This window comes from Myripristis murdjan, chromosome 5 (assembly GCF_902150065.1).
Source record: "Myripristis murdjan chromosome 5, fMyrMur1.1, whole genome shotgun sequence".
Taxonomy (NCBI): domain Eukaryota; kingdom Metazoa; phylum Chordata; class Actinopteri; order Holocentriformes; family Holocentridae; genus Myripristis; species Myripristis murdjan.
Window position 1 is genome coordinate 10283921 of NC_043984.1, and position 123646 is coordinate 10407566.

A 123646-nucleotide genomic window follows, 5' to 3' on the forward strand; every position below is an offset into this window, starting at 1 on the left:
AAGTCACATACAGTATTACACAGAAAAACTCAAAGGAGTTGAAAAAAAAAAATACAGAATACAATTTATAGGCCCCTTTTTTGTAGGTGCATCCTGATTGATTGGTGAATGGTGATTTGTGGAAAGGGTAGTGATGCAGGTGCACTAGTGATTTCACAGTGATGCAGGTCATTTCTATCAGCTGTGAGCAGATGTTTTGCTTTTGACTACCATAGTGAAGTCAATGGAGTCAGGGCCATGTAAATGACACATGTGAGAAGTGTTTTGCAAGAGCCTGAAAAATGTGTGAATCCACTGAAAAGGTATGAACACATTTGCAAAAGAAAACTTCTGCTGTGGTTTGGAGGTGAAGATGATGACAAAGTGGATCCCAGTTTCATTATACTGGAAAAAGCGAATGAAAAAAACTGTAAACAACAGTCTCCCTCTTCCCCTTCATCTCCCCTAAATAATTTCATAAATCTAATCACTGAGCTATATTAGACTTTGTCTTAGTCTTTACTGACATCTAGCGGCTGCCACTGTGAACTACAGTATAAACAGGCAACAGAACGAGCACTTACCCATCTGAACAGCATTTGTTGAGCATTTGACTGGGCTGCTAGCCTTGTCAGAGCACACTCAGATTTTATGAGAGGCTGTGAGTGAATCCAGACCAATTTGTGCATAATGCAAATCAATAAGGAAAACATCATTAAACCACAGAAAAGAGACTTAATGGGTTGCCAAAGGCTGCATTTTCAATTGCAAGGAACAAAAGAGTTGAGGATGGTGGAGTTTTCCCCCATCTGGTTTGTAGCAATAAAAATAATCATAACTGAATACTGCAAATGAGAAGCAACATAAGAGGCTCATTTTACATGTAACAGATGCTGCTTGTTGAATATCTGAGGGGGGAAATGAGCATGTTGTCACTAACTGTTAAAGGAACAGTTCACCCAAAATGCAAATGGAGATGTTTTTGCACTTCCACCTAGTGCCATGTGTCCAGCCAGAGAGTGTTTGTGCCAGTCTCCCTTCACCTCAATACAGTGAGGCTGATGGGTTCATGTAACCAGTGGAAACCTGCACTGTGTGCTGGTGTGTGCTAAAGCATCGACCCATATTTGGAGATGTTATGTTTATTTGAAACACAGACAAAAGGACAGATCTTCCAGTGAATGATGGCATATTTCAACTCCAACACAGCTGAAATAGCTGAAAAGATACAGATGTGTTGTGATGTGAGAGCAACAAGGACACCATCTCACCTTTAGTAAACAGGTGCAAAAGTGGAGAGGTGAATGTGGAAAAGGATGTTTATAGGGAGAAACCAGACAAAGGAGGGGCTGAACGGAAGGCAGTCCTAACAGTACAATACACATATTAAATGATGAAAAAAATGATCTTGCATAATTATTAACATAGTATCATATAATGGATATTACTACATAAATAATTTGTTTGTGGAGCTCAAACCATCAAAAGTTTACATGTGGAAAAACTCAACATCAGAGCAACAGCTGTTTGAACAAAAAACTTTAATAACACTGATCAGTTACTTTCCTATTACTCTGCCTTATCTGCATTAATTTTTATGTCTTACTGAAATGCTTAATGCATCTGCAAAATGTACATGCTTCATGTTTTCCCAAGGCAAGCTGTTGTATTTTAGAACTCCTCCCTTTCATTCAGCCACTGGTTTCCACTCATTCCACTATGATATGGAAATTAGCACAGGCAGCTATTAGTTATTATATATGAAAATCAAGGGATTTTGATTATTTGATGATGATTTGCAAAATGGTTTGCTGCAGTGTAATTGTGGGGAAATTATAGAAAACAGATCAAACATTCAAAATCGCTGGCATGGCCCTTTAACCTTCCAATGAGTTGATAAGAGTATAAAGTTGGTACTTTCCACTGTGGTTTCTGAAGGTATTTTTAGGCGTGTCTGACATCTGGGCTGCAGACTGAGGTTTTTTTTTTTTTCACCTTCAGTTCTGTTTTTTTTTTCCCTGTCATTTCTTTTCGAATCCACCAATTTGTTCTAGTTTTAATACAGTTCTAAGAAAACAAAATGTGAGTTGGTGACTGGGTGAAATGAGTCAGATTGTCATAAAATCTTTTTTTTTTTTTTTTTTTTGTCAAGCGCATCCATTCATTCATGCGACTTGGTTCAGTTAATTTGAATTTAGTCAAAAGGAGACACATTGAACTCTAACAGAAACAAATATTCATTCATCCCCACTGTCATCCCTCTTCTGAACTCATGGAACATACAGCACACTCTCTTGATGGTCCAAGATTTTGATTGATTGCTGTGCTGCTGATCCTGTAGATTGAACTGTGGTGTGATGATACCACTGACTTTTGAGCTATACTGGTGATGTTACTGTGCATTGATGGTTTTTATTTCTATTTTTCTCAAGTGTCGTTTGATGCTTTAAATTGTTGTTGTTAAATTGTCTTCTTATTTGATGATGACACTGCAGTGATTTATTATGTTGCTGGCAATGTCACTGTGTTTTTCTTTTGATTCATGTGCACTGTGCTGTGAACCAAATGGTCCTCCAGAGACAAATAAAGCTCAAAGCTGAAACTTGACTAAAGCGCCCTATCCGGGGCCATGCCAACTCTCTCAGCTCTGAGAACAACCGACCAAGGATAGAGAAAAAGGCCCAAGTCATTTTTGCAGTTCGAGGATTTTATTTTTCATTCATTTTTGCTTTAAGATTAAAGATGACTTTATTTTTCCTCTATTTGCCTCTGGAGAAGTTGTGTGTAACATGTTTTATCTGTGAATAAAAAAAGACTGAAGGTTGCATTTTTATTTTTTGCTTTTTTGAACAGTAATCATCAGGAAATCATTACGCTTCCTACTCACAAAATAAGGAAAAGCATCTTGCTTTTTTATTTTTTTGGAACATTTTCATTTTTCAGCTGGATTTAAAGAGGATCTCTGCTATTTTTGATGAAGACTTTATTGTTTTTTAAGGAAATATGTCTTTCTGTTTGGCAAGAAAGGGAACTGCAGAAATCATGTTCAACACACCAATCAAGAAAACATCTGAAGATTACATTCTTCCATCACAAATTTTGATTTTTGCAAGCCCATGAGTCCTAAACTTTAGACTTTATGTTAGGTAAGATCATTAGGAAACTACATTAGCTTTATTCAGTATCAGTTTATTATTGATATGTTTCTTCTTAATATTGTTCTTTGTTATTATTATTGTCACTATTTTTTATAACTTTTTTGCTGCATTTTTTTTTTATCTTTTTATCTTTGACTTAGGATTTTACTTCTTAATAAAATCATTGATAGCTTGCATTTTCTGTTTTAACCATCTTAATATTTCATACCTTTTGCTATTTTAACACTTTAATCAGTACATTTTATTATATTTGCTGCTTTACTGCTTTTGCTAAGAATAAAAAGAGACCACAGCCATCTTGAAAATTAAAACTGAAGTCATTTTGGTCTTTCTAACTTCCTGCATTGACCCAAATAAGATCTCTTCAGCTTCATCCAAAGCTTCTCCGAAACTGCACATTCTGCAGAGAAATGTCTCCAATTCCAGATCTGTGGTGTGAGTACCTGCGATAGGCAATGCAGTCACAGAAAACTTTCACTCAAAGCAGCTTACCATGTCACTGAAGATCTGCAGCTTCACCATATTTTCAGATTGGAGATCAGAGAAAAAACAAGTAATGCAACATGAACCTAGTGAGAGTTGAAATGTATCCCTCATTTCCATGCAAACCCCATCCCCTAACTTTCAGTTTTCAAAAGTTGATCTCCCAAGTTCAGCCCTTTTGGTGGCTGATGAAGCAGATGATACAAGAACAGCGTGAACCTGACCTTGGCCTTTGTTGCTTCTGGTGGAATATACAGAAGAGATTATCTATGGCCTTGATTTCATCATCATTATAAAGCTGCCTGTATCCATGGCTTTTTTTTTTTTTTTTTTTTAAATAAACACTAAGATTTTTTTCTAGCTTTAGATTTTAAGCATTCACTTTGGGACATACCCTTCTCTGATGGCAGCTGAAACTTTTAATGGATGGAAATTGGTAGCTGAACATTAAATAACTAGGTTCAATCACCACATTGCTGTTCTTTTCTACCTACAAATACATATAATTCAATTTACTGTTGTACTGGCTTAGCTGGTCTTTCTGTGATCCCACCAAATAACTGTTCTGATTATCTAATACAGGAGTTAAAAAATGTTAAGAAAGTAAATGAAAAAATGAAATGAAAAAAATGAAAAATGAAAAAAATAATGTCAAAGATACAGAAAGAAAACGGTATGACCCCTATTCACTTGTATGTCCACATAGGTTTTCCCAAGTGGTGTCCCAGTGTCTTGGAGGTGAGGACTGCCTGGTCAGAGCAGCAAGGCCCTGAGTTCAATTCCCAGCACAGTGTGCATGCTCTCCCCATGTTTGTGTGCATGTCAGGTGGATGGGACTCTAAACTGTCTACAGGTGTGAATAGCAGGTGTGAATATGGACCCCTGGAAAAAGTCTTATTCATCAAAATAAGACTTCATCACAGACTGGTAACCTGAACAGATGTTTTCCTACACTGAGTGTTGGCCCATCCATTACCAGAAAATAAATAAATAAATAAATACATAATATCTATCTATCTATCTATCTATCTATCTATCTATCTATACAGTATACACACACACATATAGATAGATAGATAGATAGATAGATAGATATACATAGAATGAAAATAATTCAGTGACACATTTGGAGCAAGACCACAACTACTGCTGAGTTAAATGGTGGGCAACACACAGGGAACACATCAGCAATCACGGGACAGTCCCACTTTGCTCGGGTCCATTGCAGCCACTGAACTCAAATCAACACACTATATCTATGACTGCTTCTAGGGCACAGAATACATGTAAATATAGCAGCAAAGTTGTCAAGTTGGAAACAGTGGTCTGGCAGCTGACCCATCAATAGGCAGAGTTTATTTATAGGCAAATGCCTTGGGTAGCGCCTGCAGTGTGAGCAGTTAGTGTCTGATATCAATAAGCAATTTAGGAATTAACATGGTTTAAAAACAGTTCCAATGTATTGGTGATTTAAACTGAGTTTAATTGTTTTATGGTGTAATTCTGTTTTTTGTTTGTGTTTGTTTGTTTGTTCGTTTTGTTTTGTTTTTGTTTTTGTTTTTGTTTTTTTGTTTTTTTTTTTCTGGAAAATAAAACAATGTCCACACAGCAGCTGTACATAACAAAGTGGCTACAGTTGAGCTTACTGGAAGAAGAGAGTTCTCCCTTTTCAATGCTGCGTTTCTCCCTGAATTTTTTTTTTTTTTTTTTTTTTTTTAACTGACAGTGATACTGTTTAGAACACTGTTGTTTTCCTATTAAGTAGCCATATGACAATATTTCTCAGTGACATGGCTTTTGGCGAGCTGTGGGATAGACCTTTTTCACAACAGTCATGCACAGGTGTTACTAATGACATTAAGTTCAGAACCATAATTTTTGTCATTAGTAACACCTGTTTACCCTGCTATTTCTTGTCCAAATGGCTGCTGTGTGAAATGTTTATAACAAAAGTAGCCTAAAATATTAAACAACAAAATAGCATCAGCAACACAATGCAAATCGCTAATCCCTGTTTTTAAAGACTGTTTGTTTTATGTTGGATTTTTTCATTAACATCCAATTAATTAATAAAACTCTGACCCAGTGACCTCCATTTTGAGAGGATTTTTGTTCTGTCTGCATATGCACCGTAACAGGGAGTAACAGTGTTAAGTCAAAGTTATGATAAAAAAAAAAAAAAAAAATAGTCATTCTTGTAAACTCTGTCATCAGGAAATAATATGTGCACTTGTGCACTTGCTTGTTAAAATACGGTGTGTTGAAAGTTATATCCGATAGATGTCGCTGTCTCTCATCTCATGACTCGTGCTCTATCAAGCGTGACAGATTTAGCCAGAATGAGACCGGAAAAACGCTCAGTTCAAAATAAAGTTACAAAATTTGTCATGTTGAAAAAAAAACGCTCAAGTTGTGGAATGAACCGAACAACAAAACGTTTTCTTATTAAATAGACTACTTTTATATGTACTACGTTGCTGGTCATTGAATGCCGTTAAAAAAATAAAACTCGAGTCGAATAAAACCCGAGTGAACTCACGCAACCATCCACTGGAGCTTTATTTTTAAAAAATAACCGGAAGTGACATTATTTTGTGTTGTGTACATCTTGACAGCAGCCCTTTGCAGCTGGTGAGGAGAGGCCGAGGCAAAGCCGAAAACCTCCACAGCAAGTCGGCTACAAAAGAGCCGAGGGTACCGTGGAGGGAGAGGACTGTATTGTTTAACAATTAATATTTTAAACCAGGAAAAGAGAGGCTTTGCTTGGACTTTGTAAATTTGTGGAATATTGCCTGTGCAGTGCCTGGGACCCATTAATTTGCTGGGAATCTAGGTAGGAATCGACAATTCAAGGAATCGATCTAATTTTTGGCAGGAAAGTAAACCGCTTTAAAATGGCAACCGCCGCCCTCTCCAGGCGCCCATAGACCGAGAGGTAAGGATTAATAATACTTCTTTTAATTTAACTGAAAGGGATACATCACTGTATTACTGCTTTGCTAATAACTGCGCTCGTTTTAACATCATGATGCATTTCACTGGTCGGCGAAGTCGCTGCCTAGTACTGTCCACTTGCCATAGCCTCACTCTGTGGACTGCGCTATTTCATGCTCGTCTGTATCCCAGATGCACGCAACTGGAGAGACCGTTCCACCAAACGCCATTCAAAATTTTGACCATTAAGCATAGCCATGCTTATTGGGAACGGCACATACTAGTTAAAACATAACTTAAGACCTCCTCTAAATCTTCAGGGTGTAGTGGTAATTTCGGCACACACATTGCCCACGAAGCACCACTTACTTTCAATGCATTTTAAACTTTTAGGATTGGTTCACACTGCTCGCCTGGTGTTTCTGTTACTGACTGTTACGAATAACGGGAGAGCATATTACAAAAGTTTTTTATTAAATAATGCGAACTGGTGTTGTGGATGCACCCGAAAAGAAGACAAAATAGTAAAGATTGCGAAAAGGTCTTAAACTCAGTTCTGCCGGAAGGTGATGTTTACCGACAAAGTAAACAACATTAAATAGCCAGATGTTTGAATGGCCTTTGGTGTAACTCTCTCTATGGGAACGAGCTAGATATTTGCGAAAATATTGCACCATAACAGTCGAGCAGGAGCATGCTGGGGGCTTGCAGCGGTAGAAGCAGCTGTCAAATAATAATAAACATTCACCTATAATTCAAATAGTCCCGCAGGTTCGGTGTGATGTAAAAACATGCTTTTATCGTGTTTGTTGACACCCTTTTACTGCTCTGCGGAAATGCGATTGTTTGTGACCATGTGTTTTGGGCTTTTCTTGTTAGGTTCACAGTTTTTGCAGGCTTCATGACTTTGCTTTTTTCAGAGAGAGAGAGAGAGAGAGAGAGAGAGAGAGAGAGAGAGAGAGAGAGAGAGAGAAAGCGAAAGATGCAGCTTTATTGATGATGTCAGATCAGCATATGGAGACCTTCAGGCCCGTGTCAAAACTATAATAACAAACAGGCATAACAGGAGGGTTGCCTTTTAGGTGGTTGATGTTGTGTCATGTCTTGCAGCCTTTGTCGGAAACCTGCTTTGTCATAGCCAGTTTATAAGCTATGAAGAATCTGTCCAACAGTGTCTACACAGTGCAGGTGTTAAGTTAAGTGTATAGTAGGCCTATGTTGGGTTAGACATATAGAGAGGATATTGTGCTTTTAGAAAAAATGGGATGTGGTCCAGTCAGAGTTGTTCATTTATGGTGTGATGGATATAATACAGTTTGATGTAAAACATATTTATTGTTGAAGTGATGATATTGCATTCTTTGTCTGTGGGAAGTTCTTTGAATCCTGAGCGGACTCACTTAGTTTCTTTCAAAAACACAAGGCAAAGGGCTTTTAGCAGATTAGCAAAAAATTACTGGAACATTAGTTTAAAAAAAAAAGAAAGAAAGAAAGAAAAGAAAAAACTTAAAAAAGCAAAAGAAACAGTGATGCTGAATTTACTTCAAATAAAATTAGCAAATTGTTAGATTAAATTAGCAAAAGAAGTAAATAGGTTTCAAAGGGTTAACCTGGCTTGATTTCACTTTACCAGACATTGATTCATGATTAGTACTGGGTTTCAGTGGAGGATTGTGTTTGACATTTGCCAGATTAGGCTAATAGATACAGAATATTGGCTCAGAATATCTTATCTTATATCTAATTAGCAGCTTTATTTAAAAACTATCCACATATTATTGAAAGAACTTATTGTGCTGTGCCATGCCATGTAGGTTATTTCACAGATTCTGAAAACATTGCATTGGCAATGATGTGGTTACAGGTTAAGTTCCTGGAACCTGATTAAGTCCTGGCTTGGGAAGCCTGGGAAAACTTGAGTTCCACAAATTTTTAGGACAAGCAAGTGGGACTGTTGTCTTGATTGATCCATGCAATGACTTGACAGTACTTCTGTGTGCACTGTCAGAGGAAAAAGCACTCAGCAAAAAATCAAACTGCAAAACAAACAACAAAGCAATGCAAAGTGCAAGAGTGCATGTCCTGATAAGTATTTGGGGAAAATAAAGTATCTGCTCTGAATGCCTCATGTGCTCAATTTAATAGACAACATACCTGTAATGATGGAGCACTGCTGCTGTCCCAGGGCAGTGAGCAGAACATTGATGGGAAGACAGTCTCCTCACAACAGCTACTGATGGAGCAGCTGCTGGAGGAGGCAGCATGTAGGAAAGCCACCCGCTGCTTGCGGGCAAAAAACACTGTAAAAAAAAAAAAGTCAGAGGCTGATGTAATCTGTCAACAAGCGAGAGCTAAAATAAGTTAGTTAAATAGCTTGATGCTTCAAAGTTAGTTTGATTATAATTCACTCAGCTTTTAATTGTCTTTTTACAGTATTCAGTGGGATCTCGACTTGGCAAAATTCACTGTATTTGGGAGAGCAGAGTATCCAGGAAAAATAAAGTAAAGTGACCACAAAAACATTAAGTTTGGAGCACCTCCTACCTTTCATGGCTGGTTTTCCATGCAGTGGAAAAGGAAACAAAAGACAGCTCGTGAACTTAACAGGTTCTAGTAAGTCCCAGCTTGAGGAAGGGTCCAGGTTCAACCTTCACAATCGAAAAGGGCCATATATTCAGAGCTGTAAATCCACAGAAGCATAAAAGATGGTGGGAGGTCAGAGTGCCAACATCTTGTCAGCATTACAGTTAAGAACTCATTACATCACTGGTCCAATCACTTTTCTGATAGGGTAGCAGGCCCTCCTACATGAAGTTTAGTGATCCATCTAGGGCTGTGACAACGAACTTCGAAATTCGATATTAATTCGAACTGGAGGGAGGGATATAACGTTCGATTGCTGAAATTCACGTTCGAATGTGTGTGTGTGTGTGTGTGTGTGTGTGTGTGTGTGTGTGTGTGTGTGTGTGTGTGTCTTTGTTTACGTTGCGTAACGACGCAAATCAACGTTACGCGTGATCGTGCGCGGGATAAAAAAGTGTGGGCATGCATCAGTGCAGCGCGCACCTGTAGGAAGTTTACAGCATGGCTGAAAACAATGCAGCAGCAGAACCGGTCCCGGAGACTGAAATCACAGCGTGCTTATTAAAATACGATCGTAAATACATCCAGATTATCATTATTAATGTTGTGCCTTTCAGAAGGAAAGCGCTTGTTAATATGGTTGAAACGCCCTCTGGCGGACAGACCGTAAATGACACCCATATTGTACATATCAATAGGCTAAACAATAGACTAAAATTGACCCTAAAAATTCGAACATAATTCGATATTTGACATTATAGGGCAATCGAAATTCGAAATTTATTTTGGAGGAAAGTCACAGCTCTAGATCCATCTACCAATTCCATACAAAGCCACCCTACCTCCCCCAGAGCAAGAACTCTAAACAAAACTCAGAAGGCATAAACTTTTCTGATCCACAAATAACACACTGTGGAGACCTGTTGTGCAAACAGTGGTGATTCACAGTTGGAGGTAGTCAGACTGGACTGACTACTAGCTGCTATCTCCATTACACTACAGGAACTGTTGGACTTTGAAACCAGGATATGGATGTGGCCGGAATGATCTTATGATATCAGTGCTAAGCAATCTGGATGTAATCAAGCCTCATTTCTCATATGAGCAACACAATAAGAATGAGAGCAGTGCTGAAATGTTTAGTCAGCAAATTGTTTAGTTGTTTAACAAAAGTAATTGATTACAGTTTTTCTAATCTGTTGTCATTTATCGGAGGGTTCAGAGGGTCATATCTCTCAATCTTTGAAGTGGACAAGAATTTTGGTGACAACATTGATGACTGTAGCAGGAAATGCATTTGGGCAAACCTATTACCCCTCTAGTGCCACCAACAGGTCAAATTGTTAATGTTGCACACTAATATTTCAAAAAGGTTTTGTATTGCTTTAAAAATTTAAACATTTATATTAAACCTAGGAACTTTGGTAAACCCATGACCTTCCTTCTAGTGCCACCAGCAGGCCCAGTGGGGCATCTGCAAACAAAAATTCAAATTAGAAAATCAAGGGATTTTGATTGTATGGTGTGAAATTTTTTAGTGTGTCCAGATGATTGGCAAAATGGTTTGTTGCCATGAAAAATGTGAGGAAAGTTTGGTAAATGAGCCACATAGATGCTGTACAGTTGTATGTCACCTGGATTCAGTGATCAACTCTCAGTGATCAACTCTCTCTCTCTCACTTTCTCTCTAGCGCTGTATTTTCCTCATTCCCCTCTCTCCACACACACACACACACACACACACACACACACACACACACACACACACAGTGTATCCTCATGCAGACAAAGGCCTGGAGTCCAGAAACAGCTTTTCACACTGGCCAGTAGAAAGCAGTGTCAGAGATAAGCTGGGCAGACACCTTGATGAATACATTGCATAATCCTTTTATCTTGCACACAAACTTGCACATAAAAAAGGCCGAGTGACTTTGCAGTTGATATTTTCTAAGCCAAACAGCCATTTGGTTGAAATGGCCTGCAGGGATGGGGGTGAAGTGATACTGATGATTGACAGATTAGTTCATCATCAGGTCAGCCAATCCTGGCATCAGCTAACACCATCACAGCTCTGTGTGTGTGTGTGTGTGTGTGTGTGTGTGTGTGTGTGTGTACGCATGTCTCACAGCATGTCAAGATGGGTATGTCCTGTCAGCATTTCTCTCTGTTCCTGTTTTTGGGTGTCATTGGAGTGTGTTTGTGTGTGTGTTTGTGTGTGTGTGTGTGTCACGTGAGTGAGGTCAGACTCAGACACATTCACCGAGCTCGGGGTGCAAGAAACAAAAGGGCAGCCGCTGTGACCCATGCCCCACCCACCAACACACACACACACATACTCCCACACACACAGCCTAGCACCAGCTCTTTGTTCTTTCCATATGGGACCCCCCTCCTCCCCCACCCGCCCTCCTGCCCTCAACCCTAATTGAAAGGGTTTATGTCTGTGTGAGGGATACATTGCAGTGGGCTGGATATCCTCTCTCCATCCCCTCCATCCTTCCCTACCCCCCTTCTCTGTCAACCCATCCTCCATCCCCACCCTTCACCCAGGCCCCCATGGGTGTCACCACCTCCCCAGTCTGATTTGTCTGGTGACTATCCCGGCTGAATATCAGATTACCAAACCAGAAGGGATGAAGGACCATGAGGTTCATGATATGTTGTGCAGATATCATTATTGTCATTTTATAATCACGTTTTACATTTAATATGCCTATTACATGCATAATACATCTTACTTAGATTACACGTAAACATTCATGAATATTCTTCTGTCTTTTTGCTCTTATCTTCGTTCTTTTTCCCATTCTCAGTATCATCTTAGATTTTAGCAAAGTTTTAGATCAGACATTGATTGCATTTGTTTATGTTTGTGTTATTCAGTTACTTATATATTTGTTTGTTTGTTTGCTGTTTGCAAGTTTTGGTGACTCCCATGATTTTCTCCGTGTTGTTTCCTCTCAAACTGTGTTTTCCAAAAACCCCCTGTCCACACTGAAATAACCCTAAAGACAAGTTCCCCTGCACAGTCTGCACACTGGGAAACAGGCAATATGATATTATCATGATACTTATCTACATGACAATAAAGATGGTATTATTATACAGCCAATTCTGCGATATGCAGTATATATTAAGGATCAGCAACCATATATCAGGAGAACCCCACTTTTGCAGGTATAAAAAGTTCACCCAGCTCAAGTGTGGCCACTTCAGACAGGAAGCGAGTTGTCCTGCCCTCTTCCGTTGCAGTTAGTGAAGTTCACACCCCAGCATCTTTTAAGCCATCTTGATGAGCCAGTCAGAGGCTGATGTAACTGGCATCTGTAAAGCCTCTAGAGGTGTTCAAGAGGCACACAGCGAATTCTGCCAAGCTGCAATAAAAAACAAATGCGTGCTTTATGATTTGTTGTTTCTGTGACTTCCTGTTCTCTGGATAGTAACCTCACTTTGACTCACATAACCAGCTCCTCTCTGGTGATTGCAAATGCTTTTTATATGCCAAAATGCCCTGACATTACTTAAAAGCCACGTTCAGTAAATGAACCCAGTCAGACTGATAATGTATAACATTCTGTCTATTTATTGTTGTTTTTATGTGGAAAAAGTTGCATGTTGTAACTTCCCAATACATGGATAGTTAAAAAGAATATAATACAAAACAGTATATGCACAGAATAATTAGCAGGAATTAAAAGGCAGCAGTAAACATTGTTGCCCACATATAACGTAGTCATTGTTTGGGCTAATTATTTAAAATGATCTCAGCTCCCAGCTCAGCTCAGCTCCTCTGGGCCTGCAGGGCACAACACATACACTGTGGGTGACTGGTCCAACTGCTGACGTCTGCACCTGATGACTGTGTTTGCCAGCATGTCTGGCCCAAGGCCTTGTCTCATACACACCTTCTTTGACCAAGCCTTTTAAACCCTCTACTGCACATAGTTGTTGTTTTTTTCATGGGAAAAAAAATACACAACCATATTCCTTTTAATCTTTTTTGGGACCCCTACCAATGTATCATATATTTTTTTTCACTTAAACCCCCCAGCATCCCAAATTATTTTATTGCCTCAAGACAACATTGTGTGATAAGGGTATTAAAACATGGAGGAAAATGTATTTCCATAACATTTATTTAATGAGAGAAGTAGAAACAATGATTTTTTTTCACTGATAAACTTTACAGAGTTGAAATTACATGAACTGAGCCTGACATTCCCCTGAAAAGTAGTCCTAGCTGCAAAACATTGCCCTGAGTCAGCAAAATAAAAATGACCTTTTACTAAGATATAACAAAACAAAAACCAATAACATGTATCCACTGTGCATCTTGAAAGATTTATGCACATTAATATTATTTATAATATAGTTATTATTCATTTAATTAATTAAATACTGCAGTTCAACCAAACTCTCCACCAGCCTTTATGCTCTTGCCACTCTGCTTCCTGAAAGGAAGGCTCTTCCCTTCCTGTTACATCATTTCCCCAACAGTACTTTATTAGGTTGTTCTCAAACATGTCATTAAACATTACTGTGTGTAAAAATTACAATAAAATATTACTTTGGGTTGTGGGAAAGAAAGGGACCTTCTGTAAGACATGCTGTGTAGTACAGCGTCAAGGTAATCTTTTTCTTGTGCTGAATGTATGTAAGGGACATGGCATAAGACTTAATAGCAAGGGAGATAAAATCAGAGTTGTCTTGAGGAAAAGAAATATGAAATGTGTTACTAACCCAACCTAAAGATGATGAATGAATAATGTATGTTATGAAAGGTTTCTGCCAGTGAGGCATTGTAGCCTGGGTGAATGAGTATAATTTCTTTGCTACAGGAACTTTATCCTTTTATAAAGGTGTTTTGATATCTTGGTGGTGTTTTACGGTCACTGTAAAAAAAAACAAAAAAAAACAAATAAATAAAGAATTAAGTTGTAATGGCACGAGAGTAAAGTTTTGATGTTAAAGTTGTGACATTAGCCTTTGAAAAAAGCGATATAAGATAAAGTTTGCAAGAATGCAGTTGTAATTTTATAAGAATAAACTCATAATAGCAGAATAAACAACAATATTATTTGTCTGTGTTCTTAAAAAGTGTCATTAAATTGATGGGTAGAACTTTGACAAGTGGTTCATTGATTGTGGTGCCCCCTCCTGTCTTCCACACCTGTGTATTGAGGAAAAGATTCTGTTTATTTATGGTTTGGACCACTGTTACAGTTGCACCATGCAAAACTGACAGGGGTCTATTGAATTGTGGAGTCTTTAGACTCAGCATACAAAAACATGGAATAATTGCACCAGTTGATGGTTGAGACTACAGGGTTCTCATTTCAAGCACATAATTTATTGGTAAATTGGCCTGACGATTAGAACCATATAGATGCAACTATTACATTTAAATCTAATTTGTACTGTAAATGGTACTCACTTTAGTCAATCCAGTTTTTTGTGCTGCACCTGTAAAATAATACAAATAGTGTCTTTAAATTTGGCCTGACCACTTGATGGGACAGTTAGTGTGTCCTTTCCCTCCTGTATTGTTTCTTTCCATCTCTTTTTTCCATTTCTTACTGTATCCTTGCTTTGTCTTTGTAAATTCAACCTACTTCCATTGGATTTCATGTCTTCCCAATATATGAGCACAGTTACACTGATAAGCTGTATGCACTTTCACTTTCTGCTTGTAACGCTATGAGTTTATTCTTGTGCAGAGTAGCATTCATGGATTTTAGATAAAATCACAATGTCTCTTGAGCTAATGCAGCACAAGAACATGTGCAGAAAGTCAAGAGGTGGATACTTTTTTAAGTATGGGTTTATCCTCATCATTTTGTTGTGCTTCACGTTTCACAGTAACTTTCATTCCTCAGTTCTTTAATTTTTTTCTTTATCAATGGTCCAGTGTTTTCCTCCTTTAAACACTTAGAGCAGGCGTGTCAGAGGCATATTGGGCTGTCAAGTCATCAGTTTCCTCTCTGTCATGGTGTGTATCCCTTATCTGTAAACTCTCACCAGCTCTCTGCTTAACAAAGACACCATAATCAAATAGGGACACTTGATCATGTCAGCATAGCATCAGACGTCTTGTGCAAAGGAGTCTCCCTCTTCTTTCACACAACTCTGCCTTTGTTTACACTCTCTAGTTGGGTTCTCTTTCAAGTGTTTTCATTACATTTTCATCGCATTTCATTATACCTGAAGGGAAATGGCAAAATTTCATTTTTCCTCATTACTACAAAAATTGGTTGTATGACTGTTAAGTACTTAGTTGATGCAGAAGCTTGAGCAAATAACTTGTAATAGGAATGCAGTGTTTGCCCTAGAACATTTTCTGCTGTGGTGGTAGGGATTTGTGTAGGTTTGCCTTTGGGTAGAGAGTGAGGAGATCAGCTTGCAGTTCAAGATATAAAATGACAGTTGATGTCATAATTAATTAAGAATATATTTAATTCTGCCCAGGAGGTTAATCTTATGATGCATAAACATGAAGCTAAAGAAGAATAATGTTGTAACCCCCGTTGTATCCAGAGCCCAAAACATTTGAGATCATAGCTTGATGTCTCAGTGGCAAGGTGCCATGACTGCCTCAGTGACCTCCGCCCAGGCTGCTGAAGGAATGCAGAGGACACTGGGAATGCAGCTGGCAGGAAAATGTAAAATTGATGTTGTATGGCCATTAGTTGGTATGTTTTGTATATCATAGATTGTTTCTAAAGTGTTTAAGTCTATAAATTTACACAGGATTGGATGGTAGGATGCCGCTGAACTAAAACACTTGAAAAAGCTTTAGCCAAGGGGATGGTCAGCCATCTATCCCCACCACACAAAGTGAGCTGGCTGAGTTTAACAGGCCTTCACTTCAGCCAACCCTCTGCAATTTTGTGCAGTGCACCTTTAAAATAATACATTAAGCCTCATCAAGTTTGGCCTGATCATTGGATGGAACAATGGATAGTGTGTCCTTTCCCTCTTTTCTTGTCTCTTTTCCATCTCTTTTTTTCCTGATTTTACTTTTTTCCTCCCTTGGTCTCTTCACTCATTCTCTTTCATTAGACTCACATGCGCACACACATACTGACACACATGCAAAGCTGTTTGCGTAGCTCCTAATACAGTGTGTAGAGTGGCTGGGAGTGGCAGCCACAGGATCATCAGCTGAGGTTTCTGCTGGTTTCATCCTCAGCTGTAGAGCTTTCAGGAGCAGGAATCCTGCTTTTAAATCGATTGTGCTTTGGTACTTTAACATTATCAAGGCATGTATCATGCAAGCAAGAATCTGATATGCAATGCCAGACATTCAAATGAAGCACTTTGTATTATTTGTTGGGCCTTAGAAGAGCATGCATGACATGGTATCTCTATGCTTCCATGTTGCCTAGGTAACCTATGAACATTTATGGCTGTAACTAACTTGGTTTATCAAAACAGAGTTTTTACTGAGAAATGCTTTACTGCTGAAATGTGTGAGAGGAAAAAGAATTCTGACCTTCTCTCAGATACCACCCACTTTCACCACTGTGTGTGTGTGTGTGTGTGTGTGTGTTTAAACATGCCCATGGGGGATCAGGAATCTGGGCTACAGTCAGTTTAACACATACTGTACACACACACACACACACACACACACACACACACACGTGCATGCACGACTTGGAGAAAACAGATATAAAAGCGAACACAACCCATACCCAAATAAAGATTGATTGATATTAACCAGATAAAGCTAAGCACTTGTCTAAAAGCATTTTTGCCCCTCATGAATACATTTATCTGTTTAGATGCAATTTGCTTTAGATGCTTCACAGCCAATTTGCACTTGAACTGTGGTTTTGACTTGGTATTTTCCTTTTTGTAAATGAACCAGTGTGAAGAGGTATTCCATTGACCTTGTAAAATGATTTCAGTTTCTCTTGGCTTGGGTATTGTCAAGGACCTCTCAATACAATTTACTTTTGATATGTTGTGTTCTTGCACATTGTTTTGAATCTGAAATCTTCCCAATCCCTTAAGCCATTCTTACAAATTGTTGCCTCTGGCTTCATAGCAGCTGTGATTCTCAAGCCATGTCCACACTAAGCCGCATAGATTTTAAAATACATCTTTTTTCTCTGTTTTGGACTTCCTCACTAAGCCGTTTTCCATCCAAAACAAGGGGGCCTTTTGAAAATTCTTTCCAAACTGTGTTAATGTGAAAGTACTGGTCTGGTCATGTCGTGTCGATGAGGAAAACTGAGATTTTTGTAAATGCTGATGTACGACTGTAATGTCATCCAGGCCATAGTCTAGCTTTAAGCAGTGCAGGCCATGCCTAAGCCTGTGTAGGTCTATAGGCCTGCTACATAGTCTACAGAAGACACCTCTATGCCGGCACAAGCTCTTGACCTACATAAGCTGTTTGCTTACATTCTGTAGTACATGAACATAGGTGAACTCTTGAAGGTCCAGCTGAAGTTATTCATATCATATCAGGGAGAGGGGATTTAAAAATGGCTGCTGTCTTCTTCAGACAGCTGGATAGTTTGTCATTGTTGATTTTAAATTGAAAAAGTGAATTTACTGATGTAGCTTATCTTTTTTCTTTCTCCTCTTCTACCTCCCTTCCTCTCAACAGCGGATATTCCACAGCTCCATGTGTCCACAGAGGTTCTCCTAGCAGTATTCCTCCTCCTCCCCATTCTGTTCCCTCCTTCCTCATCCTCTTCTGTCCTGTGGAGGCATCATGTCGGCAGCCCAGACCCAGAAGGAGAGCAGTGAGGTGGGCTGGGGTTGTTTGGAAGCCCTGGGCCTCAGTCAGAAGGAGCTAGTCCTAGCTGAGGCCCTGCAGATGGAGTATGACGCCCTTTCCAGACTCAAACAGGACAAGGGGAGTACTGGCAGTACTGTTGAAGCCAGCCCTCGAGTGGCAACCCAAAGTGGCTCAAAGACAGCTCCCAAACCCTCTGTGTCATCCATAGAGCGACCTCGACCTGTGCCCACTCGACCTATCCCAAGCCCGCCGGGAGGAAGTCTTCTGAGGGGGCTTTCTGGATCTGACTCATCGTTGAACCAGCCTGGAGAGTCCCAGTTGCCACGGTCCATTCCAGCTAGGGCAACCCCTCCTCGTGGAGGCTATGTCAAAGAGCCTTTGTACATCCTGGACAGTCCAGAGGTGCGCAAGGGTGAGGACTATTCAGGATCCAGCTACGGAGACTCAATTGGATTAGGGTTTGTCCCCAAAGGCTTCCCCCCTCTTCCAGATGACCCTCCCCCTGCCATTCCACCAAGAAATCCCATTCTCCCTTCTTCCAGATCAGAAAACCCCTTCCTCCCACCTCGTGGTTCAACAATACCCAGGGATGTCAATCTGTTCACCCCAGAGGTGGATCAGCCCAAAGTGACTTCAGGGGAGTTCAACTACGACAACCTCAATGACTCTCTGTCCCGACTCAATGGAGATCGGCAGGTTCCACGGGGCCGGAGGGCCAATGGGGACCAAGGAGGCAAGCCTGTGGCCCGGAGTAAGACTCTTCCCCCTCAGGTACCACCTAGGACTTATGTACCTGTTCCCAAGAGCAACAAAAACCAGCGGCGAGTGTCTGCAGACCCGGTAAGAGTTTAGGTCTCCCCAGACCAAATGGCAAAATTTGGCCAGTTACCTTTCAGATCAAGAGGGTTTCATTGCCCATGTGATGTACCAGTGATATGATGTCATAATTTCATTTCAGTGTCAGCTTTTTTTAGCCCTAGCAGGAATGTTATTGGGCTTTAGGTCATGGGATGTGGGGCTTCCAGTTTGGCTGGGAGATTTTAAGGTTCACTTTTGGCTTTGAAGTCTTCACAGTGCTAGTTTAGTTAGTGTTTCCTTATTGTTGGGATCCACTATGGTAAGATTAATTTTTCAATTTTGTCAAATGTTGCCTAATTTCTGCAGATATGCACCGTCATGATCGAATTGACAGAGATCACAGATGGAGTTGCACATGCGCACACACATGCACTGCCACCTGTAGTATTCCTGTTATTCCCATTGTTATCACACACACACAACCTGTGGGGATCAAAAGATAGATGTGTTATACTGAAAGAAAATAGAAGATTAATAATTTATCAAGTGCATTGCATTCCAATTCATTCTCAGTTCCATTTTCACCAAACTGAGCTTTTCAAAACAAACAAACACAAAACAAAACAGAAATAAACAGACTTGAGATAAGCTAGCTGCATTTACACATTAATCATTTTATTCTAAGGTTTTCAGAGAAGTGTGCAGACTGATTAGAAAATCTGATGAATGCCAGGCAGTATAGACACCACAGGAAACATTATCTTGTGGGAAGGGAGAAAAAAGTAGTTTGTAAGCTGCATCTTGAACATTGAACAAATTGGAGTATTAAAAGTGAACTTAAGTAAATGGTACTGAAACCGTTAAAAATGGAGGATGGATACAGCCCAGACAACTTCTACAAATACTTTCAGATAAGACAGATGCTAAAATACTGTAGGAAGATCTAACACCAAGTCTTTGAAATCGGAAACTAATAATTAGGAAGAAGACAAAGCTGCTGAGAAACACATAAGTCACACCTTTTTACACAACACTCCAAACATGCTTAGCTGAGTGATCTTTACTTGGCACTGCTTTGATCTGTTATCATTAAAAGAATGAAGCAAAGTACAGCAGAGACACTTGTAGATTTATTAATTTGTAACAAGATTTTATCAGCACTGGACAGATACTGTATCACTGGCTTTTTTTTTTTTTTTTTTTTTTTTTTTAAGAAGGTATATAGCAAATGCCCCAGTGCAGAGGTAGGCATATGCTATATACATGCATGTATGCACGACTGCACTAGTGAATGAATCACAAAGTATGGCTTTTCTCTTACTATATAGTAGATAGTAATAGCATAGATAAATAGTGGTTAAACCATCACGTGTCCATAATGCAAAAACACATGTACTGTAATATCTCTTGCAGTTTGGAGAGACACTTGTTTTCATAGAACATACTTACCAACCATGTAACCTGCTGAAGAGCACAGAAATAAAACGCATTTTAATAAGACTGCTTTTAAGGTACAGCAGGCTAAAACAAGCAACTGACCATATGGCAAATGCAGGTGATGATATCAGTGTCATTTCAATGAGACCAGTTTACCAGACAGATTGCTGTGTAGAAATTAAGCTGCTGAAAAAAATCTGAACCTAAAGGGAACACTAATGTTGAATCTGTGGAAATCATAGACAAAATAACCTATCAAGTCAGCTGTCCAAAATGATGTGGCATTTCGTCCATCTGTCTTTCTCTCTCAGTTCACTGTTATCGCCTCCTCTCCTGCGTCCCTCTCTCTCCTCCTCCTTCCAGTTCAGTCCAGTTTAAAACTACTGCGCAGCTGAAACTCTCATGTTTGTTGTCAGTTGGTTGCCTCAGGCAACTCTACTAAGCACATAACAGAGTCTGAGAAAGAGATGTTGCCTTAACATTGGTAGCCATGCCTTTGTTGAAGGAGGGGGAAAAAAATAAACATAAAATGTTGTTGTAACTGTTTTTAGTGCTTTTTGAAATCAAGTCATGTTGTGAAATCAATTTAGGCTAAAAAGGTATGTAAATATTTTATAAAGCATGCTTATGCAGCTTTGCGATTTTTTATTTTTATATGAGGAAAACATAGTTTCTGATATAGGGAGAGCTGACCGATTATGAGGAATGGGAAATTATTTTACTTCTCATCTGGAAAGATCCAGTCATTTCTGCACTTCCTGTATCACTCCACACCCAAGCAGTGGCCGCCACAGAGACACAAGCTTGAGTTTGCCATTATTTTTTTCCTGCCAGTATCCAACACTCAGTAACAATGAGAGGATGATACCACCACTACTGTCCTACAGAACAGCTCAGGGGGAAGGGAAATAATATAAAATTTTTCACAATGGGTTAACTGTCCCTTTAAGTTACATTCTTGTATCATGTGCTCACTGTGAACTAAGGCAAGCACAGTATTTGCATAATGTGTTTGTTTGGGGAGGACTTTTTTTTTTCCCACTGCTACAAACTTAGTGTTTAGTAGGGTTGTCAAAAGTATTCATACTTTGATTAATACTAATTCTTAATATTTTAAACAGTTCCAGTTCTTCTATCCAACAGTATCGATACCTGCAGCATTTTCTATAAGTAATCACACACACATGCACACGCAAACTTGCGCAAGTGGTGCCATCGAAGGGAGGCAACACGTCAAACTTTAAATTTTAAGGTAACCTACCTAAACCTATACTAACAGCTGAGATGGGTGTCAACTGGAAAAATACTGTTCACAGTAGACAGAGTGAGATGCTGTTGTGCTTGACAACACACAACCCCTCTATGTAAAATCAGTGCACAAATACAAATAATTACCTTATTTCCTATTAAAAAATCTATTCTTGTCCCCCAATGTGTTATGTAATGTTATATATATTATGTTATGTAATTTTTTTCCCCAGAGGAATTGAAAATGATATTGAATATTGATATTTTCCCTGGAATCGTGTCAATGTTAGACATTTTACTATCATGACAGCCCTTGTATTTAGCCCCATTACCAGCAGCACAGTCCTCCAAACGTGGCGATGTGAGTAACTCAGTCATTGCTCAGGCAGACCAGACCCTCTTTTACACACCACGAGTGAGACCGTTAGACTTGTAGAATTGTGTATGTCTTCAGGTCTTGTACCTTAGAGACTCAAATTGTAGAATAAGGTGGACATTAAAGAATTTGCACCTTCAAAAGTTTAGCTAGTTGTGATAAATCAGACACCCATGTCTTACAGCAGTATAAGTTTTCAGACAGTTGGTTTATTTCTTCAGTTGTAACTTGATTAAATTCTGTCACCATGGATTGTGTTTATTGCTCTGACTCAACTGCTACCCACATTTTCTGTCTGCAGTTTGTTGACACACAGCACACTGGGTTTGTATCTGAACAACAGATCGAATTTCAATAACTTCTCAGTTATTAAATCACATTTTAGGCATGTGTCATTTTATTTGTGCTACAAGCTACTGCATTGTGACCTTGTTTCAGTTGTGTGCGTTAGCTGTCAAACTGGTAGGACCACTTGTAATGTAAAGCCTGGCCAAGGTTAGGAAATAATGACAGTATTAGGGCTGTCACATTCACCAAAAATGAAGTTTGAACAAATTTGGCATTATACACAGTATGTTTAAATGTATTCTAATGTGGTTCCTGTGCAGCCTCACTTGGGTGACATGTCGGGTGTAGGCCTAATGGTACACAGAATCCACGGTTTGGTTTGTAGCTTAAAAAAGCTGTGTCCAGCCATCTGAAGCACTTTTTTATTTTGAGATTTGTTTGAGTCAGAGTGAAGGAAAGCACCTGGTGAACTTCTGGAGAAAATACAAAAGTTACTTAATGGTCAATGTTTGATTAAACATACAATTGAATTCTCTATTAAAGAAAAAAAAATTGTTTCTGCTGTCAGTTATAGTGCTCACAAAGGAAAGAAAATCAGAATTGCCAAATTTGGAACTGGCAGGTCAGACTTTAAAAATCGCAGATTTGCAAAATTGCAAAGCTTTTTTTCAATGTCTGTAATGTGGCATCTTTTAAGGTTAGTAGATGACTTTGACTCTATCTGGGAACATCCAAATTTCAGTAGTGTTACAAATGTAAAGCATTCAAGGTAATGAGAGGCAAACCTGTTGGTCACACAAAACCCTGCACTGGAATTATAAACAGGCTATTTAATGGCTGAAGAGACTCTGGACATGTTGCTTCTAATGGCACCTGAAGTAGTGCATGAGCTAAAACCAATGTTGAACTCTGCCCCCTGGCCTCACCGGCACCCAGCCATGTGACGCTGGGACCAATCACTGACAAGAGGAGGTATCTGAAGTAGAACAGACAACATAAAAGTTCGCCTGTGGGGGCTTGCAAAAAGAACACCCAAAGAACCTGAATCACTGCGTCTTGCACCCTGCAAGACATCTTTTTAACCTAAAAGCTCTACTTTTTATGAAGTATACTGGAGCATTTATGCAAGATGCCGTGACTCTGCCGTGACGGTTTCCTGTGTCTGTGTGTGACTGGAAGGTATCCTTTGGATCCAGAATGAATGGATTTGGCTATGAGCTCTTCCAAGTGTCTGAAGAAAGAGACGAGGAGGTGGCCGCCTTCTGTCATATGCTGGACGTGTGAGTAACACACTCTTATGCTTTTATTATGACCTTTAGCCTGACACTGTCTAAGATGTCTGCCAAGATACATTAAAACAACATTGTTTTTCCTTCAGCACACATGACATGAAGTGTTTTCACAGCTTAGTTTGGTACAAATGATTGTTTTTCTGATCCTTTCATGTCGACTATAGTGCAAAGAGATGATTAAGTGGCTGTTAAAAGCGGTTAGCATCTAATTACTTTGCTGTATTATTTTTTTAAAGCAGGTATTAAAAAAACACTATAAGCTTTGAGACAGTGGGATTAGCACACAACACACCCAGTTAACTAAAGAGTGGAATGGCGCTGCTATCATAAAACACTAGAGCACACTAGAGGCACACCAACACCGATAGAAAGTTTTCCTAGGACAGAAATACAATCTCCAGATCCACTGCAGAAATCAAAGTGACTTAATTTCCTACCATTTCTACAGAGAGAAAGATGTCTGCAGTAAAGAAAAAATGTTCTTGCATTTTATATTGAAATCATTTTTGTTCAGTGACCCAAGGTAGCTGCAGAACCTGACATTAGGATGAACTCTCCTACTATTTAGACAAATAAGAAAAAGTGCACAGAAAAATAATTGTTTTGTAACTCTTCCCATTCCTAGGATTTGTCAGGGAAAGGGTCATGTGTGACAATTTTGAGTTTTGTTAGGGAAAGAGAAATTGATTACCATTGTGGGCTAAAACAAACAACATAGGATAAAGAGTGGGCAATTTTTTTAAAAAAAGTTTCGTGATTGTAAGAGTGTGCGTGTGGGTTTGCAGCTTGCGGTCAGCCTATCCATGCAGCGAGCGTTTGAAGAATGCCGGCTTTGTGTGGTCGCCTTCAGTCGGCCATGAGGAGCTGCAGCAGGGCCTGGGGGTCAGCGTCAAGGTCACCGTTATCAGCGAACACTTCAGAGAACCACTCACCTTCACCTGCGATGGTAAGACACTGTGTGTGTGTGTGTGTGTGTGTGTGCGCACGCGTGTATACCATGTGTGAAGCACAGGACAGGTAGAGTTTGATTGATTACAAGTTTATTGCAGAATCAATCAGTGCTACACTGATTGTCTGAAGCCCTTAGGCAAAATTGATAATAAAGCTTTTTTCTAATTTTCTGTGTTTTTTTGTTTTTGTTTTTGTTTTTGTTCATAATTTTCACTTATTTGTTTGTGTGTGCAAATGTCTTTGATATCTTTGTGGTTTAATTTTAACTACATGATGTTTTTGAAAGAAATCAAGTGAATTTGCTTAGGTTTCAAAGGGATACTGCAAAATTACAAACAGCAAAATTAGATGCGTTAGTTGCTGAATGACTGAATGATCTCGTTACTAGGGGAAGCCATACGTTATTTACATACAGGTCAAGTAGATATATATATATATATGTATAAATACATATATGCTGGAAGCCCATGTCTAGTTTAGGTTTTGTATCTTTTTTGTTGTCATGGGGTAATTTTTCTCATTTTCCAGTGTATTTGTTATATTGGCAGCCCGGGTGCAGACCTGTGCATTCCTTTGGATGGTGTCTCTTAAAGTGGCTGATTCAGTTAGTGCAGCAATTAGCTTGACTGCTTGTTGATTTACTTGAGATGCAACCAGTGCAATTGGACCACATGACTATAAGACATACCTGGCTGCTCTCCAGCACAGAGCCGGACAGCTGGGAGTGGTGGGTGACAGTTGTTTACAGCACAATACTTATGTTACTTATGTTACAATACTTTTTACATTAGTTTTCATGGATGGACCAGAGGGGAACTGATTAAATACATGTATGAATAGATGGGGTGCTGGCAGAACAACCTGTAGCTAAAAACAATTCTTCAACATTTACCTGGATCAGTTCTTATATCAGTGCTGGACCAGTACATTTAAACCATGACCCAAATGCAACAGCTGTAACAGCTGCAACAGTGTAGCTCTTTGAGGGTTCAGATCACAGTTTCATTCAGCGCTGGTCACTCTGTGGACACTGGGTCTCATTCATGAAACACTTGCACATATGTTAGTATTGCTGGACCTAAAAACATTCAGATTGAAAACTTAGGCCACAATGTTTTTGCTATCTTAGCATGATCGAAGCAGCTGAGGAGTGACTGCAGTGGTTTGCTGACATCCCAGAGAACTACAAACAAAATAAATAGTGCAAACATGGTTAAATACATCTTAACAATGTCCTAAAGCAGAGATGTCAGAGATAAGGCCTGTGGGCAGGGTTTGGCACATCCTATCTGGCCCCCCAAGATGTTTTAGAGAGAAAGGGAACAAAAAACAAAGTTATTTCTAAATTAAAATACATTTTTCATTGAAATATTTGCATCCAATTATTATCGACTGCATGTAATAAGAAAAAATATAGTTCTCTATGAGAAACTGATAAATCAATGATTAATGATAAATTATGAAAAATGTGTTAGACCTAGCACAATAAACTATCCATTAGCCAGAAGAAAAAGGAAAACCCACCAGGCTAGTTGTCGCACTAACGTTTATGTTACACCAGGATTTCCATCACATCTGTTGTAACCTGACATGGATTGTGCAGGTTTCCCTTAAGCAAAATCTGCAGGAATGTGGACACCGTTCATTTTTTCTGCTTTGTCTTATTACTATGTTCAAAGACCTAGTTTTCCCACAGGAATCAAGAAGTTTATATGGAAGGATAGGATCACAGGCTAATATGAGCCACCAAAACCAAACCAGAACCCAACCAAAACCCAATCCAGTAGTGGCATGAATGGCTGTGAAAACAGTTTTCAGAGACTTAGGGTCCGTTCATACCAAGTTCTCCCTGTGCTCTTTATTGGAAATCTGGAGGCTTTATGTCTTTAGTTTGGTCCATCTGGGCTGATGACAAATATGCCATTTGAACTCCAGTGATGCCAAATAACTGAGATGCCTAAAAACTTGAGTCTCATTCCTCTTCCAAGAACTGTGATGCAGTTTGTGAGGACTGAGTTTGTAATTCAAACCAACTGCAGGAAAGAACCCAAATCTCAAAGATTTTTGGTCTCTCTGGGCTAATAGCCAGCAGTTCCTCATGTTTGATAAGCATAACGAATGAAGCATGAGCAAACTGCAGGGCACATATTCTGCTGTTTGTCCAGGTATCCTTAAGTGGTATGAACACCAGAGAAGATAAATTACAGTAGTGCAGACTAGTCCATCATGCTTAGCTACGAATACAACATCTGGAATCAGATTTCTTATGACCTGACCTTATTAAAGAGTGTGTTGTTTGATACTGGTTTTTTGATAGCTCTGTGTTGTCTCCAACATATGTAAAAATGAAGACCAGTGATCCAAAACCTGAGTCCAAATCTGCAGTTCTGACTATGTAGTATCAACTTGATGTTAGTTTACATGGTCAGAAAACATACTGGCTGATGTCACCGGCTGTTTTCAGCTACTTCTTCCTGTTCTTCTACAAACACAGCAGCGCCACAATTAGCAACACTGTTTTGAAACTACAAGCAACAGTGGGAAATTTGCATAAAATACCATATGTTGCACCATTAGTTCTGACTATTCAGCTCTAAAATTCCTGTCACTTTCTGCAGAGAAAAAAGATGGCCATCTGTATTATGTAACATCAATCAACATACCTTAAAATAAGGTCACAATAAGACCCAACGGGGTGAATAAAGATCCAAAATGATTAGTTTTCTGCATATTATGCGCTTATTACCTATAAGTTATAACTTTACCTATCACATATTACTAATTGCTTTCTTTAAAATTTAAAAGTATAGTTTTGCAACAGAATTTACAACAGCAACAACTAGAACGATAATAATAATACTGCTAATAGATTTATTTATGTAGCTTTTTTGTTAAAAAGTTGTTGTTGTTTTTTTTGTTGTTGTTTTTTTATCAAAAACCAAAGAAAACCCCATAAAAATACAAGATGGAAGTAATTTAAAAGTCTAGAATGTTAAAGATTAAAACAGTAACAATAAATAGGAATTAAAATCTTGTATTCAGCAGCTCTAACTGGTTGGAGGAGACCATTCCTGTTCCACTGTTCCACACTTGTAAAGCACAGTTCACCTTTAGTTTTCAAACTGGAATGTGCTCCACACACAGAGTAGGGGACCAGTAGTTCATTAATATTAGCGTGTGTAAAGCCATGTAGGGTTTTGTGGATAATGATGAGAATATTTAAAATAAATTAAAATAAATAATAATAAACTTTATTTTTATAGCACCTTTTAAACAAGAAATGTTGCTCCAAGTGCTTTACAATGCTGGAATCACATGCATTGAGTGCTTCACATGTAAATAGACATACAATGAACATAAAAACATGGAATGCCACATGTAATGTAATATAAGATGGAAAATCAGCGTGCTCCTGTGAAGATAAAACTTCTCCAGACTTGCATGCAACACTTGAGAGTAGGCTACTGACAATTTTCACACTTTAACCCAGAAATTTCCCACTCCTGACATTCAGCTGACATGATTCATTCTTTCCTTTGTCGGTGGGTCATCACCTCACCTTCAGACGCCCATGGACTTCAGTACTGTATACTTATTTAAGAACAATGACTACGTTTACATGCACACCATATTCCGGTTCGGGTCAATATTCCGGTTAAGGTAACTGCGCTGCGGCAACTGGAATATTCCGTTTACATGTCACTTGACATGTTCCCGCATTTCGGCGTATTCCACTCTCTAACGTAATGTGACACTCAGCCGCGGGGGGCAGCAGTACGCAAATAGGCGTCTGGTCTGCCGGAAATACAGAAGAAGAAGTCTTCTTCTTCTTCTGTCGCTATTTCTGTGATTTCTCCCATCAATATCCTCCATGATATCTAAGTCTTTGATCAGCTGAAGGCAGGCTGCAGTCTCCTGGCTCTCGCTGCTTTTCGCCATGCTGGTCGTTTTCCCCGCTTGCAGTAACCATAGCAACAAAGACGCCCCAGAATTCCTTGCGCATCAAGCATGCGCAGTCGTGACTGAATATTCCGGTTTGGGGCATTTTCCGACTAAGGTGTTTACATGCTTTGATATTCTGGTTGGAACAGGCATATGCCAGGGGTCTTATTCGGAATTCTCTCCAACCGGAATATGACCTTAATCGGGTTTGGTGCGTGCTTACATGACACGTGTGCAACCGGAATATTGTGAATATTCCGAATAATACCGGAATATGGTGTGCATGTAAACGTGCTCATTGAGAAACTTCCAGTCTTACACTCACAGTCTTCCTTGTGTCCTTCTTCAGGCTCCTCCACTGTTGACCTGCTGATCTACCAGACCTTGTGTTATGCCCAGGACGACTTGGACCACGTCGACGTGGATGACTACCTGCTGAAAGTCTGTGGACAGAATGAGTTCCTTAACAAGTAAGGACTTCACTCCCTACCTGTCCTCCTGTCTCTGGTTTCTTTGTCTTACTCTTCCCCTCCCTTTAGTCCTCATCCTCCTTCTTTGATCAGTTAAATTTCTTAATTTATTTTATTTAAACTCTAGTCTGAAATAATATCAAATTCTCCAAAATGGGTGAAATTTCCCTTTTTTCCAAATTTCTATGTTGTATGACTTTGGTACTTGGGGGAAATAGAGCTTTAAAAGAGATGCAGGTCAAGTGACATGATCTAGAAGCTACATTGGCTGCCAAATGTCTCACACACGCACACACACACACACACACACACACACACACACACACACACACACATACATACATACATACACACATGCACAACTTTCTCATGGTAACGTTATGGTCCATGTTGCCTCTGGCAGAGGTCTTCAAAACATGACATTTGATGCATGAAATATCACACAACATTAACACACTTCATCTCATGCTCTAAGTGGAACTTGGCATGGGGAAAGGCACTTGTTTTTTGTGTGTGTGTGTGTGTGTGTGTGTGTGTGTGTGTGTGTGTGTGTGCGTGTGTGCGTGTGGCCAGTGTGTTGTGGCATGATGAGTGACGTCCTCGGTGTTGGCTCCAGTCCCTGGAGGCTGGATGAGAAGACAGGGGGGCTTCTGTCTTAGCTCCAGCCCAAAAGGGGCGAGCTGTACTGGGCACAGAGCATCCACACTGTCCCCCCTGGCCAGGAGCCACTGGGGGACGGGGGCGGTGAGGGAGAGTATGTGTATGTGTCTGTGTCTGCGTGTGTGTGTGAGAGAGAGAACGGTTTGGAAAAGCCTGGTGTGGTTTGTGGTGCAGACTCACACTCTCGCACTCAACTCATAATAACAGTGTGGAGCTCACTTGTGGCTGATTCTAAACCAGCACTACTCATGTAAGAAGGCCAGACAAGCCACAGGCAGCCCCCTCCTCACTCCCCAGCACCACCAACAAAATAATGCACCTTACAGCAGACAGACAGACAGACACATACAGACACTCACATTCAAACACTTTGACATTCCTCTCTCTGTCTCTCTTTCAGCCAATTTGTTGCAGCTTAACTTGTGTTTCATTTGGGTTTGTGGGTGTTATGGCGGATGTGTGTTTATGCTACTGTATGTTGTTTCTGGATAGCAACTCTGGATATTGTGTGTATTTTTGTATGTGTGTGTGTATGTGTGTGAGCACGATCTGTGGCAGTCGCAGGAAGTGTGTTTCAGCCTGATAACCTGTAGCTATGAAAACTGCAGTTCTCTCTCTCTCCCTCTTTCTCCTTTAAGTAAACACTGACCTCACAGCAGCTTCCCTTGTGTATCACTAAAGCCAGCTGTGCACCATTGTGCTTGTCTGAATAGGGATTGACTGATATTGATTTTTTTTTTTTTAGGGACAATACAGTTTATTAGTAATCAAGGACGCGGCAGCGACTATGTACAGCTGTTTTTTGCAGTAAATTCAAAAATTTCTTTGGCAAAATTTCCAGTATTAGAAATGCTGATAAAGCTTTCCTTTCAGTTAACACAAGATTAATAAGCATTCTTTGAACAATACAGTGTATGGAGAATCTTGGTAGAAAAAATAAATAGTTCCTCATAACAAAACACTTCAAAATGCAGTGCTTTGCCTGCACGCATTTCACTTAGAACATCAAGTACTTGCAAGTACTGCCACTCATTTTTTTGTCTTAACATAAAATTCAGTTAACCGTTTCAAACCTGACCAAATTCACCTGATTTCTTTCAAAACTTGAGGAAAAGGGTGATCAGTAAACTAGCAAAACATTTCCAAAAAAGAGAAAACAATTGCTTAAAGAACAAAACAAGAAAATTGCCTGAATGTGTTTAAAAAATAATGCTAGAAAACAATATGTATAATTCTCCCAATGATGTATTTAAACACCAGCTCGCTGATGTTGGATGGACATCACAATTCTTGTGTTTAAATGTTTGTGAAAGGCGTCTAAATGTAGCCTTTCATAAGTCTTAAAATAAAAATTAATGAATGCAGTAAAGTGGAACTTGAAACCCTTCCCTCCGTGAGAAAAGTAAGAGCAACACACAACAACTTGGCATTTTTGTTGTTCTGTAAAACTAAAATAAATACAAATTCAGTGAAAAGGGAAATGGAAATTGTAACCACATTATCTTGAGCAAATGTTTCCCCACCCACTCACTTGTGTTACACTGTCCTTCAGATTTACATTCAGCCAGCGTGTAAATCAAAATTACAATGCTGACTATTGAAAAATTCTGTATATCGGCCTGATAACCATCTGGGACCGATAATTTATTGATTCCTATGTCTGATTATTGCAGCAAATACTACTATGGTGCACACAAAAAGTATTGAATAGTAGGGTTTGAAGGTCAGCTGGCCATAGTTGATATATATTTCTTTAAATGAGCCAGTTTCAAGCTAGGCATTTTGTCTGGCTGAGGTAGTATTTGAAGCAGACCATCACAGGACACTAAAACTTTAAAACTAGCATTAACAGTAGACCATATTACAGAAGAAATTTATTACATTAGGATTTTTTTTTTTTTTTTTTTTTACAGGAAGAATGATTTATATATACGCAATTGTGTGTTCCTACATTATACACAGTGTGTATAGACAACCTGTGCATAATTCTCCATGCAGACAGTCACATATGGTCATGATCACATGTGATCATCAGTTGTCATGCATGCTTGCTTGGAATCTGATGTCAGTTTCTACTTTCAGATCCCATAGACTACCAGTGTGGTTTATATCAGCTCCCTGATAAGTATGAAATGTCTCAAGTCCATGATTTTAGAGGAGGATGACACTGGCTGGACTAGACATTTTAATGACAAAATTAGCCCCATGCTTTGGTCTAACCCTAGTTAATGACTTGAATAAGACTAATGTTGACTAGTGGTAAATGTTTCTGCTGAGTGTAATCTGACTTGAATTTTCTCCCTTCTCTGTTTGCAATTTGTTTGTATCTCTCTCTCTCTCTCTCTATCTCTATCTCTCTCTCTCTCTCTCTGTCTCTCTCTCTCTCTCTGTGTGGATCAGCTCAGAGACATTGGCAGGTCTGGAGTACATCCAGCAGTGCCTCAAGTTTGACTGGGACATCCGTCTCTTCCTCACCAAGAGGTCATCCATCAACACAGAGCTGGCTCGCACGGTCTGAACACAAACACACACAGACACACAGACGCACTCACAAACAGGAAGTATTAATTAAACATACAGGAATGCATGTCACCGTGTTATGCCCAGTGAGTATAGGCATCCTGTGCATAACTCTAAAGCTGTAGTAAGCAAGACCTTTGCAAAATCCAGCTGTCTTCTCAGTCTAAATCAAACCTTTTTCTGCAGCCCCAAGTTGACTTTCTTTAATCCACAAGCCCGTTTGAAGTTATTTTATCCCAGAACGCTTGAACTGAAAAGAGATTTTGGTTTGTGTTCAGTACTGTTAAGATGTCACACTTGAATTCTGACAAACAGATTCAAAGAGGTGAGATAAAAACATTATGTTAGAATAATTGCTAGTACAATTTGAATCATAATAATTTATCGTGAGTTAATCCTTTGAAAACTGAGAAAATTTACTTGGTTTCTTTCAGATACATGGGAAAAAGGCAATAAGCAAATTAGCAAGAAATGACTTGGAAAATAGCAAGAAATTAGAAAAAGTGACAAAGAAAAATACCTATAATTAACCAAAGTATTGTCAGAAAATGTGCAAAAATAAATAAATAACAGCTTAATAAATTACAAAATTATTTATAAATATTGTAATCATATATTTAAATCAAAATACAACAAAATTAGTGTCCCATCACCACTAATAAAAGGCCACAGATTCAGCCTATTTGCCTATGTTAAAATCTGGTCATCTTACAGGATTCATGTGTAATGACCCTTTCCAGCTTTCAGAACTTCAAATTGTCTTCTCACGCTGCCATTTGGGGCTGCCAACATGCAAAAATGCATGAAATACAGCTTTCTTTTGTTTGCTCTTGTATTGTCTCACTCTTGCACACACTATGCACACATCCATACTAGGTCATAACCATACAGTACATGATGAAGAAGCACCTCACTTTAATATTCTTTGACAGGACAGAGGCTGAAGTATTCCTTTTTGGGAAGCTGCCGTAAAATCTACTGAATATAAATCCTGAACTTCCTAATTTCTCCTTTTGACCATTTGATTGGCAGGAAGAAGACGATGAGACAGCCTCCAGCTTGAACCACAGCATCCTGCTGCAGGAGCGTCCCATCAAACAGACGGTCACCAGGTGAGAGCTAACTGTTAGCCTCCTACCATTGAGGTAGGAGCCTCTTCTACCGCCTAATCTGGTAGAAGAGGCTGAAGTAGTGATAATGAAGAGAGTGGTTTTGGCCATCCTTGGTTTTTTACTGTCCCAGACAAAAGTTTCACATTATGAGCAAATTCTTTGGTCAAGAATGATTGTCAACAGTCTCAGGTGTAGCAATTCAGGGTGACCAGATGATTAAGTTTCCCTGTGTTCAAATCTCATCCCCAAACAGGGTCTTGTAGTGTTTGAAAGATGTGGCATAATGCTGTGCAGTACAGCATCTGCTAAATCAGAACACAACAGGGTTTGACAACATGCTGGCGGACCACTGCACCTGTAAACAACAGAGATGTCATACTGTAAAATATGATACAGGACACAACATTTGGGACATACTGTAGAAGTAGGGCATAGAGCACAGGATGCATGACATAGGAAGTACTGCAGGAAACATTGTAGGACAAAACAATAAAGAACCATACCAGCGATTTTGAATGTTTACCATTGTTAACCCATTTTTTACATGTGCAAATCATGCCACTGTTTTGGGAAAAGATTAGCAGAAAGGTGAAGTTTAAACATTTGGTGGATGTTAGGCTTTGGGAATTTCCCAGTTTGGGATCAATAAAGTAAATCTATCTATCTATTTATCTAAACATGCAAAATCACTGATATGGTCCTTTTTGACCCTCAGTCATACAACACTGAACATGTTTTTTTCAGGATTGCTTTGTTTTATTTACAGCTTACCTGCTCTTTTACTATGCTTGTTTTGTGTATTTTTTAACATTTTAATCATTTTGAACATGTGTTTGGATAGGGAGGCATTGACATTACTGCTAGACACCTTTCACAATGAAGCTGAATCCTTCGTGCTCTCAGAGGTAACACACACACGCAAAGGCACATTGAACGTACGCTTTATTAAAAGCAAAGTTTCAACAGATTTCACACTGCAGCTCTAAATATAACCCACATTTTGTTCTTCTGCTATGCTTGTGCTCATCTCAAAAGGTGGAAATGCCATTGCATGTGGAACGCCTTGTCCAATCAGTGAAGGCGCTGTGTAGCTCATTAGCTGCCGTGGAGACTCCTGACGTGACTTCTGCCCTCAATCAACTCCCAGCATGCCCCTGTCGCCTGCAGCCTAAGGTCCAAAAGGTAAACAAGTGTAATTTCCTATGGACAATCTTGTCTTCTTCCTTTGACCTGAGGATCATTTGGCCGTAGTGATGTATAACACAACAATGGTAAAGATGGACGATGAAGACAAAATGTTTGTTAAGTGATAATTGATAATATTGACTTATGGGCTTGTTTACTCAAGTGAACTGACAGAAATTTGACAAAAAATTGGCATAAAACAGAGCATACTCCTGCACTAATGTCTTCACCTTGCCTCTCTGTTTTCCTCCCAGGATGCTTCAGTTCTTGCTGTGAGAGAGAACAGAGGTATGTACTGACTCCACGCACAACACAACTCAAATTTTAGGTGGAATGGAAGCACACACCAAAATTTGTACAGCTTGTTGCTGTATCAGCCAAGTGCCAAATATCAGACTACTTCAGTTGAGCCATAGAGACAAACTGTGAAGTGAGGCCTTTCACTTTGATTTTTCACATTTGTGTGAAACAGACTCCTTGTCCTTTCCTCCTAACCAAGAACAGATACGGAGAGAAGGGTAGAGAAGGGTGTCAAAAATGAGAAAATGGAACAACTTAGAATTGAAAGACAATTTTTCAGAGTGAATGTATTGTTCCATATTATTTACTGACTAATTAAAAAAACAAGAAAAGCAAAATGATAATACTAATATAGCAAATAGGCTGCTTAATAGTCTTGAGGGTATAGCTTCTGAATTTTCTCATTCACAAATCAAACTATTAATGGACTCATCAAAGTTAGCTAGAATAATGGGTGGACAGAGAAGGAACAGTGTATTCAGTATGAATTAAATGATAAAAGCAAGTCATTCAGAAAAGGAATAACAACAAACTTTATTTGCATGGTATCTTTAAGCATAGTTAGAGGGTTAGTTCCATGTCCAAATGCTTAAAAACTAAAAAAAAAAAAAAAGAACTAAAAAAAAAAATGGACCAGTGCCCACTATAGCAAACATCATAAACTGGGCTTGTATGTCATGCTTCAAAAAATTAAAATGTACTAAAAACTCACTAAAAGTGTTCCTCAGATTCTAATGCACAAGGAAAGAAAGATATTTTACTTTTAAATAATTTAATGTGATATTTTAGCACTTAGTGACACAGAAGTTTAGTAACACATTTGCCTGTATCTGCTCTTGAGTGCAGTGGCAGTCTATATTCTGACACTCAGGTTCACCAGGAGCTCTGCTGAACATGTCAGAGTTCTAACTAAAATATGAGACTTTAGAAAAAATAATCTAGGTGTTCTTCCTTTTTTTTAATGCAGAGAAAGTGGTGGAGAAGTTGACTGCAGCCATTTTGGATCTGGTGGAGCTGTACTGTAGCACCTTCAACGCCAACTTCCACACCACACCACAGAGCCACCGTTGCACTGCACCCATTCAGGAGGCCGGACTCATCACCAATGTTCTGTCATTCAGCGTCTACGCCGCCCACCGCATTCCCATCACCTGGGCTGCAAGGTACGGTACCATAACACAAACACACACACACACACACACACACACACACACACACACAATTACAAATTACAAACTCAATACTAGATGGTTGTCCATTGTTATAATGACTTAAGACAATGGATATTTTCTGCACATAAACAATCCTAACATACCTAATTATACAGACCTACACTGTTATACACACTTCACACACCACAATTGGCATTTTTATTTTGAATATCAGTCTCCATATTCAGGATTTTCTCTGAAAACACACAACATGACTCAATACATACATGATCTTTATCTATGCCACAGTTCCCAAACATGTTTTAAATGTTTTCAAGGACACACACACACACACACACACACACACACACACACACACACACTCTCACTCACACACACACACACACACACACACACACTTTGGGACAGGTTCACTGCCAGCTGTTGTGGCTGGAAATCCTGGCTCTAATCCCTGAGGATTACATCCATGGGTGGAGAACCCTGAGAACCAGTCATACCTCTCCTTTAACCCTCCGTCATTCCTGTCCTCACCCATTTTCCCTCTTTCTGTCTATTCATTTTTTTCCTTTTACTCTTCTCCCCTTTATTTTTACCATCTATGAATTTTAATACTTTCCTTGCCTCCTCATACAGTAAATCTCTCTTTCCTCTGCTCCTCCTCTTACTCCCAACTTTCTCTTGTTCCTCTTCATTCTCCCACCTTTCTTTTACTATCTCCTTCTCCTCCCTCACCTCTTCACTGGTGCATTCATTTCTCTTTCCCCATACACGCTCTCTTCGCCATCTGCCAGTGGGGACCAATACAGACCAGCCCGCTGTGTCTAACATCCTGGTAGGAAGGCCTGACATCTGGGATTTCCATGTCAGCTGCTAAATGGCATTGCTTTCATGTGTTTTGCCATAAAATTTAATCTGAAAGGTGAATGCTAAACAAACATGTATGTGCTGCAGGTTAACAAGATAATTTAATTTGTTTCACTCAAAGGGATAATTCACCGAGTTTGAAAAAGTTGATATTAACTTCCCCCCTAGCTGTAGGAAAGCAGTGGTGCCACTGAAGTGCAATGGCAGCTCAACAGCAAACTCAAGCAATCTCCTTTTGTCTCTGTGGTGGCTGCTGCTCCTCTGGTGCAGAGTAATACAGGAAGTGCAGAAGTTACTGGATTTTCCCAGATGTTGAGAAAAGGTAAAATACAGTCACAATCAGTAATCTGAGCAAAACTATATAAAATGTGGTTATAAACAATGATTTGAGCAAAAGTATTGTCCATGTGCACCCAGTAATTGTATGTGCATTTAGTTTCAGAAAGTGACTTTGTAAAGTTATGTTAAACCTTCATTGAGTGGATTAAGTTAGTTATTTTTAAGAGTGTTAGCTGGGGGGAAGTCCACCTCAATGGCAGGAGGCTAACAGTTAGCATTTGGAGCATCCAGCCAGTATCCAGCACTCAGTACCAATGAGATGAAGATAGACCCACTAATGTCCTACAGAACAGCTAGTGGGAAAGTAAAATAATGGGGGAAAAAATCAAAATCAGTGAACTATGTCTTTAAACAAATTCTAAATATCATGGTTTATTGTTGTGCTGTTTTGGGAATTACTGGAAATTATAGATTATTATTGCATTATAACGCAGACTCTCAGGATGCCAAATTTTCTCTGACTTTGAATATGGTTCATCATGTTTCCAAGTTGGCAATTTAATTTTCTAATGACCCCAAAAGCACAGCGAATATAGAAGGACTGTTTGCAAATATTGTAAGAAAGCCTTGCTTTTAGAACTAATAACATACGTTCCCATGTCCCACAACTTAACGGTATAGAAATCCTGTCATGTTGTGTGGTTGATACTAAGAAGTAATAGTTAAATGTTAAGTGTGGGTGTTAATTCTTGTTGCCGAGCTATTAGAGGCAAAACCATCTCTCTTTACAGTTTTATTTTATTTTGCAGTTATTTTTCTAATGACAGAATAGACGTCATAAAATCATTGCATTTGTTTAGTCGTCATACAAACCCAGTGTCTGTTGGCTGTAAATGTTGATCTCCAAACAAATGCAGTACAATGAAGCCTGTGTCTGAGTGGAAACTATCCTGCACTCACTGCATTGTATTGCATTGCAGTGTGCTGAAATGGCTCAGCTGTCGTCCAATACACACACAGACACACACACACACACACACACACACACACACCCTGCCACATGAGTGCTTCCACCCCACACACCACCCACTCAATCAACCCCCTATGTGATTGGTCGCTGACAAAAGACTGACTGCCTGGGAACTGGGTTTGACCTTTGACCCCTCAGCAGAGGCAAGACCCAGGGCTGGCTGCTCGCTAGGCACCTGGCTGTGTGTGACATGGCATCTGTGCACGTATATATGTGTGTGTGTGTGTGTGTGTGTGTGTGTGTGTGTGTGTGTGTGTGTGTGACAGAGAGTGAGAGAGAGATATGATTTCCTAAAACTAATAACATATAACTAGTGATTTGGCCATAGTTTTTAAGAGCTTGTGAGAATATTTAAATGCTTTCACAAGCATTTAAACACAATAAATCTAACATCAATATAAATTTCTTGTAATTCTTAAAAATGAAATTTTAGGTATTTAAATAATTTTTTCGTCTTTGCTATTTTTTTTGCTAATTTCTTTCAAAAATACGAGAAAAAAGGAGAAATGAACAAATGAACAAATTAGCAAGATCTGACCTGAAAATTACCAAAAGTTAATAACATTGTGTGTATATATATTTTTTTATAGATAGATAGATAGATAGATAGATAGATAGATACGTATATAGATATCTCTCTCTGTCTATACATATATATATATATATTAGTGGTGTCAAATTATCGCGTTAATTGAGATTAATTAATTACAGTCATATTTAGCGCGTTATGTTTTTTAATCGAGTTAATCTAATTATTAATCTCAAACTTTACTTTTTATAAAATCGGTTTGTAGGCGTTGGGCTTCCTGTGCTGGGGGTGGAAAACAATGGTCAGTCACACCCTGAAGTGGACATTGGTTGGCTGTCATTGTGTGTTTTAAGTCAGAGAGACAGGCCAGGCCAATCAGAGGCCAGCAACCTGTGAAGAGGTCAAGACATGATTGGTTTGTTTTGATTAACACCCGCCCCAACAGTCCGAGTCCCTTGTAAACAGGCAGCGCATGTTGAGGAGGGGGTGTCGCGACTCGTGTGTGTGTCCGACTGTGGAGGAGAGGAGAGGAGAGGAGAGGAGAGGAGGTGGAAGAAAAGGTTGCGTGATCGAAGTTAATACATTACCGTATTCATCCGAATATAAGACGATATTTTTTCCATTGAAAATGCCCTGAAAAAACGCCCTCGTCTAATATTGGGGGTCTAAGCAAATACACATGTATTGTGCATATGTAAACCAGTAGGTAGGCTCGCCTGATGCCGCGATTACCGGCGAATGGCCGCATTGCGCAGTCATTGCAGCCGCGTATGAACAAAAACTGATATGGCAGTAGGCTATGTGTGCGCCGCTCACCTGTCAGATCCGGCAGACCAGACCCGGTGCCGCGGCCGGCCCGCCTGATGCCGGCCCTTGGCTTTTTTATTCAAACAAGATTTTGTCCATATAATTTTTTTTTTTTTTTTTTTTTTTTTTCTCCAAAAAAGGGTCTTGAAAAAGAGGGGTCGTCCCCCCGACCCGCATCGGACTGATCTGCTACAATAATGTAATGAATTTAAAGGGAAATACCTCAAGTTGAGGGCTTTTCTCAGCAATTTTAGGTGAGATTAAAAAAGAGATTAATTAGATCAATTAATTACAGATCATAATTAATTAATCTCTCAATTTTTTTAATCTCTTGACACCACTAATATATATATATATATATATATATATAGATCTCTAGATCTATATCTATCTATCTATCTATCCATATACATACATACATACATATACTATATATGTGTGTGTGTGTGTGTGTGTGTGTTTGAGTATATGTAAGAGAGATACCACAAAATTACCCCCAAAATGAATTCAAACAAAATACAAGAAAATTAGTAAATAAATCCCTCCAAAAATTACTGATAAAAAATACAGTATTTTGTTAAGTGGGTCGAATAAAACCTTTCTAAATAAAAGCCAGTCGACAGTTTCAAAGGGTTAAGGATTCATTGCCAGTGGCTGTAAACACTGATTCAACTAACGGATGTGTTGTTTTATTCAGTGCTTGTGTACCTTTACTTGGCTGCCCACAATCACAAATTGCTACTTGCCACTTCTTCCAAAGGGCCCCTGAAGAACTATGAAACAAAATGCTCCCACTTTGAATAGTTTTCATTTGACTCACCCCCTTTTTCCAGAGGGAATCCAACTCAGTAAGGCGTCAGTAGTTTCCTCCAGTCCCTGTGTGTGTGCTCAGTTTCTTTCACAAGACTTTCATTCGGTCCCTTTTTATACCTTCTCTCCTGGGAAAAGGGACTTCTCTTTTTTATGAAGTTCCCTCTGGCTCCTTCTCTCACTTAAATAATGCAGGGGAGAGAGAGAAATTCAAATAATACAGGAGAAAGGAGTTTGAGATGTGGAGAGATTGGATTACGGTGGTTTGAGAGGGCAGCAGATGAAGGAAATGGGGAAAGAGAGGGATTGAATGTGGCTTAAAAGGTGGATGGGGGGGAGAGCTAACAGATGAGCTGAAACTGCTGACCCATATAGTGTACCATCACGTGTTTTCTTGTTTGTTTGATTTTTTTTTAAGCCATGTCGAATGTACATGGCAGACATGCAAGCACAACAGCATGCCAAAATAACATATGAGCACAGCCATGCATGGTTATATGGGCTTTTCCTTACTCCACAAATGGAGTTAAAGTGGGGCCAGAGTGAAAGGCCCATGAGAATATTGTGGTTTATTTTTTTTCTAAAAACAGCATGCTGCTGCTGCAATGCATGCTACTCCACATATTGTCTTCTTTGCTATAAAGGTAATCTTTGGTGTTTTTTATGGACTTTCGGTCAGTTCAGAAGGCTACGCTATTCATAAGGCAGTAACATTTCCAGTGTGACAGTCTAGCAGAATTTGGAGTCTGCTCACAGAGCCTGCACGCACTACTTGACCTTGAGCTTCCCGAGGTCTGTTTATCACTGCGTTTACATGCACACAAATGACTCAGTTACTGTGAAGAACTACCTTATCATAGTTTGATTAAGGTGCTTGCATAGCTTGTAGTAACTTGATTTCCCCACAACCTGAATTTACATGATTTCATGTCAGAAGGATGTGGGTGGCAGGAGACCTCAGATCAGGAGGGACATCATTATTGTATATTGTTGGTCACCATATTGAATTTACAGAACATGTAATGGCAGGTTGCAGTATTTGAAGTGTTAGCTGAAGGGATGCCGGTTTTCCCATTCCTATAATCTCTGCTTCTCTCTTGGTTCAAACTGCCACAAGAGAGATCCAGCAATACAGATTGAGAAAACTTCGTCTGCACATAAGGGCTGATAGCGACTTGCTTTCTGATCTTTTAATCAACAAATTATTAGTGATGCAGCATCTTGTGTACATCTGTGTCCTCTGTCTGCCATGGAAACAGTGCTGGTCAACACATGGTAGGGAGCGCTTGTTTTTTATCCCCGCCTGTCAAGAGTGGGTGGTGTATTGATGGCAGCTGCATAATCACGACCCAGTGACACAACCTGTTCATGTCGGCAGAGGACAAAACAAGCAATCCAAGACTTTGCAAAACTTGACCTGCTTTTTTTTTTTTTAATACTGTAATTTCCCAAATATTTTTAAGAGGCCCCACACTAACACCTTTCACTCCAACAAAGTGTGGTTAATCTGTGCTTCCTCTTCCTTTCAGCTATGAGGGCTTCTTCTTGTCCTGCTCTCTGACTCATGGAGGGGTGGAGCTCTGCGCCCCGCAGCACACCAGCAAGCAGTCGGTCAGCAAATACCTCTTCCACCTGGTTGTCTGGGATCAAAGGTATGTGGCCCAACCGGTCTCACCGGGATGCTCAGCAGTGGCCTGACATCAGTGTGTATTTGATCAGATACCTGGGACTAAGGTAGCAGATGCCAGGGTTTCAGCTGGCTGGCCAAATTTGAACAGCCACTCAGATTTTTTACCAGGCACATACATTTTTACCAACAATCACAGATCTGACATTTAAATATATAATTTTGATAATTATCAGTATAGATTTCTTGTAATAAAAAAAAAAAAATCTTTTTTTTAATTACAAGAAATTCTTTTTTTTTTTTTTTTTTTTTTTAATTTTTTTTTTTACTTTTTTTTTCTGCAAATGCTAAGTATATAAAATAATTTCTAATTTCTACTGAAGATGTTTTGGACTTGTGTGCCGCTAACTATTAACTATTAACTCTCAACTTTCTGGATGCCCTCTATAGAAGTGGATATCATTTTTATTATTGCATCAAATATGTAATATTTATAAATAAACTTTAAGTCAGTGTGAGCTTATGATATTATGATTACAGATATTATACAGGAACATGAAAAGTGTTATTTAAACAGTCAATCACTGGAAAATGGAAAACAGAGGCCTTGATTTTTATGAAGTAATTGATTTGTCGCTTTTCACAAAAACACATTTTTAAGATCGGTTATTACTTTATTTTATTTCATTTCATTTATTTATTTATTTATTTCGAACAAATATAATGCACAACAAAAGAAAAAAAACAGAATACAAGCAGAAAAGAACAGTGTCCGAAAAGGAGCAGGTAGAAGTAAAACATATATTACCGTGCCCCTTTCTTGCTCATTAATAAAAAGTAGCTTCTTAAATCAAATTACAGCCAAATATAACTATACAAACAACTATTCAACTACCCAATTAAAGTTATATCATACATGCTATATAGCAAATGCTTTTATCTGGGAAAAGATCTTATCCAGTGCATGTACATGTGTTGCTGTTTTGTATATGTCTGTGTGCATGTCAGTTGTTTGTCATGTTGTCACTGGCAGTTTCCTGCACCCCCACCAATGTCCTGCTCTGGATGCTTTGTCCCAAGGGTTATATTTGGTCCGCTATTGTTTTGATATTCTCTTGTAATATTTTTAGTCCTTGAACCTTGACCATTGAAGTAGATAGGTGAATGAGTTGTTTGTGTTGGTGCAGATGAATTGCACTCATTCTTTGGGACTAAGCAAAACTACTAAAAAAAAAAAAAAAAAAAAAAAAAAAAATGAAGTTTCAACTGTAAAACATATTGTTTAAACACAAATATGCCCATTTTACCTTGCGGTTGTGGTGGTGGTGTTGTTTTCTAATTTAGTTTCCTTACACCCTAAGTTCCTGTTAGCGTGTCAGAATTGCAACAACATAATTCTGCGCAAGTGGAAACTAAGACTGTAGACGACAGGAGGGCTGGAGGGGAAGGACAGGCGGGGTGGGAGCTTAGCACTCCTTCAGGTCTGGAATAAAACTTACATCCACAAACAGCACAAATTTCTGGCCCCATCATTATGGCTCTGTGTTGTTGCTCTGACTCAAACTATGAAGCTACGGACCTCGCCAACTAAGTGTGTACCTTTCCAGCCACGGGTGCCAAGGAGGATCTTGGGACATGGTGTTTTCTGGTTTCTGATAACAAAATTCAGCTTCTTTGCCGCTGTGTCATGATCTGGTTAGATGGTGAATTTTTTTGCATTTATTTGATGCTAACTGTAATTGGTATATATGGTTACATCTAATTAAGCCTGCAAAGCTACCAGGGTTGAAACTTCCTTTAACCTTTGCCTGAGTGTCACATTTAGTCGATTTCCACCTAAAATTGATGACCTCAACCAAACACTGATTATCCACTCACACTGATAATGGCATAATGGCATAATCAGAGTAAATTACAGTAACACATTTTTACATTTACATGCACACAAGAAACCAAATTACTGTGAGTAACTTATCTAAGATGGTGGAGGCTTCTTATGGTAACATTAAACATTTCTAGGGATGGGGTGTGGCAAATACAGCCGTTGCTGTTCCAGTTGGTTTCACATTTGATTTTATGCTTTAATTGATCCCTTTTAAGGCATGGGCAGGTCTGGCGTAGAGCTATATTACCGACTTTTAAACCCTCGTTCCACTAGATTGCACCCTGGGTTTGTTGTCTAGGCTCCTGCTGGCTGTTCCGAAGTCTCAGAAAAATCAAATCAGATCAATAAAACTGGATAATCAGCTGACTGCTAAAACTGATCAACGAATGTTATTGCTGACTGTCACTTACCAAGGCCAGCTATGCTCATGATACATCTTCATCAAGGGTTCAAGTCCACTTACAGTAAAGTCCAACATACAACAAGCAATAAAAGAAACCATCTAAATTTCTGATCAAACATTGTAAAATGATATAACTCACCAGTGAACCAGATAATTTGAAATGAATCTTCTTTTTGAATAGTTTAGAAATGTGAAATGGAAAAGAAACTCTTTCCAGTCCAACACATCTGCAGTGAACTAGTGTCAGCAGTAGCATCAGCTGGCAGAAAAAGGTTATTATTATGGGATGTTGGCCCCACTGTGAAGAATAACAACAGGTTGATGGCTGTTCCAAGGTCTTGATTAAAAACAAGAGTTTCTTACTTTTGCAAAGCCTGCGCTTAAGAGAAGAGATCAGTTCTTTGTCATTGGGGACGATGGACTTTTGGAACGACCTGCCTCGGGTGCTGAGGCTGTAAGGTTTAAGTCATTTGTTAAAACTCACTTTTGATTTCAAGGAACCATCTTGTATTGACTCTTTCTTGCTTTTCTTTCTCCCTTTTTTCCCCTAAATATCATTGCATCTGCTGTCAGTTCTGTTGTGCTTTTTGTTGTTTGTTTGTAAAACACATTTTGTGTTTTGAAAAGGGCTATATCATTATAGAATGTTATACATTATATGTTACCTCTTGTGTTTTATGCTATTTCTTTGTCTTTCTGTTCTCCATCCTTGTCTCACCTGTGCACTCTCTTTCTTTCTTTCTCTCTCTCTCTCTCTCTCTCTACCGTTCTTTCCCCAGGGTCTGTTTTCCAGTCCAGATCAACCAGTTGCCTAGGGAGTCCCAGTTGACGGTGACGTTGTACGCCAGCGCTCTGCCACCTCCAGGGGGAGCGGAGGAGAAAGGGAAGCAGCGTCGCAGCATTGAGGCACTGGGCTGGGTCACCATGCCCCTGTTCAACTTCAGGCAGTGAGTTAAGCAGTGGCACAGATAGCAGTCGTAGAGAGTAAAACATCCTGTATCCTCATGTAAATTGGCTTGGCTGCACAAGATACATATTTTCCCCCATTTTTGTAATTTTGGACACACAAACATGCAGTAGAGGACTGTACATGGACTTGTCTTTTCTTCTCATTTCTCCTTCTTTTTTCTCTTATTTTTCTTTTGTGTTTTTTTCCTCTTTTTGGGGCTAAAATGATGGCCTTAATACAGGTGATATGCCAGTAACTGCTGTAATTATCCAGTGGGGTGCTGTAAGATGTCTTTTAAATTGTTTTGGAGATATCACCTCTGTTTTGCCCTGATGAACACGTGAGCACAAAACATTGGGCATCTGTTTGCAAATCGAAGAAATATAAAAAGAGAAAAAGACAGGTCCTCTACTATGTGTTTGTATGCATTAAAGTTTCAAACCATCAGTGCTCGAGTCCCAGCCGACTCACAAACCATGAAGAAAAGGGTCTGAGTCCGACTGCTGGACTCAAGTACTGCAAGTCTGGTGTGTGCTGACTCTAAATGTGTGTTCTTTGTCCCGCATGTGAGTGTTTTCCCTTCAGTGTACGTATGTGTTTGTCACTGACCGTCAGCCTGTGTGTTGGCAGTGTCCTGACGTGTGGCAGGAAGTTGCTGGGTCTGTGGCCTTCCACTGCAGGAAATGGAAATGCTCGCTCCAGCTCACCCAACTTCAGCCAGCCTGACAGCGTCATCCTGCAGGTCAGACACACACACACACACACACACACACACACACACACACACAGACCAACCTTCAAAACTAACTTTCTGTCAGTTACAGCAGCCTAGAGACTAGTGTAGTGGTTCTCATCTGGTGGGTTGCATTCCAGAAGTGGACCATGTGTTGTTTCTCAGTGGACTGCAGGTTTGTTGGTCAGCTGTGTCAAAAAAGAAACAGATATCAGATATCCTGTACAATTATGAGGGAAGTAAAGGATGAACATGGACCCTGAGATTAGTCAGTGACTGGTCAGTGACCAGTTGAGGATCAGTTGTGTAGTGAAACAGATTTGTGACTGGACTGAGCGGTTGTGGGTTTGAATCTCTGCACTAGCTGGAAAATTCCCTTGTGTAGACACCACGGCTTAACAGTACGCGTCAAGTATGGCACACACATGGCTGAAACCCACCAGGAAGATGAATGTGTCTGACTGGACTGGATATGGAAGACTCAGTGCTGTTTCAGCAGACCGGTTTGCAGTTCCAGACTGAGGTTGATATGTCTGCTCTATCTGTAGCGAGTAATCTGAACTGTGCAAAAAGTTCAGCACTGGATATTTATTAAAGCATAAGGAAAAGGTGTTCATGCAGTAGGAAACCTGTCATGTAAACACAGACGGAGGCACCCACACACACACACACACACACACACACTGCACAGGGAACTTGTAAGTAGGTCAGAGAGATCTTGCCAGAACTTACCGTCCATGTTCCTGCTCCGCCACACACACACATACACACAAACACACACACACTCTTCTAACTCTCTGGTATTGTACTGTGTTGCAGTGAAGGCTGCAGTGCCAGCCTTGTGTGCCACAGCCAACTGCCCACTGGGCTTTTGTCTTGGTGCACTGGCCTGAGTCTGATTTGTGTGTGTGTGTGAGCATGCGCGCCTCATTACCAGCTTAGGTTCAAGCTCTATATTGCGTAGAGGAAAAGGAAACACACACACACACACACACACACACACACACACACACACACACACACACACACACTGAGGATAGGATACATCTGGGAAGCTGTTCCTCACATCTGTGCCTCATTAACCCATATATAACCTCTTTCACACACACACACACACACACACACACACACACACACACACACACACACACACACACACACACACACACACTTTTCCTACTGTCAGCTGCCTGGCTGCTCTACATTTCTTCTTCCCATTCCTCTCTTCTCAGCAGTTTGTCCTGAAATGTTTTGTTTCTTTGTGCTCTGCATCTGGAATTTGATTCACTGTCTCTTCCACATGGAGCCCTGACACACATCTCAATGCAACCTGCATCTGTAACGCTGTTGTGTTTTAGGGGTTTTTCCATTTTTGTTTCATTTTAGAGGGACATTTTTTGACATTAAATGGCAATTATCATGAGGATTGGACTGATATATTGGTTTGCCAAAATTAGACTTCCATTAAATAACAGATTTTGGGCCAGTCAGTATTTTCCAAAGCTGCTATGATCTCTATTTAATTAAACTTTGATTTCTGATATGACAGAAGTTCCTCCCTGACCACTACAAAATATAAATAGAGTTTCTAAAGCCTGCAGTGTCATTTACTTTATTTGAGTAATGTGCATGGTAAATTACTTTTTTTAGTTAGTTAGTTAGTTAGTTAAAGGGTTAGTCCACCCATTTTGTAATTATGATATTCTACAGTTGATCCACTCAAACAGTTAAATAAACAAAATTTGAGTTTCATAATATATAGCAGAATTTTTACAGCTTGCAATGGCATAAAAAATGTTTACTGTTAAAAAACTAATACATTTTTTAAAATGTATTACCAGACTACCAGTCTAGTCTAATGAACAGCATGAACTGATTAAGCCACTTGGATAAGGGGCGAAATGTCTTCTAGACCTATAACTAAGTCCAGTTGACCTGATTCAATTTCCTTGAAATGGGAGGAAGATAGCACCACTCTGTTATGCAGGACATAACACAGGATAAGTGATTTTTTTTTTTTTTTTTTTTTCAAAATGTGTGAACTATCTTTTTAAGGCAGCAGTGTATTCCAGAGTTTCTCTTAACACTGAATTAGAAAAGTTTGATGTCAAATACATGGGGAGCATCAGTCCAACAATATCAGTATTGACTGCTTCAACCTGGTAAACTTTATCAGTCTCTACACACCTGGTCTGCTGTATATCTCATGCTGTTTTCTTCCCCTCTTCTCACCTTCACTGTTCTTAGGTGGATTTCCCCACCTCATCGTTCGAAGTTCGTTTCAGCACCCCGGCCCCAGCTGATTTCTGCCCGCAGTATGACTTCTCCAGACTTGACACCATCAGCCAGATCCAGCTACAGGACGTCCTGCACAAGAAGTCCCTCTTCTGGTCAGAAACCAACACACACAGCAAGACACAGGATTATATTTATGCAAACATGCTGTCACTGTTGGGTAAAAACCTCCTATCTCCCAAATGAAATGAGAAATGTGGGTTTATTTTTCCCTTGAGCACCTAGGATTTTAGAATTTTAGAAAGGGATTCAAAGGGGTTTCATAATATTATGGATAAAGATGTTTGATTCTTTGCCTCTGTTGACTAAGGGACTAATGATTTGCGTGTGTTGGCTCAAAGTCAGAGTTCCAAACAGCACCAAAGGGAGGAGTCCAGCTCATGGAGCCTGAAACAAGTACAGATGCCAATCCCACGGCAGCCAACTGGGCATACAATGTCAGCTGTCGCTTTAGTTTTAAAAGTTCACACTAGTAATTTTTTTTCCAGCCATTGGTTTCCATTCATTCCACTACGATATGAAAATGAACTGCCAGAGGCTTCAAATTTTCTTTATGCCAGTATTCCATCATCGTAATAAAGTCGTCCATGTTAGTTTTTCTAAAAGCTGCAGCACTGTTGTGTTTTGATGACTTGAAACTGGGCGGAGCGAAACCGTTGTTTACACAACCAATTATTAGTTTTGGATGTCAACATCTTTTATAGCCGCAGAAACATGACATTTTATGGTGGGTGTTTCAACCTGTAATTCAAATCTGAAAATCAAGGGATTTTGATTATATGTTGTGAAATCTCTAGTACCCCTGCACAATTTGCAAAATTGTTTGTTTGTAAAACGTGGGTTAGTTGTAGTAGTTGTAGTTGTAGTTGCGTCAAACATTCAAAATCACTGTTATGGCCTTTTAAAGAATATACAGGCCTGGAATAATCAGGATAGCCACATCATTAGCCCAGTGTGCTGACTGTAACCCAGGCAAGAGAGCATCACTCCGCTCATTCTCCTCATTTACTGACCTGAACATGGCTGATGATGTTTTATGTAGGCTGCAAAAGGTCATGATGAAGCTCAGATTATGTAAGACAGCTTTCTTTTAATTTGGCATTGTGCAAAAAAATACATAAAATTTAAGATAAAATGAAAAATACATAAGTATACCCAGGATATCAAGAGGCTGAATTCTTTACTTAAACATTTGTCATTTTTCTTAACTTTTCCTTGGCCACCATGTCAAATTACAAAACTTTTTCCATTATCTCCACTTCTTCTAAAGTGTTATTTTGGGAGCTGTTTTGTCATGGAAGTGAACGGAGAGGCATGGAGCCAGTGTGGGTGCAGAAGGGTGTAACAATTGTGGATTAGCAGTCCAGGGGAGCACAGAGCAGCTAATGAGGATATTTCACCACCATGTGGACTCATATAACACCCGGGGAATTGTACAACCCAACACAGTTTTGCTTTAAGGCTTGATGGCCTCACTGGAATGTGTCTGCACTCCATTTTTCTCTGGAAAGTGTTCATATGCACCAGGATGCACTACTGTTTTCTTAACACAGAGAAGCATGTAGTCCTTTAAATGAAGGTCCAACATGTTCATTGACAACAGCGATATGATCAGACACATGTGGGGATTTACCATATGAATGATACTGATTAGAATCAGGATCATATGGGGGATTCTAGCATTGCCAATAGGACAACTAGCAGCCGTTTTTCGGAACCGATTGAATAACTTTACTGAGAGTTTCATCATAACAAAACTAGCTTTATAAAAATTGTTTTGAGAAAAAATGCGGAGAAAACTTTCCATAATATGTAAAGTTGAGGTGATAAAGCAAAATAAAAACACCCATAAAATAAACTCCCCACAGTTTTTAATTTATTACAAGTAGTAGACTTATACTCTTATCATTTCAGAAGTAATATTTTAACTCCAAATAATAAAATCCTAAAAAAGTACTGAGAGTATAATGTTAACTTTTAAACCAACGAGCACACTACATTAAAAATAGGAATGAAGTCTAATGGGCAGGAGATGCATCAGCCCAAAACAAGTCTAGGTTCACATTCACACCACAAATAAACTGCTCCAGCGTTTGTTTGTAACCAAGAGAGTCCACCTCCTCAACAAGGTCGCTGTCCTGTTGTTTTGGTCTGACCCATGTGTGATTGCTGGTTTCACACCTGCTCAAACAAACCGCACCAATACCACAGAGTTCAATTCAGCCAGACTAATAAACAAGGCAGGTGTGAAAACTGCTTTAGTCACATCCTGATGTCCAGCTCGGTGATCCGTGTTGTTCAGTTTGAGTTTCCATCACTCCTCAGCACATCTTTTACCATACCCAGTGAATTTCCTTTCCCACCTGCTTGAGAGGAAGGGCTTCCTGGTGTAGGGCTCCAGTTCTGTCCTGGTTCCGGTCGCTCTGCTTTCTTCGCGGGGGAATTTCCTCATGTGCACAGTTTGCTCTGCAGGGAAGACAGGATATGCTGGATGTGTTCACCCTGGTTTATGGTATAGAAAGCAGTCTGGGCCTTGGGCTTTTTGATGTGTTCAGCTACTCAGAGGAGCAAAGAACAGGAAAAGGGACTTCTGTCTCTCAAGACCACTTCATATTCCAATTGTATTTCTGAATCAGTTGTAGGTGGTTTTATGTTCAGTGTTTGGTGTTTTTTTGTGTGTGACAGACTAGCCAGTAGGAATGGGTGGCATGACTTCAGATCATATCATTATCATTGCAAACTTTTACTTCTGATGATACTGGATTAAAAATTTACTTAACATGTTTTTTTTTTTTTTTTTTTTTTTTACCATCACCGTTTCCCAACAGCTCAAGGTGTGTTCTACATTATGTTCTGAAAGGTCATGTTTTAAATATGCCTATCAAAGCTTGATTTAATTAATTAATTAATTAATTAATTCTTATTTTCCTGTCTTCATGAATTAAATATTATCTAAGAAAATAATTCATGCTGGCACATATTAATTATTTCTGACTATATTGAACATTTTAACTTTGGCCTGTTGCGTTGATTTTTTTTCTGATGCAAACTGAAGGTCTCTAACTTTAATCAAAGGTTTGCCATATTCACATCAACATAAAGAGACGGCTCAGTGTAGCTGTTATTTGACGATGAACAGATCAGCACATCAAGTCCAGTGGCACTGCAGTCAAAGACCAAGCCTTGTCAGAGGCTTAAAATGTCACTCCACCACGGATGCTTCCAGTAAATCTGCAAAAGGGAGCCACAGTGTGTGTGCTTAATTTTTGTGTTGTACTCAATTTCTGGGATACATCACTAACTATCCATTAAAGTGATGGTTAACCCTAAAACAAGATTTGACCCATAACACATCTTTACACTAAGAATTTAGGTCATGCAGATAGTTTTTAACCACAAAGCTCCATGTAAAAAGCATATGTCTTGAATATGGGAGCAGAGAGATTCTAGGAGGTGTTTTTGTGTCTTAAACTTTCTTTATATGCTAAACATGTAGGTACTCTAGGCACTGAAGAGTTTTTTGGGGACAGAAAGCGAGCATGCATCGCATCAGTGTGCATGCATGTATACAACACATGATTGGACTGAGGTAGCATTGTTTCCTTGAGTTGATTGTTTGTTTGATTCACACAGAGCAGATTTTAACAAATGAGACTGCAGCCCCAGGAGCTGCCCGGAAGACCGAATTTATTTCTCAGTGTATTAGGTTTGGCTTGGAGCCTCAGTGTATAATGGTCATTTGCCAAAATTATGAAGACAAGAGATAGCCACTTAACATTTAAATAGCATGGGTCACCCCACCTCATAGAATTCCATTAATGAAAATTGATACATTTAAAGATCCTGAATAGAATTCACAATGTATTGACTACGAACAGCTTCAATCCACAAATTGAAACCAAGTCTTTAAAATCCCATATTAAACATTTACCGTCCATAAAGGAGAGTGAGAGAAAAAAGATGGGTGGGGGTTGTCGGTCAGACTGGCAGCTGGTGGCCAAACCATCCACCATCCCCCTCCACTCCTCTTTTGTTCTCTGTTGGTGCGTGCGTGCGTGCGTGCGTGCGTGCGTGCGTGCGTGCGTGCGTGCGTGCGTGCGTGCGTGCGTGCGTGTGTACATGCGTGCGTGTCTGTGTTACTGTCTTAATAAAGACATTTGATAAGGTCACTGAATGAGAGGACCTGGCTGGTATGATAAAGAGAATCCTCTTTGGGTACCTACATTCCGTGTTAACATTGACTGCTGGGATGGAAACACAGTGACAGGCTTTCCATCCAAGTATTTATATGTGAGTATGTATCGAAATGGAAAGGTTAAATGAAAATGCTGAAGTTCAGGTTTTTTAGAGCCCTTAATAACTGTCATAGTCTCAAAGAGCTTTACAGGCCCACAGTTTATAGAAAATAAGGCAACACACCCTGACCTAAACCTTCATAACGGGCAAGGAAAAATTCCCCCAAAAAGTCCAGAGGCCTAAAATGGAAGAAAACTTGGGAAGGATCAGAGAGATAGGGAAGCCCCTCTCAGGCCAGCCAGAGTGCAGTGAGTGCCAAGGGGGAAATTATTAGCTTCAGTCAAATGTAGTCAGTTCATTAAGTTATATTGAAACGAAATCAAATCAAAAGCAGAATAACAATATTATAAAAAGAACAAAAATCAAACAAGAAAAACATGAAGGAACAAGCAGCAAGACAACCCAGTCACCAGAATAAAATGTTGTCATTTTACATTTCTGCAGATCAACAAATTTGCTGAAATGTCAGGGATCCTGAACCAAAAATACATCATATATCAAAATCTAAACCTATAACTGATGTAGGGATGTCATGAGAACCGATACTTGGGTACCAAGTTGATACCAATAATCCAAAAATACGTTTTTCTATGGCACCATAGGTACCAGAGATGTTTATTTAAATTTAGTATTTATTTAGATTTAGCCTTCAGCGGGCCATAACACAGTCTTCTGGAACTGACGGTGGCAGTATACATATGATTTACTCTTGTTCAGGTGTGTTCCGAAGAACAGACAAACACGTGAAAGACAGCAGCTCCGACCTTGGCTTGTCCAAAAGAAACACAGCAAGAGTCGTGTATGGAAGGAATTTGTGTTTGCGGTGGATGCTTAGGGAATAATAATAAATTCTCAAAACAAAACATGCAAATGATGTCATTGAAGTTTCCCATTAAATAGCTGTTTTTCAAATTTTGTAAAAGCCTACTCATTATTTCTATATTTTTCTCACGTCTCTGTTGGAAACTGCAATTGAAATTCTGTGCAATCCAAAAAGTTGTTATTTAAGCACATTTGACTTAATGTTTTTCTTAAATACTTGAAGGCTTAAATACTTTAGTGGCCAACAGATTTTACTAAAGGAATGTATGTTGAACAGGATTCTTATACTCTGTTTTCACTGCAGTATTGAAACAGGTATCAAGAATCATGGAAATTCACTGGTATTGGTATCGACTACTGAATCTCTGGTATGGTGACAACCCTAAGCCAATGTAGTGGAGCCTGCGTCAGCATCGTGTGACTGTTACCTAACATAACCTCATTCGATACTTAAGCCACTTTTGTTTGCTTCAGAAGCCGCCAAAACTACATGGTTAAGGTTATGAAAAGGTTTGTCGTCTTGGTTAAGCTTAGGGTTAGGATTAGGTTGAGAATTTCAGTAATTTGTCAAACGCTGATCAGTACTTCATCCAATTCTTCCATGTTCCCAGTTTCTTGTCAGTGTGTTTTTTTCTGACTTTCAGGAAGTCTGTTTTTTCTCATCAACCCGGCTGGTGTAAACATAACTAACTCACTTTAGTTTTTTGTGAAATTTCAAAAATATCTTTGTTTGACAGTTGGTTGGAAACAGCTGGTTAAGCTGGTTTGATCTCGTCACATCTGTATCCACTGTTTTTTCCAGAGATAAACACACGCAGTGCTTATCTTGGAGCAGAGTGTGTTTATGTGTTAATACCCAAACAGGATTCTGTCAGCTGACTTCACAGTGTATTTTAAAGCTATTATGATTTACAGGCCCATCCATGATATACAAATAAAGGTTAATTATTACTCATTCAGTAACTTTATCAGCTGGTGGGGTGTCTGTTTTATTGTCAAGCCAGATAGACTTTGAAAAGCAGCAGTGTAGTATATCTCAGTCACTATTATAGTAATTATGTAGCAACCATGTGTGTGGGCTTCAGATCACGAGATGCTTTTATCATGGGACAGTTCTGAATTTGTTCATTAGAAACCTTATAATAGCTTCCAAAGAGTGTTTTTTTTTCTGCAGCATTTTAAAAATAGTACAGCATTTGTGTACCCACATTACTGTACTATAGCTGTGATGCAGGATGGTGGAGGTAATAGGGCTGATGTTTGTATTTGCGTGGATCAGCAGTGTGGGCAGGAGGAGCGTCAGTGTGCTAGTTGTGATGGATCATTCTGACTCAAAGTCCAGGGCTGCTTTTGTCCCAGTCTGGCCCTGGTGCTGAGGGTTGGGGGGGATGTAGTGCATCAGGGGTTTTCAAAGTCTTACAGTGTGGGGCTCACCTCTGGCAAACTTTAGAAAAAGGAGCTCTTAGCTTGGCTCAGTTCCTGGATGATGTGCTTTTGGATTACTTAAACCTGCACGCAAAGGCATAAACAAGCTGACTCCAAAGGCATGTGTTTAGATCACCTTTAAATAGAGCTTTACACTTAACATACTTATTTGAATAAGAAAAAGATGGTTGTGCAGTAAGTCCTAATTTTCATTAAAGTTTTACTTAAAGAGATTGTAGGAAGTTATTTATAGTCATCATTAGATGATTGCTGTCTATTGCTGTCTTACTCTTCACTCCTTTCCAGCTACCAACTAGATCGGCTCATCAGCTGCTGTGTGTGACAGCTTATTTATGTATCTGTAACAATACTTCTACTTTAGTAGCAATTTCTAAATCTGGTTCCACCACAGGGATGTGACATCACTCTGTTTACTGCATTGCAGCCAGGCTAGCAAACAAATGGAGTGGGCATGATGCACCTTTTATCATGGAAACTGTCTGACCTCCAACATGCTGTCCTCCACTATTAATCGGTGACATGGTTCACCATCTGCCTAACTCAACACAGCTGCCTTTTTTCCCCTCCACTGTTACTTTCATTTTGTCCTTTTGTTTTGGCTTATTCTTAATATGTGAATGGTACTTGCTGACAGTTTGTTTCATTTTCTTATGTTTGCATATTTCTTTAGGACTCCCCCATGATTTGGGAAACGGTTTGCCGCAGTTTAAAATGTGGTTAAATTGTAGCAAACATGCCAAACATTCAAAATCACTGTTACAGTCCTTTAAATTTAAATTAAAGTTTAAAATTTGTTTTTCTGAAAAATCCAGATACCATGGCATAAGGCCCAGCCTTGCTTTTCCTTTCCTGTGTTAGCTCCATCTCATCTCATCTCCTCTCATCTCTCATCTCCATGTCATCTCAAGATCTGTGTTATTACTTTTTCATCCCCTTCATACCACGTTTTTAGCTTTTACCTGGCCTTATTGGCACAGTTTTATTAGATAGAACGTTGGCCCAAGTACTTGACTGCACAACTTGACAGCAAAGCAGGTGTTGACTTTGGCCCAGATTTATGTAGACACAGGAAGAGGGAACAGAATATCAGTGGATTATCACTCTCGCTTTCTATTCTTTTTAATGCTAAAAATCCCTCACTTCTCTTCCATATTGTATTTAGCTGTTTTACTTGTATGCACTTTGTCCATAGTCTATAATTCATTGACTGCACCCAGAAAATATTTACATTGAACAGGTGTTGATACAGCGCCATTCAGTAGTTGAAAACGTGTTCCAAAGTTGTTTTATTATGGATTTGGTTTTGGTTGGATGTTGATCCTCCCTGTAAACCTAATTAGGAAAAAGCATGCATAGAAAATGAGTGAGTGTTTAAGCTACACATTATATAAACCTGGAGCATTGGACCCAAACCTTGGTTACATCAATCAAAACCCTAGGGCAGGAAATACCCACTCTCTAATTCAAAATGTAAGTCCACTCTAGTGGCAGTGGTTTAGACCTGAACGTTTTAATGAGGACTTTATACATAGCCTTCTAATTCAAACAGAGAGCTATTCTCATCAGTTCCTGAGGAGATAATCCTTAATTTTTAGCATATGAGGTAGACCTGTGTATTTGTGTAGATCATTGCCAAACAGGTGAGTAAATTATAGATTTAGGATCACGGTACAGACAAGAAATAGCATCTTGTTAGCAAATCTTCACAACTTTAGGGTCAGAAATTGTTCATTTGGCGCAAACAGACCAAAAGTTTTTCTAGAAGGGTGATTTTAGAGGATGTGATGTTAAGGGTTGGAAAAAAAAAAACTTAACTGCATAAAGTGAATGTTAGAAAGAGTCAGCCCAGCCAGCAGCTGCTGTTTGTCCAGTATGGGTATATGTGTCTCTAGACTAATTTTTAACAATGTAGTCACAACCTAAATACTGTGACACAGCTGTTTCTCTGGGGGCTGCTGTAATCTGAATCCAAGACTCCTCCCTTGCTGATTTGTTCATTGATGAATGATGAAGATATTGAAGTGAGGCTGTATGCAAAAGTTTAACAACATTATGCAAGTTAATGAGGAAATCTTCTCCCACAAGCTTCAGTAAAGTTTCTGCGGACGTGGGGTTAAGGAAGTCATACTTGTTCCTTTAAAAAGGAACAGGTGGTTTGAATGACGGTGAGCAGTGTAACGATGTGCTTTTAATTAACTGGTAATATATCTGCTGTATCTTTTTTCAGGTTGACAGCAGAAGATAAGCGTCTGCTGTGGGAGAAGAGGGCTTTCTGCCAAGCAGAGAGTGCTGCGTTGCCCTTGGTCCTCGCCAGTGCACCCCGCTGGGAGTGGGCGTGCCTGCCCGACATCTATGCTCTGCTACGCCAGTGGGTCTGTCTCAGCCACCTGGATGCCCTTGGACTCCTCCATGCCTCGTATGTTGAAGAAGGGAGAAGCATATGTAGAAAAGGACGCAAACTTGCTTGAGCCTGAATCATTGGGTATGGTCCTTAAACTGTGTGTTTTTGTGTGTGTGTGTGTGTGTGTGTGTGTGTGTGTGTTCTAGGTTCCCAGACCAGGAGTTGAGAAGGACTGCAGTTCAATGGATGGACTCCATTTCAGACGCAGAGCTGCTGGATTTCTTGCCTCAGCTGGTGCAGGTAACATCAAACGCACATTAATAAGTCATAAAATTTTCACTGGCACTACCATGTGCCAACTCAATTAAGTACAGTCTTGGTTTACTTGAAGAAAGTGAAGAAATGCAAATGAGTTATTGTGCTATTGACTCAGGCATCACTTTCTTGGCACAAGTGGAGTGGTGTTCATAATTTCAACCCTCATAATTCATAATTTGCCATATTGTAACCTATTAACACTTGTTTCTAGAGCATCCTTTGGAAACAAGTAATGTTATCTGACATTATCAGCTGACATTTTCACTTGTTTTAAGAAAACTTAAGACTGAACATGATGGTAATTTCATTGCTTGCCAAGATGCGTCTAGTGGCAAAAGGGGAGTTGAGGTCAGCAGATAGCAGTGTCAATACAAATCTGGTGTCTCAGTGCAATGTTGGTGTTGAAAAATCCACTTGTGCCTCTGCCTCCTCAAACCAGTTCTTAACGCAGACATTCTGGGCTATCTTGTTGGCTTTTGTTGGCGGAGATGCACTGGAACACACCTTCAAAATCACATTAACCCTTGAAGAATGTATGAAGGCCTTCCCTGTCTGTTGATTAAACCCCTGTAGCCATTTAAAGGCAGCAAGACCAATATGTCGTTCCATCTGGAGCCAAATTGACGTCTGTGGTACATGCCGTGTAATTACACACATTAATCCAATGTGGATACCTAGATTAAATCTCTCACAGCCTGCACCAGGCTCTTGCAGAAGTAACCAAGCTTCTTTCTTGTCATGCACAACAAATTCATTAACACTGCAGATTATCACCAGTCCTCATCACATGTTGTCACCCACCAGACACCACCAGATTGTCTCCGTTCCAACCGCTCTGCAAGAAGCAGTGTCTGAAGCATGGAGTTTTTATTTGCAATAGAGAAAGGCTTATGGCTGCTATGAACACCACTATCTGGAAGAGCAGAAGGATGGCTATAATCATTTGGGATGAATGTGTTATTGATGGAATGGGAAACAAGTATACATGTGCATGTGTGTTTTTAAGACTTAATTCTTGAGAGTTTATTTGACCGGGTCTTGCTGGAAATTGAAATAAGTAGGTTACTTCAAGTGCATAGTAACCCTGTGTCTTTGTAACCTCACAGCACATTTAATTTTCATGACTTGACTATAAAAATTTAAAAAGGTGGGAAGAAAATCTTATCTTACTGGTTTGTAAGATTTTTGTTGCACTTCCAAGTTGTAGGCTCGCAGAATTGTAAACACTCAAATAAATTATAAATAAAGTACACTACTCCTGTTCACTCAAAAACACAACGCTCAGCATTAAGTAAATGGTCAAAAGTTGTAACTCCATGGACTCCATGCTTTTTACATGGACCTCAGAGGTCTAAAACTATCTGTGTGAGTTACATCCTTAGGGTCAAGATGTTTTATAGGTCAAATGTTGTGTTTGCATTAACTGTCACTTTCAGTCAGGATTATGATGGAGAGCTGTCAGTTTAGGCCAACACAATCTTGTAAATAGAGTAAACAAACCATTTTGCTCATTACCAGCATTGATAAGTTTGGAATTATTTTGCACATTTCAGTGTTCCAACTGTGACCAACTGAATGCATTATAAAATATATTTGCTTGGTCCTCTGTTTTGTTTGATCCTTTGCCTTACTTATCTCTCTTTCACAGGCTCTGAAGTATGAGTGCTACCTTGACAGTTCATTGGTTCGCTTCCTGCTCCGGCGAGCCATAGGGGATATTCGCATCGCACACTACCTCTTCTGGTCAGAGAAACTCTATTTTAAACCTTTTAAACTCATAATCACCCTACACAGAAACAGAAGCACCAGATTAGTTAAAATATAAGGTCAGATCATTCAATGACCTGTGTGATTATATTGTAATGATATGAGAGCGATTACCAAATGTTAAAAAGTCAGAAATTTGGCTTTGTGGTTTTCTGGATTCTCTAGTTGATTAGTATAGATGATGAGAGTGAAGTGCTGGATTGCTAGTCAGTGGTCCCCTATGGTTTTCCAGTAATTACTGTTAGGGTTTTCTCTCTGCCACCTGCTGGTAGAATGTAGCATTACATCATTTTACCCATTTTCAGCAATGCTGCTCTTAAAAATACTGTTAAATTTTTTGGCTTATTGCTCCTAAAGGTAAACAATCCCAGCATTTAAAAAGTAAGATGTGCATCTTACAAAACCAAAAGCAATACTTAATTTAAGCACTGGACAGAGAACTGACCATTTCAACAAAATAATAACCCAGCTCTTTTATATAAATACCAGGTTAACAGGGTAAACACAGGTGTTACTAATGATCATGAATTAATTATGGTTCCATTCCATTTAGGTAGAGGGAACGGAACCTCAGTTAATGTCATTAGTGTAACGCATTTGTTTACCCTGCTATCTAATGTCAAAATGGCTGCTGTGTAAAAGGTCTGTAGCATAAAACCATCTTACTCATCCATTAACTCACTTTCATGCTTAACTTCCTTGCCAGTAGATGAAGGTGCTGTTATACTCAGACAAGCCTGAAGATGAGTTTGCAAAGACCCTTTTTAAACTACATGTTCAGATAAAAATAATTCTAATGATACTGTAGTGACAGTGACGTGCCTCCTCCTCCTCCTCCTCTTCCACCAGGCTACTGAAGGACGCGCTGCAGGACAGCCAGTTCAGCGGCAGGTACCAGCACCTCCTGGCAGCCCTGCTCTGCTGTGTGGGCAGAGGCCTCAGGGAGGAGTTTGACCGTCAGTGCTGGCTGGTCACCATTCTGGCCAAGGTGGCTCAGAAAGTACGAGACACAACATCCAGCAGACAGGTATGTGTGTGTGTGTGTGTGTGTGTGTGTGTGTGTGAGGCAGAGAGACAGGCCTGCTGCACTACAAAACACTGCTGCTACTACTACCACTTCTATTTCTACCAGCACTACGACTACTACAGGCACAAGACTGCTGCTAATACAGCTGCTACTTAAACACTTAATAGGCTCCAAATTGCACACAATGCTGCTGCTAGACTTTTAACTAAACTAGGAGAAGGGAGCATATTACCCCTATTTTATCCTCCCTGAACTAGTTGCCTGTCTGTTTTTGGATGGATTTTAAAGATTTTATTTCTTACTTTTAAAGTACTTCATGGCCAGGCTCCTAACACCATTTAGAGTTACTATGAGCCTGTCTGCAGCTGGAGGTCCTCAGGCAGTTTTTGTTTTTACACTCCACTTCGTATTGCAGTCGTATCAAATTTTTATTTTGCTTCTGATTCATTTCATAATGTTTTATTATATGCACTTCTCAACTTCGTTTTGATAAGTGCACTATTAATGAAGTTATTTCTTTGTGTGTGTGTGTGTGTGTGTGTGTGTGTGTGTGTGTGTGCGCGCAGACTGTCCTGAGGGAGGGTCTGGAGGAGGTTAAACAGTTTTTCTCAGTCAGCAGTAACTGTCGACTGCCCCTCAACCCCGCACTGGTAGTCAAAGCCATCAACATCCAGGTACTGACAGAGAAATGTTTACTACAGATGTAGAACACCACATCTGTTTTCGTGCTGGGTTTCTCATCTTAGTCAGCAGGGTTAGTCTGTTTTTTACCTGAAGTATGCCATCCGCTTTTATCCGGGCCAGAAAGTCAAAGCGGCCTTGATTAGTAATCATGCATACCTGGCAGAACATAACTTAAGACATTTTACAAGCTGTGTTAGGCTTTTTTGGTAAATTTGCAATTCATGTAATCCATTAAAAGAAGTACTTTTTCCAGTAAATTCTCAACTTTTGAAATTGGTTCAAACCACTTTACTAGCAAATTGTGGGAGTAAGCGGCGAACCAGTAGTGGTTGGTCTATTGGATGCATACCAAATGAAGAGAGGCTTTCAGTGATTCATAAAGGTTTAAGTCTTGTTCTAGCAGATATTATTCACTATATTTTTTAATATATATACAGTATACAGTATTGTTATTTAATATATTCTGATGTTGTAATTGATGGTGTTGTTTTTAATACCCCTTTTCCTCTAGTCTTCATTATTTTTCTTAGCTGCATCCTTACAGTTTGTTGCGGCACTGGCCCAGTTTCCCCACACCAACAGTTTCATCTTTTTTAATTGTAATGTGCACTGAAGTTTGTGATAATTGTGTGATATTAATTGTATGTATGTGTGAGGTGTTTTTCATCATTAGAATGGACATCAAATGAGGTTGTTTTTTTCCCTGTTTTTTGTAGTCATGTTCCTTCTTCAACTCCAATGCCGTGCCTCTCAAGCTCTCCTTTCAAAACCTAGACCCAAAAGGAGACAACATCAGTGTCATCTTTAAGGTTCCATCACACACACACACACACACACACACACACACTTACATACGCATTCTTGATCATTATAAACATAAATGCCTCAAATCATAGAAACTCTTCACTATCTGGTATGACAGAGCCAGCCAGACAGTTGCAGAAAAAAATGTTGAGATTTTCACCGTAACTGCAGTGAACAAGAGTGTCTAGTTATTATGTATTATATACGTTGTAAAAATTGATTGACATCACTTGGGAGATGTGATCACCTTTGACCAAAAGACCTCTTCATGTGTCAAAGAGCTAGAGCATACAATAGGGAGGGTCGCAAATCCAATCTATTGTCATTTTTTTATTTAACTATCTTTCAAAAATAATGGCAGCAGAAGAAATTTTTAAGTGAAAAAGTGACATGGATGTGGCAAGTCTTGACAGGAGCATAGAACTGGTATAGGTATGCACTGCACTGAGTGTCATCTAGTTATTTAAAGCAAAATTGAACTTTGGTAAAGTGCTGGGTTGTGCAGCTCCCTGGGAGTTATTTGAGCCCACATGGTGGTGAAATATCCTCATTAGTTGCTCCATGCTCCCCTGAGCTATGAACCCACACTACTGTATTTTTTCCATTCACTTTCATAGCTTTAATAACTGGTCCCAAAATAACACTTTTAGCACATAAAAGAACACAAAAGAAAGCAGCTTATGCCAATAAAAAAAGTCCCAATACCTATTTTTAAGGAAATTAAATGTCTCTTTGCATTTTATTTATTTTATTTCATTTTATTTATTTATTTATTTTTTTTACTTTTTATTTATTTTAGTTTTTTGAGTCTCCTAATTTAATTGGAAAGTAGATCCAGCAGATAGTATCTCCAGGTAGTATAACCACCTCATAGTATCCTTGCCCCAGGAAGACACAATAATAGGGCTTTTGCAAATAACTGGTCTTTACAGAGCTCTTGGAATATTTGCACACACTATAAATCATCTTGACCGCCCTGATGCCATCTGACACTTAACCTCACTGTGACCCTGCTGTTATTGTCCAGTCAGGGGACGACCTGAGGCAGGACATGCTGACTCTGCAAGTCATCCGCATCATGAACAAGATCTGGATCCAGGAGGGACTGGACATGAGGATGGTTATCTTCAGATGTTTCTCCACTGGTCGGGGAAGAGGTGAGGAGGGAAGGAAGATGGAAGATCAGCGAATTTCAATATTGTCACCAGAAGAGTAATTCGACAGGAAGGAGGAAGGGAAGGAAGGATAGGTGTCTAGTTGAGTAAGGGAAAATGAAAACTGGAATTAGAGTGATGAAGGTGGCATAAGCATGGTGCATAAGGAGGTGTGAGGTTTGAAAAGAAGAAACTGAGAATATCTCCAGTGAAAACCTAATGCTATGCCTAAGTAAAAGGCTTTTAGTGGCATAACTTGTGATGTTATCCTATGAGATAAGTTAACTAGGTAATCATGGTAATTAATCTCGGTCTTATTCTTAACCCATCTGATTTGTAGACAGTTCATAGTGTTAATAGTGACTAGTAATTGCTTGCTACATTAACATCTACCCTTTTCCACGGAGCCCTCTAAACACAGGAACTCTTTTGAAGTCCCGACTGAGGTCGCACTCGTTGAGTTCTTGAGGCCCGTCATGGTGGATTTTGGATTTTTATCACTTAGCAACCATGATTGGTTAAAAGTGTGACATAAACAACACCAAAGTCTCACCCCTTCCGTTTTTAAAAACAGGAGGAAGCGACAAAACAAATTATTGAGAGAGCAACATACTCTTCATCTCCTTTTGTGACACAGTAATAAATAATCACAAACATATCTACAACTTCAGCTCCTTCAGTGTTTCCTGTTCTGCTGTCAGAATGACCTCACTTCACATTTGTCATTTAGATCATACCAGTAATTTTGCATGTATACCGTAATATCTACAAAATGTATTTACTTCTTGTTTCTGCTAATCTTTTCCCAAAGCAAGCAGTCATATTTTAGGACTGCAATATTGTTTTCCCACCTGCTAGCCAGGTTTCCATTCATTCCACCATGATATGAAAATGAACTTTCAGAGACTTCAAACTTTCTTCACAGCAGTATTCCATCCCCGTAATAAAGTCATCCACATTCGTTTTTCTAAAACCGACAGCACTGTTGTGATAACTATGTTAGCCACAGAACCAGAACATTGTAAGATGGCTGTTTCAACCAAAAATTCAAATTTGAAAATCAAGGGATTTTTATTATATGTAATTAAGTCCTTAGTACCCCCACATGATGTGCAAAATGGTTTGTTGCAGTGTAAAATGTTGGTAAATTTAACTTTTTGGTGCTTTGCTTTGCTACATTCACCTGCTGGATAGTTAAGTAGCTAACAAAACCCAAACCAGTTCCAGGTTAACTGAGCTGATTCTTCTCAAGTTTCAAAGTTTCACAGACAATTCACACAGTCGCAACACTATTAATGCTGTCAGAGAAACCTACATTTTGAACCTACATTTAGTACTACTTTTACTTGTAATCAGTAGTCGAGTTGTAAAAAAATTCAGGGGGGGGTGGTCAATTTCTTTTTACTTGATGAAAAGTGAGGATGGCAGTTTTACAGGGGGGATGATTTTGACCGTTTTTATTTCAGGGGGGATGCCATCGAGTACTGCTTGTAATACTACTGAATTTATTTCCACACACATTGAACCATTTTTCCCATGATCTGTCTAAAACTCTTTTCCACACTTTTTAGTGGACATCCATGATGGCACTAGTTTGTGGTTGATAGGATATTTGTGATGCAGTTCTCATTTTATGCTCCTTCTCCTTCTTCACTCACCCTCCCTCTGTCCCTCCTTCTCCTCCGTTCTTCCTCCCCTGCCCAGGCATGGTGGAGATGATTCCCCATGCCGAGACACTGAGGAAGATACAAGTTGAACACGGAGTTACTGGTTCTTTCAAAGACCGACCACTGGCCGACTGGCTGCAGAAACACAACCCCACCGATGACCAGTATGAGAAGGTACACACACACATGCACACACACTGTCACATTTTATACCGCTAATGTGTAATTTGACCGTCTTTCCACAAATGAGGAAGCTGTAATTTTAAAGAGTTGCTCGTATAATTAGTCTGGGTTCAGGCTCACATTTCACAGGCAGTGGTAAGAGCAAAGCAGCACTGACTAGCCATGTTTGTGCAAACACACACACACACACACACAGGGGTCTGAATCCCTGTGTAAATGCTTGCAAATCCTATAACTTTAATCAAAATATGTTCAACTTAGATGTGTATGATCATCAAAATACAGAATGGACAAGGGGGCAATTCCAAACCTAATTAATATTATGAAATCACAATAACCGTTTATGTGTGTCTGTGTGTCTGTGTGTGTGTGTGTGTGTGTCTTCCTAATCCCAGGCGGTAGAGAACTTCATCTACTCATGTGCTGGCTGCTGTGTGGCAACATACATCCTGGGAATATGTGACCGCCATAATGACAACATCATGCTAAAGACCAGTGGCCACATGTTCCACATCGACTTTGGCAAGTTCCTGGGACACGCCCAGATGTTCGGCAACATCAAACGGTGAGCAGGGAAGTTGCTGGAAGATGTGGGCTGGGCACTTCTCGGGGATGGGTGAGAGCAGATACCAGCAGATTGAGATGTTGGCCTCAAGCAAGTCTTCAATTCAGTGAAAATGCAGGCCAGTCACGCTTGGGTGCTCATGCACGAGGCATTTTCTGGAAAATATCTTATCAATTTTTTAGTGAAAGAACATTGGTTTGGGAATGGAAAGTCAGGATTGGATTACACTGCATGAAGAGTTTGACCATTTAAAACTGATATGTTCATTTCCTTCTTGCTACTATTTGTTGAAGTTTCTGATCAGCTCCATTCTAACAGAAGTGGCTGCAGTTTTAAATCCTTCATGTAAGGGAGGAGTAGATTATACATATAATATCTAGTTTCTGGGTATTCCTTTAACATGAACCTCTAGCTGTCTCTGTAACATGCTAATGTTCTGCCAACATTGGCTGAATTTCGTCTGGACTGACTTTACCTGAAACTGTTAGGCGTTTACTCCAGCAGTTTTCCTGATTTTCCTGATTCTCCAAACAGTGTAGTACATAGCAGCTGAAGTTGCCCGCTGGCACTCATGAACGTGTTGTCACCACAGACGCTACAAGAACTTGTCTAGGCTCATTCATGCGGCTCAGGCGGAGTAGGTTGCCAAAAAAAGAAACAGTAATGAATGTGTCTTATACTCCAAAAAACACAGTCTTAGAAAATAAAAAAAAAATCCAGCATATGTTCTGGGAAACCCATCACCAGTGGATTTAATGAGCTTATACCTCATGCAGAGTTTTAATACATCCATTGTAAGAGCCAGCTGAAAGCACACTCAGCTAATTCTGCTATGGTACACGAAAGGCTGTGAAACTATTGTATTTGACCATGTTTCAATCATAGTCGACGGCTATATATATAGTCGATAGGAGATGGCATCAGCCATCTGCCCGATCGCATTAGAGGCTTTTTATTTCATGCCGTGTGTCCTAGCCGAAGAAGAAGAATAAGATGAGAAGGAAACATGAGGAGAAAATTAGACAGCTGGGAAGTATTTTCTGGATAATAAAAATTGAACATTCAATGTAAAGTTTTCTCCCCTAGAATAAATATCCTGTATTCAATTTTAGGAATGCATTGTGATGGACTGGCTTTATTGTCTGTCTTGGTGAGCAAGCCATAAAGGTGCTCAGATTTTTTATGCATCAAGAGCAAATTTCTGTGGAAATTGCTTTTTAACAGATTTGGTTGCCCATATCTAGAAGGTTTTAATTAGTAAAGACTCCTAGAAATGTCCTTAAAATGGAATTGCTCAGTGTAGATATTTATATGTTGAAATTACTTATTATCTGTGTTATGCGACTGGCAGGGACCGCGCACCATTTGTGTTCACCTCTGACATGGCCTATGTTATCAATGGAGGCGACAAACCTTCCAGTCGCTTCCACGACTTTGTGGATCTCTGCTGTGAGGCCTACAACCTGATCCGCAAACACACACACCTCTTCCTCAACTTGCTGGGCCTGGTGGGTATCTGACACACACACACACACACACACACAAATACATGTTCCCTGCCATGCAGACATACATTTTCTTCATAGCATGGTGATCACATGCTGAAACATGTCCACCTTATGTGTTTGCATAGATGTTGTCATGTGGCATCCCAGAACTATCTGACTTGGAGGATCTTAAGTATGTCTATGATGCCTTGAGACCCCATGAATCTGAGGCTGATGCCACCATGTACTTTACCAGGTAACTACACACACACACACAGTCACACAGATCTTCTCTCTCTCATTCAGGGCTTCAGGGCTATTGTATATGGCTTATGACATTTTTGTTCTTCCTGAAAGCTGAAGTAATTGAAAAAGTAGTTGAAGTAGTATTGAAACAGAAGTAGTTAAAGCAGTAGTTCAGATAATTGAAACAATCTGAAGCAATAACTAAACTATTAACAAGCTGTAGGTAAATTAGTTGAAGTAGTAAAAGCCTAGTTGTTCGTTTGGATCTTAAATGATTATACCAGTAATTTTGCATGTTCACAAAATGTACATCGTGTTACTTTGTGTTTCAGCTAATCTTGTACCAAAGTAAGCAGTCATATTTTAGAACTACAGTATCATTTTCTCTACCTTTTATCCAGCTACTTGTTTCCATTCACTCCATCATAATATGAAAATGAACTTTCAGAGACTTAAGACTTTTGTCACACCAGTACTCCATCACTATAATAAAGTCGTCCACATTAGTTTTCCTCAAAACAGCAGCACTGTTGTGTTTTGATGACTTGAAATTGGACAGAGTGAAACGGTCCCTCCGCTGGAAAATAGTCCCCTGGGAAATGCATACTTGATACAGTAAATTTTCAATTCCATAGTTTATGAAATTACTGGAGAAGCAGAACATTACAAAGTGGCTATTTTTGAGAATGAAAGGAATGAAAGGCCAAAAAGAAGTAGTACTCTTTATAGAAGTAGAAGCAGTAGACACAGTAGTACTTGTTCTTTGACTAGAATCTTAAGAGCCTAAAGTAGTTGAAATCGTACATGTATTGAGTTGGGTTGGCAGGATCTTGGTGGTTGTTAGTGTGTTTCTAGGTGGTTACAAGGGTGTTTCTGGGTGGTTGCAAGGGTGTGTCTAGGGGGTTGTTAGGGTGTCCTAGGTGGGTGCTAAGGTGTGTGTAGAAGTTGTTAGGTTGCACTAGGTGGTTGCTAAGGTGTATCTAGGTGGTTACTCGGGTTAAGGATGCACCATTTAAACGAAATCGAAACTGGAGGGGAATGTTTATAAAGGCAATCTCCTGAAATCTTTCCTTATTTTTAAGCCTCTTCCTCCCTCTGTAACCAGGTTGATCGAGTCCAGTCTGGGTAGCGTGGCCACCAAGCTCAACTTCTTCATCCACAACCTGGCTCAAATGAAGTTTGCTTCATCAGAGGAGCGTCCAGTGCTTTCCTTTGCACCAAGGGTTCATACAGTGAAGAGCGACGGCCTCATCCGCAACCTATATGTCTGCCGCCATGTCCGCACATACAACCCCAGCAAAGGCTATGTGAGCTCACCCCGTCAACTCATAATATCATAATCTGCAATAAGATGACAATAAGATCATTTTTTTCTTCTTCCAAAAGATATGTGGCAAAACAGGTTCACTGACCCTGACCGTAACTTGAACTAAATTCATGTTGGACTAAACTAACCTTTGACATTGTCCCACAATGGCAAAGGTTTGTCTGAGCAGAAAGTTGAACTATGACCAACTTTCCCTGAAAACATTTCAGTTTCCTCTCATCTGCTTTAGTCCTCCTTGAAATTATTGTGATTTGGTGGAAAATTACATGCCAGCTTCACAAATTGCCACCAAGCAACACATGCAACACTCAAGCAGAGGTGAACAAAGTCGTGTTTCGGTGTTTTTTTGTCCAGGCCTTTGTGGTGAAGGTGGAGAGGGAAGGCCAGCAGGGGGCAGTGTTGGTCCAGAGGAGTTTTGAAGAGTTTCATGAACTACACAGCAAACTACGGCTCATTTTCCCATCCTCTAAGCTACCCAGGTACACTCACACATTGGGCAAATACATCTAGAAGACCCACTTGACCATAAAAGATTGTAAAAGTTCTCAAAAGCACTATAATGTATGTTACATTCATTAAGGGAAAGATGGCAAATAAAAACATCCTAATAGAAAATAATGTCAAGGGTTTTTTTTTGTTTTAAATACATCTAGAAAATATATCCAAAGATCAGGTGAACCCTACTGTCAAAACAGGAAGTAGGTAGTCGATGTCTTTCCCTTACGACTTGATTGTAGCATCACCCCAGCATCTGTCCCCTTTATTCTGTCTCCAGCTTCCCTAGCCGCTTTGTGATTGGCCGTTCGCGGGGCGAGGCAATGGCTGACAGGAGGAAAGATGAGCTAAACGGTTATGTCTGGCATCTGGTCCATGCCGCACCAGAGATTGCCCAGGTCAGTCATCTCTAAACACCTCACCTTTAATACGGCTACCTTCTACTGACTGTCTCAGTAAACTACTCACCTGCTGAAAGATGATTATGGTCTTACATATGATATTAATCTCACACCTTCACAGAGACTCCTTTTGTCTCTCTTATTGTCCCATACATGTTTTTCACTTTCCACAACATTGCCTAGATCAGTCCTTCAAACCTGAGCAAAATCACTTGATTTCTTTTTAAAACATGAAAAAAAGGCAGTTACAAATTTGCAAAAATTTACAGAATATTAGTATAAAATGTGAAGAAAAGATTGCCAGAAAACCAGCAAAAATTACCTTTAAGTTTCAAAAAGTATTTCTAAAAAATAAGTAGAATGATTAATATGATTAATAGAAATAATATGATTAATATGATTAATGGAAATTTTGTAATAAATAAATGGAAGAAAGCTGTAACTACTATAAATATATACTTCAATTACAAGAAAACTATGGACTCCTGGGTTGCAAAAACTGTGTACACATTGCAGTTAAACTGCAAAGACCATATTGCTTACAGTGTGTGTCTGTTATCTGGTATCTATCTGTTATCTTTGTTTCAGTTGACAGTCATTCAGAAGACTAATTGCCATCACTGGCAGCAGCTCTTGGTGTATTAATATTGATATGGTCTATTAATATTTTAGCTTGTGCAGTAGTCTGCAGCACAGTGTACTGTACGTGTGGTTTCATTTTTACCCACTGGTTTCTTAGAAATGAGCCCCTCCCTAAGAAAACGGGCCCATATCAGTGTGGCAAACACACACACACACACACAAAGGGTGTGGAACATGACTGGCTGTATCAGGCCTATCCAGTTTCACAAACTTGGCAGTATAATTTCATTTTATGCCTGTATGTATCTGGTGTGCTGTAGGGTATTTGGCTGAGTTACAACTCTAATATATAGGCAGGTTGAAATCGTTGTATTATTAGCATGTATAATGTTAGCATATATTATATGTGGCTACAATATGTAGTATTGAAATCATTGTTCACAAGGCACTTAGCACTTATGTCACAAATGTAAAGCAGAATTATTATAATTAACCATAAGAGAAAGTGTATTGTAGCTGCTTACAAGATGTTTTTTGCTATGATTTTAATGTGTTTTACTGCCATTTTGAGAATCTTGACCCTTGTAAGAAGTGAGTGAAGACATTACTACTACTACTATACTACTATATACCACTTTTTAAAAATATATTTTATACTTGGTGTAAGTGTGTTACTGTCTGACTGTAGTTTGCAGCTAGAGCTCCATTGCTCTAGTCAGAGTTAATTCTGTGTTATCATCACCTAAATTAATTAGCACAGGGGTTGTGCTCTATCACCTGTTTTATATACACTGCACACAAAGATATTTTTTAAATATGCCAGTGACACAGCTATAACGTGTTTTTAAATCCAGTGACGACCCTTTAGTATGCTTTGACAATGAAACTGATTAATTTCTTTCAATAATGCACAGGCAGCCATTTTCAGATTAATGCTAAAAAACTAAAGGTGTGGTTATAGACTTTAGAAGACCCAAGGCTACAGTTCTTCCCACCCAGATTGTTATATCATGGGGTTGAAATTGATAATGACCTGGACTTGAATCAAGTCTGCAAGTAAGATCATAGCTCTGAAACGATCACATTTTAGATGTGCTTCAGAGCGTCTTAAATGATAGTGCACATCTGTTACATCAAAACCCATTTTAAATGGTCCTTTGTACCTGCTGCTATCACTAGTTTTAACAGTCAGTCCTGAGCCTGCTGACGGGCTTTGTTTTTTTGGGGGTTTTTTTGTTAGTGCAATATTTTTCTGTTTTGCTTTTATGGTTTTGTTTTATGGAGGTGTTGTGTGGGTGGATACTCCCTGACCAAATGAATTTCCTGCTATGCATAATAAAGTTGACTTGACTTATTATTATTACTGTGGTAAGATAGACTGTGAGTTGTAGTTTGGATGAAGTCAGCTCAGTTAATCTGAACAATGTGGATGTCAGTTGTTCACACAAGGCAGTCTCAATATATGAATCCCTTTATTATGTAGAACTAAACCCCCTGTGCCTCTCCTCAGTGTGACCTCATCTACACTTTCTTCCACCCTCTGCCAAGAGACGAGAGACCAGGGACTGTGGTCAACACCCTGCAGAAACCAGCTGGTACACACACATACACACACACACACACACACACACACACACACAGACACTTACATTTACCCTCACAGGGTTCGAAGTCCATTGTGTCTTTGCCAGCAGTCAGTGCTCTGCAGGCTTCATGACCGGAATGGAATCAGCCCAATCAGGGTCTAGCATTTGATCAAGCTTTCAGTACACTTTCCATACTCAAACACACACACACACACTCACAGACACACACACGCACAGACGCGCACGCACACACACACACACACACACACACACACACACACACACACATCTAACCTTAAAAATCCACTGTTTACATAACGTGGGAACATTCTGTCCATTTACCCTGGACAGAGTGGTGTTTAATGATTACAAGTGCAGTGCAGACAAACAACTTGAACAAACTCAATGATTATCATTCCTTTACTGCAGCACGTCCTAATGCTGACAGCGACTGATACAGAAAAGACTTACTTTCCTGGAACATGATTTAACCTACAAGGCTGAAAGCTATCTTCAATTAATATTTTTGTGTTAAGACACCAAAATTATAACCTCTGATGTAAGGTAATTTGCAGAGAAATGAACGAATCTTGCATATCATGCAACTTCCTATATGCACGATGTACAAACAATTCAGTCATGATGATGGAGCACCTATCGGACTTCCTGAATGTGCAAAATCAAGCAATATCACACTGTCTGATAAAACAGTCTTAGGAAGAAATAAAACGTGCCTGTGAAGCACTGTGACCTCGTAGGCACAAGATAATCTGCAGAAGTGGATTCAGGCAGTTATGTTTAAGAATGTTAGCTGGGGGAAAGTTCACCTCAGTGGCAGGAGGCTAACAGTTAGCATTTGGAGCATCCAGCCAGTATCCAGCACTCAGTAACAATGAGAGGAAGATAGACCCACTACTGTCCTACACAACAGCTGGGGGGAAGAGAAATAATATCACATTTTTCATGATGGGTGAACGTTCCCTTTAAGGATCACGATTATACTAGTACCACGATAAGACAATCAGTCAGTGTGCAGATGTGCATAAGACTTTTACATTTTAAATTCTTGCTCCAAACTGACAGCTGAGTAACTGAGGTGTTATGTCTTGTCTCTTTTCCCAGAAATGACCTGGTCTCCAGTTTCAGGGAAGGAGCTCGGCGAGGTCAAACTCTCCATTTCCTACAAGAGTGACAAACTCTTCATCATGGTCATGCACATCCGAGGCCTGGTCAGTTTGTGTGTAGTGTGTGAGTGTTGAACAGTGGTCATTTATTCCCTGATGCCGTATGCAAGGGCACATAAATGCATGTACGCTTGTGTGTGTGTGTTCTCTGCAGCAACCCCTGCAGGATGGAACAGACCCAGACCCCTACGTCAAACTCTACCTCCTCCCAGACCCGCAGAAGACCAGCAAGAGGAAGACCAAGGCGGCACGACGGACCTGCAACCCCACCTACAACGAGATGGTAAACTATAGGAAATAAAATGCCATCTGAACAAGGGATTGATTCATATTGAATAATGAAAGCAAATGCTATTACTGACATTTGTGGACGGAAGTTACAGATAGCCAATATTTAGTTCAAATATTCAGTCTTTAAACCTTCGAAACCCAGGAACCCTTGGGGTGTGTGTGTGTGTGTGTGTTTGGACATGTTTGATATCAGTGGCACAATATTTACCTCCTCCTCTCTCCTTTTCTCTCACTATTTTGCTTTCTCCTCCTCCCATTGTCTTTCACTCAAATTCCCTTCTTTCCGCTTTCTCGCTGCATCTCATTTTCCTCTCTCTTCTTCTTCCTCTTCCTCCTCTTCCTCTCCCATCACATCCCACCCTTCCCCATCTTTCACTTGCCGCCTTTGCCAAACTCCGCTATGCCACCCAGCTGGTGTACGAGCGTATCCCACTGGGCGACCTGGATCAGAGGGTGATCCACCTTCGGGTGCTGGGCGACGGGGCCTTCTGGGAGAACACCTTATTGGGAGAGACCTACATCGCCCTCAAGAAGCTGGTACCTGGCCAGCACTGGGTGGACTGGCACCAACTGGGCACAGCGGGCACAGAGTCCACTCGCTGATGGAGACAAGATAGCTGGAGGGAAATGTGTGTGTGTCCTCACAAGGATGGAAAGTTGAGGACAACAAAAAATGTGACAGCTTGGCCAATCCTTACGTCTTCAAGGGACTAGTTTGAGTTAAAGCTTTGGTTTAAGGTTAAAGGTGCTACATGTACCATGTTAACATGGATAAATCATTGCATTACATTCATTTTGAGACATAAGTGTAATTAGACCATCGCTAAAAAGATTGGCAGCCACAATCTTGCTCCACTTGCACTGGAACTACATAGTCTCAACTTTACATTGGCTTACCAGGATTTGCTGTAATCAAGGACTGTTGGGGCTTTCCACTGAACTCAGAACTGTGTATTTTAAAATACACTTTTTCATTTCTAACCACTGATACTGTGTAATACTCTGCATCTATAATATGCATCAGGGTTTTTAACAGCCAAGTCAAGCTCCTGTCGAATACTGTAAAACTTCAGTTAAAAGCAGAGTCAGTCAAGTCAAAACAGTTTTGATATGTCAGGCTATTATCCAACCAGTTTTAACACCTATAATATTATACAACTGTACAATTGAATAAAACATAATAACCAATTATTTTGCACAGAGATGTCAGCACTCAGATGTGCCTAAGTGTGCTCTTGAGTGCATGTAGATTCTGTTCTTACCAAAGAACAAATCTCAAATAAGAAAACGTGAGTGAAACTGCATAAGTGGGTTTTAAGAAGTTTTGTCTAAAGACCGGTTGGTGAATGAGGCCCGTAGTTTTTCTCCCTCTTGCAGGCGTCCATGTCATTTGTAATCGAACACATTCAGCACGGAGTTGGGAAGCTCCAACTCGGAAGTCAGAACATCTGGCACACAGTGGAAAGCTCCATGTGGTTGGCTCTTATCCTTCTTGCTCAAAAGTAGGGTCAAGTAGCAACATCCTCTTTACAGGAAATGTGGTCATAATTATGATTTACACACAATGTTACAAGTAGCATCTTTTAAGCTGCACTAGGCATGGTTTTTACATAAAAATACTGTCATGTCGTAAGTCAGTGGAGCAGCAACAGAGAAGAGTATCCCCCATAGATTGACTGTGTTTGCCCAAATCAAACTGTGGCCAGGGACACTTTGACTGTAAAAGGAGACTGACTGCACTCAGTCAGTTTACCCTGTGAAACCTGAGCAAATTTATTTCTTTCAGAAATTGGAGAAGCACAAAATTACTGGAACATTAAGTTAAATTAGAAAATAGTTCCCAAAAAACAGAAAATTACCAGGAAGTTAGCTGAACCTTTGCACAAAAAACACAAGATAAAAAAAAATAACCAGAAAACTATATAATCATTAAAATGATATAGTTAAAAGTCAAATCAGTAAAACTGGACTGACGTCAAAATTCTTGTAATCTCAGTGTCTCTGCCATGGCGTCAGTATGGTCACTGTTTGGAAATCTTCTCCACACCCAGCATTAATAATTGAGTGAACACTCCATGGCCATCACCACCTCCACTCCCATCACATATGAAGAGGCAGACATTTATTTCTCTGTCCTCACCTCACAGGGCTTCTGGGTGATGAAGTCTAATTCAGCTAACTAATTCAAACAGTCTCCGCTGCCACTTGATGCCACAGAATTGTGGAATTGCCTAGTGTAGCTTTTAGGTTAGGATTAGGATTGGGTTTAAGGTTAAAGTTAAGTTAGGGTTTGGAAATGAATTTCAGTCAATATGAGGTTAGTAATACAAAACTAATGGTGTGTATGTATACATTTCTTTATTGAGTTTTACCTTATGTCCTCGACTGTTCACTCAGATACAACAAAAAGAAGAAGAACCCCTCATTCTGGGTCGGTGGGGAAAATGCTTCTCTACAGTTTCTACCACTTTTTAAAAGCATTACTGTCCAGATAATCGAAGCCTTTCCTAAGTTTAGCATGGGTCTCAGTCCAGTGTCGTCGAGTCCGTCCACAAACCCAGCAAGAAAGGACTTTAAATAACTAGCCAGCCTTAGGAAGTCCATTCTCTTTTTTAAGTTATTTTTTTTTTCAAATGTTATTTCTCATTTGGATGTTAATACAGCTCAATTTTGAGCTTGGTTTGGTGTGTGACACTGATTTGTTTAATTTAATTTAATTTTAGTTTGTTTTTACTCTTGTGCTCATTGCCCAAATGTGTTGACATAGTGGTGATATGTGGATTTGGACAGAATGAGTCTTTCAGAGTTGAAAGAGTGACATTATGGTTGTTTTTATACTAATGTAGGTTAATAAACTACCTACCTATAACCTGCCTATGGTATGGGATGACCGCTACAGCCCACAGAAAGCAGAGACTCTTTTGTGGCGTTCTATGACTTACGTTGCTTTTATCGTCTTTGCTGGTGGTCGTAGCCGATCTTTAGTTTAGTGCTTGGCTGTGTAAAATGTACTGCTGCAACTCTCTCTCTGTCCTGAGGGAAAACTCATTTGAGTAGAGTCAGAGTAGGTGTTGCAAACACACATCACACCTTGTTTTGTGTTTTCAGCACAAAAAAAACCTGGTATGAAGAGGAGATGTTTCACTTGTGTATATACGGCAGCTTTAGCATATTTGTTGCTATTAATGAGTAGCTGTTGTGCTAAAGTTGTGTACAGTGTAAACTTATTTAGCAACTGACGCTGATGGTCGATGTCTACCCAAGTACATGGATTGCGTTGTTCCTCTACTTTTAGCATTTCAAATGTAGCGCTGTACATTGAAACTAACCAAGATGTAGAATATTTTTCTTATATCATCGGGAGAATATGAAGAAGCTGAGATGCTTATTTGTGGATTTGGTTTCATATCAATGCTTTAAGTATTATCCCTTTGCATGAGTGCTTCTTGTTCGTATGTGTGGGTGTGTCTGGGAAAGATGGAGAGAGAATACACTGATTCTCAAATCCTGAAAGTGCATGCAGTGCTGTTTTGGTATCAGTTAAAACACCTTTGTTCCCTTTCACTCTGCATTTTGAACTTATATTGAGAGTCATAAAAGTGTGATGCAAAAATCGGAGGAGCAGAAATCTTTATGATTGCTGTTGTGTATACATGACAGGAAAAAAAAATCTAACTCGGATTCCTCTCCAAGTTTTTGCAAGATTACTGTTGCAACTTGATTTGGTTTTGGCCTCAAGGCATGACTCACTGATTGGATGATACATCATGTTTTTGATGTGCCGGGTTTAGTTTTTGGCAGGTTATGCAACTCTAGAACTGACTTGTCCTCTCCTAATGCAAACAATAACAGCTTCCAGATTAGAAAAGCTGCTTGTGTTGTTTGACTCACAGTCAAATGTCAAAATGTGAAATTTGACTGGTAGTCAAAATATGCAAACTGAGGCTTGGTTACTGAGAAGCACCAGTAAATGTTTTTATCACACTGGTGTCTTTAACGATAAATGGTCGCCTTGTACCAGCACGCTCTGCAGAGGAATCACATTATCCTGATAGCTTGAAGCTTTTTAATTCCCCATGTTTGACTCATTGGAGCACAGACTAACCGTTCTTACACTTTGTTCCTATTTTAAATCACGTTGCTTTCGTTAGAATTTTTATCCCTCTCAAGAATGCTTTCTGACAGTTGTGATTTCACAGCCATTCTGGGTTAATCATACGTCAAGGAGCACTGGAAATTCATGGCAAAGTTAACAGCTTTTTCCAAGTGGAAAACGTTTGGAGTTTTGTTTTGCAATGAAATTAAAGCCTCAGTGTCAGTTTTTTGGCAAAGTTAGCATAGGGACATAAGTTTGGTTTTTCAGAATCAAGCTCCTGTGATTTTTCGGTTAATGCCTCCTTTCCTTTTAGAAAAAAAAGTGTTTTGATCATATATAGATATCTCTGAGCTATAGTTTAATACCTAAAATAGTTGAAGGATCAAATTGTGTCCAGAGACCACTTGTCATGTACTTCACAGATCAGTAGTATGGCTTTTGGAAATAACACGAGATGGAAAGGAGTCAAGGGCAGGGAGCTATTTGGAGTGACTGAGAGCTGGCCAGAGAGTCAGAGAAAGTTTGAGGTAGCAAAAGGAAGGGATTTGAACCCTCACCCCCTTTGAGAAACTGAGAAAAGGGGATGGAATGTAAGTTCAAAATGAACTGGATCTTATGTACTGTACATATGACTGAATATGAATATGTGATTTGATTTCTCCAATTCAGCATAGTTTTATCCTACTTTTTATTTAGATTCAAAAGAAAGGCTGTATTGTGTACCTTTAATTTTTGAACATGTTTTGTAATATTATTTGAACTACAAAATAAACTTGAATTTAAATGCTCAGTGTGTGTGATTAAAGGCTGTTTGTTGTCCAACCAGTTTGATGATCATGGAGCTGGAGCCAGTGGGTAAGCTGGGAGGACTGGACTCTCACACTCCATGGGCTGCAAACCTCCCCGACACAACACTGTCATCAAAGCTGTGATCACTCACTGAATGTTCAGAGGAAATTCACTTTATCTCCTGGCAGTATGGAAACAAAATGGCTGCTTTGGCCAATGAAGGTGACGTATTTTTGTCCCAAAGCTCGCAATTTTTAAATTTGCATTTTATATAGTTTTTCTATTTTTGTATATTTTCATATTTTTTTCTAAAATTGATGTATATTTATGTTAAAATTTTTATTTTCATTTTTTCTTTTACTCATGACTTGTAAAAGAAAAAAGACAATGTTTTATATGATCTATATATCTATATCTATCTATCTATATAGATAGATAGATAGATAGATAGATAGATATGGATATGTTTTAAATTTTAGTTTAAAGGCTCATTTGTTTATTATATTTTTTATTTTATTTTATTTTTTGACTAGATTTGAAGTATTGTTTGGAGTTAAAAAAATAAAGCCCACCTGTCAGCTCATACGTTTCAAAGGTTTAAAGAGGCCACATGGCTCAGTGGTAATATTAATCCAAAACATTATTTTCAAATCAGCTACAAGGCACTAACTTCATAGAGGAGTAAACTGAAAAGTACTTCCTACCAAAAGTTAAGAAAAATAATAGCCAGAAAAAAAATCCTAAAAGAGAGGTCAGCATAAAAACAACTGTATAAAGTTGCTAAAAGTGCTTTAAGCCAGTCTGACCAAGAGGGTTAGGGTTGTTTTTGCCTGATTCTCTGTGTTTAAAGCACCATGAGGGGAACTGTAACATCAAATACTGCTGCTGGTGCACTGAGGCGTCCTGTAGTCCTATCCTCTCCACGTATGCCTCACTGCACTCAACTTGCTCTCCATTTTTAGCCCAGAGAGTCAACAAGTAACTTAAACCAACTGCTTTGCATGGCACATAGGCACATATAATCAGGGAGGTTAAAACCACCGCAACTCTGTTCAATCACCTCAAATTTGTAACACTTCTAGGCTGATACAGTAGTTTAAATGATGGAAACTGTCAGTGCAGCCTACATCATGCTCGGTAGTGTCAAAGTGATAGAGGGGTAGAACGGCAGGATGGTTTTCTTGTGTGGTCTCAGCTCTCTGTGCTGGTCCTCAGTTACAGCAATGGCTGACAGGGGCCTGAAAGGTGAGACGTGTGCAACAGAGGGGAGGGAAGGGAAAGAAGAAGTGGTCAACAACATCACTTGCCCGTTAGCTTTTGGTACTCTGGAGAAAGTTGTTATTTTGTCCTCCAACGTGTAGGAGTTCAATGAAGAAAACAAACGATGCCAAAGTCCAGCAATCTACTTCCCTCTCTGTGGTGGCTACAGAGTGATACAGGAAGTACAGAAGTTAAAGTCCAATTTTTCAAAATGTGTGAACTATCCCCTTAGAGACCAACCATCAGACACTGTCTATGCAGTCTATTGTACACACTATACATTCTCTATGATTTGATGGTATAAATGGCAGAACTGTGGTTGTTCTGTTTTGAAGTGAAGTGCTGCTCTCCTTTATGTTTAATGCTGTGCAGAGAAAGAGGATCATGTCTACTTTATGACTGCATTGTAGTCCAGCACAACTCACAGTTACAATGATTCTAAAATAAAGCAGACTCTCCATAGAACTGGCAAATTTGACTATCTCTACCAGTTTCAATCAAAATGAGTCTCACCTGTGCTGCAGCTGTAACCACACCCCTCTGGAGATTTGAGTGGTGTGGTCAGTAGGCTTTGCTACTAAATCATCATAATTTAACTGGTAAAAATGCAAGAATTACAGACAGTTGGCCCAATCAATCCAAGCCCTGATGAATCTGATGCACATCTGTTTCAGGAGGGGTTTTAAAAACGACTGAGGCCTTGAGATCACTTGGAGGGGGCCTTTGAGTTGAATAAAACAACAATGCTTCAAAATCCTTAAGTAACTGCACCTCCCTGCTGGGTTTTGCAAAATGCTTAATATTCAGCAGTAGGCCTACAGCTGTACAGGCACAAAGGACTCAAAACACTTGATGAAATCAATGATTTAAAAATAAGTTATACGTGAAATTAGAGATTCTGCCTATTTTATTAGTGAGACCATTTGTGTTGAAAGCACAGGCTCTCTCTCATTTAATCAGATTTAGTTTTATTTTCAGTTGTATTTTATTTTTATTGTTATTTATTTGGGATTTATTTATTTAATTTTACATTTTAATTTATTTTATTTTATTTCAGTTAGGCAGACTGTGTCCTCTATACAGCTTCATTTGAAGAGTGTGTGTGTGTGTGTGTGTGTGTGTGTGTGTGTGTGTGTGTGTGTGTGTGTGTGTGTGTGTGTGTGTGTGTGTGTGTGCGCGCGCGCGCGCAGGGGCTCCGTGAGAAAGGCCATGTTGATAAGCACATGGCTTGTTAAAGGTGGGAGGACCCGTTATGCAAGCCAAAGTGCGCCACACGGGTTGTGTTACACGCTTCCTTCCAGGCGGTAACACAGCGACGCTCCCTGCCGTGCACTTTACACAACCAAAAGCTCTTTGGCGACCGTCCCTTAAGTTTCTGATGAAATCCTTAACCGAAAGCAGCGGAAAACCCACAGGAGGAAACGACACGAATCAAAAGATCTACTTTGAGAGAAAAGGCCACGCAAAACGATTCAAACACGAGGCGTCAGTTTGACAGTTTTAGTTCCAGTAAATAAACGAGCTTTTTGGATCCGTCGTCGTTTTTCTGGACGTATTGTCTCTGCGGTTCGACTGCTTCTGCTAAGCTAACATATTAGCATCACCAGCTAGCGTTGGAAGAAAAGGGAACCTCCAGCCGCCACCGGCGTTTTAACCGAGATAAAGGGAATAAAATGGCTCGTCTTTCATTGTCTGGCCTGGACTTTTCCTTAAACGACGATTCGAGTGTGCTTTCCCTTCTTTGCTATACTATTGTGGTTCCCGTTTGTACGAGGCTCGCTACAAGGAAGAAGTTCAGTCACCATTCTCAGCAATATGTCCCCGGTTTGAACGCCGCGACAGGCGCCCTTATCATGGACGATGATATTCACTGGATCCCCTCCAGCAGAGCTAACTGGTATGCCTGGCAGTCAGAGTAAATATGGATAACTGATATACACAGACGCTTTCATGTGGAAATGGACAGTACTTTGAACTGCTTCAAGTATTAACCAAACCTGTATACTCAGCACCCTTGTTCTGCTATTTGACAGCTGTCAAATTGGCGCTAGCTAGCTAAATTAACTTGCAGTTGCATAGCACCAAGAATTGAGTTGGCGAAGTTGGCCATTTAAATTAATATATCTATTTTTGCATTATTTGCGTTGGACAAAGTGTGCAAAATGTTCAGTAATATCAGTGACGAGAGACATATGTCTGAGGGGCAAAGCCCAGCCTCTCCGACTAGTCACGGAGTTACCTCCTCCGGGCTTGTCAACCAGGAAAACTCGTGGATTGGCTTACTCTCCGTGGTATCCAGGCCTGCGCTGGCATTTTTGCAAAAATACCTGCCAGTGCCATCTCGGAGCCCATCCTTGTCTGACAATGTAGCCGGTTGGGTTAGTGGAGACATAAAGCGTACTTTAGTTGAGGAACGCGGGCTGTTAGGCCAGCTGGACGACATGTTGCCTCACACGCAGCATCCAGCTCCTCGTCTGGCCTGCCTTCAGTACCAGCATGACGGGACCGCCGGCCTCATGGAGACGCGAGGTGCAGGAACTTTTCACTGGCTACCCGCGGATTCGTTAGATATCCAAAACGACGCTGAAGTGGACATGGACATTAGCCAGCAAACTCAGATAGGGTATTTTTCGACCGCCAGGACCTTTCTCAGTCACATTTTGTTGAGTTCAGCGTCAGCTCAGGAAATTAAACACGCCAGTAAAGGCAAGGACTGGCGGAGGAAGGTGGTGGATTCCCCGGTGAAGAGTAGTGGTGTCGGCGGGACGTGGTGGGGCAGCGAGGAAAGCTCTGAGAGCGGGCGGTCGTCAGATTTACTCCGGGGTAAAGAGCGAGCGGTTACAGGCCATCATTGTTCGCAACACTCAGCGACTGGTACAAAAGCCGCCGTTGCCAAAACAACCGAGCTGTTTGTACAGGGCAGCGACAGGGAATCGATGCCAGGAGAAAACGCTGGACAGCGTGGCCACAAAGAGGAGCCTGCTGACAATGGAGGTCTTAATACAACTGAAGTACAGGCAGCCACAGCACACCACCAGCCCAGTATCAGTAGGCACCTGATCAGTGCAGGAGCTGCCACCGCCTGCAGTGAGGTGGCACTTCTGACCCCAGATCAGGACAATGGTTACTCCAGCCTGGAAGAGGAACACAACTGCCAACCTCACATGGTGAAAGACCCCTGTGAGGAGGAACCACAGCAGGTAACTGAATGGAAGGGAGAGAGTGCCACCATGAAGAAAGAAACAGAGGGTGAGATTTGTGAGGAAGGAGAATCTAGAGTATTGGAGGCAGATGAGAGAGAGGCAGGGATGGAGGGCTCTGGTGTCAGTGGATCAGAGAATGAAGAATCACCACCTCAGGAGGGTTCATCAGTGGCCACTACAGTGTTGACTCCTCCCCTGTGCCAGAATAAAGCCATTGCCTACATCATTGGCAGTCCCTGCAGTGATGAAGATGATGATAGTCAGTCAGACACAGAGTCCAGCGAGGATGACGATGGCTTTGACAGTGATGGTTCCTCAGAGTTGTCTGACTCTGTTTATGAAGACGATGATGACGAAGGCTCTGACTCGGACAGCGAGGCAGATTCAGAGACGGAGCGTCTGTGGAACTCGCTGTGCCAAAGCCGGGACCCGTACAACCCCCAAAACTTCACCGCCCGCCTTCACACCAGCAGCACCACCCCGAGGACCATTCCCACCACAGTTGCCACCTCAGCCTCCCCACACTCCACCCCGGCCTCCTCTCCCGACCAGACTCCTTCACCTCTCTCCTCCTCCCCGGCCTCCCCACCCGTCACTTCCTACCCTCTGCAGAGTGACGATGTCTGGGATGATTCCACTTCAGCAAGTGAGGCAGACGAAACCGAGAGCCTCCGCCTGTGGAGGTCTTTCAGCTCCTCCTCAGATCCTTACAGCCCCCTTAATTTCCAGGCCCCTCTGAGGACTTGTAAGCCTACTGAGGCAGGGCCCAGGAGCAGGAGCAAGAAGGCCTCCCAGAGGCCCCCTTGCTCCCCCCATTATACAGCAGCAGCATCACCACCTCAATACAGGAAGGAGGAAGCAGAGGAGAGGCTGGACAGTGGCTTTTCTGAACCCTTGGCCAGTACAATGGCCTCCTCCTCCACCTCCACCACTCTAGGCTTTGTCACAGTGAAAAAGGTATGCTCTTTATTTTCCTTTCTTTTTTCTCCGTTTCTCTACCCCTTTAATTCAATACAATGTATTGCTCCGTATAACCAGCAACATTCTTATGCGTGGTTTATCAAGATAATTTGTATTTGTGTGAAGCCACTTTCATAGATGAACTCTGTCAGAGTAGCCCTTTCATACATAGCACACAATGTGTCAGACGTGGTCACACTTACAGGAAATACTTGTATGTTTTAGGCGAGGGGTAGCTCCTGAGTAGAGTCTGCAGGAGGCAGGACATGATGCAAAAAGTTTGTTGCAGAGATCAGTGTTTTGACAAAGCACTTCAAAGATGGTGGAGGAGGCCACAGATTTATCAGTAATGATGACTGTTTTCATCTGTATCTTTGTGTAAATGAGCCTTTCTCTTCACTGTTGGATCTTTGTATCCTAGCTTTTTGACAGTTGCATGATATAAATGTCATCAACACACCTACTCGCCTGCTGTGCTGCCTCCAGACAGTTTCCTGCTCTATTCACACATGGTGTCAGCAGTACGTTTTGCAGACTTACTACTAAGGATAACAGAGAGCTCATTCGGCTAATGTCGGTATTGTTTTGGAGTTCAGTGCATGTATGAAAGAGGCTTGACAGCACTATTTTTCTAGTGCCGATACTGATTATTATTTATTTAGGACACTGATAACAATAATTACAGAAGATAATCATTTAATCAGAATAATCAGTTTAGATAATCAGAATTTCCCTGGTTTCCAGAATTTCCCTGGTTGGGATCAATAAAGTATATCTATCTATCTATCTATTTGCTGTAAATTTGAAAATTGCAGTATCAAAATTTACAGTATTAGAAATGTGAACAGAAATGTTGCTTTAAATTAACACGTTAAAATAACTTTGTTGTAGTAATTTTAAAAAATGGAAAAAATCAAGAAAAGTAGCAAAAAATGTGAAATTTTAAAGGAGAAAAATCACAAGAAAATGAAATATTTAAAAGTCAGATTCGTGCTGCTGGATCAGATCTCTTGTGTTTAGGCTGCCCTCAGATGCTTTTCACAAGCATTTAATTCCAATAAAACAGAAATGAAAAGTGTTATTATCTGATAAATGACTAAAATGATAAATCTGTTATCAAAATTAGAATCAATTAATCAACCAGTTTTTTCAGCTCTAGTTAAATGAATTACCTCTCCCATAGTAAGTGAGGTACAAATGTTCCTTTTGAACTGAATAATGTATGACTTTGAGTTAATGAGGTTAGAGCTGCTGCTAGACTTGTTAAACCAGGCCGTGAGACTTCCTACTCAAACTTCGATGCAAATCATCTGTCACTCCTAAGAGATTTCTCGTGACGAGATTTAGGACATGTCTTTTTCCCACTGGTCAACATGAGGAAATCATATGACTTAGGTGTGACACAGACAGTATAGAGGCTTCAAAAGACTGATATGACTCATAACAGTACAGGACGCCCATGTTCTGTCCAAGGGTCACTTCCCTGGGCTGTGATGAACCATTAAAAGCATTTACTAGCACGTCAATTCTAAAACAAACAGGATGTGATTTACTTCCTCAGTTACTTTTTACCACAGTGATACCACAAAGGGCTCATGAGACATGTCACCTTGGATTTGATTTATTTAGTTGATTGATAATTTGGATCTCTTTTTGCTCTATTGCTAATCTACCAAGAGATCACATGAAAAATATTTAAATATACAATAATTCATAAATAATTCAACACATAATTGTTGACATGTATTGATCCACAGTGTGCGTGTGTCTGTCTGTCTGTCTGGATATACCCAAACGCCTCGCTCATGTTCTGTGGTAGAGTCATTTCTGATGGTTGCGGGAAGAAATGATGCAAATACAGCGCAACTAAACCCTCCCTGCTGGACAGAGAACATCTGGCAGAGACTTCTCATTGGAGAATGCTTTTTCAAGCCGGAAAATATGCTTCATGTTATACCAAATTGCATCATCCATGGCCAAAACCCTAATTCATCAGAAATATAATATAACAAAAAAAAAAAAAAGTTGTTGTATTTGACTGTATAGATTCAATTATCTTACTCAGTGGCCTTACTCCTTTTAACTTGTGTAATTGACAACAGCCTCTATTCCAGGCTTATGGTGTATCTTAGGGGTGTTCCTTAGTCCTTTCTCAACTATAATCAACTAGTTGTTAGGTCCATACAGAGTTTTAAAATGTTTTAAATTCAACTTCATTGAAAGTCATTAACCAGTCTTAATTATTCGTTGATGAGGTCTTAATTCCAACAACAAAAAAATGTCTTAATTTCATTTGTCCATTAATTATCTACCTGAGTCAGTATTTGTGGTTATGAAACTCTTGGACTACCACTGAACTAATACTACCATTAAACTGACCTGCAACACTAACCTGCTGGGAAAATGAGCCAAATCACAATACTGACCTGTCATACTGACCTGTCCCAAGTTCTGTGGGTCAAAAAAGGTTTAGATTTCTTATAGCAGCTTGCTGTCTAACCTCAATGGAGTAGATGTTATAGCAGGTCATACTATCATCTAATTAACAGCCAATCATATTCCTACCAAAAAATGACCTCTGACCTGAACACTCACATCCAAACTTTCCTGCAAGGCTTTTTGAATAAGGAAGAGATGATTCGTCCAAAAACCAGTCTTGAAATATACTAAAATTTGTCTTAAAGAGGCCTTAAAATGCATTAAATCTAACTTCCTGATTACTGTAGACAGAGCCACATTTTTTGTAAATGCAGCACTGGCAGCACAGCAGGTAATTACTCAAAAAAGACACAAGAGGGTGTAAAGAATAAAAATCAGTCATCAGGGTATAGTGGAACATTGGCTACATGCATTTTATTAAAAAACAACTGATTACACTAGTGGACACGTGGCATGTTATTTTCTTTCTTTTTTTAATTGCAAGAATAACTCAAACAGACTGTTTTCAATATACTAGGGGCTGTTATTTTTCAATCACAGATTGTTAAAAAAAAAAAAAAAAAAAAAGCCGAAGTGATACCTCTTCTCTGAATAGACAAGCTAAGCCAGTGTGCTGCTGTTAGCCAGTGAAAATATAGCGGAGTGGCAACTCTTCACTTTGTTACAGAATCTATGTCAGTGCGCTGCTGTACCTGGAGAGTTTCTCTGCCCTTTGGCTTGTGCGGTGCCGGTGCAGTTGTTAAGTCAAATTCCGCGTTAAAAATAGATTCCGTTTTATTTGGCTAATCTGCATGCTTCACACAAGTCACCCAAATGGCCAATGGATCACTGGTATTTGCAAGCGCTTGTGTTTTTCGCGCTAGGCGATTCATACATTCCACCACCACCTAGCCTACAGCGGATGTGTTGCGGCTGAAAGCCATCCTCTCAGCGTTCAACCAGAAACTATTCGCTGCAGTGATTGGTTAATACCGTTGTCAGTATTTCATGACGTACGGCCCAGTGCCCGCCTAACTCCCTCCGGACAATCCAAGCTAGCATCAACAACAGATTCCTAAAGGAGCCGCAGATTGAATATATCGATGTGCGTTTTTTCCCCCTTTCCTCCTTCATTTGATCTAGGCGGTCGGTGAAAACGTCTAGGCGGTGCGCCTAAGAAATTATAAGGCAGGGAAAACCCTGGTCAGTCAAATTAAACTGTGCTGTGCAGGAACCTTAAGGCCAGAAAAGGAATTACAACTTAAAGATGATTTTATTAAAATGGAAGAAAATGTGACAGAAACCAAGGCAAGTCACTACTGTGGACTGGATTGGCTTCAGCCATGCCCCTCTCTGTTGGACCATAATTCACATCCAAACACTAAAACCTGCCATTTGACTTTGCAACCACAGCAATACAAGTGGGTTTACATCAGGGAGAGGGGCTGAAAGGAGCAGAGAATCTAATACTTGATGGCCCATTTCTCCTTCTGTAGCGATGGGTTTTGGAATTTTAATATCAAGTTGGTTTAAATAATCAAGTTCTCATAGAGATGCCTTAAGCTCTGAAAGATGTGGCTTTCATCTAGGCCTAATAAATCCTCCTTTGATGTTTTTGCTCTACTTTCTTCACAATTCTCTCTAAAGGGAGTTGCTTATTAAGAACTTAGTGGATCTCTTATCATGGTCTGGAAAATGCTGTTATTTTTATCAGGTAGTTGAAATGGTGAGATTGGCCAATAAGCAGTTATTTATTTAGAATATTAATGGGTCGATTATGGTGCACCCTTTAGAAGTTTGATTTGCTTTGTACAATTAGAAAATGGGTGTTTTTCCTGGCTTTTGTTGATTTTTCCAACTCCATAAAGGTCTTCAAAAGTCTTAAATTTCCTTTCATAAACCACACAAATGCTACAGTACAGGACGTCTTTTCAGTTCCACTACCCAAACAGGTAAATTCGGGCAAGTTTTGGCTATAGTTAGGCTAGGCAGGTGGACAAACAGTACCACCACCAAATGCTCCGCTCAACAGTCTTTAAGTCAAGACCTTTCCTCCTCCCTGTCCAGGTTCGTTTCTGTGAGGATGTGGAAGAGTTTTTTGCCAGCTGTGGTGAGGAGGAGGAGGACCGGCGGGGTCCCTGGGAGGAGCTGGCCAGGGATCGATGTCGTTTCCTTCGCCGATGCCAGGAGGTGGAGCAGAGCATCGCCTACTGCCTGCAGCCCCAGCACCGCAGCGTGGTGTACCAGAGGCTGACTGTCCACTATTGTCAGGACGGCTGAGGCACAAGAACAGATACTGATACAGCTGCTTGATTCAGCATATCACAAACCCATGAAACGCAAGTCTCTTTTAAATTCTTGTCAACAGTGACTCATGTCTCATCAGAAATTTTATTATAGCTTATTGCACACATTCTAGAGATGCACCGATCCACTATTTTTCAGTTCCGATCTGATTCCAATACATGAATTTGGTTATCTGCTGATATCTATGCCAGAGGTTTTTTTTTTTTTTTTTTTAAATATCATTATTATTATCATCGTTATTGTTAGTATTATTTGTAAGGGACTAAGGTTACATGAGGTTGTACTAAACCACACAGCACCTCTTGGCCAACTATTAAGGGCTTTTTAGACAGGTGACGAAAATCACATGTGGCTTCACGCTACTGTTGTCACATGCAAAGGGATAAATTACATTGGGCTGACCTGCAGGTCCACATCTTGAATCCAAAACTGCAGCACTACAGCAGGAAAACACCACAGACATTATGTGCCCTGAAAATTTTTTTAATGTCTCATAAATGTACTAAATTTTCCACTAGCCAAGTAAACATTGTAGCCAGCATGTACAAGCACGGATGTGACTTTTTTACAAGGATGAGCCCGTGCCCTGCATTGCTTGCCTTGTGTTGCTGCTCCATTCACCTCATTTGAAAATGAATTTAAGGCAAGGTGATTTTCGTAGCCCATGTAAAAAGCCTTGACTAGCTCAGTCATCTGCAGACTATAATAGTCCAGTGCAAGCTCTGCCTCTACATCCAACTCTTAAATTTCTGGGAGACAAAAAAAAAAATGACTACTGGATATCTTTGTAGAACTGTGTAATTATGTGCTATTGGCTTAAAATTGCATTATTACATTTATAATTCATAAAAAACATCGGACTATGGAATCTGGATCTGTACATGGATCGGTAACATCTGTCCGACATCCTATCAGTGAATTACGTCAGTATCGGCACCCGATACCGATTATTGGATCGGATCGGTCCCAGCTCTTAACACCTCCATATAGACATAACGTGCACCAGGGCAGAAGTGTCTGATAAACTGCTTGAGAGTTGCTTGACACTGTTACCAGTTCCGGTGGTCTCCTCTTTTGTTTCGGTGGTCTTCTTTGTGAGAGCATGGACTGGCTCCCCACCTGTTTGTTTTTGCTGCTCTCTGTTTTGAATTTTGTGGAGTAATTTTGTGATTCAGGGCAACTACATGATTGCAAAAACAACTAATGGTAAGTATTGACTTCAGAAATATTGGTTGTTTGAAGGGCTTAACTTGTGGTTACACTGTGAGGAAGAACCCTTGTTAAGTTGAGAGCAAATCCCAGTCTTCAAGATGAAAGCTGTATTGGGACTAAAGCCGAGGGATTTCTTTTTTTTTTATTGTACTTTTAGTGGTGTTCCTTCTCCCACAAAACAGCCACAAACACAGTGATTGAATTCAGCATTTTCAGTCTGTCATCTCAATTTAGCAGAATGCCAAACTACAGTTTCAACTATTAAGATACTTAACACCTCCCCATGTGCTTTTGCAGAGTAAAATCAGTTAACAGATTTTTTTTCCCTCCAAGGCCAAGCCCCAATTTGAATGTTGAGTCTTCAGCAACTCAGAAACTTGTGTTGAGGATCCAGGTGTTTTGGAAGACTGCTAATGCCAAGCTTAGTATTTGGAGTGCTGTCAGACAGCCAAAACCTCTGTGATATCAGATTTTACCTCCAAAGCCAAAGATAGCTGATCTTTTATACAGTCCATTAAGTGTTTGAACCTACCTAAGTTGAGAAGGAGGGGAGCAGTATCGTTTCTTCACGCTAAATGCACTAAATGTTCACAAAGTATAAATATTGAAATTAGGTTGATTTGCATGGATTCAGCCAGAAGTAGAAAAGTTACTCCAACTGTCCAGATAATTGCATAATCACTGATAATCAATAATGATTCTTCTTGAGTGTTGTACCTCTGGGTAATATATCTGAGAATGAAAACTGTGCTATTACAAAATAATTCCCTTTCTATTCATACAGAACCAACAGGCACCCATAAGGTATTTTTACCTAGTCTGGCTTATGATTCTATTTCCAGGGTGAAGTAATGCATAATGGTCTTAAGGGAAATTATCTTCATAATCCTGATTAAGTCCTGACTGTCTTGGAGACTCTTTTCCTGTTTTCTGATCCCAGAGGCCACAATCAGTGCATCTGTCCAATTGTGTGAAACTGTCGGAAAAGGGCGTTTTTAGATGAACAGTGTTTACCCGACAGAGGTAAACTCCTTGATGCCTGCATAGTGCTATAACTGGCCTCTTACCTTCATGTGGCTCAAGGATTTATTCTGGACTATAAGAGACACATGACCTTTGAACCTGATCTCAGAAGAAAAGATGTCCAAGATGCACTTGGATCTAGGGAGAAACAAAAAAGGACACATACTGTACCTTCGGTGTTATTTTAGTTGGTACAATTAACTAAATCCATTTTATTTTTGTAATGCATCGTTTGGCGGGTTAGTTCTGCTCAACCATTTCCTCACAACAAAACTGAATGACTATTCTATTGAAATAAAATCAATATTTAATGACGACTGAGTTCTTTTTTATGTTCATTTTGTTTATTATGAAACACATTCGACAGTAATTTGCTCAGGAACATTAAGCTGATCATTGAGGCCATGATGATACATGTTTTATTTACAGCCATCCCTCTAATCAAGATGGATCACAATGAGGATTGAAGATTAAGGATTGAGTCAGAAGCAGAATATTATAAGGTGGGTGTTCATTCAAATTCAAATTTGAAAATTGAGGGATTTTGCTTATATGTGATGAAATCTTTAATGATTTACAAAATGGCTTGTTGCAGTGTAAAATGTGGGGAGACTGCAGTAAATGGGCCAAACATTCAAAATCACTGGTATGGTTCTTTAAACTTTGGAGAATGACGTCCTGTCCGGTATATTGGAAGCAAGTATACCCTGGATGCCCTGCACCAACCATGGGGATGTCACTGTTAACTTGTCCTAAAGAGGAAAGGTCATAGTGAACAGACATGGTCAATAAAGAACAACACCCCAAACGGACAGATACTTGATGTCTGTCCCGTAGAAAGTGAATGCTCCTTTCAGTTTGGTCAGCCCACATTAAATATTAAATAGAAACCCAGGAAGTCATCAAATGGCTTCTCTGTTGGTTACATACAGGACCTGATGCTGCAGTACACTGCAGCAGCAGTAGTTGTCTTAACATTATGTTCAAACTCTGAAAAACTTGAACTATTTGAATTCAAGACTTCAAAAAGTCCTCAAGTAACAGGTTTCTGAACAGCTGGGCTGCATGGCCTTTATTTGTCTGCTGTGGTTTCTCCTGCTCATTTTAGTTTCTTTAATTTATGTTCAGAAATATGCAAATTCTGACATTTGTTCATGTTGATGTTTATTTTTAAATTGGTATGAAAAATAATGTACATTTAGCTTTTTCATTTTAGAGGATGTCTGTCTCCTGTCTGTGCCATCAGCCAAATCTGTGTGTCAATTCAGCACACAAAGCTGTTCCTCCTCTGTCCTAAATGAATGCAGCTGTCTGTGAGCACTGCAGGTGTGACAGCTCAACAGGATGACCATCATGTCAAAATGCCAGTAAATGATTGAGTACATTTGTGGCATGTTGTCTGACTGGTTTAAGGTGGGTTTTCTGAGGACATGTTTCTATTTTTGAGTGTCTGGGCAACAGGATATCAGCCTGTCTGAAGGTTGCTGATCTGATAGCACTGTGCATTTGGACTGGGAGTTTTGCTGATTAAAACAATGCAAACTCCCAACACTAACAGAAAAGCCAGTCATGTACTGGACAGGCAATGTCTAACATGGCAATGTCTATGCACCAGCAATGTTTGACATTCATATCCCATTTAATAATAGATGTTATAAAGTAATAAGACGTGATAATACATGAACTAATAGGTGTAAGGAAGTTTATTTTTTGTATGCATAACAGTGGAACACAGAATACACTTTAAAATGACCAGGCTATTATGAGTTTTCTTGTTTTTAAGACTGTTAGCTGGGGGTAGTCCACCTCAGTGGCAGGAGGCTAACAGTTAACATTTGGAGCATCCACCCAGTATCCAGTACTCAGTAACAAGGAGAGGAAGATGGCACAGCTGAGCTATCCCTTCAAGTAAGTTTGACATTGGTGGTTGGAGAGAGAAATTTGTCCATGCATGCCTTATAAGAAATGTCCAAAAGAAAAATTCTGCCTTATGTTCCTGAGTATAATTGATTACTAGCAACTACAACTGTACGTCTGTTCTCTGTTCTCTTCCCAGCTGAAAGGATTCAGCAGATTCATCGTTTCCATCTCACTGCAACTTACTGTAGGAAAAGACAGTAAGAAGTGGAATTTTAGGATGCACATATTTACACAATCCGAATTACCAACAAGTCCAAAAGTGAACTTAATGACTTAATCCTGGGTGAGACGGCAGCACAATCAGTTTCACTTTAAAAAAAAAAAAAAAAAAAAAACTTTCACATGACAGAACAAACAATGCATAACAGCAACATAGGGAAAGTCATAGGAGTACAATCGGTACTGCATATTAAATCATAATAAATAAGAATCTAATCTTAGACCAGCAAACAGGAGACAGACCTGCACCTCAGCTCACATGATATTAGGCCTACATTCTCCTCACTGACAATCAATATCCTTAAAAAAAAAAAAAAAAAAAAAAGTCCTGTACTCAAGTAACCAAAGCAATGAGAACAGTAACTGTAGTGTAAATGTAATTACTGACAATGAAAATGTAATCTCTTACATTACCATGATACTGGGAAAAGTAATGTAATTACAGTAATCTGAGTAAAAATAATCTAATTACTCCCAACACTGCTCTTTTGTGACTGTTGGCTGGTTCAGATGCTAACACTGCTTGGGGAATGGTGAATAGGTAAAACTTATTCATAATTCTTCTCCATCAACAACTACTGACTCACTCAATATCTCCCAAAAGCAATCAGAACTTTTTAAAGCTTGAACACAAAAAAACTGTCAACATTGATGTATTAAATGGTAATATAATTTTCTCAAACAAGTATGTTAATAATAAATGATTATACACTCCTTAACAACACACACACATATGTGTTCTCCCCAACTGTATGTCTGTGAACAGAGCCACTTCCTTCCTGCAGCATGTGGAGGAACGTTTCTTCTTTCTACCACCAGGGGGCACCCTAGTCTTTTCTGAGTTCACCCAGGGTGAGGAGAGTGAACGAAGGAATGAATCTCTCAGTGAGCAACAAGCAGGCAGAAGAGGCAGTGTAGAAATCTTCTTTGTACTGAAAGATTTTCAGACTCTGTACTAATATTAGCTGACAAAGAAGCTTCAGAGAAGATTTTAAAGAAGATGTTAAATTTGTTTGCTCTCTCCTTGCTCCCCTCGACTGCAGCGCTGCCTGACCTGCAGCCATCTGCAGGTGGTTGTAGGCAGGGGTGGCCAACCAGTCCAGCATAAAGAGCCAAAAAAAAAACTTGCCAAGAGTCACACTGCACATGCATGCCCATTATCGCCAGCAACAGTGACTTATAAGCTTAATCACCTCGCCAAATAGTTGACAGAGGTCTTCCCTGACCTCGGTTTACTCGGCGGGACACCTGGCAGGCTTTGTTTCCAACAATCCTGTTCAGGCCTGGCTTCTGTTCAGTTGTGGCCACTTGAACTCCTCTACATGTGTGTTTCTGATTCAATCTGATTCAGCAGTGGAAGGATGAGTATATAACTGTGTTTCAGCTGAGTTGTTAATATCTGATATTCTCTATTCAGTGGTGTGCCATGACAACTGCAGAATGCTTCAAACTGTCATTTTCAGGAGTGAGGATAGCAACAACATCTCTGTGGCACAAAATTCTTTAATTTCCTTTTTCCTTTTTCTTTTTCTTTTTTTTTTTCAAGTCATCAAAACACAACAGTGCTGCTGCTTTTGGGAAAACTAATGTGGACGACTTTGTTACAGTGATGGAATACTGGTGTGAAGAAAGTTTGAAGTCTCTGAGAGTTGATTTTCATATCGTGGTGGAATGAATGGAAATGAATGGATCAAAGGGAGGAAAATGATATTGGAGTTTTAAAATACAACTGCTTGCTTTGGGAAATGATTAGCAGAAATGAGACATCTATATTTTTAGTAGATATTACAAAAACATGCAAAATCACAGGTCTTGGATTTCTAATTGGCCCATCAGTGCACATACTTGGAAAATGTATTCTCTTTATGTTGTTATTGGGTCATAAACACCAGTGCAGACTTGCTGCTTGTTTGTATTTCTTTCTGCCAGCCAGTTAATTGAGCTAAAATTGTTCACTGTAATAAAATGTCAGGGTGAATATGAAGATTTCTTTATGGGTGTGAAGACTTTGGCAGATTAACAATTCGGGTCATTACTGATAGCATCATATGCAATCCTGTTCTTAAGTCCATGAGTGAGCTCACCACTGTCACCACAGCTGCTGCTACAAGTTGAAACAAATTCCTTTTTCCGAGTGTGTGCCAGTGTGCACTGACAAAAAACTTCCAAACACTGGAAGTCTTCATGCCTACTTAAATACTTCCTGGAAATAAACAACTCAAATGGTCATTTTGGCTATGTACAAAGAGCACAAGTGTAGGAACTGTCATAAAGCCGCTGTGTTTGGAGTATGAGGTTTGGCTGAGTATAGCAGACTAGATAGCTATATTTATATACCTATAAATATACCTAGCTACCATGCACTTAAAGTTCATGCCCCTTCTCCGCGCTGGTTATTTAAAAGTATTTTGGGCAAGTGTAGGAAATCAGGAAGTATTCTCAGAGAAAAGACATATGGCAAAAAGTAAAACACTGTATTGTTCTATGTTAGTGTGAGATAAAGGTAAATGAGGCATTTTGAAGGAAAGTAGGTAAAACCAAAAAGTAAAGTACAACATCTCATAAAATAATTTCCACCCTGATTGAATTGAAATGATAAATGAGGGATAATGAGGGATTTTGCTTTAAGTAAATTTAAGTGAATAAATGAAGTGTTTAATACCTGATTTGTAGTTCTGCAACTTAGTGTGACATTTGGCATTTCATCACCCATGTAGGTCTACCCCTCCACCCCATCCACCCCTGCTCAATTCTGAAAGTGTGTATGTCTGTGTGTGTGGAGGTGGGGGTGCTTGGCTTGGCTTGTTTTGGCTTGGTGGGGTCATGGAAAAACCCAAGTGCATCAGCTTGCAGGGAGAAATACCTATAGCCTCTGCCGTCAGTGGTGGAACAAGCCAATGTACTGTGGAAAATTAAATTTTAAAGATTTTAAAAATAAATAGATGTACACATAAAAGTTTTCACTGGATAATGCTAGCAAACAAAACCCCACAAAAACCAGCAACTGTATGCCTACCGGAGAACATCATTTGCACTCATTTTGAAATAAACATACGGTTAATATTTGTAACATTTGTATACTGACAGGTGTAGCTATATTCGGGTAGACTTTTGTATTTGTGATGCACAAGTCACTGTATACTGGACACATAATACATCCTCTGATGTAATAGACCTTGGAGTCTCTTTTTCGAAGCCTGTGAACCTGTGAACCCATGAATAGGATCTACCCCAGCCACACAGTATCACTCCTCCCTTCTGCGATTGCATTTCCCCATTTTATCCAGCAACAACAACCCCAATGTTCCTCACAGCAGCTGCAACATCCATCAAGCCTTAAGTGGTCATGCACACAGAAAAATAAAGGTGCCAGCTGGAACTGGAAATACTTTTTAAGAACAATGCCATAGGAGAAGCTTTTCTGGTTCCATACAGAACCTTTCAGACTGTTGTTCTTTAAAAAAAAAAAAAAAACTATCTCTTTAAATGGTTTGAAGGTGCCTCGAAAGAACCCTAAAAATCGATCTCTGAGAATCTCTGATCTCTGGTTCTCCAAAGAAGAGAAGAAAAAAGTACATAGAAATTGCAGTTAATTTTAATTTCTCATATTGCTACTGGAACCAAGCATAATTCTTCCTAGTGGTGCCCTATAAAGACCATTTCTGGTTCCACGCAGTCCCTTTAAAACCACAGTTCAGGCAGAGTGGAGACAGATGGGGCAGAGAGAGGGGAGGACATGCAGTGAAGGGTCAGGGCCAGATTCCAACCCAGGCCTCTGCTGCTGGGTTGGCCTCAGCTGTAAGTGGTACGTGCTCTACATGGTGAACCACCGGGGAGCCCCCAGAGACCACAGCTCTCAAAAGAACCATCTCTTCAAATTGTTCTTCAAAGAATCCCAAAAGGTGCCCCCCAAGACCTATCAAAAGTTCTTCTAAAAACTTTCAAAGAAAGAAAAGTTCTCTAGACAACCATTTTCAAAATAGTTCTTGGTGGAAGCAATTGTTTCAACGAAGAACCCTTGTGAAATGTTTTATTTGTTTATTTGTTTGTGTGTTTTCCAAGTACAGAAATAACCTCTATGAATCAAAAACTTATCATAAAACATACATCACCAAAGATGGCTGTGGAGGTTCTCAGTGATCCAGGTCATGGTTACCCCCATAGAGTTGAATTGAGGGCAGTGGGACTTGTTTGTTTGTAGACTGGCAGACGGGTGGGGAGTCCCAGGTTAAATACCTGGGATGTCCCGCCAGTCTGTCAGCACAGAAGAAGCTTGTTGGATGAGAAGTGAACCATCTTCAAGAATCTACAAACAAGTCCAGTTGCCCTCGATTCAACTCTGTGGGGATACATCACCAAACTATCAGCTTAGAGCTTACATCACTTCAGGGAATCATTAGTGCCGAATCCCCTGATGTGATGTTTCTTAGAAAGGGCTTCCAAACAATTTAGCAGCCATTTTTGTCCGCTCTGTGAAGGGATGAAAACCGCAAGATCAAATATGGATTCACTTAGGCTAGGTTGATGCCCATGCTAGCTCCAATGAACTACAATACACAGTTTTCTAGAAAGGGGGTTTTCAAACTTTTACATATTCTGGATCTACAAGTTGACTTGTATGTAGCCCAAGGATCTCCATTTGAGGAGTTTAACCTAGGGATGCTGATAAAAGAAGACATTTTTATTTGTGCCAAGTATTAAATTGTTTAGATGTCAGAGCTGATTCTGACAAATAGAGTCAAAACAGCGAAGACCCAGGAGTCCTCTCAAGAACCCCTTAGGGACCCCAGACCCACGTTTGAAAACCATGGCTGTTCTAGATCAATCTGTGAACTTCCTGGAGACCTGTAACCCACTTTCACTGGGAATTCTCCTAGCTCACAGCAAAAGCTCAGGCCTCTTTATTAGGCCTATACTTATATCAAGAATCCTCATGCACCCCCACAACATCTTACCTTATTACTGACTGCATTTCTTGTATATTAATAGACAATATCAACTGACAAACTGTGACCCTAGTCTTTTAAAATGCAAAGACAAGCAAACGCACCCACACACAAGTCTGCCACAACACAGGAGCTTGGAGTCCCCCCTCCCCCACACTCCCCCACACTCCCCCATCTCCCCCACGACTCTTGGGGTCTTTAAATAGATCTGTCTGGTCTCTGAGCCGCAGCTGCCAGTGTGTGTCTAGTCAGGAATGACCGATACGGGTTCCTGAGAGCTGATACCTCCACTGGTGGACTGAAGCTACTGGAAGCTATTTTGCTTTGATCATCATGGGACAATAAAACTCTCCACTGAAGGACAAATTAGTAGTACTACTACTAATAATAGTTACAAGAAGAAGAAGCACAGGAGAAGAGGAAGTAGGAGGGGGAGGTTTATTGTATAGCAGTTATCAAAACTATTATGACAAAGTGCTTTACAGTGAACACATAAAACACAACCATAACATACACAGTAATGTATGAATCAGCAGGCATAAGGAATAAAACTTGAAAAAATAAATAAAGCACAAGGGATGTATTGTTAAAAGAATGGGTGAATTAAAACCTAAATTAGCAGCACAAGACTAAGTGCAATAACAAGTTAAAATACAGTATAACACAATAATTAGGGATAAAATTAAACAGAAAAAATATAAGTAAGCTTTTCAATAAAATTACATCTTCACAAGTGATTTAAAAGAAGATGCTGATATAGTACACCAGAGTTCCCCTGGCAGGTCATTCACACAGCCAACAAGCCCAAGTGAGCATTTGAGCATTTGCTAGGTCCCTTTGGTCTTTAAGTGTGACGTGGGAGCAGTCAGCAGGTTCCTGCCTGCCTGGCTGGTACAGGGACAGCAGTTCACATAGATATTCTGGGACCAGGTCATGAAATCTTACAATCAATCCTTAATGACAAAGTTTCAGAGCAGCTCCTGGGCAGCTCCTTAACCCTTTATCAGGCAAGTGACTATTTTTGGTAATTTCAAAAATTTTACATATCACGCCCATCCCCTGTCTCAGTTAGTTCAATAATCATTTGGTCTTCACCCAGCCAATCAGTAAAGATCGCTATACATCCCAGGTCACATGATTGTGGCATTTGACCAATCTCATTGGCTTTGATTTTCTATAGGAAAATGATTTTTTTATTTTTTTTATTTTTTATAAAAGTAATAAAGTCATGTCATGTTCACTAATAACAGTCTAGGTTTTTTTTTTTTTTTTTTTTTTTTTTTTGAATTTCAAAGTATTTCAATGAGTGCCCTATAAAGGGTTAAAGCAGGGTGGGGGTGTTTCTCTGCTGATCCTCCCACTGAAAACTGGAACAATCTCTAAGTATAATAATAATCATGAAAACACAATGACCAGTTGTGGTCAGGGAGGAACCTCCATCACATCAAGAGGTGGCCCAAACTGACTGGAACATATGGAGGCCAGTATCAGCCTGACAGATGGGCAAAAGCAATATATCAGAGTAACCCTCATGTTTAGTACCTCCCTCTCTGTTCTGCCCCTCACTCTACTTTTCTCCTCTACTCCCTTTCGCCAATCTTCCATTCCACCCTCCCTCTCCTTGTCTGTCCTCTTTCCTGGTGCTGTCCTCTCTGTTTTGTCTTTTGTCTGTCTACTTCTGATTTTCTTCCCTTCGTTCTATCTCTGTCCTCACCTTCAAACTTCATCCACTACCTCCTTATCTTTCTTACTTCCCAACCCTACTACTTTACACATACTGCCCAAACCCACAAATTTACCTGGATGAACTGATCTTATCACCATGGCTGACAGAAACCGCACAGTGAGGAGGAAAGAGAGGAAAGAGAAAGAACCAGATCAAGCCACCAAGGATGTAAAGAAAGACTTGAAGAAGGACGAAAAGGTTCCTGATGAAGGAGCAAAGGCTGTGGAGAATGGAGAAGTCCCCAGCGGCGAGGCAGCAGAAGCCAGTGGCAGTGTAGAAAACGGCGAGAATAAGGAGCTTCAGCTTGAGCTGTTGGAGTTGCCTCCATTTGAGATCATCACAGGGTAAGTGATGGTTGGATGGATGGTTTTAAGGATGAGTCTGGTTGTTTTGTCCTAATCACATCTCCTCTTATATAATGCTTTTGTAGTCTTTGCTATTTTCAATTTGCTGTGAGGTTTTTCCACTTCTACAGTGCAATATTTCAACACAACTAAATCTGACATCCCCTTTGACTGTAATTATAACTGCCTACTAGAGTCATGCCCAAAGTTATGTGACAGTAGTTATCAGTAGGACCCAAAAGGTGCACCCATCTGGGTAACACTGGAATGCAGATATAGCGGGCCTGAGTGAACTTCACTGTGCTGAACTGCATTCAAGCAATGCTGATTTGATTCTTAACTAATTCATGGCCAAAGTACAAACATCTGTGTGAAATTTGATGATGAAGAATGTAATTAAGTTCCCTTGAAAAGTTTCTGATTAAATGAGTTCAATCTTTTTTATTATTATTATTTTAAAGGCATGACAAGAATTCACTTTTTGTTTGATTTTATATATTTTTTCAGTTTTTTCAAGTTGGGACAAATTTTTAAAGGGAGTTATATAACAAAAGGACACAGATGTTCACCAAAGCTTCCCTAATTTGGTTGGTGTTCAAGATAAATATGCAATGCAGTCTTCCTGTGCAAAAACATAACCACCCCACAGTTACCTGCCTGACGAATAATTAGGACTTCCTGTTTGAATGTGGTCAAAAATCAAGCTTGACTTGGATCAGTTCTCCTCAGAGGATATGAACATGACTTCTGTCATCACAGTGAAGTTGTCGCCACACGGCTTCTTCTTATACTAGATTCCTTCAAAGCATCTTCATGGCATTTTATGGGGGAGGGCAGACTCCATCTAAAACACAGACAAAATACTAAAATGCACTCAGTAGAGCTATACCTGTGCCAACATTATTCAGCTGTCATGCCACTTCCAAATGTTGGATATTCACCAAAACTTAATCATGTCCACGCCCACAGACCCCTTGACCAAAGGGTCCACATGACAAATCACATGACCAACCACATGATGCTGGAACCTGCGGGTTGATGATGGCTGTTGGAATCTGTCATCCTTTCCATTTTCCAAGTGATTCAGTGTCAGTGTCAGAGGCTGAATAATCACCACAATCACAGAATACTATTACAACAACAAAATATTTAGTTTTCAAAAAGATGTAGGTATCTCAAGGAGAGCATTGGAATCGGGGGAACATAAAGGCTTTGGGGGAGGAAACAGGTTCACTTTGGCTTACACAGCACCAAAAGTTATATAGGCCAATAGAAGGGCATGCTACACTGCATAAACATCTCACTGCATGGTCCACAGACCACTCTACACTGACACTTCAGAATTTAAGAGATAGGCTGTGGTCAAGAATAGCTGATAGAAACCCCCACCCCACCACCAAATGTAGGCCGACTCTTGGCCTACTACCACTGCTATCCCTTTAAAGCATGACAAACACAGTTAAGAACAGGTATTGTCTTATTTAGTATTATTCTCGAGTGGTATCGTCATCATCTACAATTTGAGTATTATACGTGACACTTCCACAATGAATTTTATACTTGTCAAAATCTTGCATGTTGATGATATTGTGAGGCAAATTTGAAATCATGTGGAAGTAGCAAACAGAGTATGTGAATTTTTGGAGGCTCGTATTTAGCCTGCAGTCATAATATGGCATATGGCTCAATTACTAAAAACCTACACTTAGAGCGCTGTAACAGAATTGATGTGAGAGAGTCCAAATCTTATGCCATTAGCTCCACGTCAGATTGAAGCACTTAGCTGGGCCTCACGTCTTCTGTTGGCAGGATACATTAATACTAAATACTGGCCATGACCCGCAAAGACATTATTACAACAGCTATTTGTTTTGAAATGTGTTCCAAATAACACCATTACAACTAGAAAAGGATTAGTTTTACAGCAGTTAATATTACAAGCATTTGCAAGGTTAAATGCAATGTAAACTCAAATTGTAGCTTTTACCAGCTTTTATTCAGCTGATAAGCATACTGATTCAAATATTCAGGAACTTGAATGTTTGTAGTATAGTCAGTCTGTAGTGTAAATGACTGACTGATGTTATCATGAGCTCATAAAGCATAGAAATGTGGAGTTCAGCATATAACTGAATGGAGTTTCAGAATCCGAATCAGAAATTGGGGAAATTGGGCTCTGACTGTTAACAGTGCCCAAGTGTAAACAAAAGTAGTTTTAAACAGTCTCACTGACCACAGTGTATTCTTAAACTCAAACTGTGTCATAAGGTGGCAGACAGCTGATCATCATGCCATACTGAGCATTTTGAAAGATGAATAAATTTCCATGTTAAAAACATACAAATGAACGTCATCTCTATTGGATTCATTTGAATCTGTCAGCCATCCTGGATTGTTGCAGGCATGATGCAAAGAGTTGTAGAGTGTTTTATAGAGTTTGTGTTGCAGCGGAGCCATTGTTTTATTATTATACTTTTCTATGCAAACAAATGCCTAGCCTCTAGCTGGTTTTGACACTACATAATATGTAAGTCTGACCATAACAGTAAATTTACTTTTTTATACATCAACACTGTAATCAAAAAGGGAAAAACACTACAAACAGAAAGGTGCAGTGTTTTTTTGTTTGCTTCCTGTCAGGAGAAGGTCTCGTAAAACATAAAGGCAGCTAACTGTGCTGACAAATAAGGTGAAGATAAAAAGTTTGAACAGGAAATGTATCTGCCTTGGGCTCGGGGGCTGCTTACTAAGACCTCACAGAGTCACAGGGCTAATAATAAAGAGCTGGAATTCCACTCTTGGCAACGCTGACGCCCTAAAATTAGCTCTGGCTTGCCGTGCCATGAGTGCTGTCGTTTTCATCTGCTCTCATCACTGCAAAAACTCAAAATCTTACCAAGATTATTTGTCTTATTTCAAGTAAAAAATGTCTTATTCCTAGTCACAATATCTCATTACACTTAAAATAAGACATGATCACCTCAGAAGTAACTTGTTTTTAGACAATTGTCTCTTGTTTCAAGTGAAAATTCGCTTGAAACAAGTGAAAATTTGCTTGTTTTATTGGCAAAATTTGTTTCTTGTTTCTAGCTCATTTTCACTTATTTCAATTTTCACTTGTTTCAAGTGAATTTTCACTTGAAACAAGTGACAATTGTCTAAAAACAATTTGCTTCTGAGGTGATCATGTCTTATTTTAAGTGTAATGAGATATTTTGACTAGAAATAAGACATTTTTGACTTGAAATAAGACAAATAACCTTGGTAAGATTTTGCGTTTTTGCAGTGCATCCTCCCAGTACAAGTTTGTACCCATCCCTCTGTCACCAGTCCTCATCCATGCCTCTCTGCTAATACAGCAGAGACAGCTGCTGCGGTTGTGTGTGATTTACTGGAATTTTAAGCATCCTAATGAGGATATGTTGAATAAATGTTCAGTAAAACACCCAATGAAGCAAAGTTCAGCATGTGTGTAAATCAAGTCAACAGTTTCTAAGTTGTTTTGTGACACAAAATACTTTAGGATTGAGTTTTAATTTCAGTCTTCACGTCCTGGACCCTCAAGTCATCTCAGTCTCATTAAACCCCAGCACCCACCTACAGTGATCGTCCTTGGGCCTCTGATATGACAAGATATTTTGGTTTGTGTTACCTATAGAATTATCTAGGAGGCGTTCTTACAAATAAATTCAAGGTGATGAGGTTAAAACATGTTAAGTAATCATTCATACATAATTAAGTGTCACAGCAATGTCTTGTGATTTGAGCCTGTGAAACCTGAGCAAATTCACTTGATTTCTGTCACAAACATGGGGAAAAAGGTGATATACAAATTGACAAAAATTACTGGAACATTATAAGAGAAAATTAGCACAAAACTGCACAAAACAACTAGATTGTAAAGAAAATGTTGAAAAACTAATTTAAAAAAATACAAGAAATTACCAACAAATCAGCAAAATATGAAATGAAAATTTAAAGAAATGAATTAATAAATTGATATTCATATGTAACATGATATATTTAAAGGTCAGATCAGTGATGCTAAATCAGATTTCTTGTGTTTAAATGCTTGTGCGCCTTTCATAAGCATTTAATGTAGCAATATTAAACTAATCCTCATTTTGTCAAGGACCCCTGGGGGTCTCCGGACCCCACTTTGAAAACCACTGATCTGGATTACTAATGAAGTTGACTCCAGGATAACATCATTGCTTGAAGTTATGATCACTTACACAGGACAGCCTGTGGGTTTCAAGAGACTGAAAGAGAAGCAAAAACTCCTCAACTGAGTGGGAAAAAATGTTATTTTCTGATGTGATTTTGAAAGTCTGATAATCATTCTCTGATTGTTGTTTGTGCAGTAAAGAACTCTAGCAAAAATCATCAAGGGACCTCTAAATAAATATAAATGTAAATATAGGCCATTTTAATAGTGAAATTAAGATCAGCAGTCATTTTAGAATCAGAATCAGGGGGAAATCAGGGGGTAATTTGACTGCCTTTTGATCTTTAGCTTCTTCAGGTGCATGATATTGTGTCAGCTGTCTGAGTCACAGTGCAGCCTCATCGCACAAAGGGTAGGGATGGTAAACCCATTTAAAGCAGATGTTTCCTATGTACTGTTAATATTTAGTGCTATCTTCATCATCCACCAAGACCTGGGAGTTGCTAAAAGTCAAAGACTGTCATAAAAGAGGCTGCAATTTCTACAGTAATCCACTCCAGCAGGGCTGGGTGGGCTTTAGTTCCCCTTGTAGGGTAACAGTATTATCTCTGTTGATTGGCTCACTTGCTAAAATCTTCCTCTTTGGAGGCTTGTTTTAGCAGAGTGCATGAGAGAAAGTCCATGACTGACACCAATGTGAGCTAAGGCACCATATTTAGATGGCAGCCTTTACTAGCTCTCAACTGTTCTGATACGATGTTAAATTGGTAAAATAATTCTGTGCTAACAAGCGGACAGTGAGGGCTCCTCACTGCCATTTAATGAGGCCAACAGAGGAGAACTCACTGACTTAAATGACACTCTATACATAACAGGTGCAACTGGAGGCACGAGGAACAGAATCTGAGGTCATCTTCTGATTAGATCGCTCCACTTTTATATGTGATGGAGAAATGAGCTGACAAGGTTCTGTCTGTATAGAAAGATCTACAGATTCCCACAGTTTCATGATGATTTCTACATCCAGGATGACAATGGAAAAAAAATTTCGATGGAAAATTACATCTTTTAGTTACAAGTAGACGTTAAGGGACAGTATCAGTGATCTTGCATGTTCAGCATAATATCTAGAAAATGTATTTACTTCACGTTTCGGCTAATCTTTTTCATATTTCAGAACTCTGATATCATTTATTCTACTTTTGATCCTACCATTGGTTTACATTCATCCCTCTACAATGTGGAAATGAACTTTCAGAGACTTCTAACTGTCTTCACACTGGTACTCCATCACCATAATAAAGTCGTCCTCATTACTTTTCCTGAAAGCAGCAGCACTGTTGTGTTTTGATGACGTGAACTTGGGTGGAGTGAAATGGACCCTCTGCTGGAAAATAGTCCCCAGTGAAATATTTGCTCTCCGACTTTGTTAGCCACACAAGCAGAACATTATGAGGTGGAGTTTCAATCTAAAATTCAGATTTCAAATTTTAGGGATTTTGATTATACACTACTCACAAAAAGTTAGGGATATTTGGCTTTTGGGTGAAATTTATGGAAATGTAAAATGTTCACGCTACAGTGATATTATATCATGAAAGTAGGGCATTTAAGTAGAAGCATGCACTGGTGATTTCCTCATCTCAAACAATTTCTTGAAACAAAAGCCAACAACAGTGGTGGGTATACCACAACAAAAAATGTCAGTGTCAATAACTTGTCATGTGCCCTTGAGCATCAATTACAGCTTGACAACGATGTCTCATGCTGTTCACAAGTCGACTTATTGTCTGCTGAGGCATGGCATCCCACTCTTCTTGAAGGGCGGCCCTCAGGACATTGAGGTTCTGGGGTACAGAGCTCCGAGCCTCTACACGGCGACTCAGCTGATCCCATAGGTTTTCTATGGGATTCAGGTCTGAGAAAGTGCAGGCCACTCCATTTGAGGTACCCCAGTCTCCAGCAGCCATTCCCTAATGATGCGACCTCGATGAGCTGGAGCATCAAACACCTGATGTGAATTTTGCTGTTAAACTCCTTGTTAGAGAACAGCAACTTGTGCAAAAAGTACTGAAACATTGAACAGTTGGACATGTGCATTCAAAAGTTTACAGAAGGTCACATTAAGTTCACCTGTAAAGGTTATAATGCATTTTAGGTTCATCCTGAAATTTCACCTGAAAGCCGAATATCCCTAACTTTTTGTGAGTAGTGTATGTTGTAAAAATTTTAGTACACCCACATGATTTGCAACATGTTCTGTTGTAAAATGTGGGTAAATTGGACTTAATGGGCAAAATGGTCCTTTAAACAGACGTTAGCACACTTCACAGTTCTCTATGATTCAGTTCCCTCTTGTGGCAGGATATGAAACACTGCTTGAAAGGTGCACTTCAGGGTCAGTCAGGGAAATGCCTTGCCATCTTCATATGTAAAGAAAAACTGAGGTGTGGTTGAGGTAAAATGCATCATGAATGGTCAACAGCTTCTCAGTGTTGTAATAATGCAGGGAGTTTTATCACTGGCTAATTGGCTGAATCATTGTGTGAACTCATTTTGCATTAAACTGAATGTAACAAAGGTTTATTTATATATAAAAGTTCTGCACTGTAGCTTTAATGCTCTGATGGCTTCCTAACCTGACTGCTTGATCCCAGTGAGCTGATGAAAATTACCAGGGGTTATTCATTTACAATGCAAATTTAGAAACAGAAAGGTAAAAACATTCACTGGTGATGGTGAGGATGTAACCATCATCTGTGACTATTTCCTATTCTCTGTCCTGATGCACTATTACTCTGTAGGTATGATTGAAAATGTATCAATAGAGTTTAAAATATAACCTGCTGCATAACACTAAGACCACTAAAATATACAACAAATTATGTGATAAATTTGACTTCAAGCTGTTTAATTAGAAACATCATTCCAATGTATTAAAAAAACAACTAGCAAAATGCACTAAAATGCAGATGTCATGAAAACCTAGGAAAATTAAGTGCATAAACATAACATATTGAGACAAGGGGCTAGAGAATCGGCACAGCATTTCAAAAAGTAATTTTGCAATACTGAAATGACTTGTATTTATTTATTCATTTATCTCCATATCTATAATGTCAAATTAATCGATCCCATAGTGGCCTTGTGTCATGGTTGTTTCTCTCAGCTCTCAAATGATCCAAGCAGAAGTCAAGATTGAAAAATCACAATGTTTCTTCATTTTTCTCTTGCCCACAGGGACCGAATCGATCCTCTCCTCTTCAAGTTTCAGTTTAAGAATGTGGAGTATTCATCTGGCCGCAACAAGACCTTCCTGTGTTATCTGGTGGACCAGGGGAATGCTGCCGATGGGCTGCTGAGGGGCTACCTGGAGGACGAGCATACAGGCGCGCATGCTGAGGAGGCCTTCTTCACACAGAGCCTGCCCGACTATGACCCCGCACGCAAATACACAGTCACCTGGTACACAGCTAACTTACGTTATCACATGGTACTGTATATGTTATACAGCATGCACCAGATGAAAGGATAACTCCTATTATTTCCAACTTGGTCTGTGACCATTTTCCTGATTTTTGTAATCATGATGATTGATTGACTTCAAAATGTTGTTACTTACCTCACCACAGAGCTTTTGGTGTCTGCAGTCTGTAGTGATGCTGTCCAGAGTGTAGAACCACAGCTGAACTCAAAAAAGTGGTTAAAATACATAGTCAGCGGTTGGACTCTAATGTCACATTTACATCAACCCCCTAGTGGTAATTACAATTAAGTAAAAGAAACAATGAAACTTAAGCAAAAAAGTACCTTTGGTGATGTGAACTTTGCAGAAAAAAGGATAGCCAGTAAAGTAATACAACAAAAGTGTGGAATGGAGTATAAATTGATAAATGACATATTTGGTAACATTTTCTTTGGACAGTCCCCTGTAGATATTCAACAAGATGTCAATACAAGTTAGTACAAGTTAAATATCAAGAGGTCACTAGAACATCAGCAAGGCATAAATTACATTTCAGCAACATGTCTGTGAAGCTATATTATGGAACCCACCAGAGGTGGTTGATCATACAGTCATAACTGTGATCATACAGTCATAACTGTGCACAAAATACATTAGGCCTAGTTGTACGCAAGATTAGCTGCAGACAGACACATGCACACATTGTGTTTTCCCTGTTATTGCAAGACTTTTGTGCAGTGCCCAAGTCGACTGAAGAGGAAATATGGACAAAAAAGTTTTACTCTGCACTCAAGCTAATAATTCTACCTAATAAAAACATCTTGCTTGTCAGTCTGTGAATGTGCAGCCTCTTAGTGTCCTAGTGGACACTTGCACAAACTTGGCCAAGTCAGATATGAACTTGCACTTTCCAAAAAGGAAAGGATTGCTATGCGGCCAGACTAGCAGGTTGTAGGTTGCAGTCTAGTGGCTGTGCCCTCGGGTCAGCTCAGCTCTGGTTTCAGACAAAAGAGAGAGGGAGAGAGGGAGAGAGAGAGAGAGAGAGAGAGAGAGAGACAGACAGACAGACAGACAGAGAGACAGACAGACAGACAGAGAGAGCAACGTTGAATGAAGAGAGGAAATGGCAGTAGTGAGAACAAATGTATTGCAAAGGTTTTAAAACACCACATCCATGAGAAATTCTTGATCGTATAGTCATAAATATGTACAAAGATATTACGCTGATAGGCCCAGTAGTATGCACACACACAGACAGATACACACACACACACACACAACCAAAGCATGATGCCCTCCATGACAAATCTGTATCTCTTGTAATGAATTCTATGTAGGTATGTGCATCAGAAAGTGTTCAGAGAAAGACAACCACCACACGGCCACTGGCTGCTGGGAGACAGAACAAAAGAGTGCAGTAAAATTTTCTAGCCATCAAGGACATGCATGTCGGTCAATAGGGCTAAATGCTATAAGATAATCACTACATGTGATTCTAAACATTTACCTGTAACTGGACAATTACTGTCTTTCTCACATGGCCCAACTGATAATGAGGACATAATAATAAGCTGACATGAAACTGATAATGTTGTGAAATTATTATTATTATTATTATTATTATTATTATTAATATTAATAATATTATTATTATTAATTTCAGAAGATTAGAAAAGAAATTATCATACTTGATGATTTTCTGGACAAGTCCCACTCATCGCTGTTCATCTGACTCTGCTGTGCCCAGTGTTAGAACTCTATGTCACCTCTGCATTTCTACATGTTTTTACATGTTTCTAGATCAAGAAAGACATGTGCACCCTCATAATTAAATGAGGTTAAATGACCAGTATGATTGTCACAAGATTAGAAACAATCATTAATTAAAACAAATTAGGAACAATTATCAGTCAAAAGAATTATCAATATGTATTCCCTAAAATCAAAGTCATCTCCTTTGTCCTAGGTATGTGTCCTCCAGTCCCTGCTCAGCTTGTGCAACCAAAATAGTTGAATTCTTGAAAGTGAGGAAGAACCTCAAGCTGAGCATCTTTGCTTCTCGGCTGTTCGAGTGGGAGGAGCCAGAAATCCAGGCCGGCCTGAAGGCCTTGCACGCTGCCGGATGTAAGCTGAGGGTGATGAAGCCCCTAGATTTCTCCTACATCTGGGATACATTTGTAGAGAACGAGGACCAGCCTCTGAACCTCTGGGAAGACTGCAAAGAAAACTACGAGTATTACCACGAGAAGCTGGCCGACATTCTGCAGTGACTACAGTGAGTGATGGTAGGGACAGCTCATTATGTGAAGGGCAGGATTTCCCTGTGTGTGCATTTCCCTTAGCTTAAAGGGACAGTTCTCCCATTTTGAAAAAGCTGATATTACTTCACTTCCCCCAACTGCTACGCTATGACAGTGGTGGGTCTATCTTCCTCTAATTGTTACTGAGTGCTGGATACTGGCTAGATGCTCCAAATGCTAACTGTTAGGCTCCTGCCATTGAGCTGGACTTCCCCCCAGCTAAAAATAACTGCCAGAATCCGTAGATATGAAGATGCAACTATCATAACACATGTCACAATTGTTTTGAACAGTTATGATCACAAAATTTTGAAGGTCACAATTCTCAGTTAGAAATTGCCACAATTGCAAGAAAAAGTGAATTGAGGGGAAAAAATAAACTTCACATTTCAGACATTATTTATTTTCTCATGTGGCGGGAATGTGGATGACACTGTCAGTGACTATGATGACATGGCTGAAATAGTCTGACTTATTTTGATAAGAAAGAGTCTAAATAATTTTTTTACATGGGTTGATTACACGACCTCACCATCCATATTTCCATTTACATGCTACAGAGCATTGCCCAATTTAGTCTGACTTTGCCAAACGCTACGTAATAAATGTCCATTCATTCATTCATTTTCAAACCACTTATTCTGATTAGGGTTGTTGGGAACATATCCCAACACACACAGGGCAGAAGGCAGGGAGACACCCTGGACAGGTCACCAATCTGTCGCAGGGCAAGATATGTCCAGTTCACAGAACATATTTAGTGTACAGTGCATCCGCCTCACCCCAAAAATGTTGGGGTTTTTTTTGCTTTTGTTGCCTATCGTCTTTTCCAAAGAATGAGCTCATGGATTTACCTTGAAAGTCACTTAAAGAGCACCAGCCATCAGGCAGTTGGATTGCTGTACGTGTCACAATCCGCCAAAAAAAAAAAAAAACTCAAATAGGATGTAATTTTACAGTTAAGACGTATACATGGATTAATACCCTTTGATAGCTCAACTAAAGAATATATAAAAAATATTCAGCATGTCTTAATCCTAGTATTGCTTACTGACTGTGATCAAATGCTCTTCATATGGACATCTCTTATTCCTAGTATTGTCTTAATTGGGTTAATATTGGAATATGGCTGTCCATCTAGACATCATCTGTGTGGGTTTAGGATCATCAAAGCCTGGAATTACTTTGCATTTGATGAGAAAAGGTTTGTTTTTATTACTCTTTTGTAGTAGACAACAGAAATGACTGTAATTTTGGGAAAACAGTTTGGAAACTTTGCAACTCACTTAAGAAAGACGCTCTGTTGGAGTTGATCATGCTTGAATTCAGAGACACTGATTGGATGAGAATTCAGAGTGAGTCATGCAGTGAGGCAGTACTTTCTCACAAATGTGAATACACAGTATGGATTGCCTGTTAATCTGGTTGACTGAGTCTGAGATCCAGTCGCACTGTGAGCCAGATCAACTCTGGAGGGGCAAAGTCAGATCCAATTACCTTCCAGTTGCAGTTTCTGCTATGTGCTTTTACTCATGGCATTAAGATGCACCTTTTCCTATCCAGAAACAGACTGCTTTTTAATACTAGGTGTTAATGTGGTGTAAAAAGCTAATTAGGCAGAGTGTGTATCATATCCTGTGGATAATAAAAAGCATCCAAGGAGACAGACCAAGAAAGCTAACAAGGATGACACACGAGACAGCGTTGCCATTACAGCTCTGTCCTGACCAAGCTAGTCAGAAAAAGACTTGAAGATAGGGATGTGTGAGGCAGAGAAAACAAGGAAATGTGTGGAAGCATGAGAAAAACAAGCAGGGACAAGTCAAGAACTGCAGTGACTGAAAATAAGTCATTCCCCTGAGGTTTTGGACATTTTCTTGTGCTACAAGTCAGGCTGTTCTCATTCAACGTTCGTACAAATTCCTACGAAAAATAATGCACAAATTTTCGTGCATATTCCTACAAATTTCCAGCAGCACGAGCAATCAGCGCGCCTGCGCGAGCCCAGAAGCGAGAGCCTTAAGAAAAATGGCGGACATTCCTTTTATTCTCAGTGGAAAATGCAATATTTTAAGAGAGCTTATGCATTCAAATGCGTTTTGATAACATTTCTAGCGGGAAATGTGCATTTTATTTCCAAAATCTTCGTTCAGTTAGTGTATATAATGTTTACTTTGTTAGTTATTACGAAGATTATTTCAGGTTTCTATCGTTGCTATGGCTGTTGCTATGGACGCTGCTACCACTGTCGCTGATGTAGCTTCCGCTCGGAAGTATTGTCCTCACTGACTGTCACCGTGGAAATCTGGGGAGGGAGGCGTGGGGTTAACCTGCTCTCACAGAAATCCGTGAAATGGGCATGACCTCCTAATAACGCATTGCGTGCTCCTCGCATGTAACCTGTTTTAATCGATTTCTATGGTTTTAATTCCGTGTGATCACCACACAAACAGTGTTCACTGGAAGTCGGCGAGATTCCGTGACGTCACGTTGTGGGTGGTGGTTCATAGATCCCGGAAGTGCAAATTTAATTGATATTCCGGAAAAAGGTCTGATTATTAGCCATAACGTTGTAACCATCCAAGGCAGACTTACCACGAGCTATGAGGCTGTGTAACGATGGCATGTGCTTCATCCGAGTCCACAAGTCCCGTATAATATCAACTTTATTTTAAGAAAACACGTTTTATTTGCGATGTCATATCACGGAGAAGCACTACATTACCCATAATCCTAGTGTTTATCAGCGACGTGTCTGATTTTACTTTCATCAATAAAGTCAATAAAGTGTAATAAAGTGCATGAAAGTTGATAATATGCTGATATGTTACGCCATTGAACACAACCCTTTCAGTCAGCGAAACAGAGCGGGTGGAAAAACCGCGGAAACACGTCAAAATAGCACTAACGATTTATATAGTCTATATTTTTTTTTTTTTTTTCATAACACATCTTTACTCGTGGTATAAACATAGGCTACATGTTAAGGTTATAGTTTTGGTGTTGAAAAACTACCGTATGTATGGTTTTTAAACCTAAATTCAAAACTTTTCCCTTAACCCGGAAGAGGCGTACCAGAACTACAATCTGCGCGGAGTTGCAACACACAGAGGTGTCCTGCGCCATAGATTTTGTAGTTCTAATATGTTATGTCTATTATGTGATGTTGTGATCACTAATTTTTCAATCTTCATTGTAGTTTTTGGGTGTGGGAAGAACGCCTGTTTGGTCAGATTTTATTTATTTTTTTCTTAAGATAGTGAAATCATGTTTTTTCCATGTTTTGACACTAGTCAGTGGCGCCCCCTATTGGTTTGCCATCGGGCATGATAGTAGAGGTCAAGAGCTTTCCAAAAATGTTGACCCCATGTCTGTGCCATTTTTTGTTGCTGCACTGTAAGCCTTTAAAAGTGTCTCAGGTGACCATATTAAGTCAATGGGAAAATATGAAATATGAAACACTGAGTATTTTAAGGGGAAAATAAGCTTTGAAATGGTCCAAATTGAAAAGTATGACTGTGTTTAAGACTAACATCAATATTATAAATAAATTTGGCCATTAAATTCCCCCCTTAAAGAAGTTTGACTGATTTTATCAAGCTTGGCCCTAAAAGAGGTCTGCAGATGTACACCTGAGACAGCCTTGGCTTGGAGCACGATGAAAATCAAACTTTGTCACAGAACAACAATGAAGACATCGTTTGAAAGGTCTTGACCTATGGAGTAACATATCTCAGTGTGAGACCAGTGCGCAGTTCCTGCTCCCCACAAATGCCCTTAGAACCTTGCACCTGAGACACTTTTAAAGGCTTATATAAAGCCTTTTATAAAAATAAATAAAATCTGACCAAACAGGCGTTCTTCCCACACCCAAAAACTATAATAAAGATTGAAAAATTAGTGATCACAACATCACATAATAGACATAACATATTAGAACTACAAAAGCTATGGCGCAGGACAGCTCTGTGTGTTGCAACTCTGCACGAATTGTAGTTCTGGTACCCCACTTCCGGGTTAGGGGAAAAGTTTTGAAATTAGGTTTAAAAACCATACATACGATAGTTTTTCAACAGCAAAAGCATAACCTTAACATGTAGCCTATGTTTATACCACGATAGAAACCTGAAATAATCTTTGTAATAACTAACAAAGTAAACATTATATACACTAACTGAACGAAGATTTTGGAAATAAAATGCACATTTCCCGCTAGAAATGTTATCAAAACGCATTTGAATGCATAAGCTCTCTTAAAATATTGCATTTTCCACTGAGAATAAAAGGAATGTCCGCCATTTTTCTTAAGGCTCTTGCTTCGGGGCTCGCGCAGGCGCGCTGATCGCTCGTGCTGCTGGAAATTCGTAGGAATATGCACGGAAATTTGTGCATTATTTTTCGTACGATATCATACGAACCGTTTCATGAGAATACGTTGCATCGTTACACATCCTCATAGCTCGTGGTAAGTCTGCCTTGGGTGGTTACAGCGTTATGGCTAATAATCAGACCTTTTTCCGGAATATCGATTAAATTTGCACTTCCGGGATCTATGAACCACCACCCACAGCGTGACGTCACGGAATCTCGCCGACTTCCAGTGAACACCGTTTGTGTGGTGATCACACGGAATTAAAACCATAGAAATCGATTAAAACAGGTTACATGCGAGGAGCATGCAATGCGTTATTAGGAGGTCATGCTCATTTCTGTGAGAGCAGGTTAACCCCACGCCTCCCTCCCCAGATTTCCACGGTGACAGTCAGTGAGGACAATACTTCCGAGCGGAAGCTACATCAGCGACAGTGGTAGCAGCATCCATAGCAACAGCCATAGCAACGATAGAAACCTGAAAGAATCTTCGTAATAACTAACAAAGTAAACATTATATATACTAACTGAACGAAGATTTTGGAAATAAAATGCACATTTCCCGCTAGAAATGTTATCAAAACGCATTTGAATGCATAAGCTCTCTTAAAATATTGCATTTTCCACTGAGAATAAAAGGAATGTCCACCATTTTTCTTAAGGCTCTCGCTTCGGGGCTCGCGCAAGCGCACTGATCGCTCGTGCTGCTGGAAATTCGTAGGAATATGCACGAAAATTTGTGCATTATTTTTCGTATGATATCATACGAACCGTTTCATGAGAATACGTTGTACAAGTTCATACATTCTGCAATTTAAAGCTCCATCTAAAAAGCAGTACACGTGCACTTTCTCTTTCTTTAGTTTTATTATGGAATTCAACTAAGAAAGGGAATATAAACCTCTGTACTTCTATAGACATTGGTACAATTGTCTACATTCATTTTTCATCAGGTGCTTTCCCACCAAACAGTTCTGGGATTTGGACTGAGTGGGATTTGGACTGAGTGTTTTTATCGCATTGTGTGTATTTATTGGACTGTGCTACTGCTTAAATTTCCTCCGGGAAATTTACCTATCTATCTGTCTATCCATCCATCCACTGGGTAGCTTCCCCAAGAACTACATACCCTCAAGGACTTTTCCTGTTTGCGTTTGCAACGCCAATAGGGACACTGAAGTGTTGTCCATAAGTGGTTATCCTACAAAATGTTAGAGAAACATTTTGTATTTTGCTTTGACAAGTCAAAATGACATCGTGTTGCATGTAGGCTCAGTAAAGCTTGGACTTTACTCTTGGTCCACTGGCTGACATTTTGTGCTTGTTCCCTTGTACAAGCTAAAATTTACACAGCTATTGCTTACATGAGGTTTATAGAATGGCGGTTGTTGGAGTTGTATTGGCTCATGCATTTGATCAATCGATGTACACTTACGTCTGGACCAATCCCTGTTCACTTAACATTACTCAAGGTTCCTCTTGTGCATTACACACAGATCCTGAGGTAGGGGCATAAAAAGTCCCTCAAAACAGCATTCTAAAAACTTTGATCATTCCCAGCTCCTGCAGTGCAGACACAATAAAACAGGGAGTAGTGCCATCCTCTGCATATTCTTAGATCTATGAAAAAGTTCCTCCAGTCCAAAAATGCCCTGTGAAACCACACAACCTGGGAGCAAATGTAGCTGTGGCACAGGTATCCCACATTATGCTCTAAACAACACAACCCCATTACAATGTATTGAGGAGATACTGGGTAATATTTCCTGCAATAAAGGTAAAACTATCGGAATTTTGAGAACCAAAACAAAAATCTGACTTCTGCCAAAAGATGAAGAATGAATATTATAAAATGGGTTTGCACATTAGTGACACTGCTGATGATTATAGCCTGAATTTTAAAGAAGGAAGGAACTGAGCACTTCTGTGAACATAATTTAAAAAATATCAAATAATAATGACAGGGGTGGAGAGACAGAGAGGAAATGCAAAAGAGGAAAAATGATAAGGGGACAAAGGTTCTCTTGGATGGATTTGAAGACGGCTTGCTGTACTAAGACTCAAGGTTGCACAAGGATAACATTACCCTTAGTCACCTGTCCACTTCAAAAGCAGATTAGCATTCATTAGGAAACAGGATTTGGACATTGGTAACAGCTGCAAATTTAGTTGAGCTCTTATTATTAATGTGTATCTATAAAGAAATCTCTTTGAAACAATGACAACATTCTGTCAAGTTTATAAAGTGTGAAAATATTTAAAGAACAAGTAAACGGTTCATACTCTTTGTTGTTTCTTCTTTCTCTCTTTGTCTGCGCAGGAATCCAGTTGGCCCCGAGTGTCCGTCCTCTGATTGACACCATGACTACATCTATAGTATAGTGTTATGTACTGTATATGAATCAATAATCGTAGAGTTTGTGTGTGTGTGTGTGTGTGTGAGTGTGTGTGCATGTGTGAGAGAGAGGCTGTGTGTGAATCTGTGTGTGCTGCTTTTTGTGCAGTGTGTATATGAATGCATGAGATCACACTCACTCTACATACAAAGTTGAAGGAAGACATCTGCCCTCCACTCTGGCTTCATCCTGGTTTGAGTCCTGCACGTCTTTGGTTTCTCTCAATTTTTGCTCTTCTCAAAGTTTATTTTCCATTTACATTAAAATGTATTAGTATTCATAGAGTTCTCTGGATCTCTCTCAACATGTACATGTTCTAATGCTGATTGCCCAAATATACTCCATACAAAAATTGTTATAGTGTAAATCTAAGCAACAACTAAACAGTAATGCAAGCCTTTAGCTGAAAGGCCATTGAGGTGGACTTCCCCTCAGCTAACATTTTTAAAAATAAAAACATAAATCCACTTAAACTGTTAAATTAACAAAGTTTGAGTTTGATGATGTGCAGCAGTATTTTTACTGCCCATAATGAGATTAAAAATACTTTATGCTAAGTAATGTTAAACCTTCTTTAAGTTGAATAAGGCAGTAATTTTTAAGAGTGTTAGCTGGGGGGAAGTCCACCTTAATGGCAGGAGGATAACCATTAGCATTTGGAGCAGTCAGTATCCAGCACTTAGTAACAATGAGAGGAAGATAGCACCATTACTTTCCCACATAACAGCTGGGGGGAAGTAAAATAATATGATTTTTTCCCCCAAAATGGATGGACTATCCCTTTAATGCAGATGCAGAATTCCCTTCATATTACACACATTGTGTTTTTTTGTCATTGTCATTGTATTTTACAACTCAATAATCAGAAAAATTTTCCGTTTTGGAAACTGAATGATGATTTAGTTGAATAAGTCAATGGCTTGTTAGTGAGTAAAATAAACAGTATAGAAAAGAAATAGAACTAGTAATATGTTTTGATCAATGATTGGCTACTTTTCTCAGCTGTGACTTTGTGCAATAACATTCAGTGACACTATCTTTAGTAACACACAAGTTGCTAATTATCTAGTCAGCCTCTAGTATGAATGTGTTGCCTTAAATTAGGAGAATATTTACACATAGCTGATGCAACTCAGTCCTGAACTCTCTGTCTGTTATACCGTACAGTATTTTCATAAACTTCAAGAATGCTGTCCATGTGATTCATATTAAATCACATTGTTTTTTGTTTTGTTGCATTTACTTTAACTGAACAATTAAAACTTTTTTTTTTTTACTACAGAATTGAAATAAAGCTCTATCTGCACATTATTTGACTAAATCATGTTAATATGATATTTTTTAACAGAGTTTATAAGAGATGTATGATTGCATTATTAGAAATTGCACTTTTAAAAAAAATTTAAACGTAGCAGATACGCACGATTACTGAGGATAAACCAGGTATGATTTGATGTCATACAGTTTCACTGAAATAAATCAATATCCTGTTTGTTTTGCATTAGTTGCCATGTCTCTCTGTTTCCTCTCATTCTGCATATCCTGAGGTATGAAAGATGATTAGGGCCAAATGAAAAAAAAGAAGAAAAGAAATCTGAGAAAAGTTTGAGAAAATAGTCTTAATTTTGAGATGAAAGCCAGAATTCTGAGGAAATTAAAGTCAAAATCTCAGAATTATTTTTTCCCCCAGAATTCTAACTTTAATCTCAAAAGTCTGGCCTTATTTTATTATTTTTTTTTTAGATTAACCTCAGAACTGTATCTTCTTATTGTCATGGCTCTAATCCTATTCTGTACAGGTGCATGCCTTGTACAAAATATTTAATGCTGGTATGGATAGCACCCTGTGTAAGGTAGTGCTTGTAAGACACTTCTTGTTTCTGCTAAATTTTTCACAGAATAAGCAGTCATAATTTAGAGCTCTAAATATCATTTTTCCTCCCTTTATCCAGCCACTGTTTTCCGTTCATTCCACTACATTGTGAAAATGAACTTTCTTCACACCAATATTCCATCACCATAATAAAGTCTTCCACAGTAGTCTTCCTAAATGCAGCAGCACTGTTGTGTTTTGATGACACAGTTGGATGCAAAATAGTTCCCAGGGAAACATCTGCTCTATGCAATGACTTTGTTAGCTACAAAAGCAAAACATTATCAGGTGGGTGTTTCAAACAAAAATTCATATTTGAAAACCAAGGGATTTTGATTATTTTTAGTACTCTATTGTACTTTAGTTCAATAGAAACCAAACTGGTTTACCTGCAGTCAAAAGAAGAGCTGTGGCTGTCAACTCTCCCATCCTTCTTTTTCCAGAAAGTACTCATAATACTGAACAAATCATACAATGGCAGATGGTGGAAAACAAAAGCAGTTCATATGTCTCCACTCCACTGTGAGCAGTTTAACGTGGGAGGCTTCTTGGCCATGTTTCTCATCAGAATATGAGTTTAGTGATGGCAAAACAAGGCTTTATGAGGCTTGAACCTTTTTGAATCTATTTGTGTTGAAAGGTGGCTCCACTCCTTTAAGTTTGAGTCATAGTGCACATGGGTGACATCTGCTGGTAAAATGGATGTTGTGCAGCCAAATGAAGCTTCAAGGATGCTCACTCCTGTCTGTGTTGTTGAGAACATATACGTCAGTTAGCGATTTGCCATGACTCTAAAGAACTGTTGTGTTAGAAATCTCATTATGAATGGAGTTCATAAGGTTACAGAGAGATATTTTGTGCATATACAGTACAGGCCAAAAGTTTGGACACGCCTTCTCATTCAATGCGTTTTCTTTATTTTCATGACTATTTACATTGTAGATTCTAACTGAAGGCATCAAAACTATGAATGAACACATGTGGAGTTATGTACTTAACAAAAAAAGGTGAAATAACTGAAAACATGTTTTATATTCTAGTTTCTTCAAAATAGCCACCCTTTGCTCTGATTACTACTTTGCACACTCTTGGCATTCTCTCGATGAGCTTCAAGAGGTAGTCACCTGAAATGGTTTTCCAACAGTCTTGAAGGAGTTCCCAGAGGTGTTTAGCACTTGTTGGCCCCTTTGCCTTCACTCTGCGGTCCAGCTCACCCCTAACCATCTCAATTTGGTTCAGGTCCAGTGACTGTGGAGGCCAGGTCATCTGCCACAGCACTCCATCACTCTCCTTCTTGGTCAAATAGCCCTTACACAGCCTGGAGGTGTGTTTGGGGTCATTGTCCTGTCATTGTCCTGCGTCCAACTAAACGCAAACCGGATGGGATGGCATGTCGCTGCAGGATGCTGTGGTAGCCATGCTGGTTCAGTGTGCCTTCAATTTTGAATAAATCCCCAACAGTGTCACCAGCAAAACACCCCCACACCATCACACCTCCTCCATGCTTCACAGTGGGAACCAGGCATGTGGAATCCATCCGTTCACCTTTTCTGCGTCTCACAAAGACATGGCGATTGGAACCAAAGATCTCAAATTTGGACTCATCAGACCAAAGCACAGATTTCCACTGGTCTAATGTCCATTCCTTGTGTTTCATGGCCCAAACAAATCTTCTTCTGCTTGTTGCCCTCCTCTTAGCAGTGGGTTTCCTAGCCAGCTATTTGACCATGAAGGCCTGTTCGCGCAGTCTCCTCTTAACAGTTGTTCTAGAGATGGGTCTGCTGCCAGAACTCTGTGTGCATTTATCTGGTCTCTGCTCTGAGCTGCTGTTAACTGAGATTTCTGAGGCTGGTGACTCGGATGAACTTGTCCTCAGAAGCAGAGGTGACTCTTGGTCTTCCTTTCTGGGTCGGTCCTCATGTGTGCCAGTTCGCTGTAGCACTTGATGGTTTTTGCGACTCCACTTGGGGACACATTTAAAGTTTTTTGCCAATTTTCCGGACTGACTGACCTTCATTTCTTAAAGTAATGATGGCCACTCGTTTTTTTCTTTAGTTAGCTGATTGGTTCTTGCCATAATATGAATTTTAACAGTTGTCCAATAGGGCTGTGGCTGTGTAGTAACCTGACTTCTGCACAACACAACTGATGGTCCCAACCCCATTGATAAAGCAAGAAATTCCACTAATTAACCCTGATAAGGCACACCTGTGAAGTGAAAACCATTTCAGGTGACTACCTCTTGAAGCTCATCGAGAGAATGCCAAGAGTGTGCAAAGCAGTAATCAGAGCAAAGGGTGGCTATTTTGAAGAAACTAGAATATAAAACATGTTTTCAGTTATTTCACCTTTTTTTGTTAAGTACATAACTCCACATGTGTTCATTCATAGTTTTGATGCCTTCAGTTAGAATCTACAATGTAAATAGTCATGAAAATAAAGAAAACGTATTGAATGAAAAGGTGTGTCCAAACTTTTGGCCTGTACTGTAAGTGATAACCCACTGTCTTACTTGCTTGGGGAGGGGGTTGAAGAAGAACAGAATAAAACTGAATCAAACCAAGCTATCATTAGGTTAATCTTACCTACAAATGAAACAAAGAATAAAGCTTACTACTACAAAACATAAGTGGGTGACAAACAGCTCTTCCTTAGTGTCTCTAACAAAGAAAAAAAAACCTCCATGTGCAAATGCACAGGTTCCCCACTTTGATCTTGTCCTTTCCCAAATCACAGCAAAGAGAAGGCATCCGTCTACTTCAGCCCTGGGGTAAACAGATCAAGAGAAAAGAGGGGGACACAAGTTCAGAAGTGGAGCTTTTTCTAGCACAGCAAGGCACTGGTTGATTGAAGGTATGATGATGACTTCTGTACATCATGTGTGATGCTGTGAACTGTTATGTGATGTTTTCTGTTGTGTGATTTTAGCTAGGAACTGTAACAGAATGCCCTTTGTGGGATAATAAAGTTTTCTGACTGACCTGACCAGAGTGGAGACGAATCACAAAGACCCAGGACCAGAGATGAGGTTGTGGTGTGACCCAGTCATGACCAACTGCCTCAGATGAGCTTCGCCAATCACACAGAACCTGAGCGTCCAGATAAAGGGAGGAAGACAAAGGACAAGGGGGAGGAAGACAAAACAGATCCAACACAGGGTTCACGGAGCCTCGCACGTGACACCTTAAATATACTGTGAACCAGTCACATGATTGTGTCCTGAGTAAAAACAGTGAAGTGGTCCAAAGGTCATCTGCTCAGAACAAAAAAGGTGGGGTTGAGTTTGAAGCTTGGAGCTTCGCATCAGACATAACATCACTAGTCCCCAGTTCTTGGAAAGGACAGCAAGGATGGCCTGTCCTCGTCTAAAGGACGGGAGGTGAACAACACTGACCAAGTAGGGCGTTCCCCTGCTATAATGGGATCACAGGCTGTTTTTTTTTTTTTTTTCAAGAATTCCTCTGGCATGATGGGAACTGACGTGCTGGAAGTGATGCTGGAGTGTTTTCAAGAGGGCTCACCACTGTCAGCGGGCAGCCATTTGGTTTCCACCCAAAAAGAGAGACCTGGGCTAACTCTTCAAAAAAAAACAAAAAAAACAGGAAAGCTCATTGTGTTTTTAACCCCTTGAACTTTTGAAGTTCCCCTTAAGCACATTCAGAGTTGGGAAATATACTTTTCCCCATATCTCAGGACAATGTCACCATTGTCTCCATATTGTGTATCTGTTGGCTACAGTGTTTCACTGAAGCCACATCACACTAGATTTTTGAGTGAAATATTCAAACCCAAGATGCCGTTGTTTTATGGCTGCAGTATTATGGGAAACCAGGTCTGACTGGCTACAGGGATTGGTTGGCAAAAACAGCCAACCAATAAGACGCTATGTTATAATATTTATATACGTCAAAGAAATTGTTAAAACTACAAAAGAACTACAAACAAACCAAATTTGCATTTTTGCAGCTCTGGGTTGTGATTAAAATGCACAGAGCCCTGCTGAGGTCAGCTGAAAAGGTTTAGGAATATGTTGCCCTCGGATTACAACTCCATGCCCACAGATTTGTAACCCGTGCCCGCGAATACCTAATCCATGCACAGAGATTGGTAAACTGTGCCCTCAGATTTCGAGGGCAAATCCGTGGGCATGGATTTGGAACAAACGATTGCACAATACTCTACTTGTGGGACCTGTGAGAGGACGTGGACACAGCAGGAGACTTTCTCCTTGCTTGTGGTGGGCTGCAGGGTTTGTTGGAAGTGGCACAGCAACTGTTGTACTGGGCTAGGATTTGTTTTCTCAAGGGACTTGTACAGAGGACCAAAGTACAAGGTCATAGAGGGGAGGAGGATGTGTCTGCTCAACTTTGTTTTTGGACAAGCTAAACTGGCAACATGAAAAAGTGGGGAAAACAAGCGCACAGGCACAGGGTCAGTGAACATTATGGTGAAACTCGTACTGGCAAGGCTGCGGGTGGAGGATTCATACTCCTTGTAATTCATGTGCTGCAGTTTGTGTCTGCACAGGGGTGAATGGGCTGTTGTGCAGCACTGATGGAGATGGCAGGCTGTGTCTGGCCTCTGAACCTTTCTTGGTGCAAAAGAGCCATTTCCTCAGATAATGGGTACCTGGACTTATTTTTTATGCCAGCATAATCCACTTTATTCATGTTTATTTATGTGCTAAAGGGGCTATTATGGGAACTGTTTTACCGTGTTAAAGTGAATGGAGAGATAGTAATACAGTATTGTGGATTAGCAGCCCAGGGGAGCACAGAGCAACATTTTATGTCACACAACACATTTAAATAAGCAGTAAGCACGGAGCAGCTAATGAGGATATTTCACCACCATATGAACCATATAACATCCAGGAAACTGTACAACCCAACTCTCTACCACAGTTCAGCTTTGCTCTGTGTTTTTCTCATTCCCTGTGGGTGTTGGGCCATGACGAGGCTAATTGTGTTTGTGATTTTCATGGACTGCATATCAAGGTGCTGTCAAGGCCTGCAGAGCTCCAGTGTGGTGACCTCAGGACTGGGTCCCTGCCCTCGGGATTATCAAACTATGACCTCGGGCATGCACTGCGGCATTTTACAGCCGAGTGTGAAAGTGTTGGTATGAGGGTTGGCACCTGCAAAGTAAATACAAGAAAATGTGGAAAAACAAAATTAGTCAACAAAATAAATGTTACAGATCATTTAAAGAAAATATTAACATAGAAAGTGACCTACAAAATTAACCACATTGAAGAATAAAGATGGGTAATTGCAAAATACAGGATGAGATTATTTACTGCCCAAGATATGCATCTACCAGCAAGACATTCTTTAAAGAATTGAAAGCATGAAAAATATTTTGATTTATTTTTTTTACTTTAGAGGCCTTGGTAATATTTGGACAGGAAAATGACACTAAATATGACATATATACTCATATATACAGTACATTTAGATAGTATTACATAACTAGTTTTCCCCCAATGAGTTGTTATAAATTCCATGGTAAAACTTCTTTTTGGTGTATCTTTGTTTACTCTTTTATGGCTTACTGAAATTTAATTATAGACCTTTGTGGCCTATGTGGGCTACATACTGACAAAAAGAGAATGTGGTACATTGCATCAGTAGCCTATAAAGAGTCCATGCTGCTTTGACAAACTGTATTCTTACTGTTATGTCAGTCAAGATTATTTGATCTGAATGAAAACTGACTGCACCAGGAGGAAGAGTTCAAGTATCTTAAGGTCTTGTTCACAAGTGAGCAAAAAATATAAATAAATAAGCAGCAATTACATTTTTTCCTGAGCAACTACAAACTTCTCTTCTCACATTAATGAGTACATTGTGCATCATAGTCTCTGCATGACAAATAACTAATAGAGAAGAGAAAAAGTAATAAAAATACACAAAAACAAATAAAGGGGTTACATAGAATTAAAGCCTTTAAGCAACGTATCCAAAGTTGTATTTCTTCATCAAGTCATGAGACTTTGCATAGAGCTGCTCATCGACATGGGATTAGTCTTTGTGCATTTATACAGGTATATGTGTAACATTTGCAAAATAAAACAGGAAATTAACCAGGAAATCAAATTTTTATTTTTAATTTTTCTATTTTAG

The 123646-nt window shown here is 39.7% G+C and overlaps 3 protein-coding genes and 1 long non-coding RNA gene across 6 annotated transcripts; all 4 read left to right on the forward strand.

Moving 5' to 3' along the window:
• Positions 1–6269: 6269 nt before the first annotated feature.
• On the forward strand, positions 6270–77492 carry pik3c2b (phosphatidylinositol-4-phosphate 3-kinase, catalytic subunit type 2 beta). 2 transcript variants are annotated; one of them, XM_030051960.1, is made up of 34 exons: positions 6270–6555; positions 17755–18729; positions 23216–23316; positions 24114–24274; positions 28571–28691; positions 31752–31863; positions 32904–32983; positions 33825–33888; positions 34019–34165; positions 34423–34456; positions 35436–35631; positions 41489–41611; positions 44654–44821; positions 45454–45565; positions 47804–47946; positions 56643–56831; positions 56963–57056; positions 58723–58817; positions 59691–59868; positions 60435–60542; positions 61269–61361; positions 62384–62513; positions 64215–64351; positions 64756–64925; positions 66277–66433; positions 66559–66668; positions 67764–67965; positions 68340–68464; positions 68761–68878; positions 70974–71058; positions 72172–72278; positions 72388–72516; positions 72936–73153; positions 77481–77492. In XM_030051960.1, exons 2-33 carry the CDS (start codon positions 17863–17865, stop codon positions 73125–73127), a joined length of 4848 nt encoding a protein of 1615 aa, XP_029907820.1. In that variant the 5' UTR covers positions 6270–6555; positions 17755–17862; the 3' UTR covers positions 73128–73153; positions 77481–77492. The 2 variants fall into 2 exon arrangements, with proteins under 2 accessions (XP_029907820.1, XP_029907819.1); XM_030051959.1 differs by lacking the exon at positions 77481–77492 and having other exon boundaries at positions 72936–77399.
• A 2461-nt stretch (positions 77493–79953) lies between these two features.
• Positions 79954–90106, forward strand: ppp1r15b (protein phosphatase 1, regulatory subunit 15B). The gene is made up of 2 exons (XM_030051356.1): positions 79954–82829; positions 87318–90106. Exons 1-2 carry the CDS (start codon positions 80832–80834, stop codon positions 87528–87530), a joined length of 2211 nt encoding a protein of 736 aa, XP_029907216.1. The 5' UTR covers positions 79954–80831; the 3' UTR covers positions 87531–90106.
• A 1555-nt stretch (positions 90107–91661) lies between these two features.
• LOC115359542 (uncharacterized) lies at positions 91662–92256 on the forward strand. The gene is made up of 2 exons (XR_003928252.1): positions 91662–91700; positions 91849–92256. It is a non-coding gene; the product is annotated as an uncharacterized LOC115359542 (long non-coding RNA).
• Positions 92257–98238: 5982 nt separating this feature from the next.
• LOC115359485 (C->U-editing enzyme APOBEC-2-like) lies at positions 98239–117075 on the forward strand. 2 transcript variants are annotated; one of them, XM_030051997.1, is made up of 4 exons: positions 98239–98947; positions 106356–106580; positions 108548–108866; positions 115573–117075. In XM_030051997.1, the coding sequence occupies exons 1-3, from the start codon at positions 98700–98702 to the stop codon at positions 108849–108851; spliced, it is 777 nt and encodes a 258-aa protein (XP_029907857.1). In that variant the 5' UTR covers positions 98239–98699; the 3' UTR covers positions 108852–108866; positions 115573–117075. The 2 variants fall into 2 exon arrangements, with proteins under 2 accessions (XP_029907857.1, XP_029907856.1); XM_030051996.1 differs by having other exon boundaries at positions 108548–108856.
• Positions 117076–123646: the final 6571 nt, after the last annotated feature.

What these genes read in the sequence shown, in the direction of transcription:
- pik3c2b (XM_030051960.1), top strand. Translation starts at nt 17,863, where the DNA reads ATGTCGGCAGCCCAGACCCAGAAGGAGAGCAGTGAGGTGGGCTGGGGT. An exon ending in CCCCTGTTCAACTTCAGGCA is followed by an intron (nt 44,822 to 45,453) that starts GTGAGTTAAGCA and finishes GTGTGTTGGCAG; the next exon opens with TGTCCTGACGTGTGGCAGGA. An exon ending in ACACAACATCCAGCAGACAG is followed by an intron (nt 59,869 to 60,434) that starts GTATGTGTGTGT and finishes GTGTGCGCGCAG; the next exon opens with ACTGTCCTGAGGGAGGGTCT.
- ppp1r15b (XM_030051356.1), top strand. Translation starts at nt 80,832, where the DNA reads ATGTTCAGTAATATCAGTGACGAGAGACATATGTCTGAGGGGCAAAGC. An exon ending in GCTTTGTCACAGTGAAAAAG is followed by an intron (nt 82,830 to 87,317) that starts GTATGCTCTTTA and finishes CTCCCTGTCCAG; the next exon opens with GTTCGTTTCTGTGAGGATGT.
- LOC115359485 (XM_030051997.1), top strand. Translation starts at nt 98,700, where the DNA reads ATGGCTGACAGAAACCGCACAGTGAGGAGGAAAGAGAGGAAAGAGAAA. An exon ending in CCATTTGAGATCATCACAGG is followed by an intron (nt 98,948 to 106,355) that starts GTAAGTGATGGT and finishes TCTTGCCCACAG; the next exon opens with GGACCGAATCGATCCTCTCC. An exon ending in CGCAAATACACAGTCACCTG is followed by an intron (nt 106,581 to 108,547) that starts GTACACAGCTAA and finishes CCTTTGTCCTAG; the next exon opens with GTATGTGTCCTCCAGTCCCT.